This window comes from Columba livia, chromosome Z (genome assembly GCF_036013475.1).
Source record: "Columba livia isolate bColLiv1 breed racing homer chromosome Z, bColLiv1.pat.W.v2, whole genome shotgun sequence".
Taxonomy (NCBI): domain Eukaryota; kingdom Metazoa; phylum Chordata; class Aves; order Columbiformes; family Columbidae; genus Columba; species Columba livia.
In genome coordinates this window covers 49751411-49895589 of record NC_088642.1, presented here as the reverse complement: position 1 = coordinate 49895589, position 144179 = coordinate 49751411, and the positions used below count along the sequence as shown (strand labels likewise).

At 39.6% G+C, this 144179-nt stretch overlaps 2 protein-coding genes across 5 annotated transcripts; both read left to right on the top strand.

Annotated features, from left to right (window-relative positions):
* The first annotated feature begins 43858 nt into the window (after positions 1-43858).
* On the top strand, positions 43859-105178 carry SPIN1 (spindlin 1). 4 transcript variants are annotated; one of them, XM_065045779.1, is made up of 6 exons: positions 43859-43996; positions 74465-74690; positions 92134-92182; positions 97596-97849; positions 98612-98845; positions 101427-105178. In XM_065045779.1, the coding sequence occupies exons 2-6, from the start codon at positions 74639-74641 to the stop codon at positions 101624-101626; spliced, it is 789 nt and encodes a 262-aa protein (XP_064901851.1). In that variant the 5' UTR covers positions 43859-43996; positions 74465-74638; the 3' UTR covers positions 101627-105178. The 4 variants fall into 4 exon arrangements, with proteins under 4 accessions (XP_064901851.1, XP_064901852.1, XP_064901850.1 ...); XM_065045780.1 differs by lacking the exon at positions 43859-43996 and adding an exon at positions 44133-44239; XM_065045778.1 differs by lacking the exon at positions 43859-43996 and adding an exon at positions 44194-44490.
* Positions 105179-118770: 13592 nt separating this feature from the next.
* Positions 118771-127449, top strand: NXNL2 (nucleoredoxin like 2). The gene is made up of 2 exons (XM_005512105.3): positions 118771-119263; positions 127067-127449. The coding sequence occupies exons 1-2, from the start codon at positions 118962-118964 to the stop codon at positions 127233-127235; spliced, it is 471 nt and encodes a 156-aa protein (XP_005512162.1). The 5' UTR covers positions 118771-118961; the 3' UTR covers positions 127236-127449.
* The last annotated feature ends 16730 nt before the right edge of the window (positions 127450-144179 follow it).

The following is a 144179-nucleotide window of genomic DNA, read 5'->3' as shown; positions in this document are numbered from 1 at the left end:
GCTTGTAGGTTATTCATGTGACCGTGAGAAATATTTTCCAAATGGCCCAAATCCCAGAATTTGTGTTGTCACTGCAAACTGTTGGTGGACCTGAACGCAAATTACTCAAGTTTGCAAGGCACTTTTATTTCATCGGAAAGCAAGTAATGTGAATCTCCCTTACACCTGAACTACTGCTCACTAATGCAACAAGTTCTGTTGGAACAGGGAATCTATAATCTGGACTGAATTTAGCCTAATGTGCCTAATCCTAGAGGTGAATTTTGATTACATTTCACATTACATAGAGCATCTTATTTTGAAAGTCTGTTGATCAACTGCATATAACATGTGGCCTTCCAACACACCTGCACATTTTCTACTGAAAGTCATCATAGTTGGCATATGACAGCATAAACTGGGAGAAAACAATACTATTCCATAATACTTTGGGTTAATAACTAGCTGACAGGTCAGGCTCAAAGGGTTACATCAGGCTGTGGCCAGTCAGCAGTGCAGTTCGCCAGGGCTATTTTAGGGTCAGTGCTCTTTCATGTTTTTATAAGTGATCGGGATGCAGAAGTCAAATGTACAGTAAGTAAATTCACTGATGATACTAAATTAAGAGGAACTGTAGACTCTCTCAGGGGCACAGAGGCCTTACAGAGAGAAGATCTGACTAGACTAGACAGCTAGGCAATCACCAGCAGTATGAAATTTAACAAGAGCGAGTGTTGGATTCTCCACCTGGGATGAGATAATCCCACTTGCACACACAGATTGAGGGACAAGAGCCTGGAGAGCAGCCCTGCGGGAAAAGGTCTGGGGTTTGAGTTGATGGCAAGTTGAACGGGAGCCAACAGTGTCCCCTGGCAGCCGAAAGGGCCAACTGCATCCTGGGGTGCATCAAGCACAGCATTGCCAGACTAATGAGGTTGGCGATTGTCCCGCTCTGCTCTGCACTGGTGTGGCCTCACCTTGAGTAGTGGGTGCAGTTGTGGCCACCTCAGTATAAGAGAGACATCAAATCATTAGAGTGTGTTCAGATGAGGGTGACCAAGATGGTGAATTGTTTGAAGGGCAAGATTCATGAGGAGTGGCTGAGGTCACTTGTTTTGTTTAGCTTAGAGAAGAGAAGGCTGAGGGGTGACCTCCTGTGGCAGTTGCACATCCCCTGATGAGATCTGGAGCCTTCAATAGGGCCGCTGATGGCTCTTCAGCACCTTTTGTGTTCCACTTTGCCTGTCCCCAGATATACACCTCCAGAAGTGCCAAGGTGCTGACAGTCACAACCTCTCTCACTCCAGGGCACAGTGACTTCACCTCCGCCTGGCTGGGCAGGCAGGAGGGGTGGGACCCTCAGTCAATTGACAGGGTCCTCAACAAAGCAGGTGACCAGAGAAGCTGAGAAGTTTTGGGACTGCGTCATCATGAACACAGACAGATCTGACCAGACTATAAAATGGGTTCCCCAATGAAGTCTTCCTTTGAGTGGTTTTCTTGTAGCAGTGGGACTGTGAACTGGAGCTCTCTCTTTAGACTGGAACACCCTCTAAGGAGACTTCCGAGGATTAAGTGTGCATCTTGCCTCCTCTTCTGGTGAGTGGTTGCTCACACCTTCTGGATATATCCTTGAGCCAGACCTTGCTCACCCCAGAGAAGTATTTATTTCTCTTCCAGCTGCCTCTGAGTGAAAGAGGCCTTTGGTTTTGTTTCTAGTGCGTGAATACGTGCACACTGTGGAAAGTCATTATTCTTATGTGGTCTTACGCCAATAATCTCCTCAACTTGTATCCAAATCTGTGTTTTATGTTGTTGGCGTGCTAAATAATTTCTATAAACCCTGTTTCTAGTTGGTCTATTTGATATATTTTGGGGCTAGAATAAAGTCTGTTTTGGAACTTGTTGTCTGCCTAAATTGACTTTTGGGGTGCCTTTGTGACACCTCATCACAGTCTAAATCTTCCTCTAGGGAGGCAGTGGAGCAGGAGTGTCACAGATGAGTAATTTTGGCTCCCTCTTGCCACACAGGAATGTTTAGATCACTTAAAGAAAAGTGTGGCTTAACAGAGTTCAATGGCAAGGTTCATTCTATTACTTACTATATGGAGGAAATATGCCAAGCAGAATAGGGTGAGAGTTTTTTTAAAAATTACTTATATGGGGACAGAGATGCAAAAGGGTAGAGAGAGGCCCTCCCATTGGGTCACAAGGTTCAGAATGGACCCTCTTGCTTTCTTAAATCCTTTTCAGAGAAGAGTCTAGGTGCAGCTGGATCCAAACTCAGCCCCAGACTTTGTCAACAGTTCATGTCTGGGAGACATAGAGCATAAGGGAAAACAAGAAAGGGATCATATGTGTTCATGGCCAAAGTATATGTGCACTCCCAATTCTTCATATTGCTTCATCATTTTGCAACTCAACCTGCTTACCTCTGCTCTAGGGGCCTGGTGTCATGTCGCTCCAAAGTCTGGATCCTAGGTCTCTTGAAGCAAGCTCTCAGTCATCAAAGTTTGTAGAAATAATTTAATGGAGTAGTACAGCAGCAGGGTTGGTTTGAGTTGGGTGCCTTTGCAGAGGTCCCAGCCAAGCATAGAAATCCCCAGAGTTTTATACCCTTACAGAGCATTAGCCACCCTTCACACTGTGGTTCAGTCCAATAGCAACATCTAAGTCTGGGGTTTTCTTGCTTCTCATTGGATCCTTTCCACTGATCTCAGAGAGGCCTTTGATTTGTTTAGCTGTAGATACTGCTTACAGTCCATAGCTACTTCATGCTGGCCTTGATGGCATTGTATTGTCTGAACAAATCCTATTTGTTCAGCAAAGTGAAAACCACCTCTTTTCTTGCAGGTGTCCATGATGGTCTGCAGCTTCGTGCTTGCCTTGAAGGCGTTATTTTTCCACAAGCCAATTTCATTCTTCCCAGCAAAGTGCAAAATAGGCTTTGTCTCACAGATGTCCACAATATCTGTAGCTGCTTTTCCTTCCATTAAGTAGATGCAAGTTTGGTGAATATGAGCAGAACTTCACAATGTACAGCTAAGATTTCAGCAAATTTAGTTTACTAAGGAACGTGAGGCACACAGCATAGTAAAAATCACATGACCTTGTAATTCTAAGTGATTCATTCTATTTAATACACATTTACCTAAGCTAAATGATTTATATGAAACTTAAATCGGACTCATTCAGTGACCTGTGAGCTACAGCTCAGACCTCTAACTCCTTTGCAGCCTGTACCAAACTGCCACCGGTTTGGTTGGTGGGGTGTCAAGTGCTACTGTCACAGGGAGGTGTTGATCTCCTCTCTCCAGTGATCAACACTAGGACACGAGGAAATGGAATGAAGCAGCATCAGGGGAAGTTCAGATTGGCCATTAGGAAAAGGTTCTTCACTGAGCCTCCCCAGGGGAGTGGTCACGGCACCAAGCCTTTCAGAGCACCTTCAAGAAGCATCTGGACAATGCTCTTAGTCGTATGGTTTAGTGTTAAGTAGTCCTGTGAGAAGGAAGGAGTTGTACTTGGTGACCCTTATAGGTCCATTCCAACTCAAGATATTCTATAATTCTGTCAGACTGAGATGCAGGTCTATAGGTTTTGGGTCACCTTTTTTTTCCTTTGCCTATAAAATCCTCTGAATACAAGTGAAGTTAAAGAAATTAAAAAATGAAACATTTCACCTCTCTCTTTAGAAAATCTAGTGAAAAGAGAAAGTGTTTATGTAGCACTGGCTTCAGATTTAGTTGTTCAAATCTCATCTGACAGCATAGGAGGACTTGTTACAGTTCAGAAAACATCATTGGTAGAGGTTATACCACCCCTCTCTTTTTTCCTTCCTTTTCTGATCCTGGGGCCCATTATGCTGGTGCTCAGCATTTTTGCCTCATGAATAAGACTTAGCAGGTTGAAAGCTACTACCTTATGCTGTTTCTTAATAACTAAGAGCCTTTTATAAAAACAGGGATGACCCAAGATCAGAGGTTTCCTGCCAATGTTCTTGTCAAGATGACAGGACCTCTAAATACCACAGGTTTGATGATTTTCCTGTATGCTAGCACATCTGTCCCATGGCTTAGTTAGTTCTGGTGTGATTTTCTTCATTTGGAAAAAGCTCATCTGATCTAGGAGAGGAATTATTTTTTATATTCTCTCTTCAGGTTCAGATAATGTGACCTGGTAAGTCCTCTTTGAAGGGAGGAGAAGGTTAGACAGGACATTATTGTAGCTAGATGAGAAGTAACAAAAGCTTTGCCCTACTATGAGGGTAGAAGCCTCCTCAAAACAAAAAAAATCTGTGTGAGAGGGGGAAATTTGAAAGAAAAAAAATCATTATAAATTGTAACAGTCTATTATCAGTGATCTCAACAGGAAGCTAAACGTTAGTTAAAGATCTACCTATGAAATGAAATGTGTGTTTAGCAAACATTTATGAAGGTGAATATGTTATAGATTATTGAAAAAGTCTTAAAAGTAGTGAACACGAGAAAACACTAAATTAACAAACTTGTTGTTATTGTTTATCTCATCTCCAAATATTCGTATTTCAAATTTATTCAAGTTCATAGATTGCAGCATCAGCTTCAGATTTTCTATATTTTTGCCCCCAAATAGTACCCTTTTCAAATCAACCCTTTATAACAGTATGTTGTTGTTGTTGTTGTTGTTGTTGTTGTTGTTGTTGTTGTTGTTGTTGTTGTTGATGATGATGATGATGATGATGATGTTGTTGTTGTTTTGTTTGTTGTTTTGTTTTTGTTTTAAATTTTCTGACATGATATCAGCACCATAAATCAGGAGAACTGACCAGCTGGGAGAAAACTCAATGAAAATAAAGGGATGTAAGGTTCAGACAACAGGATATTTAGAGAGCTGGGTTTATTTAGCTTAAAGGTGTGAAAATGGGAGGGGAGACTTAACAATCTTCCAATATGCAGAAGGCTGCTGCAGTGAGGAATAGAATAATCTAATCTATATGACCATGTAGACATATGTGGAATAAACAAGATGTAGCTAACTTAGATTGCAGCAGATGAGGTATCACTAGGGACTAGCAAAAACTTAAATGTAATTAAGGACAGGAATAAGTTGATCAAGAATGTGATGGAATCGCATAAACACTGAAGAAGGTTACAAATGAAAAATGCATGTGCCAAGAGCAAGCTAGGTACAGCTTCAAGGTTTCTCCTTCTACAGTTCAATGAAAAGTGTTCAGAAAAACAGGGCAAAACTTCTGTGTTTCACTAAAGAAAATACAAATAAAAGCCCAACTAAAAGCATGAACTGACCATGCTTCTCTCCTCAGGAGGAAAGGTGGTAGTTGGTCACGTAGCTCTAATGCAAGGTGATTTAAGTACAGTGCTCAGCTCAGCATAAAACCCTTTATCGAACTTAACAAGTTCTGCGAGTCAGTTAGTAGGTTGACTAAAACCATTAAAATATGTTCTTTTCTCCATGTTCTTCCAGTGAAAATAAAGGAAAAAATAGGCTGGAAGGAGGCCTGTCTCTATTAAATAAGAGACAGGCTGATCTGAATTACCTGCTCTTTGATCCAATGACATATCTCTTTTTTAAAACCTGTTTAGAATTTAAAATTGTTCATATTTGCTTCACTCATCCCACTGCTCTTCTGCCTTTTATGTCGTAGATACACACTCTTCAACAGAATAAGTCTACCAACACTTTTGTGCTGACTTTTCTTTAGCTCTAGTTACTGCCATGCCTGTTCCTTTACATGGGAAGAGTTCGAGTGTTCTCTGTCACTAACTCCAAAGTGATCAAGAGATATCTTGGGATGATGGAGAAATTGAAGAGTACTAACAAAAGAGTCAACCTCATAAATGAAAGTAAGGTGCAGAATTTAGATGGAAAATGCTGAGTACATTTTGTATTAAATATGCTGAAAGTAACAGACATTTCAGATTGTTGTGAGAAATCAAAAGAGGTTTCAGATGCTTTTGAATATCCATCAGAAGAGAACAAAGGAACTGCAGCTCATATGTACTCTATTTTAAACCTGGCAAAACAATACTCAGATTTTTTTCTATATGCATGTACTCATAGCTGCATGCTAGGTAATTCAAATACAAGCTTTTATAGAGGTATAGAGCATGAAAACAACACAGAAAAAAAAAATAAAAGAAAGATAATACGACATAATACTTTTAAGGTGCAGAAAGCAGTCAACCAGATTTACTGAGTAAAATCCTGGCTCCATTTCAGACTTGGGAGTTTTGCCACAAATTTTAATAGGGCCAGGATTTCACTATTTGCATTCTACAACTGAAGAAAAAGGGAAAGAAGATTACATTTAAAGAAAAAAGGGGAAGAAAATTCATACTCATATTCAGCATATATATAAATTCACATAGCTATGGATTTCATGTATAATGCCAACTATCAATGTTTGCCAACATGATCTAATATTTTTAATGAAACTCTGAGTTTATACCTATTTTATAGGTGCAAAAATCAGGTATCCTGAGATTGTTGACTTTCTATGACAGTAGTTTGTTTTCAGTGTGGTGTGCAAGTATGGAGATTGGAGAAATATTAATATTGAAAGAAAATTGAGCAGAAATTCTGATAACTACCCTTCTTGTTCAATTGCTAAGGAATGCCCGTGAATACATGAACAGAAGTATCCTACTCAGTAATTTTTGTCTTTATGGATGCATATTTGTGCTTAAGGACAGTGCTTTCAAGCCTTGGAAAGTCATTTATTTAAATAATCTGTCCATCATAAGACTGTTCTTTTCAATGTGAATAAAGTGCCTTTGTCCCTCTGCGTGACTCAAGACATGGCTACTAGCTGCAGGACGATGACAGCATGAGCAGAACACATGGATTGTCTTTCTTGATACACTGTTCCTTCAGATCCTTATTTCTCTGAGAGTTTGTTTTTTTAATCTGCTGGGTTTTTGACAGTGTCCCTTTATATTTCAGCATAAAGACTTTACAAAAACACTGGTTTATTTGTATTCATGATGATTCAATGATTAAAAAAAAAAAACACAAAACAAAACAAAAACAAACAAACGCTTGTTTAGTTTTTGACAAAAAAGACAATTTAAGTTTCTGGAACAATTCCAGTTTCCTTCAGCCATGAGAGTTCCTAATGAAATGGGAAATATTAGGAAGAAAAGGTGATCACATCCCCTGTCTTGTCAAGAAAGGGGACTAAAGCAGTGGAAGCTCCGGCATCCATATGTCAGGCCCATAAAAAAGCAAAAGGAGATGCCAATTTCAGCTTGACCTGAGTGTGATGGGAATACAGGTCTCCAAGTAGAAATGCTAGAATGGGAATATGTTGGTGTGAGTGACCTGCTTGATTTTTCTTCGTTAGAAACTCTTGAGTCAAATACAATGTGCTTTCACCTCAGTATAGCTAGACAGCACTCTCATATCACATCTTGCTTTTGTTTGGACCTTTTAGCAAGTATTTCAAGTGCAAAATTAGTACAGTATGACACTCAGTCCTCTTCTTTGAAGACAGTGCTGTCTCTCATAGCATTTTTCTCTCAGCTTAGTATCCCACAACCAATATGTCCCATGATTTCCACTCTTATCTTTCCAAGAGCATGCCATAGGCATAGATCCCATCACTGAAATAGGCTTCACAAAGCTTTACAAAAACAATTGCATTTTACTTACAAGGTTGGGAGCAGTTAAATATTGATTACTTGTCAGCTGAAGACTTCCCTGCTCTAACTCACACTCCCTCTTGAGTGTGCCCTGCAGAGACACCTGAGATCTGCAGACTGCCCTCATTTTACCTGCCGTCTACAGTGGTGACCAGGTGACTTGATCCACATCCCTGCTTGCCTGGTGACTTGGTTGCTAGGTAATTTTGTGCCCTTAAAACAATTCTCCCAGCTGGAGGACAACCTACCTTTACAGCATCCTCCCTGTGGGAGAGGATCATAAGGTGTAATAATTATTCGTTGCTAAACTGAGTCTTTACCTTCTTGAGTACCAACACAATCTGGAAACAAAAAAAAAAGAAAGACCAGAAGATTCAGTTCTGTTTACCAAGCAGAGTGTACAGCAATGAAGAGCATACACATACAAAGTGTGTTCATGCTCTCATCCAGAATTAATAAGCATTCTTTTTAAAAATTAGCATATTCTAGAAAACGTTACACTAAATTTGGCTCATTAGTCATTAGCAAGCAAGCAACTGTCCAGGTTCGGGAGAAGCCTGTTTAAATGTTTCTTTTATCTTTTGCTTATGTTTATGAGAAGTTCTTGTTAGGAGTGGTCATTTGTTAGTTTGAAAATAATTTCATGTGTTCCATCCTTTAGTTAGATGGAAAAAAATGAAGAAAAGTAAAAGTTGGCTATTAAACAATTATCCTCCCTTACTCAGAGAGATTAGTACTGTCTTGAACAAGTAGATTTGTTAATTTTTCATTTCCATTTATAAGTGTTTCTCATATCTTTCCTTTATAAAGTGTCTGTAACTTTTATAAAATAAGGAACACTGGTGCTTGGAAAGTAGCCCAGAGGCCACTGTGCACCATCAGAAAAATATATGCTTTTTGTGAGTTAAGAGTTTATTGCATTTATAAAGCTCAAATTCTGGAAGAGGGTGCTGGAGAACTAAAAGAAGAAAAGCTGAAAAGGAATGAGAGATGCACACAAAGTTGTATCAGTAACATGCTATTCAGAGTTGCTGGCCATAGAAACGATCCAGGTTTATGAAAGAAGAGCAGGAGAATGCTGCAAGAAAAAAACAGGCATGTAATGTCAGCAATAACTGTGCCTCTGTAGAACAACCTCTTTACATACAGCAGCAGTAAAGGCTGTGTCTCATTACAGCAGGAGTAGGAACATTCACAACAAAATTGAAAGGTGAAACTACAGATGGGTATAATGGCAACAGGCACCCAACAGACATGAGGAGCATATCTGATAGAAAAATCATCTCATTAGGCAGAGGCAAAGTTACTTCCCTGCAACAGTTATTACTCGTCCTGCATGTCTTCAGTGTGTGAACTTAATTCTTCAAAATTAGTCATGCAAATATGAGGAAATACAGTGTCATTTTTGCAAGAGCATAGCTGCAACATTCAGCAACAAATGCATTTGCAGGAGCGCTCCAGTCCTGTGAACAGAGAAGCGTCATAGAAGAGTGCAGAGTTACAGAGATGCAGCTGTACACAACTGCAGCTATGCCAGAAAGCTGTTTCGTCTTGCAGGTAAAGGTGTAATGAGATCCTATGACTGTCAGATGATATTGGGAAAGTTCATTCAGGAGTTCTGGTTTTAACAGGACATATAATTAAACATTGCAACAAATAAGAGAAATCACACATTACTCGGAGACATGGAAAACATGGGTCATTACAAGATTAGATGCAGTACTCACTAGGGGAAGCCTGTGGGTTGCTTTATTCAGTGAGTCAGACTAATTGGTGATTAATTAAATTTGATCTTTTAGGGTGTGAGTGCAGTGTTGCTATTCATTACATAAAAGAATAAAACAGGAATGAAAACACAGGCACAGTGCGCTCTGCATAAAAATGTTTCCTAAAAATACAGAAATCAAAGAGCTGAGCTCTTTCTCTATGCACTCTGCTGCTCTGGCACACACTTGGGAGCCTCAGAACGAGAGCTATGACCTAAGTGGAGGCCACCAGGGGAGCTCAGAGCTCAAAGACAGTGCAAAATCACATAATTCCTGTACACTCCGGTGTTCTGGAGGCTGTTTAGTTTTGTTTTGATTTGGGTTTTCTTGAGGTTGGTTGATTCATGGTTGACAATACTAAGCAAAATGATGCCTCACATCTTGATCACGGTGCAGATGGCTTTCTTTCATTGTGAGCCAAGGAAGAAGGTTTCACAGACAAAACACTGGCCACTGTAGTTTGGGAATGGTTCCAGGACAAATTTATTTGCATTAGATGACACCTGGAAATCTTGGCTTTAAACAGAAAATTTTAATTAGACAGAGCCTGAGACACTGGGTTTTAAATGGAAACAGGACCATAGTGAAGTTATTACCATGAATCCATAAATCTCAGTTTGGAGTTTTCAAACTACATAGCTCTACTTTGTACTTAATCTCTGTCCCAAACCGACAACATCTGTTGAGAAAAAACAATCAAGTAGGGAGATCTGAAGGATTTTTATTTTAAGATGTGGATGACTGAGAAGAGGGAGGTGAGACACTTCTGGAAAGGATGTTTTATTTCATGATCCCTTTCTGCGGGGAGAGGGGAGAGATGAGAGCCCAACATAGTCCTACTTAATGCCTGAGAATTTTTCCCTGATTAGTCATGCCCCCAGACAGGGAAGGGTTTGCTGCTTTTCCTGTGAAACAACTGAAGATCATGACTGTTACCTGAAAAGCGATAACAGTGTACATGCCTGCACATATGTACACACATTCCTTCTCTTTTATTTTCCAATGTGTAGATGCAATGTGGCTGTAAAGATCAGTGTGAACAGAAGTAAAAAGAGCTAAATACAGCTGACAGCTACTGACACATAAGTAATATACAAGGATTATAGCAGTTTGTCATACAGTTCAAGGATTAAAGAGAATTTCAAAATTACAGGTGGCAGGTAAAACTTCATAATAAGTTTGCAAATACTAAACCAGTCTAACATCTTCATCTAGTGCCAAATCCTGCAACACTATAGTCAATGGGAGTTTCATCAGTCCTATCATGTCAGCAGTCTGGGACCACAGGCCTACATGAAGAACAAACCTGTAGTAACTTTTTATCAGCAGTTGCTCCAAATATATTGTAGTACAACAGAAGGCAGAATTTGGAAACTGATATGCACCTGTATTTTCAAGATAAGTCAACATTTACCTTGACATTTTCAGGGACAATACATATAATGTGATCCTTGTCAAAATATGGCAGTGTAAATGGATAATGTAGAAAATGGTACTTGTTGAGGAACTGAACATATATAGTAATCCTGACTGCTGTATGATCCCTTCTGATAAAAGTAGCTGGTCAGATATTCAAGTCTTCGCAAGTCTGGGGGAAGTTGATGTCAGAGACTGAAGACACAGTAAGGTATCTTTGATACAAAACTATTTATTTACAAATATTGTCTAAAGTCTGTTTCCCTGATTATGAGAGGAATTAAGTGTGTGTCGGGGGTTAAGATTGCGGGGTGACAATAAAATCCTGGCAGATGTATTGCTAACCTCCTCTTCCCTCTTTTTCCCCTCCCTCTCCCCCGTTCCCACTAAAGACAGGCGATTGGGAGGAAAGGAAGGGCAGAGAGAAGAGAGTTGGAAAAATAAACAATGTTTTACTAATGCTACTAATAAGAATAGAGAAAATAATACAAAATATTCAAACCCAATCTTGAAAGTCTCAGCAACTGCAGAGCCGGCAACCAAAGTCCTGGATTGGACTCTGCAGCCAACCGGAGCTGGATTCAGTCTCTCACTAGGCCTCAGTTCACAGGGACGACTAGCAAGGTCCTCTCCTAATGTCAGCCATGAGGAAAAGAGGGAAAAAAGGGACGAGATCCTCATGATCCCCCACTTTTATATGAAGGACTCACGTGAATGGAATGTTATACACAGTTGGTCAGTTTCTTGGTCACTTGTTTCTCGTCGCCCCTCTCGCGAGATGTCCATCCATGCTTATCAATAAGTTTGCATTCCATTGCTAGGTTTACCAAAACATGTGTCTGGTTCTCCAGGAAAATGCAGTTAATATGAAGGCTTTAGCTGACAGGCAAATTCACTAAAAGAGAAACTTGTTTTTAACAAAACCAGGACAGTGTGGGAGAAGGTTGTTCTTCCAAAGCTTATTTAATTTACTGATTGATCCATTCACTCTCTAAGACTTTTCTCAAGCTTCTACTTCCTCTGGATCTATAACTGTTGGCCAATGAAACTCAGTGTCTACATATTTTTAGCTGCAAACACATTTGTACTGCATTTTTTGATCAGGAGATTTATTCTATCTGAGACCTCATAGAGTTTCAACTTAAAGCATAGCTTTACAGAAATGCAAGGTTGCAAATGCAGATGTCATCTGGTGCCTTCTTACTCTGCAGAAAATTGTCATTGTACCTACCTTTCATGTTCCAAGTAATCTCCAATTAAATAAATGGTAAATCCGTTTTCAGTTTACCTAGGAACATTTTCCCCCATTTGTTTCTCTTATTTTTCTCACTTCCTGACACTCTGTGTGAGTGGTTCGTGGATCCACAAGGAGTTTGAGCAACGAGGTACAAAAGACAGGGTAAGGTATGGAGGAGCATTTAGCAAAGAATAGTGGCACAACAAGGAGCAGTGGCATGGCTTGAAGGATCAACATGAGATCACAAATGTAGGCCCTTTTGACTAGACATAGGCAGGAGGATTACTCTAAAAATAAATAATCTCTTAAGAAGTCATTTCATAGAATTGTGCTCTGAGAGGTTGTCCAGCGTTTTGGAAGCATTCCAGCACATCGGAAGTGTTGTTTCAGGCAGCATTTGTAGCCAAAGGCATGTATTGGGGGACTCTAGCAATGCCAGGAACAAAACTTTGATGGAGTTTATTGGGTTGACCTGACAGATAAAGTGTTAAGAACCTTCAACGGAACAGGCACCTCATTCAAGTTTGAGATTCGGTCTCACCTGTAGAAACTTTTGTTCCAGCTCTCTTTCCCTTCATGTACTTTGCCTTTGTTGGATTGGGTTTTGGTGGTTGTTGTTGTTGTTGTTGGGGTTTTTTTGATTTGTTGTTGTTGGGGGTTTTTTTGTTTCTGTTTTTCTTGATTTCTTGTTTACTCTTTGTGCTTTTATTTTGACCAAAAATGTTTGATCTATACACACAAAACTGGCTAAATCAGTACACTGAACCAGGAGAACTGGAACCCAAAGTGATGCGACAGAAACAAAATTACTTCATAAATTCATGGGACAGAACAGGCATTACTTTGCTATGCTGAACTTGTATATATTTATAATGCAAACTCTTGACGATCTGACAAAGGGGCTGTATTTATCTGAACTTTGTTTTTTCACCTTCTGCCATTTTTTATTTTTCTGCCAATTATTATTTTTAATAATCTAAATTAAACAAAACACAATTTGCTGCTCCTTCAAATCAGCTGAATTAATTCTATGAGAACTAAATTAGTCTCTTTGTTGGCTGTGTAAAGGCCCCTAGTTAACTGGCAGAAACCTAAGCTCATTTTATGTCTGAGTATTCATATGAAACACAGAAATAAGATCTGCAAATATGGTTCTGAAAATAGAAATAAAAACTATCTACTTCATAAAAATGAAACAATGTTGATGAAGACATCAGAAACAAAACTCATAGCCTTTTATGCTCCTATCCTTCAAGATTGTTTTATTTGTAAAAAAGGGCAAAGTTGGACTTCTTCTGCCAAAAATGAACACAAGCTTTTAAGTACTTCTAAATAATCTAATTAAAGAGAAAATAGGCATTTGTGTTACTACTGAAAATAATGGCAACTGATGAATGGATGTGTGTGTTCTGTTTGCACATGCAGATAAGTAGGGGCTCTGACTGAAGTTTCTCGTATTGTCAGAACAGGAGGCAGCTCTGCTCTGTTCTTTAACGTGGTGTAGTCTTCTTATCTGGGCCAAGGTGTACTAGTAGATTTTTTATGCTGTATCTAACCATGCTTTCATTTTTTTTTTTAATGAATTGTAGTTTAATTTAAATAATAATTTCACTCATTTGAGAAATATTCTTCTGGAAAACTCACCCAGCTCTTACTGGAACCTTCAGACTTGATGTGGGACCAAAATTTGCAACAGAAATTAGTTGATGCATTGTGTTGTCTTGAAATAAAAACAGTTATTCCATTGTGTTCAAATGTGTTTCCTAGAAATACAGATTGGAGGGTTTTTCTTTGGACAACAATAGAGCTTTGGCTTGAGAAGCAGGAGATTACTCATTAATGCTAATCCTGTTCTCACCTATCATTTCAAAAGATTGGCCAATTGCATTTTGATGGCCACTATCATCTGGAGCAGCTTTCTCAGGCTTTTAGTAAGAAGCTGTTTGTATGTAGATAGAAACAGGTTAAACATGGCAGTGTGGTCTAGACTGATGTCTTTTCTGAAACAGTAGTGATTGCAACACTGATAAACACGACACTATATTTAAGGGGGCTTAAACTGCTAAGAGCCAAGTCACATCCTCCTCTTTTAAAATTAAGGTTGGTTTTGAAAAGAAATGTTAGTCTTCCAGGGTTTAAATTTGAACTACCCATTAGAAGTTTATAGAATCATAGACTGTCTCAAGTTGGAGGGTGCACATAAGGATCATCAAGTCCAATTCCCTGCTCCTTACATGACTACTTAATACTAAAGCATATAAGTATCATCCAGATGCTCCTCGAAGATGCTCATATAGGTTCAGTGCAATGACCAGTTCCCTGGGAGCATGTTCCAGTGACTGACCAGCATCTGAGTAAAGAACTTTTCCTTAAAGTCCAATCTGAACTTCCCCTGGTGCAGCTTCATTCCACTTCCTTCTGTTCTCTTGCTGGTCAGCAGAGAGAGTAGATCAGCATCTCCCCCTCCACTGCCTACCTATAAGAAGGTTGTAGACTGTGATGAGGTCATGCCTCAGCCTTCTCTAACCTAAACAAAACAAGTGACCTCAGCCACTCCTGTAAGTCTTGTCCTTGAAACGATTCATCATCTTGGTCACCCTCCTCTGAACACACTCTAATGGTCTGATGTCCTTCTTATACTGAGGTGGCCACAACTGCACCCAGTACTCAAGGTGAGGCCACACCAGTGCGGAGCAGAGGGGGACAATCACCAGCCTCATTCTTCTGGCAATGCTGTGCTTGATGCACCCCAGGATGCAGTTGGCCCTTTCGGCTGCCAGGGGACACTGTTGGCTCCTGTTCAACTTGCCATCAACTCAAACCCCAGACCTTTTTCCACAGGGCTGCTCTCCAGGCTCTTGTCCCTCAACCTGTGTGTGCAAGCAGGATTATCTCATCCCAGGTGGAGAATCTGACACTTGCTCTTGTTACATTTCATACCACTGGTTATTGCCCAGCTGTCTAGTCAGACCTCTCTGTAAGGCCTCTGTGCCCTTGAGAGAGTCTACAGTTCCTTCTAATTTAGCATCATCAGTAAATTTACTTAATGTACTTTTGTCTTCTGCATCCAGGTCATTCATAAAAACATAAAAGAGCACTGGCCCTAAAACAGCCCTGGGGAACACACTGATGACTGGCCACCAGGCCATTTATTAGGTCTAGACTTAGGCCCATATATACAGCTACAATGAAACAAGTATATCTGTGACTGATACTGGGAGACAAGACACACTTCACCATAAACTGCTGTCTTTCTCTTACCTCCAGAAGTCCAATGTGCTCAAGTGCTTCACAAACAAATATGTTACATTTCGTTCCTTATGACTTTCCCAGGAAAATTATACAAGCTCTTACCTTCTGCAGATACGACAGAAAGCCCCTTGAGCCCCTGCCATTCATGCTTACATCACAGAGATTCAATCCTGATACTGCAGGAGTCAATGGAAGCACTCTGCTCCAGCAGTGTAAAATAAAAAAAGGTGGTGCTTTATTTGGCAGACGCATTACCTCCAACCAGAGGCAGAAGATTCTGCCCCAGTCTTCTCATACCCTAGGAAGTTAAGAAAGCATACTTTGGCTTTCTGGCCCTGTGGCAAGACCATTTGAGCTAGAATTTACATTTGCAGACCTACTTTAGCACTAAGCCAGAACCAACCTGTCCACCCTCCTAGCCACATTATATATGGGATTTCTGTTGAATTTCCTATCTTGTTTCTCACGTGGTAGAAATGGAATGAAACAGAAATTTGTTTCTGACATGCTTGACTGTGGCAAGAAAAGCAGTACATAGTGAACAACATGAATAGCTGAATTTTGCAAATCAGTCTTCAGATGTAGCTTTCATTTTCATAGAAAGGTGAATGTATTAACATTAATGTAGGACAGGAAGGCTGCCAGAGCAATGGAGAAAATAAATTGACAAGTTTTAGCCCTGAATAACAGAATATTATGCTCAGAGAATCAGGGTTTCACAGACATCTTATTGGCTCATGTTACAAACTGTATCATTCTTTTATAATTTTTTCCTGTCAGTTCTTTAAATATATGAAAACTACACTGCAAAGTTAATTTCTCAACACCAGGTACACATTATATAAGTATCCTGCTCACATAAACATATCCTATGCAGAATAAAGAAAAGTCATGTGGTAAGTAGTCTATTTTTAGACAAAAGATGGTTCTTCGGTTGGAAAAGGGACTAGGAAGTTGAGAATTCTTCGTTGTATATACTTCTGAATGTAATTTATTTTATAAGCCTGGCCTGTTCATCCTGCCTTTGATGTCACTTTTATCTGTAAAACCAAAAGACTTGATACCTTGCACATCTGTGATAAAACTGTATTTATGGAGTATTCTAAAACACATGTTTTCTCAAACATACAAGATTAAATTACATACACTGAATAACAATAATATATTCCAAATCAAACCTGGCCTAAGTAGACACTCAAAATATAGGACAACAGTACTTATGTGCTAGGATGGAGTTGACTTTCCAGATAGCAGCCTGTATAGTGCTGTGCTTTGCATTTGTGGCTAGAACAGTGTTGATACTAATAACACACCAGTGTTTTGGCTGTTGCTGAGCAGTGTTCCCCAACAACCCCCACTACCATCAAAAGCCAGTACGCTGAAGCTGGGCTAGAATTTGGGAGGGGACAGAGGCAGGACAGCTGCCCCCAACTGACCAAAGGGATATCCTGTACCATGTGATGTTATGTTCAGCAAGAAAAGGCAGGGAAAAGGAGGAGGAAGGGGTAATATTTGTGGTTATAGTGCTGGTGTTAGGTAGCAGCTGCTGCATGTGCTGAGGCCTTGTTTCACAGGGAGTGGATGGACATCTGCCTGATGATGGGGAAGAGTGAATAAATTCGTATTTTTGCTTTGTTTCCATGTACAGCTTCTGCTTTTCTAGTTAAACTGCTTTTATCTCAGCCCACAAGTTTTTCCATCTTATTTTCTCTTGCTGTCTTGTTGAGGAAGGGAAGTGAGAGATCAGCTAGGTGGGCATCTAGCAGCTAGCCAAGGTCAATCCACCATAATGTCTTACCATTCAATCCTATTTATCCTTTTTCCACACTCCTTGGAAAAGAGATAGTATTAGTAACCCTCAGCACTAGTGTTGTATTAAAAAAATGATGTATCATGCTGAATACAACACAATACCCTTACGAGAAACAACTTAGGATAAATGAGACAGAGATTTGATACATAGACTATCACATCACCTGAATTGCTATTTATTTTTGGGTCATTAAAGTAATTATACATTAGTAGCAGTCCTTGACAGTTTTCACATTTGGAGGACAGAAACTCAGTAGAACAGGATTTGATCGAAAGTTTGTGAATCTTTCCCTTTGAACAGTGAATTAATTTGAACTGACAAAATATAAACGTAAGTTCTGCAGTAAATGGAAATCCTACCATTCTGATGGATTCCTGGTATGATTGTAAAATCTGTTCCCAGGTAATTATGTGTGTCGGTTCCTTATTTATTGTTGTTGAAATATGTATGAGTTGACCTAAATATAATTGCATAACAGTAATAGTATTTAGATTAGATTAAACCATGCAGTATTGACATGTTTGGTAAGTTAAATATGCAAGTACATTTATATTTAAATGTTGTGTAATTTTCATTTACCTCATGTTTTTTCAAGAGTAACAGTAGAAAACATTAAAACTAGGTATTTTTTTACTCAGAAGCATGTAACTTCCTACAACCTTGACAGAAGCAGCTATATTTTAGATATAATTTTTGGACTTATTGCTTATGACATCAAAAAGAGAAGTGATGGTGACCTCCACAAGGATGTTGCCCACTATTTTCAAAACAGATGTAATTGCACCTAGGTAAAGATGACTATAACCTGGAGTAAATATTTGCAAACTGTGCACATCAACCTTCACAATTACGTTAAATGTCTAAAAGATAACTAACAATCTATTCATTACAGATAAAAAAGACTAGTCCAGTTCAAGAAAAAAAGTATGTCTAGTTCTGTGACCATCTTGAGTTCCCCTCTTAGGCATCTTACCTGGAGTGAACTGATGATTATTAGGTCAAGACACTTAATGTTTTTTGTAGCACTATGTGGTATTACAAACATTTGCTCTGCGATGCAGACATTTGTTCTTTCCTTTAAATTCAGCATAGTGTAATAAAAGACACAATGGTGAAGGTATATTTATCCACAATGTTGACCAAAAATTTATTTTTTCATTCTTCACTTTGTGCAGTTTTGAAGTTAAATGAACCAAATGCAGAGCTGATGTCAAAAGGAGTGGTCCAAACATTCTCTTTTCTTCTTATGACCCCTTTCCAGTATGCTGATCCAAATAAAAAAAATCTCATTTTGTACCACTATATTTTAGATGGAAAGGTAGCTCCAACTCACCACACAACTTCATTGTCACAACACAGGGTAATCAGTAGGAATACATATCAAAAGGTCAAAAGAAGGCAGGACTAGTTGGCAACAGCACAGCTTCAGCTTAATTTGAACCACTCATGAAGTGTCCCCAGAGAATGAAAGAAGTCAACAGGATACTTCCCACTCTTTTTTTACTTTCTTTCAAGCTCGGATTAATTTTTGACTGCCTACCAAAGTGGTAGCCTGTAGACATATTATGTCTGCTGAGCTTACAGATAGTTCCTGCACACCTTGAGTGTAGGAGTTTCTATGTTTTCAGTAGTCCTGAACTCTGGCTGTTGTGCAAGCACTTTCCAGGCCTTTTGGGCTCTGGCTGAGAAAATGGAGTATGAGCTGAATCCAAACACCTCTCGTCTTCCTCAATACATATTTAAACAGTAAGTTAGTCAAATTATTACTTTTCTTTATAGCTTTCTTTATCATGTTGAGCTGGTTTGACTGAAAATGAGTTAATTTTCTTCATGCAGTTAGAAACCTTTCTTTTTATAGCTAGCACTGTCATTATTTGGACTTAGTTTGAGAACAAGAGATCACATCCCAGCACAGAGTTAATGCTTTTAATTGTTCTGGTCTGAGACCCAAGAAAGTTCTGAGCGCTCTGCCCACACGTGTGAGGCATCGAGGAAGGGGGGCATGGATGGGGCACAGCTTGACTGACATTCAGACTGATCAATAAGAGTATTCCACCCCATTAGCATCAAACTTCATATTTAAGGAGAGTCAGGATCTTCCAGTCTCAGTCTCAGGCAGTAGGTCCCTCTTGAGTGCATTCTTCTTCACTCTTTTTGTCAGAGCTTGGGGGAGTTCAGCTCGGGACATTTAATTTGGCCTTTCTGCCTTCTTTCCCTTTTTCTCTCTTCAGGCTCTGCTTTTTAGGACCAGGAGCTGCTTCCTGGGACTGGCTGCTCGGTGTGGACGGAGTTAATGAGGAATTGCCTAAGTATGTCTTATATTCTATTCCTATTCTATTCTATATATACATTTACTAGTAGTGTATTAGTATTTTGTTATTTTATTAAACTGTATTTATCTCAATCTAAGTTTCTCCCTTCCCTTTCAATTCTCTCCCCTATTTTGGGGGCGCAGGGGGGATGGTGGGTGAGGGGCTATCATGGTTGTATTGGTAGCTCGGGTTAAACCATGACACATGGTATCATTAAACAATTGCTGTATCCAAGAATGGAATTCAAGCAGCAGTATTGAGACCATGTTTTTCCACATAAACCAGATTTGTCAGACCTGCCTATATTATAGATTGTTCCTTAGATTTGCTCCCATTTTGATGGTTGATTCACAAAATTAACTGTCCAAGATTCAATAGCAATGCAAGACTCTACAACTATTTTACTTTGAAAAAGAGGCACAAAAAATAGTTGTGAAGTAACCCAATTATTTCCCATTAATCCATTTATAAGAGTAGTTCTCTGTTCCAGGATTGTGAAGATTAATTTTCTGCAACATACAAATTTGTTGACTACATTAAAACTTTCAATTTTGCAAACTGAAAGTTATTAGATTCCTAAAAGATATGTTGATAGAAAAGTTGCATTAGTTTGAAAAGGAAGTAGAGGTACAGGATGCCAGTCATAGATATATATATCTTATATATAGAGCATAGCATACCTTCTTGTTATTGGAGTGAAAATGCACTAAACCTTGCCAGACATTTGTGCGTCAGTTTTTATGTGTGCAACAATGAGGTGATAAGGATGTTTCTGCAATGAGTTCTCTTATAACAGAATTAATGATGCTGCCTTGTGTCAACACCTACTTTTCAGAAAATGTTTGCAAGATGAAGCTTTGATCTGCTGTTGATGGGAAGGGATCAGATACTACTGTTAACTCATAAAATATCCTATTGACTACATAGTATAAATTACAAACATATGTAAATAAATGTAAGTTTAGGAGATAGACATGTGTTTGAGGATTTTGCTTTTAAAGCTGTCTCCAAAGATATGTTTTCTCATTTATAATTTAGAATCATGAATAATTCAGGTTAGAAAAGACCCTTAAGATCATTGAGTCTAGCCATTAACCGAGCACTGCCAAGTCCACCAGTAAACCATGTCCCTTAGCAGCACATCTACATGTTTTTAAACACCTCCAGTGATGGCTGGTGACTCAACCACTTCCCTGAGCAGCCTGTCTCAGTGCTTCGCAACCCTTTCTGTGAAGAAATCTTTCCTAATATCCAATCTGGATCTCCCCTGGCACAGTTAGAGACATTCTGTCTCATCCTATCACTTGCTACTTGAGAGAAGGTACCAACACCCTCCATGTTAGTCTCCTTTCAGGTAGTTATAGACAGTGATAAGTCGTCCCTCAGTCTCCTTTTCTCCAGACTAAACAGCTCCAGCTCTCTCAGCTGCTCCTCGCCAGACTTGTACTCCAGGCCCCTCACCAGCTTCATTGCCCTTCTTTGCACTCTCTCCAGTACCTCAATGTCTTTCCTGTAGTGAGGGACCCAAAACTGAACACAGGATTCAAGGTGGGGCCTTACCAGCACTGAGTATAGTGGGATGCTGCTGGCTCATGTTCAGCTGGCTGTTGACCAACACCCGCAGGTCCTTTTCCACCAGGCAGCTTTCCAGCCACTCTTCTCCGAGCCTGTAGTGCTGCCTGGGGTTGTGTGGACAGGTTTCGATAGATAAAGATTTGTTGCTGAATTAGTCAGGCTCAAAGGAATCTCAAGGCCTCTTAGAGAAGCTGAGAACAAAATCTGCTGTGAGAGAGAGGGGCGTTCCACAATCACCAGGGTCCTGGCGTGGCGTGAATCATCGGACATATCATCAGTGAGACTCCAGAGCACGGACAGCCCAAGATACTCATTTAAGAAATCCATGCTTGGAGCGTGGATGCGTGATTAGAATATAGTTACGTATATAAGGAGACTTGTTTCTGTAATAAATGGCTTAGCGTGATTCACATTGAATCGACTTGTTTTGCTGAGTCCCTATCTCGTTCCTACAAATGGTGACCCCGACGTGATACTCTGAACTGCGTACCACTGAGGTCGAGGAAAACCCTGGAGCGGCCCAGCCAGAGGCGGATCAGCTGGACTGAAGACCGGGCGGAGGCGTACGGACGTTCCGCATTTTTTTGAAGAAGTCACCATAAAGGGTGGGCGGCTGGGAGCGGGAGGAGGGAAGAGTGAAGTTATGGGGCAAAATATATCCTCTGAGGAAGAAGCCATAGTTAAACTCCTCCTGCATATTCTCTCTATGAGGGGACTTAAATATGAAGAAAGTAACATCCGTAGACTGTTGGTTTGGTGTAAAACTAATGGCTACCCAATAGAAGCTGAAAAAGCTTTAAAAATTGAACTTTGGAACGATATAGGGCAGAAGTTATGGGATCAGGTTAGCGACGGAGATAAAAAAGCTAAATCACTAGCGACTACTTGGAAGCTTATACTGTCTGCTTTAAAAGAGCTTAAGGCCGAACGGGCCGCGGTTACTGGAATTTTTACAGCGTTACAGCCTGGTAAGAACTCTAAAAATAACTGTGAAGCTTACCCAGTTTGTGTCTTTGATCCCCTTCCTACCCCAACCCATTGCACCCCCAATGATACAGCAGTCTGGGGCGGGGGGAGGAAAATCACTCGGCAGATGGGCCCCCATACCATCACACGACCCTGAAGAAACTAAGCAGTTCAAGGAACTGGAGTCAGATAATTTGTCAAAAGAACTGGTGAAAGCTGAGAACGCTAAAGCCGTAAATAAGTCTAATATCAGTCCTTTTACTGATTCCTGTCCACCTTTACCGCCTTCTACCCCTCTAACTCCTACGCCAGAGGAGAAGCAGTCGCCGGATAGGAGCTGGGCAAAAGAACTGTGTGAAAGATCAGATCAGCTATTAGCGAGTGAATCCAACAGTCAGCAACGCAGTCGTGCTGATCGTGACGGGAAAGGGGATTCATTGAAAGGGGCAGGTATCCCACAACTCCTGGAAGAGACACTAATTGACACACCACAGCTACAGACACAAGTTTCTGAAATCCTAAGGCAGTCAACAGATCTTGCATATCCAGCTATGAGAGAGGTGTCTGAAACCAACAAAGCAGCCAAATCATTTGCAACTATTAATCAGGGTCCCAATAAGAATTACATGCAATTTATTGACCACCTTCAAGAGGCCATCAATAAGCAGGTCGAAAACTTAGAAGCTAAGGAAGCACTAGTGTTGAGATTAGCAGTAGAGAATGCTAATGTTTGCTATCAACATGTTATTTGCAAGTTTTACAGTACATATTATGTGCTCCTGTGTATTGCCTCTCTGAAAATCAAGGAGCTTGTCGGGAATGTGACTTAATTGTTTTACTAGTTGTTTTTAAGTGCGCCGTAAAACCTTCTCCCCGCTTTTCCCATTCACGCTATTCCCTGTGCCCTGCCCCCCCTTCCTCTCCCTCCCTCCCTCTCTCCCTCTTCTCAAGGTTTTTACTTGCAAGATGGGGTCAGGAATAATTGTTTTCAGTTGTGTTCCTAAAAAATCAGTATTGGGAGGTGTTTTAAAACTTAGCAAAGCACTCGGAATTATAAGGAAGGAAGATCTTGTTAAATATTGAAATCTGTGTTAGCTGCTATATAAGTTAAATGATTGGGAAAAGTGTCCAGAGAATAGAATCTTGTTGTGATTAATGTTGTTTTTGAGGCCAGAAGAGCAGGACAAAACAAATCTCTACAAGAAATCATTAAATCGTTTCAGACAGTTTTACAGGCGGGACGATTTGAACTTCAACAAGCTGAGAGAGAGTTAACTGATAACACACAGGTCACAGAAAACTTGCTGAAGTCTGCACAATGATTTCCTTATTAACCTGTTTTCTTTGTGGGTATCTGTTTAAGTATGTTGCAATTTTGGTAGGTCTGTGCTATATGGTATGATAAGTTCACAGTGTGTTAAATCATGAGAATCCGTTGACTCAGAGTGTGCATTTTGTGATAGTACAAAAGATCATGAGTAATTTAGTTCCTTACTGCGTGAACATGATGTTAAGATTTTATGTGTAGTAGCTGTTATATATATATATATATTTTTTTTTTTCTAGCGTACTAGCTTTATTCCAATATCCAGACTTGCGCAACTCTGTGACAGGCTGTCTCTCATCACAGTGCACTAAATTTGGCCTTTTTGTATGCACATCAAGTAAAGAATCCTGGTTTTAGAATAACAGTTGTAGCACACCAGATGAGACACTAATAAAAGCCTTGCCCAGTGCAGCTCACTGCGGCGGGGGGGGTGCCGATTGGGCTCCAGCGCGCACTGACTTTTTTTGTCAGGGAGACCCAGAGGTACCTCCGCCTGGCTGGGCGGTGAGCGGCCCAAAGGTGCAATGCGAAAATTGAGATATTGTCTTAAATTAGTGCGACTGTGATCCATCTGCATATTTGAACTGGGTATTTGGTTTTCACATCGGAGCTCAGTATTTTAGTTTGCATATTCATATTTGGTACCAAAAGAATCTTGTTTGGAGAGATAATTACAAAATGGGAACCGGTTCCACTGCTAAAATTCCACCTTGCTCCCCCTTAGGATGCATCCTTACACATTAGAGTAATTGCTTATATTGTTAGAAAAACATTTAAATTGTTAAAATGCTATGATAGATGTGAATTTAGAAGAGGTTGTATTTAAAAGTTGCTAGAATATTAACTGATTTAGATCTAGGAAAATAGAATGATGGATTTATGTTTGCTATACTGGTTTATACTGTTTTTTGACATCTCTAAATTGTAAAAGGTAAATGGAGCTAAGGAATGTAACTATTGCTGAGCTACTTGAAATTGCATATAAAGTGTATTATGGCTGGAATGAAATGGGAAAACAAAAGACCAAAACATCCCAGGCCTGTGTGCAGCTCATTGTAACTGAGAAGTTTCCCAGAGCCTTCTACTTCGTACCGGCCAGTATGCCAGCTGCATGACCTTGGTTATATCTACACTGCACAGAAAGAAAAAACAACTGGAAAAACCTGGCTGCCTGCTTTTAAAGCAGTGAAAGGGGGCTTCTCTCTCCCCCCCACTGCAGCGATGTAATACTGAATGGAGCAGTCCGAGGGTGAAGTTTAAAGGCATCCTTAGCAGACCCGTAGTTCTAATGAAACTGGAAAATCAAACCAAAAATTTGTTGATAGACTTATTCTGTGGTAATTAGTTGTAAGAAACGTCTTAGTAAATTCACCATGCTAGTTTTTGAGGTCATGGGAGAGAATGAAAGAAAGGCTGTTTTTTGAGACCAATAGAATGACAAATTTGGAACAAAGTTTTAATACATGAATTCTTATAGTTGCCAGAAAGTCCTATACCTCTCTTAGGTTAAGATTTGTTAAGTAAATTGTAAGGTCAAATAACGTTTTTTGAGAATTCTGTTTAGTTGCATGGCCTACAAGAAGCTGCTGGGATGGTGCAGATCTGCTTGCTGCAAGTGAGAAATCTCCAAGGAAATTTCAATGCTGTATTTCCACTAGTGTTAACAGCCAATGTTTCGATCAAGCGAATACTACACTGATAGATCTGAAACAGGACTTCAATCTGGTAAGGGAAAACAATATCCAATAAATATGACAGCCAAAATGGAGTTGGAAACTTTGAGGAATGAATTTATGACAACTTTACAGGCTGACTGCATTTGACTGGACTTGCAGATTTGTCTATGAAACAACCTGTGGCTATTGTGGGACAGTATGATGAGAATGCTAACAGACTGATATACCAATTGTCACTCTAATCAAGAAAATGCAGGGAATGAATTTAAGTTTTAATAGGCCATGATCCTTTTGTCATATATGTACCATTTGTGAAATTGAATTCTGATTTTTTTTATTTGTAATCTATGTCTTTGTAAATTGCACTAGCTGGTTTTCTTAACAGCACAGCTTTTGGCATGCCTAAATGTAAATTGATGCAGAACCTGCAAGTCTTTAACATCAGGTCATAGGCCATACTTGTATTTGGTCTGATCCTACATACTTGCAAAGTTTTTGTTGATGGTTCTGGGAAGTCTCATAAAGCTGTAGTGGTTTGGTGTGAAGATAATAATTGGCATCATTCTGTAAAAATTATTGAAGGTTCAACCCAATTAGCAGAACTTGGCACAGCTTTACATCACTTAGAGCTTTTTAAGGAGGAACATCTAAATTTGATTTGTGACTTTGAATACGTAGTCAAGATCTAACACACGTATCTGGTTCTGAACCTTTTTTGTTTGTTTGTTTGTTTTTATAAAAAAAAAAGGGGGGGAAGCAGGGGAAACACCACAAAACCAATTATCAAAAGCATTGTATGTGATGAAATACTTTGCAAGTATGACCCAAAACCATGCTAAGTCAGAAATAACCTACATTAGTTATGGTCAAATTACTAGTCAATGAAAAAGGCCGCATCAATTGATAACCTGGGGAAGAGGTTATGTTTGTGTCATTACAGGCTGAGGATTGAAGTGGATTTAACAAAGATTCAACGGATGCAGATGGACAGGAGGGAGATAAGTTGTGAGGACTGTTTCAGATGTAAACCATGGATCCTAATTCAGTGTTATAGATGCTCACAGACCTGGTGGTCTAGAAGCCTATTAGCAAGCAGGTGGTGTACCTTCTGTGGAGAATGGCAATTTGAACAATCAGCAGGAGATCCAAAAGGGTGATATTATGATCAGATAGTCAATGCATTGATAAGGTAAAACTATGAGATATCTCTTCCATAATAATCTAAGTTTAGCAACTGATAAAGTTTTAGAAGGGATATTAAGGTTAAGCTATTGATCTTTTAAATAGGTTAAGATAACTTTTAAGATATTAATTCAATTATTAGTATATGCTGATGGTATTAAGTATATTACTCTATAAACTGCGCAGTTATAGATATTTAGGAGGTTAAGAGAAAATATTGTATTAACTTGTCTGGTTATTTTGAATCTATTAAAATAGTGTGTTGATAAGGTTATTGTAACGGAATTAAGGTTTTAAGAATAGGCAGGTAGTTGTTTGATCTTAGTAAGTAAGGTTTAACTGCATTATATGTAATTGTAATTATGTTGTTAATCACGTGTTCTGTGTTGCAGTATATTTCAAAAATGATTCGCCGTGCGGTTGATGGAGCCTGACTAATTCAAGACAAAGAAAGGGGGAAGTGTGGACGGGTTTCGATAGATAAAGATTTGTTGCTGAATTAGTCAGGCTCAAAGGAATCTCAAGGCCTCTTAGAGAAGCTGAGAACAAAATCTGCTGTGAGAGAGAGGGGCGTTCCACAATCACCGGGGTCCTGGCGTGGCGTGAATCATCAGACATATCATCAGTGAGACTCCAGAGCACGGACAGCCCACGATACTCATTTAACGAATCCATGCTTGGAGCGTGGATGCGTGATTAGAATATAGTTACGTATATAAGGAGACTTGTTTCTGTAATAAATGGCTTAGCGTGATTCACATTGAATCGACTTGTTTTGCTGAGTCCCTATCTCGTTCCTACAGGGTTGTTGTGACCCAAGTGCAGGACCTGGCATTTGGCCTCGTATAACTGGCCTCAGCCCAATGATCCAGCCGGTCCAGATCCCTCTGTATGGCCTTCCTACCCTCAGTCAGATCAATACTCCCAGCCAATTTGGTGTCCTATGCAAATTTACTGAGGGTGCACTCAATCCCCTCATCCAGATTAAGAGATTAAACAAAACCGGCCCAAATACTGAGCCCCAGGGAACACCACCTGTGACCAGCCACCAACTGGATTTGACTCCATTCACCATAACTCTTTGGGCTCAGCCATCCAGCCAGTTCTTTACCCAGTGAAAAGTATGCCTGTCCAAGCCAAGAGCAGCCAATTTCTCCAGGAGAATGCTGCAGGAAACAGCATCAAAGGCTTTACTGAAGTCTAAGTACACAACATCCACAGCCTCTCCCTAGTCCACTAAGTGGGTCACCTTGTCATTAAAAGAGATCAGCTTACTTTGTTCTTCACAAGTCAAAGATCTCTCTTGCTAGGACTGTGCATTCTAGGATGGTTAAACTACCTAATAAATCACCTCAGCTCACTTCAGAGGTATTAGTATATTTATTATATACGTATATTGATAGGTAGGTAAGCTACACAGCTATGATGCAAAGATTATATACTCTTAGACGAGTCAGTTCATGCTAGATAATACAGGAGATCTATTTCTAACATGCTGGGTTTGGCAAAACTTGAGACTGTACAGATATAGTTTGTTTTTATTTAGGCTAACTGGAAGGACCAGAAGACACTGGAAGAGGAAAAAAATAAAATGGAGAAATGAGCTGAGATTTTCTGAAAACAAGAGTCAGTAGCCAGCTTGAATGTAAAAAAAAAAAAAAAAAAAAAAAAGTCAACACCAGAGAGTTTCAGCTGGAACTCTGAAATAAAAGGAGAATTGATAACCTTTGGAAGAAAAGGCAGGCAACTCAGGAGGACTACAAGGATGCTGTGAAATTATGCAGACAGAAAATTAGAAGGGGCAAAGTTCAACTAGAGCTGAGCCTGCCTATTGATGCCAAAGGAAACAAAAAATGCTTCTACAAATACATCAGCAACAAAAGGAGGGCTAAGGAGAATCTCCACCCTCTGGTGGATTTGGAGGGAAACATAGTGACAGAAGACAAGGGAATGGCTGAGGTACTAAATGCCTTATTTGCCTCAGTCTTTCATAGTGAGACCAGTTGTGCTCCAGGTACACAGCCCCCTGAGCTGGAAGACAGTGACAGGGAGCAAAATGAAGCGCCAATAATCCAAGGGGAAATGGTTAGTGACAGAATCACAGAATGGTTGGGGTTGGAAGTGACCTCTGGAGATCTTGTCCAACTCATCTGCTAAAGCAGGTTCATCTACAGCAGATCACACAGGAATGTGTCCAGGCGGGTCTTGAATGTCTCTGGAGAAGGAGACTGCACAGCCTCTCTGTGCAGCCTGTTCCAGTGCTCTGGCTTCAAACTTGTTCAGCAAATTCTATGTGGAACAAACCCTATGCCACTCACAAAGTTTAGGATTCTGTAAAAGCTACAAGTACAGTAAAAGTGGTCTCTTAGAGATGGTTTTTATTCATAACTCCCATAACATGACAACCTTCTCCACAAGCTGGAGTCTTATCTGGATTACGGGTGGAGATAGAGCTTAGAGGCAAGATCAAGAGCTTCTGGTTACTGTCTATATGCCAAAACAGTTTGTGCAAGGGACTGGCAAGATGCAGAGTTAGCACAAGGGGCATTTTCATACTCCTTTGTCATATAACCTGAAGGAGATAATGAGTGCTAAATACCTTAATGACTTGCAGCCACTACAAAAGCAACTTGCTTAATTCCCTTTAAATGTTGCCCTCCTAAGAGGCAATTAAAGTAGTTCATTAAAAAAATCAGGCCTTTTGGTGGTGGTAGTTTTACTAATATGCACTGCTTCATGCATCTTGGAAAACTGAAATCAGACTTGCATGCTCTGCTTCCTCAGACTCTAGTATCACCTCACTGTAAAATAGCACTGTAAAGGAATATAAAAATAACGGGAAATAACAAAAACTTTATTGTATGAAAGTACTTTTGCAATTAAACCTTTGTAGTAGGTTAAGTTTTAAGAAATCCGTCGCTTCTTTTTGTCATTGTTTTCTTTTTCTCCCTGTTCATCCCTTGGACTGCTTAAGGACTGTGGAGATTCTCCGTATACTCTCTGCCTGGGGTGGACTTTTATCTACACACTTTTTTTTTAAGGCAGTACTATCAGGGATATTTGTGTTCTGACATTTCTTGGAAACCACTCAAATACAACCATGAGACTGCTGATTTCCAGAGTTACAGTTGTGTGAGGTGAAGAAAAACCCCTGTCATTTTCAATATTACAGCTGTGCCAACTTAGTACTATTTTGTTTCACACAAGGAGAATATCAACCTCTCAGGTCTTCTTTGTAACAAACGTCTACATGAAATGGCATTAAATTTCAGCTGTTCCTAATCAGACAGGACTTCCTTCATTCTTGAACCAAATTTCCTAGACCCACAAAACTACTATTTTCCTCTGTTGTTGCAAGTAAAAAAAAAATTTGAGGTGCTAATTTTGAATCCCTAAAAAATAATGTCTGCGTTGTGAATCATGGAAGAACATCTCTTACTGCATAGAATAAAACCTTTTCATTGAAGACTTACCCCTCACAAAATGACTACCTGAACTCCCGATTAGAGACCTAGCTAATATTAGACAAAAGCAGAAAGAGGCATTAATTAGTGTGGGTGGGGGCAATCAGTGCCTGAGCTTGCTTTCAGGAAAACTGTCTGAAGACAACAAGTTTCTTGGATCAAGCAAATAATACTGGTTCACATAAAATTACAACCCCTAATCCTGCAAATGCCATATCATCAATAGTCCTGTTGATAGCAGAATATACACATAAAATTACTTATAAGTGTATTTTCAGAATAGAGGTATTTTGGCCAGCTGGGTTGAAATGGCTGGTAGAGTAGCAGTGCAAAAGAAAGATGCATCCTCATGTTTCACAACTCACACATACCATGCTGAGGCAAGTTCTCAGTTTCTCAGACGACAGCAGGTTTGCAAGGCAGGGATACATCCCTCCACTGTTACTCAAGAAGCATGCTGTACAAGCCATACTGTCTGAAGAAATGTAAATATTCAGTTAGTGAGATTAAACTGAAGTAAAAGAATATCTCTGGTGAAATATTAACTGTCAAAATAGGAAAATCATGCTATATACTCCTGCCATGCTAGGCAGTTCTTATCTTCCTAGGGCTCTCTCTTACCTTTGACATTTCTAGGTTCTATTTTAATAGTCATGTGTAAAACACATTACTATGTATCATCTTTAGAAATACATAGTAGCTTATATTCTTAGTGCCACTTTTAACCGTGATATCACTTAAATAGATTAATCATATGTGTCACTTCATCTGTGACTCAAAAGAAGACTGAAGATTTCTGTAGGTGCGCAGATGTCCATCATTTTCTTTACTGTTCATTCCAAGCCTCCACCATCATTTTTTTGCCTTCCTCCTTCCTCTAACACCATCATATCTACTTTGTAATATTCAATGATTCTAAACTATTTTTCTTGCACTGTCACAAACTTGCTTTCTGCAACACTTAAACTACTTAATAGTGTGATCTTAGTTTAACTATGTCAGCTGTATTTACGTATTTTAACTCCTGCATACCCTGGATGTATAAACAAAAAGGTGAAACATGCAGACTTTCAGGCTCTTTGCTTAATAAGACTTTTCAAACATGGTGATGAGTAGACTGGAAGTCTATTTCACCCACTTTTTGCTTCCAATCAATGAATTCCCTGTTAAAACTTGTCATGCATCTCCTAACACACTTTACATTGGATGGTTCTTGGTTTTATATTAATCTTCTTATTGTAATAATACTGCAAACAGAATAGCTCTTTTTTTTTTTTTAACTTCTTAATCACTTTAAATAGTATTCCTGGCTATCAAGGTAACAAACCCATGTGAATAACCATTTATTCATGGAAATGGTCTCCTAATTACTATTCTTCCAAAGGTGCTTCTATGATTGTGCTCTTCAACTCACCTTCTTTATACAGAAAAGTCTATAATTTTCAAGGTAGACATAAATATAAATAGCTTCTGTTTATTACCACCTGGCCTAATTTCCTCATAACACTATCCAAGTTACACAAAACAGCATATGGGGGTGGAGTGGGTGTACAATAAAACAGTAGAGCCATAGTAATTTTGCATTATATCTATCAACAATATCTTGTTTAAGCACACAAGCCATTTGCTGAGTTGTTTCCACCTGTTTTTGTTTTTGTTTTGTTTTTTCGGTTTTTGTTTTTTTTCACTCATCCCATTTAATCAGCAATACAGTTACAGATTCAAGCAGGCCAGATCCTTGATTACTGTTGATAGAAAGCTCTAAAAAAATCACATAATCATGTAAAACAAGGGCATGTCTTACCCTGCAAATATCAAAGTCATGGTAATGTAGATGCAAAATTCAGCCAAGAAAGACTTTATAAACAAAGAGTTTTCATCTGGTTTCGTCTATACTGAAAACCTTCAAGCCGTGCTGTATCTAAACCAATAGTCAGTCAACTCAGTAATTTGAAAACCGAACTTTTAAATATCCAATAATACCTAATTATAAAGGTGACGTCCTTTGCTGGTTTTGATGTTGTTGAGAGGAAAAGAGAGAAACCCACAGCTCTCCATCTGAGAACCATTAGGGACACAGTGAGTTACCACTCCTACTAATACAGACTCATGAAATTGGTTCACTGTACACAGAACATGAGAAGGCAGATGAGAAGTGGCTGTAGCCTCTTTTGGCCCTGCCTTCAGGCTGCCAGGCATTTCACAGACAAAATCAGTAATTCTGAACATCAAGGTATGGAAGAATGCAGTGACAACCACTTCTCTGAAGAAGCTGTTTTTTCATTAAAGATCCCTGGAGCAGGGTATGAGTACTTACTTCCTAGGCAAGTCACTTGAGAAGACTGAAAAGGCATTGCGCTGGCTTCCGTAAATTTGCTCCCAGTGATTAAATACACAGCAGACACACTTTGTAGGCCATTCTACAGTTCTGGTTCACTTGTTGTCCAGACCACAGGAGATATAAAAACGTAGCCGGCTTCCTCCTGCCCAACTACACAGATTTCACACTGCAAAAGAATCCAGGGTACACAGCAGGATCCCATCAGGTCTCATTTAGTTGCGATGTAGTCTGGACCCAATGAAATGCTGTTAAGGTTTACCCATCCTGATGTACTCAGTAGCCTTCAAATGTATTAAGTCAAGTCACTTAAGCAGTACCCTTCCCCAAAATCAGTCACACCTTTTTATGCATTAACCCTGCAAGTGTGTGTGGGGTGTGTGTATTTTTGTATGTATCTTTTCAGGTTGATATTCGAGACATTACAATTGTTTTACTACCAGCATATGTCCTTCTTTTTTTGTAAGATAATAGTTATATCATGTTATATTGAGCATAACAAAGAAGTTTTAAAATGAGACAAGTGGTCTCCATTCTGTCCTTTAAATAATGTTTCATCCCTTTCTTCCATCCCATGCTCACTATTGAGCCACATTAATCAAATAATTAAAAATTACAGAAATACAGAACTAAGCACCAATTAACCAGCTGTTTTATGCTCCTGTCAGTTTAGAGATGTGTGGCCAATTCACAATTCTTTCACTGAATCTTAAGCAACACAGCAGCACCATATTTCATGCACTGCTGGGAACATATATTTAATGAAAATCTGAACTGATCCAGGCCTGTGTGAGTATTGTCTGAGTGTATTTACTAAACCTTGTTTATCACAGGATTATGATGATTTTGAAGTCAATGATTTGAGGAGAATGTAATTCTTTATATGTAATTGTTAATAACAGATTCTGGATGAAATTCACAACTAATTGCAAACTCTTACTATTTAGATATTGCATTTTCAAAAGCTTGTGCTGTGCCTTTGAAATGATATGTTATCAGTAACTAAATAATTACAGTTACTTTAACAGATGCAGTTAACTGTATTAACACTGTATCTTTAAAAATGCCTGTATAATTAATTGCACTGGTTCTTATTTTTCTCTGTATCTCGTGCTACATTACCAGTTGAGGTGAACCCAAGCCCTTACTTTTATGCAACTCAGAGCAGAGTAAGGTGCTGGTTCCCACGGGCATGTTGAAAAGGGGCAGTACATAAGGGAAGACTTACCTTTTCTCATCAACTAACATGGTTGCCTATAGTGGGATGCTTACTTCAGCTTGCTCCTAAAGCCTGCTGGAGCAAACAGTTTCCTAGAAAGATGAAGAAAGGAATAGCTGTCCACAGAAACAAATGCATGTTACATCTTGATTGTATTAATGGGAGAGTCCAGTTTAATCCTCTGAAACATTCCCAGACAAGATATTTGGTACACCTAAACTAACTACAGTGTAGACAAGAGCTTTCCTGTCTTTTTACGCTTTTTATTTTTTAAATATTAGCAGTGTTTTGACTTTATTAGAAAATTGTAGGGTGACCTTTCTCTTACAACTCTTGATTTATAAGGAAATTATGTTTCTGTGTCATATGCTTATATGAGCAGTTTTCAAAAGTTGTTTGGGAAAGGTCAGAATTGCCTCCACAGAGAAAGATCCCCAGCCCTGAGGGAGAATGAAGACACTAACAAACTAGAATTTTCTTAACAAGATCACAGAAAAAAATAGGTTGGAAGGAACCTCTGAAGGTCACATAGACCAATTACAAGCTCAAAGCAGAGCTAACTTCAGAGTTACATGGGGTTGCTCAGGGACTTGTCCAGCTGAGTTTCGAAAACACTGAAGATGGAAATCCCACACTGTCTCTGGGCAGCTCACTCCAGGACCTGACTCCTTGCAACACAGGGTATGTTCTTTGTAACCAGCCAGAATTTTCACTGCTCTCATTTATGACTACTGTCTTCTGTCCTTTTGCTATGCACCTCTGAGAAGTGTTTGGCTTGTTAGAGCTAGATCATGCCCATCCACCTTGAAGAAACCTGCTTACTGGGGTGTGAATCACAAGCATAAATATCACTAGTTAAAACAATGCATATACACATGGCAAAAAGATACCACACTTGTGAAGGAAAAGAGTAAGCGCCCTGTAAATCATGTTGAATTTACCTCACCTTCCAAAAGTTACTCTTCATAATATAGTTGTTCTCACACATTTTGCATTTCCATTATGATCAGCTAAAGTGAATTTTCAAGAAACTGGTTACACTGCAATAGGCACACATTGGTATAATGAATCTGACAATTTATCACAGGTCTTGTCTAAAGTACATAGGTATCTTATGGCTAGATTATGTGACCTGCCTTTGTCTCTGGTGAAATGCGAGGCTCTAACCACACCATCCCTTCTGTGCTCAGTCAGCACCCCCTTTTTAACACTGTTGCTAGTTAGAAAAGTTGTATTAATTATCATGCTAGAACATGCATTTGTGTTTCAACAGCACTTTCACAGCAATTCTGACTTAATAGAGGAGCCTTAAGAGAGCTGTGTTCCATCAAGCAAAGTTAACAGACTTCCTCATAAAAGAAGCCTTGCTGCCTCTTACATTCTTTCAGTTTACAAATTCCCTTTGCAACATACATCTTTATATAGGAAGTAATATTGCAACAACAGCAGCAAAGCTCAAAATGACACCTTGTAAGAAGGACAGGTGGTTTAATTTTACAGTAAAATTTATTTCACTCACACTGTCATATCCACATACAAGCACCAAGAAGTGTGTGTCTAAGAGGTCTGTCAAGCATCAGGTGACACTCTGCAGCCAGCTGTCCTTCCAGCATTCAGGCTTTCTCGATGCAGATGACAGGACATGGAAACTATCAATCTTCAACACTTCTCCTAGGTCCCTTTTTAGGTTACTGGTGGAATGGTGATTTTGGATGTGCCTCTTTTTCCCTCTTAGGAGGTGTAAGTCCCTTCATCCTGTCCCAGCTATGTCAATCACCAAGATTTATCGATTTCCTTTGAATCCCAATCTGGATGTTGTGCACATAGACTTCACAAGAGCTTGATGATTTCCTAATCTAGCTGTCATCAACACATTTCATGTCTGCATTTCCTCTGCTGCTGTCGCCCTCGTGCTTCCACACCCAGACACTCCCACAAATACCAACCTAAACTTTTCTACTACTTTTCTCTGTGTCTAGCTAAACAAAGATTCATTTGTCAAGGCTTTTCAGTAGTGGTGCAAGTTCACACAGCTGCTGGCCCTAAACTTTTCCAGTATGTATGTAGGTATGCATGCACGTCTGCGTGTCACCTGCAGTGGTCTGGATGCTGTTCACAAACCACTGTGCAAGTACTGTGAGAACAACTTGCAAAGAGGGAGGTGGAAACACCATAAGCCCCATTGCTGACAAACATGTAGCTGCAGCCTAAATCCTCACTTGGCATTCCCTCCTCCCACTCAGGGTGCATGCTGATGTTGCCACTTGGGCAGTCCACGTTACTCGTCTCCTTTGATTCATTAGCTGTTCACAAGAAAGAGGATTTATTTCCTACCTATCTGATGGAAAAGATACCTTTGGATTCTCTGGAATCACAGGCAGAAAACTTCAAGGATCACCTTCCTCACTCCTGCTACGGTATATAACAACTACGTCTTAAAACCTAAGATACTCAGACATGTTGCAAAGACTGATGATTTCGGCAAGCAGTTAAGAGTTCATTGCACGGTAAGCTTTTTTGCATGTTAATTCTAAGCATCTAACAGCAAGATCTTATAATTTATTTTGCTTTCCTAATGAAAACAAATCCACTCCAGATCAAAAATTAATACGAACAATTTGCCTCCACATTTTTCACACAATTTTCTTTCTGCAGTATCTTTGGTGGGAGGATGGTTAGCTTATTTGATTAATTTGATTTATTAAGAAGTAAAGCCAGAACTGGTTGAGGCAACTTCCCTGTATTTTTCAATATGGCTGTAGTTTCCATGGGATAGTATTTATTTTTCCTAATGATCACATGATTTCAGATTATATAGTTTTTTAATCATTGCAGAGGAGAGTTAAAATAAAACTTTCACAAAAAAATTCAAGTGAAATTCCAGTTCTGCTTAGACAGGAATATGTTTTCCTCAATTAAACACTTGAATGAAAATCTTTCAGTTTTTTTAAAACACTAGATTGTTTCATAACCATCTGTATTATGGGGTCTGCAGTATGTATAAAGTAGTATAAAAGAGTAAACTAATCAACTGTGTGATGTATGCCCAAATTACAAATTCATGTTAGATCTGAAACAGCACACTGAAGTCTCGTCAATCGTTGCTCAGTACAGGCCAAAAAAACCATGTTAACTGAGGACTGTGAGGAAATGTATTTCGGAGCCATACAATTGCCTGTGAGCTGCTAATGTGTATTTTAAAGTATACAGTATATGGAAACATTCAAGATGTTTAAAAGGCAAAGGTAACCCACATAGAAGAGAAGAAGAAACCATCAATTTGCAATGATAACGACCACTAAATACTATCACTTGGAGGTTGGGATGAACATTAATAATCTGCTTCCTTGAACTGAAACCTGAATACTCGGTATGTTCCTCCTTCAAGTTAGGAAATAAGGAGAAGGTTTAACATACAGATGCTGAGAATATCTGTAAGTTAATGAGCTCTCTTAATTCGGATCAAGATTTACAACGTGATCTCTTTACTGCATGTTAACTGTATGTATATTAGAAATATATGTTGTCTGGCTGCTATGTGTTGGCTCCAGACTATGGAAGAGTACTCAGGCTGACTACTCCAGTAGTGTTACTAAATATAAACAGACCAAAAAGACTTATTTTTAGACCGTAGATTACAGAATGTCATCATATGAATAGCCATTATGTGTAGCAGTCTAGTTAACTCTGGCACAAGAAGCATGGGAAAGCTTTAACAGACTTCATCTAGGCACTCAGGCCCACAAGAACATTCAGTCACAGTACTGCGAACAGGTATTTATATAAGAAGTAACTTCTCTGATTCCATCTACCAACATGCCAGTGAATTGGAGGAGAAAACAAAACAGATGAACTTCAAGTTATTTTGAGAAATCAAACAGAAATAGTACACGCCAAGCTAAGAACTTTTACTCTAAATTTAACTGAATTGTACTGACCAGCATAAAAAGCTAGAGAAAAAACAGTGCTCTGCATGAAGGGTCTGGCAAACACTTGCAAGGGATAGAGTGGAAGTGAATAGTAGTGATATCAGTAGAGAAATTTTAGATCATATGTATAGAGGGAAACATGTCAAAATCCAGTGGTTTTATTAAATCTAGTTTGGGACTTTTAGTTCCTTTGTGTGAATGTTTGCTCCCACATTTGTTTTTGAAGTTTTTTTTTTTTATCTCCTCAGATGAAAAAGATGGAGGCACAAAGGATAGTGATTTTGTGAAAAATATACTATTAAATAGGTCTCTCCATCCTTCATTGACTGGTTCCATGCTGATGAGCAGTTTGTTCAGTTCAACCCACACTGTTTCAATGAAGACGTATGATGGATAAAATGGAATATATCACATTCTGCTAAGTGCCTATATAGAATTCCTATATTTTCATGGTTCACCTGTGGAAGGCACCTGTTGAAATGCTTATGAAGATCTGCAGGTAAGTCTTTCATCCATTGTTCTGGTGCAATCCATTTATGGAATCCAGGAAGCCTGGCCATGATGACCCTCATTGGGCTCTGGGGAAACTGAGTTTATGCAACATGTAAACCTTCTTTAAATATATTTAAAGAATTCTCACAGAATTTTGAAAACAGAGTAATATAAAATAATTGTATGAGTTATCACTTCATATTGTATTAATTCTATATAGTTATTTTTGTGGGTTTGTTTGTTTGTTTGTTTTTCCCCTTTTTCTTACAGTGCTGAGCCTCTTAAACAAGATTTTCCTTGTGTTGCCCTAACTTTGAACTCCTTTTAAGGTTGTGCTGCAAGTGCAGGTGCGTATAAAGTAACTGAGGCTTCTATGCAAGCAACTGTTTTAGATGGTTGCTGGTTTATGAAGGTGGACATGTTAATGTGTGAGTTTAAGAGCACCTAGTAGCCCGCAGGTTGCTACTTCTTTTTATGTTCTTCATCCCGCTAGAAGTTGTTTACTGGATAAATATCACTATCAAAGCAGCCTAATTTGTATCATTAGACCATCACAATAATACAGGAACTCATTCCACCACATTACGTACCTATTCCATCTTCAGTATCAACACAGAACATGGTAAAACTTAATTCTTTTTACATAACCCATGCATTAAGAACTAGCAAATGCATCTTAACTGGAAGTGATATGACAGCAATTTAAAAAAAAAAAAAAAAAAGTAATGAAGATACACATAAAAAGTGAATGAACAACAAATAATAAAGCAAAAGTTATACAAATAGTACTGAAAATTGAAAGAGAATGAGGCATTGTGCTCATTATGTAGCTTTCAAATAGTATGTAATGTTTGCTAATTAATCCAATATTACTGGAAGCAACATCACACAATATTATCTATGTCGTATTTTCCATCTTGTATGAAAATAAACTTGGCTTTTTTAAAAAAATCATGATTCCATATTTCTTTTTTATTTTTTGCTCAGTACTAAGTCTTTGAAATAAGAGAGCTTTCTTATCTTCTTCAAAAGCTATCAATAAATTAGGATGCCACAACTTTTTTTCCCAAGATTTCTCACAGTGTGGGGTTTTTTTGCCTCGTGTGTAGTTTTTTATATTATTCTTTTGTTCCCCTGGAAAGTTTTAAGGACATTACACAGACAGAACGTGTCTCATATGCTTCTGTACCTTCTTTAAAGCAGAATTCTCAGGATAGACATTAATGTCACATATTTGCAAATTATCTGTTCATCAAGCTTCTCATGCTTTCAAGTCCATATAAAGGAAATAACAGAGAAAAGGTATATTTTGGACTATAGACAGCTTCCTTATCTCTCATAGAGGCAAAAAAATCAAGGCAAAAAAATGCTATTCTTAGTCTACCAAAAGGCTGAGGACTACTGCTTTTGCACATGTGTGTGTGAAAAGGAGGAGGGAAGACAGAAGAGTGGGATGAGAAGGGTTTAAATTTCTGCAATACTAGTACGATTCATTTGGTATTCTGTCTTGCTGTGACCAAAGCAAGTCTGTAAAGAAGGGTTTCATCTTACATGACAGAAAGTTGTATCTGTTTTAAAGGAATGTTGGGTTAATATCTGTGACTCTTCTCTCCAAACACACTTGTTAGACTCTTTTTGCCCTTAGTAGTAGAAGAAAAAACTAATCATAAATTGAGACTGAGCCATGAAGAAAAGATAATTAATATTGCCACAAAAACTTCCCAATTGAACCTCCAAAACCTCAGGTTTTGGGCCTTTCCCTAATGGAAGTACAGATTTGATTTATTTTAAAGACAGGATTTTTTAAATTTACTTTTTACATATGTTTCCATCCTAAGCAGATTCATTGTAAGCCTGCTCCTAGAAGTTAAATACATTGATTAGAAGTCTCTCTGCAAACAATATCTGATAGATCTTGAGTTTTGGTTCAGTTGTAGTTGTGTTAGCATTCAAGACACATAACCACGGGCATAGTTATATGTGGTGCTTTATTTCAGCGCTGGGAAACCAGAGGTTCGCACCCAAAGCTGGTTTTCAGCAACTGATTCAGACTACACTATATTTATACAATTTGGTCACATACATATTCATTACAATTCTTGACAATCATTAGCATATTCCACACCTATTCTAACACAAACTGTCTATCTAAGCGATGCTAAGTAACATTCGCATGTTTATCAGTCATTTCTAAGTTACCTGTTTTAAAAGAATATGTCATAAATCTATGTCAATTTTAAGAATAGGGTATGGTTATATAAAATCATGCTTGAATGCACATTCTGAACTTGGATACAGCATCAAAGCCAAGAATCTTGGATACGGTCTACAGAATCAAAACACAGCCCACAAAATTCAATTTAACTATAACAGTTGGAGCATTTCCCTTAAAAGCTGAGCTTTCTTCATCACTTCCTGATATACTAAAGGATTAACTTTTAAAAAGGGCAAATTTTAATGTACATCACCTAAATTTGACCCTTATTGCTGTTTTACTGAAATTCTTAAGAAGACAGATGTTTGGTTCCTGTAGGCATGACATTTCCTAAATGTTACAACCATACCATTCAGCAAACACATTGGAAGAGGCCTCTGTTTATCTTAATTTTAAATAATTTCTGTATCAGCTTTATAGCAACTTGCCTGGAAATACAAATTGGCCAGGGAGCCAATTAAAGTTACTCTTTCAATAAAGCAGTAAAGTCCTCTTAATTATTTCCTTAAAGTAAAGTCAGAGCAGAACTGGCTGCTTGATCCCAACATTTAAAGAAGTTGGTTGAAAATCAGGCTCAGAGACAAGATGACATTCCTTCTTCAAATTAAGATCAAGCAAATATCTTCCCACTTGGATTCTGAGGGCTCTTGATTCTCCCATCAAGTCAAGAGGGCTCTGATTCTTCAATAGTTAAGGCTAATTCTTCTTAGGTTGGGAGGATGTCAGAAAAGTTTGTTTTTTTTTTTTAACTGGATGGAACGTGGTTCCCACTCAAAGCATCCCAATAACCTTCAAAGATTCTTAAGAGTCCTGCCGCTCTGTTCCTAGATAAACTAGATAGCATTTGAAACATCCCAGAATTCTAGGATGTACAGCACTCCTTTTTTTTGGTAAAAATTGCTAAGTTGAAAGACAGTTTGCAGGATCTTATAAATTAGGTCAAGTTGCATTTTTATTTCAGAATATGATGGCATCCCATCAACCTCTTATCGAATCTTGAAGTACAGGAAGCCAACTGAAGAGCATTTCATGGCTGTCTTCATGTATTAAAGTTTGTCTTAGGATGTTGTAGCAGAAAAAGCCTATTTCATGTCATGTTATACTTACAAAGCTCTAATGGAAGGCTTGCCAGTCTAATGGAAGCTAAAAACTAGGAGCACCGAAAACAGTCCACCAAGTCAATCAAGACTGTGTAAAGAACTTGCAACCAATGCTTTTGTTCAGCTGAGATTTTTGAAATGTTCCCCAACCCTCTTTTTTTGTTTCCCTGTTCCATAGACGACAAGGACACAATTTCATAGGAATTCTTTTGAAGGAACTACTCCTCCTGCACCGCAAGAAATAATGCAGGCTCTCTTCCATAAAGACAATTTAGCACAGAATGCAGTCTTTTGTTTTGCTTTTGTCAACATCTGATGGCTTCTATTATGTATAAACACTTTGCATAGTCACATGAATTGCTAGGTGGCTGTAAGGTAGCTGCACACCCTTGGGCTCCTCTGTACAAACACAACCACCTACATTTCCTCAGATAACCTGAATGACCATCATTTGGGGGCAGTATAATGCAGAACTCCAAGCTCGTTTGCAGGCAATCCACTGACTCACATAGTGTGGCTGAAGCAGAAGGTCAGATCCAAAGCTGCAAGGCTTCAACAGTTGGGTTTGCCCTGCAATGCCCAACGGCAAGTCAAGCAGGAGCTGCTAGCCATTCAGAAGAACAAATGGATTTGCCAGGCAGCCAATCTCAAAGGCTTCTCTAATCACGTGGGCACTTTCCCATGCCAGCCCAGGGATCACCACACCTGTGATGGGCATGGGATGCGAACGCATCATCATGCAATTCTCCTTCCAGGCATGAAAATGCAGTCTCCTGCTGTGGACAATTCCTAGTAACCACAGAGAACTATGAAGAGTAGATAGCCCTTTCAAGAGTTGTTAACACTTGATGACCTTGTTCTGGGAGAGTTTTCCAAAGTAATGGCTCTCTAGCACTTCCCCTCTGCTCCCTAGAGAAGATGACATCTACAACTCCTCTAATTCAGCCCAGGATTAACAGTAATCTTTTATTCTCTGCTGATACTGCCACAAGCAGAGCTTTTAAGGGCCCATTTTGTTAATATATGTAAATCTTAAAGGACTTCATAAGAGTCAATGCAAGTTTTTAAAATAATGATGGAGTCTGCATATAACAGGAGAAAGAAAAAAAAAATGAAAGTGAGAAGGGTCAAAACAGACAGCATGGCTCTTGCCTCCACTAACCACAAAATATAAAAGGCAGGTACAATGCTCCTCACTTTACTCCTTTGATAAAACAAAACTTCCATTTTCAAGCTTTCTCACTCCCTTTCCCTCTCCTCTCCTAATGCTCGCAGAAGCTTCTCAGTTAGCCATTTCTGTTTTAAATTTTTTTAAACTGTAAATGGATAATCTCTGAGATTCTGGGGCATTCCTTTGTCAGTGGAATTACTGGGGATACAGTAATGAAATCTGATGAAATTTAGAGTTGTGAAATTCACTAAGTGCTAAGGATACAATCCTCTGTTCTCCTGTTCTGCCAGGAACAGTTTTAGGCAAAATATCTATGTCTGCACATTTATGATCCTGTATTTCATCTTCTCTCAAAGACTCTGAATTTATGAACTATATGATCCATGAGGGTGAATTGGGAATTTGGATCATAACCTGTGTATTTGCTACTGTCAAACTAAGAAATCCCAGATGTGTACTTAACCTTTAAATCCTATTATCCTTTCCCCAAATGAGTTTCAATTCTTGCACTCCAAATGTACATGAGGCTCTTAGCCACACGCAAAAGCCATGGACATAACAATCCTTTAGGGCTCCCTTAATGAATGAAGTTAGTCTTATAATGTTGTAACAGAAAAAGTCATATCATGTCATAATACACTTTCTAAGCTCTACTTCGAAAAAGCATCCATTTGATTTGTAAAGGCAAACCGGGCCCCAAGCTCTTCACCTCTTTTCATTGTTAAATGAATTACTTGTCAGAGAAGAACATCATCTTACTTACTGATGCTTCCCATTTTGTTATCACTCTGAAGCTACAAATGGCTCTTGAAAGTCTATTCTTGAATGATGTACCAAACTGATAGATCAGGCTCCGATGACACTATATCATATTTTTATCAGAATATCTACTGATTATTTTACTTCTTTTCTGTCCTATGATTAAGGATTTACACAGAGCTTCTTCTGAAAATTTCTGGTACATCTTACTGAATTTCATCGTGTTCAAATCCACCTAGATCATGCACATTTCATTAATTAGAAAACACTCTCCATGACAGTTATGCAGCTTGCTGCTTCTCTTCTAGATGCCTCAGTATTGAACACTAATGATTCAGTAGATGACACTGTGGTCTAGCTATTGCTGAACAACAGTCATAAACTACTTGCAGGCACTTCATCAAGGGCCCTCTCAAGCAATCAGTCCACTGGCAGCCAAAACCCAAGAGCACCCAGGACAGTCCATCAAGAATGTGTAAAGAACTTGTAACCAGTGCTTACATTCAGCTGGGACTTCCGGACTGTTCCCCCACGCCCTTTCTTGTTTTGTAGATGACATGTTTTTAAAGGAACCCTCCAAGTTTTGAAGGAGCTACTCCTTCTCCACCCCAGTAACAGTGCTGCTCTTGAGCCGAGAAGACAACTGAGTGCAAAATGCAGTCTTCTGTTTTTCTTTCAGAGATCACGCTATACACAGCACACCCAAGAGCCTCTATTACTTACAAACACTTTGCCTAGTCAGGTGAAATGCCTTCAGGTACCTAACACTTCTGGGCTGCTCTGTGCAAACACATTCACCAGCACTTCCCCAGACCATACGAGCACTGAAGGCTGGAAGATAACCAGGGATACAGTAAATGCACGCTGGAAAACGCCGGGGATCCTGAAACCCGTAAGGCTGCCAGTCATAGCCCTGGGCGCCAGGTAGGCCGCGGCCTCCAGGCCTGCCTGGGGAGGAGCCGCTGCTGGTGAGCGGCTCCGCCGCCACGGGCCGCTGCGGCCCGCCCGTGAGGCGGCGCTGGGCGCTGCGGAGAGCGGGCGGGCGGGGGGGGCGGGGCGAGGGCCGCCCGCCACCCCGGGGCCGGGTAGGCCGTGTTCGGAGGCAGCCCGACAGCTGGCCGCCCGCCGGAGGGCTCCGGGCACGGCCCGCAGCTCCGCCGTTGCGGTGGGTAGCGGGCAGGGCGAAACCCCTGCGGGGCGGCGGCGGGTAGCGGCCTTAGGCGCGCAGGCGCGCTGGGGTCGGTGACGGCGGGCGGGGCGGGGGAGCGCGTCCTCCGCTCCTGTCGCAGTTTGGGAGCTGCAGTGCGCCTGCGCGGCGGGAAGGGGGGTGCAGGACGGGGGAGGAGGGCGGGGCCCGACCCTGTGTTTTGAACGGCTCGATGCGGGTGGTTCACTATTTGGCAGGAAGGTGAGGAGGCCTCTATCCTGGCGGCGAAGCTCGCGTAGGGAGAGGGGGCTCCAAATGTGGCAGAGGCGAGCAGGAGGCAGTGGTGGCGGCGGCGGCGGAGGGGGGCAAACGAGACAAGGGGAGCGGCCGTCCCCGCTGCCGCCGCGGAGGAGCTGAGCGGCCTGGCAAGGCAGGGGGCTGCGGCAGTGGCTGCAGCGCTGGCACCTCCGGGCCGCCCGCCTGGCACCCCCGGGCACCCGTCCCGCCGGCAGGTGAGCGAGCGGGGAAGGCGGGGGAGGGGAAGCGGGGGGGGCGATGGGGGGGAGAGCGCAGCCTGTCGCGCCGCCCTTGGCCTGGCCCGGCCCAGTACCGGGCAGAGCCGAAGGGAGTCGCTGTGGGGGGAGCCGGAGCCACCGCTCCCTGCCCAGCCTTGCCTTCCTTCCCATCCCCCGGGGCTGACATTATGTAGTCACCCGCGGCATCCAGACCCTGCGCCCCCTCCTCCGCCGTGGTCCGCGGCCGTCCCGCCCCCGCGGCGCGCCCGGAAGCTGCGGGAGGCGGGCGGCAGCGGGGCCCCCCGGGCTGGTGTTGCCGTCTGTGCTCTCCCCCGCAACGCCCCGGCTGCTTGGCAACCCCAGCCCGTCCGGGCTCCGCGGGGGCTGCCGCCCTCTCCTGGCACAAGCCCCGCTCAGCAACCACCCTCCGTTCCCTGCCGGAGGGGAGGCGTCGGGGCTACGGCGATCCCCCCCACTTCCCCTCTGCGGAGCTATTGTACACGGACTGGGGCCCGGCGAGGGGCTGCCGGCAGATAAACCTCCCTCTCGGCAGCACACGGGGGAGGCGGGGGAAGCGTGCCCCGGCCCTCCCTCCCTCCCTCCCCACCCCGCCGCTGCGAGAAAGCGGGCCGAAGGGGGCGTGAGTGCGGCGGGTCCGGGCCGCGCCGCGGCAGCCGGAGCGGGAGCCGCCGCCCCGGGCTGGCGTAGCGGGGCTGCGGGCAGCGCTGCCGCGGTGTGAGGCGCCGCGCGTGTGCGTGTGTGCGCGCTCCGCTCGGGCTGCGCTGGGATCCTTTGTCTGCCGCTTTCCGCTCCTCCCTCCCTTCCCTCTGTGTGCCTGCCTCTCCTCCCTCCTCGCCTTTCTCTCTCCCTCCCTTCCTTCCCCTCTCTCCCAGACTCCAAGCGCTGCTGCAGCTGCAGGTTTGTAAATACTGGACCAACACACACACAACATGGCTGACGCTCGCCCTGCTCCTTCACCAGGGTCTCCGCCTTCTCCCTCTGTCTCCGCCGCTTAGCCTCTCCTCCTTTTAGGCTTTTGTTTCTTCCTCCTCCCCCCTCATCTCCCATCCAAAAAAAGAGGAAAAATAATTCACCCTCCTTATTGCGCGCATGGCGGGATTTCAAGGGTAAGGATCCTCGCTTTGGAAGCTTTCTCCTTTCGTTTTGCTGTTAACAACAAAATGAAACCTAAAATCAAAGGGGACTTGGGAACCTGGCAAGGCCTGGGGCGAGGGAGGAAGAAAGGGAAGGAGGGGGGAAACTGGGTGAGACCAGGCGAGAGAGGCTTGATTGGAATGTGTGTATCTTTCTCCCTTTTGGGTGGGGGGAGGTTGATGCACCAGAGTGCTGGCAGAGACGAAATACTGTATTACACTTGCGGAATGATCTAGGTCCATTTCATTTCAGGATGTAGTTTGGTGTAAGGTATCAACTCAGCACAGTCACATTAAAAATACCTGAACTAGTTATGTGAGAATAGGCGTTGTGGAGATAAAAACTGTAGTATAGGCTTTTGGGATTTCTCTGCATTCCCTGTGTCTCCTTCTCAGTATCCTAAACCAGCTCACAAGTCATGGGATACAAAACTAGAATTCACACTTGCCAGGTCTTTGTGTTGCTAGTTTTCTCTCACAGAATAATTTGCCCTTGTGATGGCAATAGCACAAACCAAAGCATTTCCTTTTTGCTGCAAGGAACGCTCCTGCTTTTCAGATTCCTTTTTTTGTGTGTGTGTGATAAAGGCATGGCATTGTGAACTTAAGTGAGCTCCCAAACTGAAACAAGACAGCATGCTTCTGACCTCTCCTAACACAAGACAAATGCTCAGTTCAGTGCCCCCCACCTGAGTTATTCAGAGCACCCCCTTCTGGCTTCCATGGATATGGTTTGGTTTTTTTTTTTGCTTACTTATAACATAAAACCAAAATAATGTTTGAAGGTAGTTTGTGTAGCATATCTAAAGCAAACTGTCATGGGACAGATTTATGTTTATCTTGTAACTTAGGGTTGAATGCTGAACGTGCTAAGACATGATGCTTTACATTGCTTTCTAGGCATGTTACTGTAATTCATAGAAAATGTTTCATTTTTCAAATATTTAAAGACATGGTCTTTATTCAGTCTTATACCCACGGATAGCCATGGCTGCTGTTAATATCTGAGCACTGCCCTAAAATAACGGATGTTCTAGCTCTGTCGTCTTTGTCTGCTTTGCTTTGGAAGCTTCTAGTGGAGAAGCACTGGTATGGCATAATGTTACAGCTTTTACTGAGCTAGAAATAAGTATGCCACTTCAATGCTAGAATTAAGTATTGTGTATTAATACTTATGGTCTGCTGTTTCTTCCATCCCCATTAACAACTGTTGAATAGCTGGTGAGGAGAAAATAATTTGTAATAATGAGTTTACAACAACATAAAACTTGAGTAGAGTCATCCAGGTTACAAGATGGTTTTGGAATGTGTATGTGCGTCATGGCTCCTGAACCAACTGTACTACTTCTACATGGAAAAGTCCAAGCTAAAGTCTGTAACTTGATCTGTCAGTACATTCCTGAAGCGGTGACTTTTTTTTTTTTAACATTTAACAACCTGAAGGCAATGGTGGTAAAGCCACTAGAATAGTTTACCAGTTGTAGCTATTTAGTCATTCATTATGACAGCCATCAAATTGAAATTGTTGCTTTCTTACTAAAAGTGTGAAATGTACTGAGCTGTGCAGCTCCTCCCTCAGAATAGGCTTTTGGATACTTAAGCTGATTCTTAGACTGAAGAGCTAAATAAAATAAAAGGCTGTCCACAACACACCTATTTAAATAATGGGTCACTTTAAAAATGGTCATGTTTCTTAACTCTTTTACACTGTACTTTCATTGCTATAAGTGAATATTATTCTGTAAAATTCAGCTCTGCTTTCTTAGCTTTGTGAAGCTTCTTGTTTATAGTATCTTTGCTATAGCTTGCAGTTTTGTTATTTTCTCTGACACCTAGCAGATTTCTCTTTCTGTTTTGGTTGTGTTGATGAGTTGGTCAAAACTCAATGTTGTGTCTCTTAATATACTATAAGGAGTTGATCTAGTTGAAGAACTTGCCAAATCTGTGTGTATTTGGTACCACTAAGTGAAGACACGCCAGTATTTTTGGCGTTGTGGGCAATGCTAGGCTGTGTTTAACCAAATTAGAAAACAAATACCAGCAATATCTTGTTTTCCAAAACTCTTTATTTTTTCATATTGTGAAGTGAGGCTGAGGAAAAAGACTGCAGGAAAGGCAGTCTCAGTGAGCTGCAAGATGTTACAAATTAACCAGTTTCTTTTAACAAGAAATACTTTTCAATGAACTTTGAAGTAATTCATGACTCAGGATAGTTCTAAGTATTTATGAAATTATCAATTAAAATATAAAGTTCTAAATGTAATAAACACTACTAATTCGCCTTATACTTAAATACGTTTTGTATGTCTTTTCTCTATACATCGGCTTCTTACCTTTTATCTTTCCTTGCTATCTGTTGCCAAGCTGCACTCTTTGACATGTTCTGATCTGTAAACATCTATCTGATGCAATACCTGTTTTAAAGTGGTGTGGGATTTTTTTTAATGTAATGGATGGTTTGCTTAATGTTTGACAAATGAAAGATTTTCAGTAAGATTCTATTTTTCTTTTTAGAATTAAGCCTGTTGCTGTAGACTTTTCATGTTTTTCTTTTGGTTTTCCTTGCCTTTACCCAAGTATTAGAAAGATCAAACTTGACTTGGTGAAATGGCATGAGAATGTTGAATCAGTTTTCATCATCTACAAAAACAAAGCGTTTTAAAAACTATCTTTCGAAAGTTATTCACTGAAGCTGAGCCAAGAGAGAACTGTCATTGTGAAAAGTTGTTTCCTGTTGTGTGATTAAATAGCTTGTTTCTCATACGAGGTGTGAGAGAGTCTTTTGGTTTGTTGTCTTTCTCATTTTCAGTCTCTCACTTTTCAGAGTTCTGTGGTTTTGTGATTGGAAGGCAAATGGTGATCCTTCTTTACACTGATTTTCTTAATGAGTAGTTTCTGCATATCAAGATATATCCCACTTGCTCTCTAGATAATACTAAGATGTCAGCATACCAGGTGCCTTAACGGAATGGAGAATGTGACCTTCCTTGTATAAATACGCAGAGTGTTTCCATCCGCATCTGTGATGGGGATAAGTGTAGTTCCTTGAAACAGTGTAGTTAATTCATTTTTATTTACAAATGGTTGATTCTAGTGACAAAGAGGCCTAATCACCAATACATTTCAAACAATGGTGAAATAATTCAAACATGCTTTCACTATGTGATGGTTGCAGTTAACTTTCTGTTGTAATGCAAAATGTGAAGTTGCTGATAGCACGAGGAATTCAGGAGGTAAATTGTTTTTCCTACCAGATTATGGAGGATAGTTCTACAAATCCAGACTACCTTTTTTGTTTCTTTCCTCTAATGTTTTTTGTGTGTTATCTGAGGTCGTTTGACTTGCTTACTTGGAAACTTTATTGAAATGGTTCCACAAAACGCTGAAATGTGTAGAAATTTTTCTGAAATACATACAAATTGTTATTACCTGTGTTAACTACTAGCTGTAACTATTACCTACTCATATTCTAATCTTTGCTGCTATTGCATGGTGGTTAAGATGTTGAAATATCTTATGATGATTTTTTTTTTTTCAAGATCTGCTTGCAATATATTGTATGCAGTAAGTGCTTACAAGTAGGTTTTTGTAGTCTTTTTTGATAAGACTTTAAAGCTTACAGACTTCGAAGAGCTGATTAGCCCTTGGTTTGTTTTGTTTGCTTGATTTTATTTTTTTTAAATGTGGAATTTTCAAATGGTATTTGAGGTCTGTGCCTACAAGTACTGGTACAGGGGATACTTACTTTAAGAGCAGTTCTGTGGATTTCAGTGTTTTAGTGAATACTTATACAGAACGACTGAACTTTAGACCTTCAGTTCCATATAGTAGTTTGAACAAAATGAAATTGTGTCAGTTTCTTCTTTGTTGTGTTTTTCAGTTTTTTTCACATTGCTGAGTTATGGTGGCCTTGCACAGGGAGAACACTTCATCATGGTGACCAGCCGTTGAGTCTACTTGCCATCTTTGAAGTGATCTCTTCTCTTCTGGCCCAGCTGTAGGCAGATCCAATTCTTTGTGTCGTAGCTGCTGGTCCCCTTCTAACAGTGCCAGCTACCTCAGCTGAAGGGCTGAAGCTGAAGGCTTCAGTCACTACAGCTGTCTGTCTTGAGTGGTGTGTGGTAACCTAACTATTTATTCTTAATGCTGGTTTCCATGGTTTTTGGGTTTACTGTCAGTGTTGAAGAGCCTGTCTGAAGTTGAAGACTGCTTTTATCTGCAAGTTTGCAAGTGCTCTAGGATTGAAGTGCTCCAATAAAATGTGTTGCTTTCTTTAAGGTTACTGGTGGATCTTCATCCTTTTGTTGGACAGCTTCATGATGGTTCAGAGGTAGTCTTCAATCCTGAGATCCCAATCTTGGCAAAGTAACTGTGACTTTGGGAGTTGCCTATTAAGATGATGGTTCCCCCTGAATGTGTACCTCAGAGGCTTTTCTTATACTCTGTCCGTTGTGTTGCTTTGTTTTCTCTTCTAGATTCCTGTTAGAGCAGAACAATTAATTAATACAGGTTATGTTTGTAAGTCTATTCTGTTTTAAAGATTACTGTGCTAACTAGATTGCCAAGCAACGTTATACTTTATAATGTCCACCACTGATGGTGCTTCTTACAACTCTACCCTGATGTGGCTAGTCATATATAAAATGTAAAAGTAATAACTTGACTTTTTTCCAGTTATGTTTGCATAGTAAGTTGTTCTAGCTGGTCTATGCCATCATGCTGAGGTTTGTAAGATGTCACCTGTGTAGGCTTTAATTTGGCCCTCATTCGAAAAAACCCTTTTTTTTCTTCTGAACTTGTATTAATCCAATTTAAATGTAAAAATGAACTTTGCTAGATTGTAATCTCTACCCTAAGTGGGTAAGAACTGTAAGATTTATTAGATGTCAGACTTCTGGTCTGGTACTTATTAAAATATTTCGGTTGCAAAACTCATTTTCCTAATGTAGTATTTATATTCCTTGCATAGAGTTCTTCCCTAGTATGCTGAACAAAGGTAGCTGAAGTCAAATGTATAATCTTATGTTTGCTGTTGAGATTTTTAAATATGGAAATATCCAGCTTCCTGGATTTAATGTCAGTTTTGTGAGCTGAATAGCACAGGAGAAGGCATGCTCTAGAATAGTTCCCTGGTGACATTTCTGTTAAGTTTTCTTAGTAACCTTCTCCAAATGCCTGACAAACATAATGTCTGCTAAAATTCAGTACAGTGCTTGGGCTGCTAGTATGCAAAGGTAAGTACCTGTTGTATACTAGCAAGCGTTGTGTCTGTTCTTTTGCATGTCTGGAAGTTACCTCTCATCTTCAACTTGAACTGTAAATGTTTGCAAGTTAGTTTGTCTTTATTCAATTTTCTAGGAGTGATAAAAATAAATAAAAGTGATACTTGGAGGTTGTAGGTTGTGTAACTTGTGTAATTATACTTTGAAGACAGTTGGCTATGTCTGTATGATTCTGGTCAGTTGCTTGCCTGTCCTGTTTTGTAACTGTGTGTGTTTTCCATAATGATCTGAACACCAAAAGTGAAATCAGAATGGGAGCAAATATTTTTAGTTTATTACTTCCTTCTGAAAACTTTGCAGTTGCAGAGAGCTTTATTAAATGGACAGTGAGTTTTTTGTTCATTAATCCCCTTCAGAAGATATTTTTCTTAATGGTGAAAGATGACATACAAATTCATTAATGGTTGTTTTGCCATGGGTGGAACTACAGTTTTATGAGATATGGTTGGTCAAAATCCATGCTCTGACAAAGAGGACATTAAAAAAAAAGTGCTTAACAGTAAATTCTGCCTTTCATGTGACTTCATAGAAATCTGACTTTTAAGTGCTTTTGGAGTTATGGAATATTTAAGTGTTTGATATACTTGGAAACAAGATTGTTGGAGACTCATTGACACCATGTTGGTAGGGAGGGGTAGTGTTCACAGTGGTGGTCCTCAGGCTCATCTCTACTTCAAAAGGGTGGAAGAAAAGGCTTCTCTAGGAGTTAATAGGGATAAAGTACTTTGTAGTCTTTATACTGCAGGAGTGCACCTTGGGTGAATTACATCTCTCCATCTTCTGCACCTCTATTTTGTCGATAAAAGCATACTTTATTGTTAGGTGCCAGCCATAAGGCAGAGAGGGCAAGCAGACTGTCTTCTGGTTCACGTGTTTTCCCTAAGTGTTCAAACTGGGCGGGGGGGGAGGTTTTCTCCCACCTGTGTGTATCCCTGTGGCTTGTGTGGAAGCACATGAGATAAATTTATGTTATTTCATGTCATGAGGAACATGTGGCTGTATTAATAATGGATGAAAAGTACATTTTTAGAAGGTTATATATTGCTGTGACCGTGGTGGGGAGCCAGGGGTGAAGGAAGCATTGCATTACAGATAGTTTTAGGCTAGATACTGCAATAATGGAATTTATATGGATTCATTTGAGATGGAGTTTTTGTTTTTCCCCATATGTATAGTATTAATTGAAGGAGGAAAGGTGCGGAAGGGTGAAGTATTACTGTGAATAAACATCATCATTTTTCAGTCATACTTAGGCCTCTAACTCTAGGAGACTGTGTTTGGGCAGGGGTGGCATAAGGTTAAATATAAAGCAAAAAACAGCCTAAAAGGCACAGGCATGTTTGTTTGTTCTTGTGTGTGCTATCTGTAGGACAGACTTCTAGAAAGCCTCACCTGCTTTAATGGGGAAGGTTATCTTACCTCCTGAGAACCTGTTTTCACTGGAAGATACCTTTTTTCCCTTTTTGAATTTCTCTTTCTCCCCTTCTCTGCTCCTCAGTTGGGTAGACTCAATGTTTTTTAAAGAACTATGGGAGAATTTAGTCCTCTCTGCAAATAAGTGTGTGCATTTCAAAAAGGAATGTGTTGCAGGGGGGTGGGGTGGTGGTAGTGATCACCAATACCTAGATTGATGTAAAATCTCAGGAAATAAAGTCAAACGTTTACATTGGTGAATCTAGTTCAGCTCAGATAAAAAGCAGTTATGTTAGTTGATAGGGTCAGCAGAAAAGACACAGATGCCAGCAAAAGGGTGCACTTACTTTACTGTCTATTTCAAGGCATTACAGAGGAAAAAAAAAGATGCATTTAGTTAAAACAATAAGCTTATTACTACTTTTGAGAGGTGAAGACAATAAGCAGGGTAATGCACCTAATAATTACTATGTAAGGTTAACTAAGAAGATACCTCACCAATTGCTCTAGTGGTTTGCCGTCATCCAGATCCACAGTTACTGGGGAGCCCTGGTTGCGGTGAGGGTTTGTAGAGCCTGTCCTGGCTATTGGGAGGTCCTGTGTGGTGTGTCCACTCGTAGGTGAGGTCTCCAAAATTGCTGCAAGAGGGTCTAGCTTCTATACGGTTCAATAAACATATTTCAAAACTTGAAGTGCAGAAATGTGTGGTGTCACCCCCCTGCTGTTGGATTCTACCCAATGCCTGGCCAGGGCTCAAGGAGCAATACACAGGAGTTTTTCTCTTTTGGCTTTAACCACATATTTCTTAAAAAGGCCAGATGTCTAGTTTCATAGCCTTACAACATGCCTCTAAATAAAGAAAGGTTGGTCTGTTGGTTGTCATTACACAATAAGCGTTACAGCAGAGGTTTTATAGATTGGCATCCATATATATATTCATACTAAATCAGATCTATAATACATGGCATATGCAATTAATTCTGTGTATATTAGATATATTGTTGGGTTGTGGGGTTCTTCTAGAGGTCTACTTTAGTTCAAGGCCTACTGTTCAGGCCTCAGTACTTAAAAAGCTTTCTGGAGGGAAAAATAGATTATGAAGCTAAAAAGAGAAAAGTCTACCTGTTGCTGCTGCAAGTTCTCACTCTGAAGTCCTGTCTTGATTACTTACTTTATTCATTTTCATTCCTGATCCATACACAGTGAACTAATTTCAAAGCAGGGTTTTGATCAGAACTTATGAAAGTCTAAGGAAAGCATGTTTGCTGTGGGACAAGCAAGGTATGGTAAGGAACAAGTGTTTTCAAGGCGGTTAGAATTCTTAAAGTCTCGGCTTCCTCCTTGCCATTATTTTGTTACCTTTCTGCCACTACAGAGCAAAAGGAATTCAACGTTTAAGGCAGGTTTTCCTGAGCAAAAAATTTTCATAAATTCATGCAGGTGTTCCCTTAAAATACATTTTTTTCATGGTCCAGTAAATTAACTTTTCAGAGTATTTGAAACAGTTCTTCATCCTCTGAAATATGTGTCAAGATCTTCTGATTAGTTGCATGAGTATGCAGATACCATACCAGTTTCATAAGTAATACTTTGCACATTTTTTTCCATGTTTTGAAAAGCACCAACAGTATGAGGATTGTTTGTTCTTATGTCTCTACTGCTTTTAAGGCAAGTCACTAGTTTCACAGCTTGAGTTTTCTCTCCGTGTTGTCCCATCCCTTCCGCCTGCTCTAGACTTTAGATATGCAGGAAATGTGGTGTTCTCCACCAAAACTCTGAGAAACCTGTCTGTAAGCAGAGAGAATACCATGTAATGTTACAACGCTGATGATTCTTATCTTTTGTAGAAAGAGTATCATCAGCAGTTTAATAAGTTACCATTGCCCTTGCTGATGAATCCAGTATTGACTACAGTATTTAAATTATTACTATTACAGATCTGATACATTTTCTTTACAGCTATACTACTCTTCTATAAGTAGCAATTTTTGTTCTGAAGTACTATTTTTCCATTAACCCTCCAAATTTATCAAAACCAGCATATTTAGCTGTAGCTAGAGTTCATAATAAAATGCTGGATTTTGTTTTCAGTGTCTTTATGTTACTGCATATTACAACTTTGACATCTCTTGCAGCTCTTCACCAGTTAAAGCTGATAATCTGTTTAGATTGAGATTTCTCTTAACGTGGTAGGCAGTGAATATTCTGCAGTTGGTCTGTAAAACTGAAGATCACATCATTGGGTAGTAGTCATAGCAAGAGACCTGCCATTCTTAACAACAAAAGCTTTCACTAAGTGACTCATGTTTCCAGTATAAACAGGTATTTGAATGCGTTTGTATGAGAACTGCTTTAATCTAAGCTAAAATGGCTGAAAGTAAAGAAAATAGGTAAGACAAATTCGGTTTGTCACTGGTTGCTCAGCTTTTCCAAGATGCAGATTGAAGACAAGGAATTGTTTTTCCTGAGTCATCTTTTTATGTGTGTGTTTTGTGTGGTTTGTTGGTTTTTGTTGTTGTTGTTTTGGTTATTTTTACTCTGATCATTGCAAAGATAGGATGAAAATTACTAGTGATTTACTTTGTCTGTTGTGTACTGGTTTGACTGAAAGTGAGTTAATTTTCTTCATGCAGTTAGAAACTATTATTTTTCATAGGTAGCACTTTCTCATGTTTGCATTTAGTTTGAGAACAAGAAGGTAACAGCCTGGGACAGAGTTAATGTTTTTCTTCCAGTAGTTTTGAGTTGGAAGAGGGAGAATGTAAGAACTTGAAAGTTATCTCAGTTGTTTGCTGGGAACCAGGGACTTTTGTGAGTGCTCTGCCCACAGGTGTGAGGCAGCTAGGAAGGGCAGCATGGATGGGCTAGACCTTAACTGATATACAGGCTGATCCATGAGAATATTCCATGCCATTAGCATCATGCTTCCTATTTAAAGAGGGTTAGGTTTTCCAGTTGAGGAGGTGGAGACCCATCTAGTTCTGCTCCATTTTGTTGGAGTTCCACTTGGGAATTTGTTTAGTTTGGCCTTTTGCATTCTACCATTTTTGCAGTAGCCTCTGGGCCTTGCTGCTTGTTCTCTCTCTCTCTGGTATCAGCTGTTCAGGAGCACGGTGCTCTCTTTCTTCCTGGCACTGGCTGCTCGGTACAGATGGAATTAATGGGAATTGCACTGAGTGTTTTTTATATTCTATTTTCCATTATGTGTATATATATGTGTGTGTATGTGTGTATATATATATATATATTAGTAGTATTTTCTAATTTTTGTCAAACTGTGTTTATCTCAATCCGTTTTTATTCTTTATCACTCCCATTTTTATTCTTTCACCTCTTGGATGGTGGAAGGTGAGGGAGTAAGCAAGCAGGTATTGTGGTTAGATTGCTAGCTCAGGTTAAACCACAGGATCATGCCTATAAGCTTTTCTTAAAATCAGATCTATATGGAGAAATCTTTCTATGCTCTGAGTATGGTCTTAGGGTTTTTGTATCAGTGTGACGGTATGTTTTGGTTTGCAAGATGTTACTGTTTACTCTTTCATTGCAGTAATTCCTAGGAGAATTATTTGTCCATTTTCTTGTCACTAGAGGAGGCCTTAATTTAGCCAGTAACTTCAATATAATTCCTCCCTGTATTCCCAGCTGATTTAAGAAAGAGAACTACGTTTTTATTGGAGACAGGCAGCATTTGTGTTAATGCCTCTGATTTAATCAACACTGTCTTGTTATGATTATGATTACTGTGGTGTTGATAATGGGAGAAGTTTAGATGCATGTGTCTCAAATCCATAAAGGAACTATCTATCTCATGTTACAGCTTGTCATAGATTTGGTTGTATACAGAGCTAATATGGGTAACTGCATTTTCTAACCTGGTCCCTCTAAGCATTTTGTAGTCCTGCTTTTTTGTCATGTTTATTTGTTTGCTTTTCTTTTAAGTGCTGAATTACTACTTATTTGTCAATATCCTTATTGTTTACTTAAGTTGAGATTAATAAGTTATGTTTTGACTTTGTAATAATTGCTGTGAATAATAGCTTGTCTGACTAAGAATTTTAAATGCTTCTATGTTTTGTCTGCTTTTAAAACTGGTAGATAGTTGCTGTAGAACGAGTCTTAAGAATTGATGTATAGTTTTCTTACTTTCCCCCACACTGTTTTGGTGTTTTCTGGCCATTTCCCCCAAATCAGTGGCCTGCCACTGCTCATCTCGAAGACAAATAGTGACTATACAAATAGTGACTCATCAATAAGTTATAAAAGAGTTTCAGAAATTTGATGTAAACTGTGAGAATCAATGATTGTTAAAGCATGAACTGTTATCTCTAAATACAGGAAACAAAACACATTCTTTACTGTGGGCCTTTGTGAATGAAGTTGTAGAAGCCTTCTGCGTTAGAAGAAGAATGTTTCAAATATGTCCACAAAAATATTTGCTCTTGTACAACTGTTGTCATAAATTCTTAAGCTGGTCTTAGGAAAATATTTTCATTATCCTTATTGTCAATTTAGTGTTACAGTGGTGTCTTCTCAGTGTACTATGCTCTAAGGTCTCAAAAGACATGTCCATGATCGATATGCAACTGATGAGCTAAAAAGCTTGAAAGGTCTGTCAAATGGCAGATTGCACTCTCCCTGTGCCCCCTTCCCCTCCCGCCCCCCAACCTCTTTAAAATGTGATGTGAAACTTACATTCTTTCAATGTTGGCAGGTGTGTGTAGCAGTGTTATTAGCCTGTATTGTTGGGAACTGGCTGTTGTCACTAAAAGATTAGCCAGCCTCCTAAAGAGTTGTGAACCCCAGAGTTTAATTTGCCATGATGAATCAAGCTAACAGACTTGGGTAAGTGCAGTAACTTTGCGCTCCACTACCTTCTAACAGCAGCATTAGGTATGTTAGCCCTGGGATTGCTCTTCCAGAATGTTCAGGTGACCTGTTTGACTTTGGAACAATGTTTCTCAGACTAATAAAACAGCAATTAAACCTTGTCTTCAAACAAAGGCTGATGGCCCAAGTAACCCCTATGAGGAGACATAAGCAGAGAACAGAGAAATGTCTTTTTCAAATAGACATCCCCCTGTCTAGTTTCTAGAGGCATGTCTTTCTAACTTGTACCAAACCAAACTGAGCAAACTTGCTTACTGTTGTAATAAACTATTCGGGTCAACTCCATCTGTAAAACCATAAGGACAAAATACTTGCATTACAACATTTAAAAGTTCACTTGCATTTATCATAAAATGGTAGCAAGTATGTGACTTGTATAAGATGCTGCTGTTGTATCATGGGCAGTGTTTATTTTTGTGCATATATTTGTGTGTGTTTGCTTGTTTTTTTTTTATTCAGGGAAAGAGGAGGATATCAATAAGGAGAAGCTAAGCTGCCTCATATTTATTGTGATGTGAAAGTGTAGAATTTAAAGCCATTACGCTGACTTGTGACAACTTGTTACCCTCATGTCTGTGCACTTTTTTGCCATGTGGTTAACTGCAAGGTACTTTGCAGTAGGCTGAACAATTAGGAGCGAGTTAAAATTTACCTTTGGATTAAGAGATGCAGGGAAGGTTCTTCTGGCTTTAAATTTAATACTAGATCAGTTCTTCAATTTTTTTATAAAAGCATTATATTGTAAGATTTCTTGAAGCCTGGAGGGCTGTGTGTTTATTAGATGATCAGTCAACAAGTTGGAACATACAAGGTTTAGTCAGTAAGTAGTTTAGTAGTCTGTAAGAAGAATTGTGTAGATGCTTGAAACAGTCATTGTGCTTCAGAGTCCTGGTATATTGTGTGAAGTCACTGGAAGAATTGTAGCAGTGGGGTGAAAAGAAGTGAAATATCATATCTTAATATTATTAAGTAAGATAAACTTTACTGTTGTCTTTAAAGGTGTTTGGCTAAACTCTCATGATGGTTCCACAGTAGAAGGACAGAAGAATACTGAAATTGAACTGGGGGGTTTTTGCATAACATATTTAATGGTGTGGCGCTGTATGGATCATGTTTTCTGCCATTGAGGGGAAACTGTTGTTCTTCCAATATTCTCCAAAAAAAAACAGAATGATGCTTTACTTAAGTCATATGAAGAGAATTGTATGGTGTGATAAATTCATCTTGCTTTTAAGGCCAGGATTATAATTCTTGTAGATGACTGGACTACCTACATATAATAGAATTAAGTGTTAAAGCTTGTAATAGAAGAAATAAAATTCACCAACTTAACAGGGAAGTTCCAGTGTATTTGCCAGTGTCTTGGGATTTAAGGGAAGAGAAAGCAGAGGGGCTTCTTTTCAACCAAATCTGACTCATAGAGCAGAGACATCAGATCAGTCTCCAACTCTACCAATACAAAGAAACATTCTTTTGTAATACTTTTTAGATGAACAAGGTCTCATTAAATCACACGCTTGCCTTTTCCTGTTTTAAGTATTACACTGGATTAGTAGGAGACCTCAACATAGGAATTTTATTGTAGCCAGCTTCACAGGTGGGCAGATGCTAAATGTAATGTAAATTGAGGGTTTTAAAGTATATAATTGTGTAAGCTAGGTGCTAAAACAGGTGATCTGGAGAAGCTTTCATTGACATCTAAACCTAGGAAAGTTAGCTTTTGTCTCAGAGGACTATCAAGACATGGTCTCATGTATTACTATTTTGTAAGGAGGTGAAACTCACATGCCTAAGGCTGAATTACAGTAATTTTTCATTTAAAAAAATGCAATGCATTGCTAGTGGAACTAGCTACCATGAGCAATACTTGTGCTTCTGATGTAGGGAACATGCCCACCTAATGTGTTATTCTATTTCCCTGGAGACCCATTATAACATTTGTGAAATGAATATTCTCCCCAGGTTTTTATCATATTCTGTAAATTTGCCCAGGTGAATTCCTAATGAAGATTTTTAAGGTCAATAAGTGATATTCTTGGCATGTGCAAGAAAGCTAAGACACCAAAAATATCTCTGTCAGAGTTGTAGATCTGCACCTTTTCAAACCAGCAACCCACTAGACTGATAAAAATTTCTGAACTCTTCAGAGGCTGATGGTTATCTTAAAGTGACTGCCTGAGCCTTGTTTCTGATTTTAATTTAGCAGAAACATAAAATTCTGTACACTGATGGAGCATGTCTCAGGCTCTTGACATAGACATCTTTATCTCCCTCAGTTTTCGAGTTACTCCTTTCCTACTGAGAATTAAAAGCCCTCCTTCCACAAGAGCTTCTGATGGCCCTCTAGAAAGAGTTGGATTTGTGGAGAAGCTCAAGATGGATTTTGCAGTACTTAGATCCTAAAATAGCATGAGAGGGAGATGCTGAGTTGCTGAAAAATTAATCCGAGTGGTCAGTGCATTGTTCTCAGCTAGAATATTTGGCCTCTAAAGGGATATTGACAATTCCTGAAGCATTTCTAATGCCAGTAGTTTTTTGTTGCCACAGGTTGCACGCTCTGTAGGGTAGATAAAGTCATGTCATAATTGTGATCAAAGATACTATAGAAATTTAAAAAACTATAAATGACAAGTGTTCCTGCTCTGAAAACGTCTTTAGCTGCAGAAGACAAGGAGGAAGCTCCTGTGTAGTTAGCAGTCATATACTTGCATATCACCGAAGCTATGAATCGTAGCACAGCATTATGTGATTGTCTCCTTTAAAAGGGAAACTGTGTCACCTGTGTACATAGAACATGAATGGATTCCCTGTAGGTCTACAACTGATAGCCTTAGTTATTTTGCAATAACTTTAACAATAAAATAGGAAATTTTTTGCTGTTTCTCTAGAAATGTTGCTGTATACCTCAAGACCGTCACTTATTTAATGTATGCAAAGTGCTTATCTGTCATATGTTATAGTAATGTTTTGTGTTCAGCTGTATGTTGTGGGTGGATGTTTTACGCAGGTTTGATTTAACAGCAATTTGAGGTACATCACAAGTTTAATAGATAATTTGTAACAAAACTTAATGTTAACAACTGTTTAGTAGTGATTTAAAACAGTTCAGTGGAATTTGTTACAACCAAAACAGCTACTTGATTACAGATTCAAGAATGACAAGGGTCACACTAAACTTAGAGATAAATCAGGTCACATACACATGCACACTGGTATATGGGTAAAAGCACATACATGCAGATCTGTAACACACACACAGGTGTGTGCATTAATCCATTGATACTTGAACATATGTGGAGGTATAAGCAATGCTCAAAAGTTTTGAGATTAGTGAAATACTTGCGTATAATGTGTCAGCATTTTCAACATGTGACCACTGAGTCTCAGGAAACCCATCTTTGCCCAGGGCTTTGTGGTGTCAGCTCGTCCTGAGGTGACTGGGGCAGTAGCACCTCAGGGGATGTGGAGCAGCAGCCACTGCCCCCCACAGAGCTCAACAGGCCTCACACAGGGTTGTGAGATCACTGACTTTGGTAGGTATCTATCCACTCCAGACACACTTAATATGAGGTAATACTCTGGGGCTTTCCACCATGTCTATGTCATAAACTTTCAGATTGTATAGGTATGAAGGGAGCCGCAGGTACATGGGGCTATCAGGAGTGATGGGTGGAATGGGGGTCTCTCCCCATGTGGCAGGAGCTCCAGGAGCACAGCGTAGGGTGCCTCAGGGTTCCCACTTGCTGCACTTGCACAATGGGAGTTCTTCTCCCCAACATGCCTGACTGGCCCTGGTAGCCAGATGGCCATGGGGCAACTGCAGCCGCCACACTGGTAATGTTCTTTCTGGGTTTAGAGCTGTTCCACCTTTTAAACTCGTAAGGTGAAGATGTCATGTGAATTAACTGGTGTAGTTCTTTCTCTTGCTGTACGTAGTTGTGTATGCACGGATACACATGCTTGAAATCCAGTGCTTATTTTCATTAGCTGTCTTCCTAAGTGTTTGCTGCTGAACAGTGAGGAAAATTGACTATTTTGCATTGCATATTCACTAATCAAGGGAGAAAGGCTGGTGAAGTTAGAGCTAGTAAGGTGCTTGACAGGCAGGACTTTGCTTCTTATTAACTAATTTACGTTGATTTGCAGAATTTGATAAAATTAACTTATTTTGAACTGGGAGGAAACTTGAACACTTCCAAATCCTGTGCCACCTCTTTTGTTCTTAAAGTTGTGTCTAGTAATATAAGATGAAGTGTATGAGCTGTTGAGTTTTATGTGTCGTGATGGAAAATATTGCTCTCATTTGAAGTACAAAGGCAATAATTTGGATAGTTTAACTAATATTTTAACTAATATTTTTAAAATGTTTTTTCTTTTAAACTAAATGAGAAACTGCAGTCTTCTTGCTTTTATGTGCCCTGTGTTTTACTGTTGGCTGGTTAAAGCTATTGAATACTTAACTGAAAATTATTTATGACTTGTCAAATATCCATTAAAATACATTGATGTAAGATTAGGGATTTGTTAGGGAATCTGTTCCCTAAGAGATTAAAAATGGGTTCATTTTTTGCATTTGGGACTGTGGAATGATAGTGCGGTTGGGAAATGCTTCTGAAGAAGGCATGTAAGGATCCTGTGGTATGGGAGGGACTGTGATGCTGTGAGTCTGCCCATGGTTCTGTTTCTGCTGAAATCTACTTAATGTTCCAGTTTGGGAAGCCTTGTTTGCAATTGCTTTTGGCTGCCCAAGGCTGGCAGTTAACACTTGCACCTCTTATTCTGGATGTGTGATTTAAGCTCTTTAAAGTGAAGTTTTAATAAAACTTCAATCAAAATTCCTTAATTGTCTTCATGATGATGTACCTAGGAAAAATAGTTTTATTTTTTTCCGCAGAAACAAACTGTAACCTCCTTGATGCAATACTTTAACCTTTAGATCAGAGAGGTGAAACTAAGGAGTAAGGACATAGTGTGTTTTTACTAAAAGAAATGAGTGAACTGCTAGTGAAAAACTTCGACTCTGAAGAAATAAGCACTGAGCAATTCCTGTTCGTGCATATTTAGCAGAGGCCCAATGGCGTTTGGCAGCAGAGCTCCCTAAGTCCCCGAGTGTGTTTTCTTACTGCCCAGCATCGTGTGGGCTGGATAGAGTTGCACCCATAATTCATAATTTGTTGCCCCGCTGAAGGCAACCAGTGACACTTCTGCTTTTATTGTGTTCTCCTCTGTACTTTTTGTAATGGTTTTGTTACTGACTGAAATGCAGAATTTTTCAAAGGTGTTGGCTAAAAGTTATTTGTGACAAGTAGCCCTCAATGAAAAAAGAGAAACCACAGAGAAGCATGTACTGCAGCTTGTCTTGCAAACAGGCTAGGACAGAAAAAATGCTGCAGTGATCCCAAGAGAGTATTGGTATGAGGAGCTACATATAAAAAGTCGGGCAGCTGATTGAAGTGGTCCTTGTCAGATGACTGTGGGATTTTTTTTCTAAAGGCAGGGTAAAATTTAAAATTACTTAAGTAAATGTGAGGAAGACTGGAAGCTGAAGTCAGGATAATGCAGTTTAGAAAGAACTGAAAGACTTCTTGGTTGGCTTGAATTCAATATTCCAGAGTGGCATATAGCTTTAGAAACTATGAATGACAGGTGGTTTTCACAGGTAAAGTCAACTAGCCCATCTGGTGGGGTACCTGATGTACAGTGAATGTGGGGGGAGCCAGAGGTGCTGACCCTGTGTCCTGGTTTTGTTAAAAACAAGTTTCTCTTTCAGTGAACTTTGCCTGTCAGCTAAAGCCTTCATATTAACTGCATTTTCCTGGAGAAACAGACACATGTTTTGGTAAACCTAGCAATGGAATGCAAACTTATTGATAAGCACGGATGGACATCTCCCAAGAGGGGCAACAAGAAACCCGTGACCAAGAAACTGACCAACTGTGTATAACATTCCATTCACGTGAATACTTCATATAAAAGTGGGAGATCACGAGGATCTCGTCCCTTTTTCCTTATGGCCGACATCAGGAGAGGACCTTGCTAGTCGTCCCTGCGAACTGAGGCCTAGTGACAGACTGAATCCAGCTCTGATTGGCTGCAGAGTCTAATCCAGGACTTCTGTGCCGGCTCTGCAGTTGCTGAGACTTTCGAGATTGGTTTTGTATATTTTGTATTATTTTTTCTATTCTTATTAGTAGCATTAGTAAAACATCTTTAATTTTTTCCAACTCTCTTCTCTCTACTTCTTTTCCTCCCAATCACCTCTCCTTAGTGGAAAGAGGGGAGAGGGAGGGGCAAAAAGGGGGAGGGGGAGGGGGGGGGAAGAGGGGGTTAATAATACATCTGCCAGGGTTTTATTGTCACCCCACAATCTTAACCCTCGACACCCTGGCACAGACTTCTTAACCTGATACCCTCAATAGAGGCGCCTGAACATAGCATCAATAGTCACTTCCGTTGTGTACTCCCTAAGGCTCAACTCTAAACCAGTTATTATACATGTACTTAAAATGTTGAGAAATATGAGAAGAGCAGAGCTCTTAAGAACATGGAAAGAATTAATTGTATTTTTATAAAGAAAGTCGTATGTGGTTAGAGTGAAGCAAGTGTAATGGGTGCATGAGTTTAATATTTGCGTAACTCTTATCAAATAGCAATGCGGTGTGGCAAGTTGCAAGGGTCCTACTAGAAAAAAATGTTAATAATGGCTTACATGCTTTAAAGTCAGAGCAAAATTTCCTAAAGTTATGTAGAATGAAAGTATTTTTTTAAAAAGGTTAAAATAATTTAGGACCCTTTTTTTAAAACTTACCAAGCAGTGTCTACATGAAAAAAAAAAAGTTTAACATTTTTGTTGCCAGGGTTTGATTTCTGAATTGTAGTTCTCTTAAATGTAATTTTTAGATAAGGTTCAAATGTTTTAGATAGTTTTAAGGATGCACTGTATTGTATGCTGCTTTTTTACTTTGTGTTTAGTTTGCAGATATTTTTAATTACTGAAATATGAAATCTAATAAAAATATTACATTTTTATCTTGGAGCTTCAACAGCTTGGCTTACAACAGGTCATATTGCAGTTCTGTAGTCTGATCATGGGCTGTGTTTTACAGTGATCTTAGTAGCCCAGAACCTGGTGAAATAAGATCAAAGGAAAACTGTCTTGTAGTTTCAAAATGTTGTGAAGCAAGCTTCTTGATCAGATTTTATTGATGAAAAATATATGTATTTGGATTCTTGCTGCCACTTTCCCTTTCGCTTATCAGCTCTTAGTGTCTTAAAAGAATTGGAAGTCATAGTTTTTGGCAATTTTGTATTTATGAATTGATTCCAGTATGACACAAGTGATGAAGTTGAGTTACGAAACGTACAGAATTACGCAGAATCACAGAATGTTAGGGATTGGAAGGACCTCAAAAGATCATCTAGTCCAATCCCCCTGCCAGAGCAGGCACACTTAGATGAGGTTACACGGGAAGGTGTCCGGGTGGGTTTTGAATGTCTCCAGAGAAGGAGACTCCCTCGGCAGCCTGTTCCAGTGTCTTGTCACCCTCACTGTGAAGAAGTTTCTTCTCAAATTTAAACAGAACGTCCTGTGTTTCAGTTTATACCCAGTGCCCTTTGTCGTATCATTGGGTCTCACTGAGAAGAGCCTGGCTTTATCCTCATGACACTCACCCTTTACATATTTATAAATATTAATGAGGTCACCACTCAGTCTCCAAGCTAAAGGGACCCAGCTCTCTCAGCCTTTCCTCATAAGAGACATGCTCCACTCCCTTAATCATCTTTGTTGCTCTGGGCTCTCTCCAGCAGTTCCCTGTCCTTCTTGAACTGAGGGACCCAGAACTGGACACAATATTCCAGATGTGGTCTCACCAGGGCAGAGTAGAGGGGAAGGAGAACCTCTCTCGATCTACTAACCACCCCAATTCTAATATACCCCAGGATGCCATTGGCCTTCCTGGCCACAAGGGCACAGTGCTGGCTCATGGTCATCCTGTTGTCCACCAGGACCCCCAGGTCCCTTTCCCCTACAATGCTCTCTAATATGTAATTTCCCAACCTATAATGGAACCTGGGGTTGTTCCTGCCCAGATGCAGGACTCTACACTTTCCCTTGTTAAGTCTCATTAGGTTATTCCCCGCCCAACTCTCCAGCCTGTCCAGGTCTCGCTGGATGGCAGCACAGCCTTCTGGTGTGTCAGCCACTCCTCCCAGCTTAGTGTCATCAGCAAACTTGCTGATAGTACACTCAATTCCCTCATCTAAATTGTTAATGGATATATTGAATAATATTGGCCCCAGTACTGACCCTTGAGTCACTCCACTTGATACAGGCCTCCAACCGGACTCTGCCACATTGACCACAACTCTCTGGCTTCTTCTTTTCTGCCAGTTCACCGTCCACCTCACTATCTGATTGTCCAGACTGCACTTCTGCAGTTTAGCAGCAAGGATGCTGTGGGAGATTGTGTTAGATGCTTTACTGAAATCAAGATAGACCACATCCACTGCTTTGCCATCTTCTATCCACCTCGTTATGTCCTCATAAAAGTCTATGAGGTTGGTTAAGCATGACTTCCCCTGGGTGAAGCCATGTTGACTGCCCCTAATGACCCTCTTATCCTTGAAATGCTTTGAGATGGCACCAAGGATAAGTTGTACCATCAGTTTCCTGGGGATGGAGGTAAGGCTGGCTGGTGTGTAGTTACCTGGGTCCTCCTTCTTGCCCTGTTTGAAGACTGGAGAGACATCTGCTTTTCTCCAGTCCTCACGCACCTCTGTTGTTTCCCAAGACTTACCAAAGATGATGGAGAGTGGCCTAGTAATGACTTCAGCCAGCTTCCTCAGCACCTGCGGGTGCAGCCCATGGATTTATGTATGTCTAGATTCCTTAACAGTTCCTAACCCAGTTCTCATCAACTGAGGCAAACTCCTCCATTTTCCTGACTTCCTCTGGGGCCTCAGGGGTATGGGGCTCCTCAGGACAGCCTCCAGCAGTGTAGACAAAGACAAAGAAGGCATTCAGTAACTCTGCCTTCTTTGTATCTTCTGTCACCAGGGCACCCACCTCATTCATCAGTGGGCCTCCATTGCCTCTAGTGTTAGTTTTATCTGCCATGTATTTGAAGAAGCTCTTTATCTTGTCCTTGACCCGTCTTGCAAGGTTTAATTCTAAGACCTTACCTTTTGTTGTTGCTTCCATACATCCTCTGACAACAATTAATTACAAAACAATTTTGATTGGTGTGAAAGTTGTCACTCTTAATCATTTGGCAATTATATTTTACTGCTGCATGAAGTGTTGATAACACAGGCATAATATCCAGCCTCTGAAAAGATTTATGGATTTTCCTACGTGAAGTGGCAGAGATGTTCAATTTCATAACTGCTGGCTGTCATCCTGTGTAGTGTAACTGCTAATTCTGTGTAGGACTTCCTTCTTAACATCTAGTTATGGTGCTTTCTGACCGCTTGTGAAGTCAACAAGAACACAGATGTGGTTTATTTAACTCTTTAACAGCTAAAGCATTTTTAAACTTCAGATCAATTCTATCCTTAGTCCTTTATTGTATGATCTTAATTTCATGCTAGAAAAGAAAACTCTGTTTGGGAAGACTTACTGTGCATTGGTCCCAGCTCAGTAGACTTCTAGAGTAGGGTTTCATTACCATTGAAGCTTTCTACACAGTGACTTCTTGAACTACTTGGACATGTATAGGAGACTGCATGAGCTTCAACAATGGCAAGTGCCAGATTTTGCATCTGGGACATGGCAACTCTGGCTGTACATACATACTGGGGGATGAGGTGATGGAGAGCAGCTCCATGGGGAGGGATCTGGGAGTTCTGGTAAAGGGCAAGTTGTACATAAGCCAACAGTGTGCCCTGGCAGCCAAGAGGGCCACCCGTGTCCTGGGTGCATCCAGTACAGCATTGCCAGCCAGGCAAGGGAGGTGATTGTGCCGCTCTGCTCTGCATGGTGCGGCCTCACCTGGAGCACTGTGTGTAGTTCTGGGCAACACAGGATAAAAAGGATATTAAGCTACTGGAGAGTGTACAGAAGAGGGTTACAAAGTTGGTGAAGGGTTTAGAGGGAAAGCCATATGAGGAGTGGCTAAAGTCACATGGTTTGTTCAGCCAGGAGAAGAGGAGACTGAGAGGAAACCTCATGGCGGCTACAGCTTCCTCACAAGAGGAGAAGGAGGGGCAGGTGCTGATCTCTTCTCTCTGGTGACCAATGACAGAACCCAAGGCAATGGCAGGAAGATGTGCCAGGGAGGGTTTAGGTTGGACATTACGAAAAGGTTCTTCACCCAGCGGGTGGTGGAGCACTGGAACAGGCTCCCAGGGGAGTGTCACGGCCCCAAGCCTGATCGTATTCAGGAAGAGACTGGACGACACCCTCAGACGCATGTTGTGAACTGTGGGGTTGTCCTATGCAGGGGCAGGAGTTGGACTTGAGGATCCTTGTGGGTCCCTTCCAGCTCAGAACATTTCTATGATTGAATGAGTTAATAATGGGCCTTCTTACAGGTTATGTTGAGATTCCTACTGAAGTTTTATAAGAGACTGTAGAAGATGCTTCCAGGTCTCTGAAGGATCAGGTTTCAACTTCCGCTTTCATTTGCTAAGAGTCTTTGTACAATTTAAGAGCTTTTTTCCTGCCCCACTGAAGCATAAATAGAAAAACTAGACTACTGCAACCTGAGGCTTCATAACCCAGAAGGTAAATAACATTTCTACTGTGATGTGTATTAGTTCACACTTATAATATTAAGCCTTGTGTTCAAATGCACTGAAAATACTATTATCCACGTGAAAGGTACAACAAAATAAGAAAGCTGTCCAGGATGGTAGTGTCAAATGTGATTCCTCTGGGTTTTGTTTTGCTTTTGTTTTTTTTGTTTGTGTGTGGGGGGTTTTTTGTGTTCTTTGTGTGTGTGTGTGTATGTTTGTTTGTTTTTGTTGGGTTTTTTGTTTGTTTGGTGTTTTTCTGTAGAAAATACGTGTGTGTGTGTGTGTGTGTGTGTGTATTCATGTTCCATGTTCTGTTGATAGACGGGTGCTGTAATGCAGACAAGAACACAATTGTATACCTTCCATCTTCCACAGTAACTGTTCATGTAAGCTTAAGGGTAGTGCAGACAAGACTAAAAATTATGAAGTTTTGAAGGAAGTAACATTTTTAGCATATAACCTGTAAAGTTTTTTTTTTTTAATCAGAAATAGGTGCATCCTGACATGAGGCTGAGAATCCTGTGCTCTCCTGCTGTCTTTGCTATTGCATTTACTACAATTTAGAACTGCAGAGTGGGAGTTCTGAAAATTAGTCAGGCAAGCTGGTGTTCTGATGCTGGGAGGGTGGTCATTAAGTCCCTGAGATTAAAAAAAAAAAAAAAAAGTTTGTTTAAAATACTATTTTACAACAGTGACTAATTAAATTCTTGCTGCTGCCTTTAGAAAGTGGCTGAATTTCACACTACCAGAGTTTATTTGCAAAATAAGGAGTTCTTAAGTGCTAAATCAAATTAAGTGAGATAGACTGCCTTAATGATGTATGTCATGAGGAGAATACAGTGGAAATAAAGAACAAACTGTATTGTTGTCTCAGTGACAGCTACATTTTGCCAATTCAAGAGAGAAAAAAACGAGCATGGATAGAAAACATTGGAAGTTATAGTTTCAGGGTTTCTCTCTTGCTGTTGTTTCTTCTTTTTTTGTGTGTAAGAATTTTGAATGGAGTCTTTGAGAGATACCATTTGCATGTTTTCTTGTAAAACTATATTAATGCTTCAAGTTAAAGTTAATTAACCCCCCACATATTTCATCTGAAATATGTTTCTAAACTTAGCAGAGCTGTGGTAGAGCATGTGCTCAAAGATGGTTTAGATAAAACATGTTCAAACTGTTGCCTGAGATAAGATGTCTGAAAGATTAGTCTACATTGTAAAGCTACCTAATTCTGAATCATTGAGGTAATTCTTCAGAGGAATATTACTGTTGATAGTTGTTCTTCTACTATAGTGTTCTCAGGTTTTTTAGGATTCATAAGTTATGTTAGCCTCCCTGGCATTATGTTATGATATGAAGTTCTTATCAGCAAACCTTTTTTTTCCTCTATTTTAATGGTAATTAGTCTTTCTATTTGTTTATGCTAAAATGTTTTGATAAATAATTATAAATGAAAGCTGCATTGTGCTGTCTCTTGGATTATATATTGTTAACACAGTTAAAATAAAGAAGTATCCTGAAAGGTTAAAATATTTTATCTGGTTCCAGAATAACCATAAAGTGTCATAGTCTGATCCCTGGAATTCATCGTGTACACATACGCTGTGTCCTCTTTAGCAGAAACTTTAGAGTATTTGTCTCATTTTCAATGAAAGACACTTGAATAGACACTATTAAGGAGAGGTGGTTTGTACAAATTTCAGATTGTTTTAATCTTCTGCTGAATAGTCTGCAGTTGTATCACTATAGCATTATAGTGTGAAGGTAACTTAATTTTATTTGTGGTTTTTGTTTGGTTTTATATAGTAGAATCAGAGTGGTTTTGTTGAAAGGGACCTTTAAAGATCATCTATTCCAACTCCCCACCCCATCACAGGTAGGGACATCTTTCACTACATCAGGTTGCTTGAAGCCTCACCCAACTGAATAGATGTGTATTTGTGTGTGTTTGACCATATATATATATATATACACACACAGTTTTATGCCAGTGCTGATTGTTTCTGTACGATTGCAGACAAATAACACATCTATAGGTAGTGGAAAAACTGCAGAGGTTGTCATAGGGAAGGGATAGTAATACTTGATTTACTGTCTTTCAGCTCATAAATCCATATTTGAAATGTATTGCTCTTCATGGTTGTTAGCTGTAAATAATTTCTGTGCTCAGAGATTATGTAACGATATTTCTTCTCAGACATCAGATGTTACTACCCACACAAAATCCTAGAGATAAGTTCTGCATAACCAATATGCTGGGTAAACCTGTAGGATACTTCAGCACCAGTTTGGAACTTGAATGGCCGAGTTCTTACACCACAGAAAACTGTTTTCTTAGGGAAGAAAAAAAAAGTAACACAAACTAAAAGCAGGCATATATTTTTATTCCCCCTGCTTTGTGGGAGGTATTTTAACATTGAGACTTTGCCTTTGAGGTGGGAGGTTCAGAGGGCTTGCATAAGATGATCCTTTCTATTTGTAGGGTAAGACTTAGAGACATACATTTCATCCAGCTTAGTACTGAAACCATGGTACTACTTCAGCTCATACATGTACCAGCAGTTACGTGCTGTGTTATAGAAGTCAGAATAACGCTTGCAAGGGAGTCTCTTCAGCTGACGCATTTCATTTCTAAGTGATGCCTTCCACAAAACAGTCTTGCAGCTTGTGACAGGCTGGTCCTCCACTGAACAACTACCAGTGAAAACTTAGAGTGAAGGAGTTTCGTGCAACAGAAATGTTTTGGGTATTGAAATTGAAATGTTGGAGTCCGGCAGGTATAGCAGAAGGCTGTCTAATGGGTAGCTCTGGCAGCACAAAAAGGACTCCTGGGAAGGCACGAGCCTGTTGTTAACATCAGGAGGCGTGTGATCTGAAATTGTGGTCTACTATTTAAGAGCAATATATGCTATTACCTTCCCTCTCCTTCCAAGCTTTTACCCCAGAAACAATGCATCAGCAGAGGTTCTGATTTCTCTCTGTTCATGATGGTAAAATTTAGACATGCTATTTAGGAGTGAAGCACTTAACTTTGTGGTTTTGGTGCCATTAGCTTTAGTTATCACTACTGTGTTGTTGCTCTACTAACATGCCTCTTCCATGGATAGTAGAGTGGTGAAGCTTTAACTAGAGTGCAGCAAACAGCATTGTGCTGTGTGTTGCAGTGAAATCCATATGATTTGGTGGAAAAACAAGAATAATAGTTAACTGAAAGTTAAGCTGCAGAATCGTTTGGGGTGGTCGTGTTTATTTCCATGGATTTAAAAGCTCATCTGAAAGCATTTTAATGTTTCTAAACAACCAAGTTTATAGATGGGGTTAAGCTCATTCACAGAGAAAGCTAGTCTGTGTGGATGCTGTTTTTTCCTCCTTTTGCCTTTATACTGCAAAAAACTTTTAACACTGCTTTGTCTTCCTCCCTACTCTGATAGCATGATCATATTATTATTGTTGAACCTGATGTTATTGGCAATTTGTATGGCTTGCATTTTTAGTCTAACACTTGACCTTCTGTGAAACACTCCACAATAATTAGAACACTGTCAGACAAAGTAATCACCCAATTTCAAGTTTGGTTTGGTTAGGGTTTTTTTTGTTGTTGTTTTTTGTTTTGGTAATTGTGCTGTGATCTAGGAAGGTTTGGGAAAAAAAAAATTAGCTGATGGCAAGTCAGAACGCCTGTCTTTTAAGTGAAACCTGCAACTGCACTGCTGGGACTTGTGCTGCCATGTGTTGGAGGCATTGGTGCCTAACTGGTAGGCGGTGGTGCTTCTGTTCTGAAAGTTAGTGGTAGTCTTTGAAGACTGGGATAAGTTGTTTTGGATGTGTCAGTTTGGATCCAAAAAAGCTACTTGTGTTGTTTTTACCGTATCTGCTGCTGTCAACAGAATTACCCTGAAGAGTTGGTTCGTTTGTGTGTCATCTTATGCACGTAAACAGGGAGTTTCTGTTCTTCCTTAACAGTAAAGCTCATTGCTACTGAGTACATTAAGCATGCTAAAAACTTCTTTCTACTTTTATGTGGAACATGACATTCTTCAAGACTTCTAACAAAATTTTGTAACAGAAGTTTTTATGTTTTGTGAGTTAGCTTTTTTCTTGATGGTTTTCCATATTAAGGGTTTAAGATAGTTCCATGATGGCATTAGACATGGCTTTTTGACATTCCTCATATTTAAGAATCCTAAGTTTTATGGTTTTCTGTTTATTTGTAATCAAGTAAGTGAGGTTTAGTTACATATACTTTAGAAGTCAAGATGTTCTTGGAGCATCAGTTTATTTTCAAAAAATCAGGTTGTGTACCTCATTAGTATCTTTAGAACTGTCAGTGTGAAACTGAAATGTAAACTGAGTTCAGAATACTAGTTTTAGGAAAACAATTTTCATTTGCTTTCAGTGAATATCTTCAGTGAGGGTTTGAATTAGTGGCAGTAACTGCTTTAGTTTCTATAAAATTACTTTGAACTGCTGAATCAGGTTTTAACTTCAATAGACTTGTGTCCTTAGTTTCAGAGAGCACAGTGAAACACTTCATTAAGTACTAGCAAATGAATTGTGACTTTAAAAGGATTAGGAAGCGATTTTCCTTTTTGGAGGTATGACTTCAGATTCATGGCACAGTAATGACTGGGGACATACCATAAAAAAACAAAATTTCACTGGTAGAAAAACTCAACTTTTGTCGTTTTCTAGTTATTGTTACGAAAATAACTACTTAACCAGTGAAATTAAAATATCTATATAGTACTTTGTTTTCATCATGGGCCAGGGGGAAACTGTATAATACATACAGGTGTTAAGAAATATTTACAGTTTCTTGAATGACAGGTCAATGGCTTACTACAAAGCATATATTAGTTTCTAAATCTGGAGGTTTTTCAAAGTTTGCGGTTTTGTGGCAGTGGGGTTGTTTGGTTTATGGGATTTGGGGAGGGTTGTTGGTGGTGGCTTTTTCAGTAGAAAAATATAATACTAGACTGCAGTTGATTCACTACTAATATCTCCCATGGAGGAAAAAATTTGATCTCTGGTAAGCTTATGGAATGCCTGTGAGACCCGATACGGTCACAGGAATGATTTGAATTCAGAGTTTGGTTTTGCAATCAGTGATCCTTCTGTGCTAATGTATCTTAATCTGTAGTAAGATATTTTTGAGTGCAGTAGAAAAAACAATCCTTATGCTGTGTTCTTTAGTAAGGTAGTTAAAAAAGCTAATTGTTTCCTATTGCATTGTCAAGTGCGTTTGAAAATTTGAGTGTTGTTGCCCTGGTATCATTCAGTATAGATTTCTGGTAGAGATTAAAGAGGTGAAAGGAAGACTTGAAATGTGGAAAAACTGCTAAGTTCCTCTAAACAAATTTTTAACTAGTTTCACAAATTCTTATGAATTCGTAACTGTGGTTATCAAAGTTGGCTCTTCCAAACATAGTATGGATCTTTCTAAAAACTGCAAATTACTGAACATCTCCCTATTACTGTTTTTTCCTGGAAGTATTAATTTGCGTTGCTCTAGTGTTCCTAGAAGTCAATGGCTGCGACTGCATAGAATTGACAAGTCTTAGATGTAAATGCATTTTTCTGCATAACAGTTTTACCAAACATCAAGGCATGTATATTGCCTTATTCAGTGAGGCAGAAGCATAAGGAATGCTTTCTTTTTCCTCAGCTGGGTCACTAGTTAGGGGCAATTCTGTTTTTAACCCCTGCAAGAAAATTGGCAGCAGGTTCCAAAACTGAAGTAAAAGAGGGTAGGCCAGCACTGATTAGCAGATTACAGAAAACACTGTTACAGCAATGACATTTCTTACGGAAATGAAATTAAATGGGTCATTGGACCTCACTTATTTTAGCTGTGTGTAGCACTAATTAATGGGTTAATCCAGATGTTTCCTGCCCGAAAATGTTAGTCGGAAATAAATTCACCTGTAATTCTTCAAATTTTTGGGTGATCACAAGTTTCTGTAATAAAATCCTAAAAAACTTCAAGAAGTTGTTGTCGCTTATCTCCCTCATCTAGAGGAATGTGATGACTGAATGTTTTAGGAATCTGATGAGTTTAGCTGTAGAGAATCACCAAAAACTTCTGCAGATCTTCTATGAACCATTGACTTACTCAACAAATCGGTGGCTTGAGTAGTCGTTGCAGCAGAATCAGTGTTTTGCTACATTTTACTTGTTGGATTTATTCAACAAACTTCTTTTTTTAAACTTCCATGAAGCAAAGTTATTTTACTATCGTTTTTCCCTGTGCTATGCTCAGTGGTTTTTAAGAAGCTTTCTTTTCTGTTTTGTTGTCTTTGTGATATGGAACATGCCTCTGAATATGAGGGAAAAGTAGCAGCTCTAGTATTTGTTTTGCTATATTCTTTTATGTCCTCTGTTCACTGTGTGTTTTCAAAGTAATGGAATACGAAGCAACTAATTGTTGAGTATGAAAACAAAATATTTTTATCTTAACCAAGTCTCAAATCAAACTATTTATACTTGACCTATTTTGTTTTTCAGAGTACTGTAATTGAAAGTGCATCTTGTACATTTGAGGAAGGACAAATTCATGATTGAATGGTGGATTAATAAGTGGCTGTCTTATTCCAAGAGCAAGAAGATATCCTGGGAGTTGGGAAGAACTGGATTTTCACCCTAGTCCAGCAGCTTTGCTGCTCACTTAAACACAGATGAATGAAGACCCCATTTGGAAAATCACCAGGTCAACGGTCCAGAGCTGATGCAGGTGAAGTGTTTTTCTGGGTGGTTTTGTTTGGTTTTAGTGGGTAAAAAGTGTTCTGACTCTGTAGATTTAATATATTTTTTTTATATGTATGTTAATGTTTTTATAAAGATGTTACCATTCCTTTCTTAAAAGAACATTCACTTATGGTATAGGAGCTAATAAACTGAAAAGGCCAGCATTTTGAGGGTGAAAAGGTTACAGATGTATGTTTTTCATACTTCTGTTCAATTATTTGCTTCTTAGTTGAACTTATTTAAATGTAAATTGTTCTGTATATTTAGTAGTTTTTTCTGTTATGAATTTATTTCATGTTTTTCAGTGAAGGGGAAGTGCCCTTCTATTTCGTGATACAGCAAAGCTCATTAGTCAGTGACCTCTGGGGGGAAGGATTTTGTAGACACATGATGCAGCATATTGTCTGTCACTAACCATTGCAAATTGATGCTTTTCTGAAAAAAATCTTAAAACTGTCATGCCTAAGTGGGTAAGCTCAGTTAACTTTTAAAATAACCAAGCAATAGTCCATTATGGTCCTTTCAAGTACCCATCCAATTCACTGAGATCTGAAGCAACTGATAACAAAATTTCTCTAAAAACCCTTTTGAAACTTTTGAAACTCTGTTTGCCTGTTATTAGGTTACATTAATGTTCATTTACTCTCTCTCATTTGAAATGTCTCCTGATTTCTAAGGTAACTTAGGCAAATATTTTTCATAAATGGTTTCCAAGGAGAGACCTGGTACAAAGTCTTAAACACTTGCTTCAGTGAGTTTTATTCTGTCAACTGAATCATCCTTCCTCTTGGGACTAGCAGAATATGTGTGGGAGTAAAATTGTAAGAGAAAGGAGATCAGGCTTTGGCCTGATACTTAACTTCAGCCTTGTTGACTTCTAAGCATTAGCTGGGCACTGTGCCCAGGTTCAAAGAATTCAGATGCTAGGTTTTTAAGGCAGCTCTTAGAATAATTTTACTGAATGCCGTCAACATGACATGTGGTGACAACAAAAGTACAGCACTTATTTGAAGTGTCATGGTGTGAAACTTAAAAGGGTGATTGTGTGGATGAATTTTGTTTGTTTGTTTTTTTTAATGAAAACCAGAAAAGTTAAGCTAGGACATCTTACTTAAATACACTGAAAAGAAAATTTTGCTTCCTATTTGTTCTTTTGACTCTTTTTTTTTAAAAAGAAAAAAAATGAGAATTCATAGACTTTTCTTGAAGAGTCACATTTTCCATTATTTCATTTATAGTTTGTCCTATAACTGACACCATTCAAAATCATTGTTAAAATGGACATTGTTTAGATGCCATTTTTGCTTTTCAGTATCCCCGTACAACAGTTACAGTTTTGTCTTTTTTCCTCTGAAGTTTCTTAATCTTAGCAGAGCACTCCTTAACTTGTATTCATTTGGTTAATGCACTATCACTGTCATTTAAATACAACCCGTAATTCACACACATTTGGTCTTCCTCAGCTCTTGGCATAGTTGTAGCCTCGGCTTGGGTGTTGCTGACTTTCATCCTCCAGCTATGATATTTTTGAGGAGAACAGCTGCTGACCTCCTTGCTGTCATTGTTCTTCCTCCTAATCATATTTGGTGAGCTGAGGCTAGATAGCTTTCACTAGTTTGGGGAGGGAGTGGGGGGAAAGGGAGGGTATGGAATTACGTGCTGCTGAGTTCTTGATTGTGGATACACACTACGAAAGAGTGCAGTAAGCAGCTGCCATTAGAAGACTGCATAGTCCACTCTACAATGAAGGTTGGAAGATCAGGTGTAGGACTTCTAAAGGCAGCTACTGAGCAAGAAAGACAGGTTTATCACAGCAGTAGTTTCACTGATAGTGGTCAAATTCTTCCTTTGAAAAAAGCAGCAAGTGCAGTAATTTAGTTCATCAGAGTTTATAAAATGAATGGTTGGAAGAGAGGCCTTGCAACGCGATATAAACTAAGAATATAGCAAGTTAGTTTTTGGTTGTTTTTGTTTTAAGTATCTCTAGGAGAGAAAGCTATCAAAAGTTCAGCCAGGTAAAGTGACAGTGTGGTTTAGGTGGCAACTCTACCCCTTATTTTTAGAAGGAGAATTTGATTACAAACAGGTGAAGAGATGTTCTTCCTTAGTTATATGTTAAAAGTTAATTTCCTAGAGGGTGGAATTACTTAGTCCTGCAGTTGTGGCAATATTCTCTCTGTTTGGATTAATTATATGTCAGTGATCCTTGTGACCCTTTATAGACTTTTTAAAGTGGTCATGGTGATGTTTTGGGTTAGGTTTGTGGTTGTTGGGGTTTTATTTCCCCTGTTTGGGAATGTTAAGGATTTATCCTAGTTAAGTGATCACTGAACTTGGCAATTACTTTATTTGAAATATTTAGTAAAGAAAATAACAAGGTGAGTATGACATTTGTTACCTACCTAACTGTAGAGATGCGGGTTTGATAGATTGACTGTTATATGGATAAGGAATTGGCTGGATGGCTTCATCTGAAGAGTTAGTCAATAGTTCAATCTCCGACTGAAAACCAGTGACAAGTGGTGTCCCTCAGCGATCTGTACTGGGACCAGTACTATTTAGTATCTTCATCAATAACATAAACGGTGGGATTGAGTGTACCTTCAGCAGGTTTGCTGATGACACCAAGCTGAAAGGTGCAGTTGATTCACGGGAGGGAAGGGATACCATCCTGAGAGACCTTGGCAGGCTTGAAGAGTGGACCTGTGTGGAAATTTAACAAGACCAAGTGCATGTCCTTCACCTGGGTTAGGGCAGGCCCCAATATCAATACAGACTGGGGGGTACTGGTGAATGAAAAATCAGACAAGAGCCAGCAATGTGCACTTGCAGCCCAGAAAGCTAACTGTATCCTGGGCTGCATCAAAAGTGGTGTGACCAGCTGGTCAAGGGAGGTTATTCTCCCCTTTTACTTTGCTCTCATGAGACCCCACCTGGAGTACTGCATTCAGCTCTGGGGTCCCCACCATAAGAGGGACATGGACAAGTTGGAGCAAGACCAGAGGAAGGCCACAAAAAATGGACCAAGGGGTGGAACACCTCTCCTATGAAGAAAGGCCAAGAGAGTAGTGACGTTAAGCCTGGAGAAGGCTCTGGGGGCACCTTATTACACTCCTCAATTTATAAGGTAGGAGTTATAAGAAAGATGGAGAGAAACTTTTTACCAAAATGTGTAGTGACAAGGCAAGGGGTTTCAGGCAGAAAGAGGGCAGATTTAGGTCACATATAAATTTTTAAAAAAATTGTGATGAAGCATTGGAAGAGGTTGCCCAAAGAAGCTGTGGCTGCCCCATCACTGAAGTGTTCAAGGTCAGGCTTAATGGGACTTAATGCAACCTAATCCAGTGAAAGGTCCCTCCCCATAGCAGTGAGGTTGAGTTAGGTGATCTTTAGAGATCCCTTCTGTGATTCACCAGAGCAGCTGTAAAAGAAAGTCTTTTACACTAACAAGTAACTTTTAAACAGGATTTACTGTACTTCACAGCACAATTGATCATCTGGGAATAGATAGTACAGCATTAGTATATTGGTTTTTTTCCTCCTTATTAAAAGATGGCAAAAGCATGGAAATAATTTGTGAACTTTATATTTGATCTGTTAATTGTGAAATCGTGGGATTCTAGGAGACTCTTGGATCATGTGCAGGTTACAAAAAACTATCTGGAAATATAGATAAATCTTGAGAAATAAAGGGAGATGGAGAAAAGAAGAAAAGCTAGACTTATTTCTTCACAACAGTAGAGTACATGGCTACAGCCTCTGAGTTTGTGCAAAGTATAGAGTTGCTTTCCAGGATATAGTTTCAGTAGATCAGCCACCTATTCCTGTGCATGGCAGTGTGCCTATCTCTTTAATTGGTGTAGGCCTGTCTCCAATATAAGGGAATATGGCTTTTTTTTTTAATTAACATTGTGCAGTATTATTGATTGTGAAATAAATTGTGATTACCTGTGTCTTTACACTTATATTTGGCCTTTTTTAGTTTAGTGATCACCTATTTAATGCTGTATAAGTGAAAGTCATGGTCCTTGAGAGTCTTTCCTAGCAGTTATCTTCCAGAGGTATATAATCCCACCAAACTGCCTAATGGTCAGGAACAATTGTATTGCCTTTACTGGATGGTTTGAAAACAAAGTAATTTCATAGTAAAGAAGAGAACTAGGAGACATGAAATCATATACCAGCTTTTGTAGTTTTTTTCCATTTAAAAGCAAGTGCAAATTGTTTCAGTACTGTCTTCGTGATCTAAGAGAAGAGACTCCAGACCTACATGTGATGTGCTTAAGATTGCAGTGAAATCCTCTGACAGAGTCAGAATTAATTTTATCTCTGTACTTCTGGTCTACTTTGATTAAAAGAATTCTCTTTCTCCAAACTCTTTTAATTTACATTGGGTAATACTAGGTCTGAATAAGCATGTGGACGTATTTCTTACATTGCTGAAAGTAACGCTGAAATAGCCACCAGATATAGCAAAATTCCTGTGGGATTACTGCTGTTCCCACAGAAGATTCTGAAATCTAGCTTAAAAGAATGTAGCTTTTGCTTATTGATGTAAATATAGGAGATATTCAGAGAAATAAGATATCATGGTGTGTTTTGAAGAGTCTAATTTTCCTTGGGTGAATGGAAGGCACTGTCTGATGTGACAATAATAAACACATTGCCAGTGGCTTTCTCACATCCTTCTTCCTATTCTGTTGTCCTAAACCTCCCAGCTGAAATGACATGCATACTTCCCTTGGAGTCAACAATCTGAAAGAGTGTTTGTTTTAGTGTGTTTTGTCTAATCCTTTTTCTTTCTTTGTAGAGGTATTCAGAAACATGGTTTCTAGTTTTGCTGTTGAATCTTAAGGATCTGTTATCAGCAGAATTAATCAAGCCTCTAAAAACACGTAGACCATGTGATAATTAAATGCTTAGTTGTCTTGCTTTTAACCAGGAGCTGAAGTTTGTGTTCACATTCTGTTACAAAAAATGTGTTTCTGTGCTCCTGTGTAAGCAACTGGAACATAAATATTTTCTCCTTCCTTAGACCCATCAAAGTCTGAGTCTTCACTGCTTATTACAAAGAAGATTAATACTAATCCATTTCCTTTTATTTTTGTTCAGTATTTTTTTTTCTGCTTTTATGTTCAGGGCAATTTAGTTCTACAGAGCATACTGAATGTTATCTAAAATATGGGATTTAATGGAGTGTTCTAGTTAGAACTTGTTTTTCCGTAGTTAAAAGTAGGTAAAGAACATTAATTTAAACCCATTCAGTCAATGGCATTCATGCTGTATAAAACATAATAACTCTTCTTTATGGTTCTCTAATTAGTATTAAACATCTTTGAAGTCACATTACTGCTTGTGACCAAACTGTGCTTGACCCCACAACGCTTTGTACACAGATGCTTTTTTCTCTTTAAAGATTTGCATGAGGATAACTGCCCTTAAATTGCTTGGGATTTTTTAAATGCCTTTCTACTTTGAACTAAGCACTTGACAGAGAATCACTAGTGTTAATTAGACTGTTTAGATAGTACTGGAGATTTCAGGAGAATTTAAGCCACATTACTCATGTTAGATTCCGTAATGATTATGTGAAGTTCAGCAATATATGTGTATGTTTAAAAAGTGAATTAAAATGTTATTTTTTCTCAAAAATGTTGTAAGTCATTAAGACATAACTATATGACATCCTAGGCATGACTTATTAAAAAGTCATGCATTTACAAATAAATATGTAAAGAAACTACATGCTATTGGCAATTCTTAGTTGAGAAAGGAGAGTCTTCTGCAGAGCTGATTTCTTGCCACATAAACAACTTTTATGTCTGTTTTATTTTGTGGTAGGTTTAATTCTTTTAATCTCACAAAAAAAAAAAAGCAAAATACACAGGATTTAAGATATCCTCACACATGAGAAGAATTTTAGTATTTCCAATTAATTTCTTAATTCCTGTAGGGAAAATGAAAACAAAAACAGTTCTAAATATTTTTATTGTGAATTGGTTGTGATGGGCTTCACCACTTCAAAGGAATAATGCTGGAGCTGTTCAAAGGCTGTCTTGCATTAGCTGCTTGAAATAAATGTTTTATTTTGGCATGGGTCAGATGGTATTTTGCAAGCAAGAGATTATAATTAAAGAAGTGCCTTGGGGTCAATAGCTATTCATCTGTGTGACAGGGTCTGTTCAGCATACATTTTATATTTTTATTACTGGTGCTTTTTTCTTATTGGAACATACTATCTTCTTGTGCCATCACTGGACTTTAGTGTAAGCTCCTATTAGGGAGATGGTCTTTCACGTGTTGCTGTGAACAGATAAAGTGTGTACATCTTATTGGTGCAATTTGGAGGGTTGCAGCATTATGTAGTAGATGGGAAACTGGTTCCACACTTGAAGACCAATGTATAAAACATGTATTTGCTTGATTTATTTTTTTTAATTGTTTTTTATAAATATTATCTGTAATTGTTTTAGCAGTTACTTTTAAAGTGTGTCTTGTTTTACATGTTATTGGTAACAAGTGGGAGAAGAAGCAGTTAGAAGCAGTTCTGGTGTGTTACTGCCATTTGACAGGACATAATTGTTTTTCAGTGACTGAAGGTCATCAGGCAGTGAAATTTGGGAGTATGTTTGTGAGGGTGCATGTGTTTAACAGTGCAGCTGCTACATCAGGCACATTTAACAATAAGACAGCTTGAACTCCTTAAGTTGACTTCTTTAATTCTTCTGATTTCAAAATCTTCACTGAAGATTGTGAGGATTATAGGTGTACTATATGAGTGTATCTTGTTAGCAATAAGGAATCTGCTGTCCTGAGTGATAAATAATAAAGTGGTACTGTTGACATCTTGAACACTTCCCTCTCTCTGTGCCATCCTTCTCCTCCCTGAAGTTTAGTGTGCTGGTTTGACTGAAAGCAAGATAATTTTCTTCATGCAGTTAGAAACCTTCCTTCTTCATAGCTAGAACGGTGGTTGATTTGATTTAGTTTGAGAATAAGAAGATACTCTGGGATAGAGTTAATGTTTTTCTACAAGTAACTTTGCAATGTTTTTGAGTTGGAGCGAAGAGAATGTAAGAGCTTATTACTGTTATGTTAGTTGCTCTCTGGGAGCCAAGGTCTTTCTGGCCTCTGTCTGGAGGTGCGAGGCAGATAAGAAGGGAGGCATGGATGGGGTAGAGCTTGGCTGACATCCAGGCTGATCAGTAAGAGTATTCCATAGCATTAGTGTCACCTTTCATGTTAAAGGAGAGTTGGGTTTTCCGGTTGGGGAGATGGAGACCTGTTCCAGTTCTACTTCATTTCATTTGAGTTCCATTCACGGCTTCCTTTAGTTTGGCCCTCTGCCATTTTGCAGTGGCCTCTGGGCCTTTCTACCCTTTTACCTCCTCCCAAGGATCAATTGTTTAGGACTGATATGTTCTCATCCTGGGACTGGCTGCTTGGTGCAGGTGGAGTTTGTGAGGAATTGATTTAAGTATCTTTTGGTTCATATTCTATTTCCGTTTTGTGCATAGTAATAGTGGTGGTATATTAGTATTTTGTTAAACCGTGTTAATTTAAATCCACAGGTTTTTCCCTTCTCATTCTCTCACCTATTATTTGGGTGTGGAGAGTTGGAGTGAGTAAGCAGCTGTCGTGGTTAGATCACTAGCTTAGGTTAAACTGTGACATTTAGATACAACTCTAGACTCTGGATGTTGTTGAACTTTGTGCCTATGAGTAGCTTATGGAGCTCTTGCAGCTTTCCAGTAGCAGTGGAAAAACTTGCTGAAGGAGTTCTCCTGGTTGAAGAAGGATTCAGGCAGGCAGATTTATCAGATCATTCTGATTTTGACTTTGTTATTAGAATATGCTAAATGTAAGGATTCTGTGCTGTTCCATCACCCTATTCAGAGCTGCTTTAGGGGACAGAAATGTTAATAATTCAGTGAACTGTTGCCACAATTTCTGCAACTGTCTAGCCAAGTGAAGTGCTACACGATTCAATAATGTAGCTTGAGATGTCTTTAAAACGAGTTTGCATCTCCTTGACTTACCTTCTGCTACCCTTTTTCCTTCAGATTGGAATGATGATAGGGAAGATAAAAGAGAAGGAGGAGAGACTTAGGCTTAAAGTTGGAAGGTTTTAAAGAGTTTTACTAATGCTACTAATAAATAGAGAATATATACAACATATACAAAACCAATCTTGAGTGCTTGATGTGGAGTTGGCATCACTTCAGCAGTGGTGGAGCTGGATGTGCGGAGCTGGCATGGTCCTCTCCAGATCCCGGCCACGGTTGAAGAGAGAGTGACCCTCGTGATCACCCTCTTATATAGAGGGTATGACAATTATGGGTTGGAGTACGTAATTGATCCTCACTTCTAGTCACCTGTTCCATCCACCCCTCCTCAAACATGCCCCTCTCATGACAGAACGTGAGAAAAAAAAATGCAGGCAAAAACTCAAAAGTACAGCCACCTAGAAGAACTTGGCTGAAAGAAAAATCACTAAGAGAGAACTGGTCTTGTTTTTAACAAAACCAGGACATTCCACCCCTTATTCCCTACCATTTGAGTCATACCCAAATCACTACTGCTTTCTGCCTGTCTTCAGATGTACACACACACACAAAAATATGTATATTACTAGTTCATGAGTGCAAGTCTCTCTAGGCAGGAGAGATGATGTGCAGTCTGGTGCAGTTTGTGCCCGTGAATTGTCAGAGATGTCAGTCTCAGGAAAGTTACTGGACACTGCTTGAAGTCAGCTCATGGTTCATCACCACCACTGCATCAACCTGAAAGACACTTATGGAACACTGTTAGTGTCATGCAGCAATTACCCTCATACAGTTTGAAATTGAGTGTTCTCACCCAGAATCAGTTCTTCTTGAGGTACACATTGGACTTCACCATCCTTCAGCATCACCCACCAAGTACATCCAGGCCCTTGGGCAAAAACAATCCCACGAATGGGTTTGCCTTTGCCCAAAGCAGGAACAATCCAGACAGCTTTTCCTAACATACTCCTTCCATGCACCACAGGGGCTTTATCCCCTTCTACTGTATGTAAAAACTCTGACTGAGCAGGGCCAGCTCGATTGATTGATCCCCTGGTATTAACTAACCAGTTGGCTTGTGGCAAATTCTTATCCCAATTTTAAAAGTTCCGCCTCCCATTGCCTTCAGAGTAGTTTTAACAAACCATTATATCACTCAATCTTCCCAGAGGCTGGTGCATGATAGAGGATATGATATATTCATTCAGGACCATGTTCTTTGGCCCAGTTAGTTATGAGACTATTTTTAAAATGAGTCCCATTGTCTGACTCATTTCTTTCTGGAGTACCATGTCGCCACGGGACTTGCTTTTCAAGGCCCAGAATAGTATTCCGGGCAATGGCATGAGACACAGGATATGGTTCCAGCCATCCGGTGGTTGCTTCCACCATTGTAAGCACATAGCACTTGCCTTGATGTGTTTTAGGGAGTATAATATAGTCAACCTGCCAAGCCTCCCCATGTTTATATTTCAACCACCACCCCCCATATCACACAGGCTATAACCTTTTGGCCTGTTTGATTGCAGCACGTGTTTCACAATTATGGATAACCTGCAAAATAATGTCCACGGTTAAGTCCACCCCTCAGTCCTGAGCTCATTTATATATTGCATCCCATCCTTGAGGCCCTGAAGCGTCACGGGCCCACCGAGCCAGAAGAAGTTCACCTTTATGTTGCTAGTCCAAATCCACCTCAGCTGCTTTAATCTTAGCAGCCTGATCTGCTTGCTGGTTGTTTTGATGTTCCCCAGTGGCTCAACTTTTAGGCACATGCAGTACTTTCAGCCAGGTTCTCGAGTCGAGCAGCAATGTCCTGCCACAATGGGGCAGCCCAGATAGTCTTGCTTCTGCGCTGCCGGTTATTCTACTCCACTGCTTTAGCCACCCCAACAAGGCATTTGCCACCATCCATGAGTCAGTATAGAGATAAACTACTGGCCACTTTTCTCTTTCAGCAATGTTCAATGCCAACTGTATGGCTTTTACATCTGCAAACTGGCTTGATTCACCTCATCCCTCATCAGTCTCTGTCACATGTTGTGTAGGACTCCATGCAGCAGATTTCCACTTTTGATGTTTTCCTACAAGACAACAGGATCCATCAGTGAACAGGGCATACTGCTTTTCAGTATGCCTCTGATCATTCATTATATGGCGGGGCTTCCTCAGCATGCATCACCTCCTGTTCTTCAGGAAATACTCCAAAATCTTTGCCTTCCGGCCAGTCTGTGATCCCTTGTAAGATCCCCAAGCTATTAGGTTTCCCTATTCGAGCCCGCTGTGTGATTAATGCAATCTACTTACTCCATGTAGTTTCAGTTACATGATGCGTGGAAGAAACCTTACTCTTGAACATCTAGCCTAGTACTGGTAATAGGGGTGCCAGGAGGAGCTGCGCTTCAGTACTAATCACTTCTGAAGCAGCTCAAACTCTTTCATATGCTGCCAGTATCTCTTTCTCAGTTGGAGTATAATCGGCCTCTGAGCCTTTATATCCTCTACTCCAAAATCCTAGAGGTTGACCTCAAGTCTCACCTGGTGCCTTTTGCCAGAGGCTCCAGGTAGGACCATTGTCCCCAGCTGCAGTATAGAGCACATTCTTAATACCTCATCCTGTCCAGACTGGTCCAAGAGCTACTGCATGTACAGTCTCCTGTTTAATTTGTTCAAAGGCTTGTCATTGCCCAGGGCCCCATTGAAAACCACATTTTTTTGAGTCACTTGATAAAGGAGGCGCACAATCTGGCTGTAATCTGGAATATGCATTTTCCAGAAGACCCCAACACCTTAAAAAGCTTGTTTCCTTTTGGCTAGTTGACAGGGACATAGCTGTTTTGTTAATCACCTCTGCCAGTATCTGGTGACGCCCATCTTGCCATTTAATTCCCAGAAACTGAATCTCTTGGACAGGTCCCTTGACCTTACCTCTCTTTATGGCAAAACCAGCTTTCAAAAGAATTTGAATTATTCTCTCACCTTTCTTGAAGACTTCTGGTGCTGTATCACCCTATATGATAGTGTCATCGATGTATTGCAGGTGTTCTGGAGCTTTACCTTGTTCCAGTGCAGTCTGAATCAGTCCATGGCAGATAGTAGGGCTGCATTTCCACCCCTGGGGCAGTTGATTCTAGGTGTATTGGATACCCCTCCAGGTAAAGGCACACTGTGGCCTACATTCTGCTCCTAAAGTAAGAGAGAAAAATGCATTAGCAATGTCATTTATGGCATACCATTTAGCTGCCGTTGACTCCAGTTCATATTGCAGCTCTAACATATCCCACACAGCAGCATTTAATGGTGTTGTAACTTCATTTAGGCCACGATAATCTACAGTCCGTATCCATTCTCCATTAGGCTTTGGCGCAGGCCATATAGGACTGTTGAAAGGCGAGTAAGTCTTACTGACCACTCCTTGACTCTCTAGCTGTCTGATCAGTTTATGAATGGGAATCAGGGAATCTCGGTTGATGCGATATTGTCATCTGTGCACTGTTGTGGTAGCAATTGGGCCCTGTTGCTCTTCGACCTTACGCAGTCCTAAAACAGAAGGGTCATCAGAAAGACCGGGCAAAATAGGCAGCTGTTTAATGTTCTCAGTCTCTACAGCCGCTATACCAAAGGCCCATCAATACCCTTTTGGGTCTTTAAAATACTGACTCCTTGGGTAGTCTGTACTAAGGATGCACGGAGCACCTGGACCAGTCAAAACAGGGTGCTTTTCCCACTCCTTTCCAGTTAGGCTCACTTCAGCCTCTAATACAGTCAATTCCTTAGATCCCCCAGTCACTCCTTCAATACTGACAGATACGGACCCTTTATGATTCAATGGCATCATTGTACACTGTGCACCTGTGTCTACCAGGGCTTTATACTCATGTGGTTCTGACATACCAGGCCACCAAATCCACACAGTCCAATAAACTCTGTTATCATTGTCCCTGTCCTCCACCTGGTTGGAGGCAGGGCCCCACTAATTGGTGCTTTGCACAGTTTCTGGTAGGGAGACACAAGAATGCCTCCTACTCTGGGCTGAAAAGCCTCCCACCAGAAACTGGAGCAGCTTCTCTCTTGTGAGCTTTCTTTTTCAACTCACATGCCCATTCCTATCCCTGCTCTTCTTCATCTTCCTTCACAATGGATTCCAGTTGTGCTTTCTTTTGCTTCCTCTTTGGGGCAACTAATACTGCTGAAGTCTGAATGGCCACGTTACATGTTGTGTGGGTTTGAGAGGATGCAGAAACTGATGTTGCAGTTGTAGTGGCTGCTGTATCCAGGTCAGGAACTGGAGCTGCCGCGGAGGCTGAGGGGGCCGCACTAGCTGTCACAGGTGGTTCAGTGACTGCGGGGCTTGTAGCTTTAAAAGCGGCAAATCCTGCCACAGAAGTTAGAATCGCTGCAATCCTCCTAAACAGTTCTATTACCAGCAAAGACTGACACACATTTCAGAGACCCAATAATACCAACAAGCTTCACTCATAAGTCCAGGGGTATTCAAAATTCCCAAAAGCTTCTGTAATTTGCTCTAATGACACGGGCAGAGAGTAGTTAAATAGCTCTCCTAAAATCTCACTCCTGAAACTGAGAAAACAAAAGGCACAGGTCTTTAATTTCTTTTGCTTCTACTGAAGAATTACAAAAATGCTTACTCCTGAATTATGATAACAATGAGTAGAAATACATCATTGACTTAACTAAAATCATATGAATCAGTGAAATACAACCCAGGACCAAAGCTATTATAACAAGTTTATTTCTACTTCCAAAAGCAATGTTCTTCACAAAAACATTAACAAGAAGAATTAACCCCACAAAAGGCATTATTAGATCCAAATAGATTTGCAACACCATCCTTTAAAAACAAACTCAAACCACAGTATGCTTTATGACCCGTAAAGCACACAAATCTGTCGTTTCCCAAAGTTTCCTCCCACCAGAGGATTCAAACACAGACTGTGTACATCAAAGTCCGATGCTCTCTCACTTACACTACCCAGTAAGCTGTTTACAGTAATTGTCAGATACTGCTCTCAGCCCGCCTCAGTCAAAACGCCGACCCTGCTCTGGCACAATAAAATCTGTGATGATTTGTCATGCAAATCCGAGTCACGGCACCAGCAGAACCTGTCACGGTTTCTCTTATCTCACCCCTGTACACTCTCTCTCTCTCTGTACGGTCTTGTTCCCTGTACCGTCTTGTCTCCCTGTACGGGCCACCAATTAAATCTGTTATGGTTTAAGGCAAGGCAGCAATAAACCTTGGCAGATGCTCCCTGTTACCCTCTTACTTCCTGACACCCCTTTTCCTTTAGATCGGAAAGATGATAGGGAAGATAGAAGGAAGAGAGACTTAGACTTCAAGTTGGAAGGTTTTGAAGAGTTTTATTAATGCTACTAAAAAATAGAGAATATATACAAAATATACAAAACGAATCTTGAGTGCTTGATGTGGAGTTGGCGTCACTCCAGCAGCAGAGCTGGGTGTGTGGAGCTGGCGGCTCCAGCAGCTGCAGCTCAGGGTCCTGGAAGTCACGGGCAGGACTGCACAGCAAACTGGAACCTGGTTGGAGGATGCAGGGCCTGAGGGCTGTAGATCACAGGCAGACAGGCAGGGTCCTCTCTAGATGCCGGCCATGGTCGAAGAGAGAGTGACCCTCATGATCACCCTCTTATATAGGGGGTATGACAACTATGGGATGGAATACTTAATTGAACCTCAGTTAGTCAGTTCTAGTCACCTGTTCCATCCACCCCTCCTCAAACACGCCCCTCTCACAATGGAACATGGGAAAATTTATCAGTCTTTCTTGGCTACCATAGTAATAAATCTAAACATGAGCTTCTTCAGCATTCCATTGGTTTCTTATCAACACCGAGTACAGCATCCAAGGAAAAAAATACACAGGCAAAAACTCAGAGAAGTACAGCCACCTAGAAGAACTTACCTGGAAAAAAAATGAATAAAAGAAAACTGGTCTTGTTTTTAACTAAACTAGGACTCTACTTTATATGGACAGATTGAAGTGGTTTGTGTTTAATAAAACACCACCATATTTTTAATAAAACATGTTTTATTGTATTACAGATTAGTAAAACACAGCCACCTCATATACAGAAGAGATATCTGACAATGTGATCAGAAAGCTTGTTTAATGGTTGTAATCTAGTCCCAGAATCTTCTGGGTTTCTAATCAAGTTTTTTCTGATATTGTTTTTTAATTTCCAGTTAATTGTTCTTACAAACATGCAGTTTATAACAGTCAAAAATTGCAAATAATATCTTCACAGTACTAATTGGTACGTAAGGCTTAATTTTTGAAACACAAACATTTCACTTATCATTACACCTGGAAATGTAGGTTCCTGCGGATTTGATACAAGCTTGAGTGTTTTAACATAAGATGTAGTATTATTTCAACTGTCATTTCTATAACTGTGTATATATTATCTTTAATTTTTAACATGAAAATGCAGATAATTAAATATTTATTAACACTTTGAAGGTTAATGGTGCTTGCCTGTCTTTTGTGGTGCCACTATTGTCATTAAAGGTTTTGAAATGTATGTTCCAAAGCTATGCTTGGAACCTGCACACAGTGTTAAATTTTGAGGAGCTGCTTTGTTAGACCTATGGAGAAACTCAGGTATTCCTCTGTAGGTGTTAATTTAAGCATCCATAGTTGAAATTTTGAGTATGTTTCTACATACATAAGACACTAGAGTTACATGTGTCAGTCTAGCGCTCTGACCAGGTTCTTTTACATATTGCAGACAAGGAAGGTTTAAGATTTTAATACTAACTGAAGAGATTTGACACTACATGGCATTCTGATTTAGTAGAGCAATATACAGAAATTGCAACACAATTGCAATACAGCAGCTGGTATTGGGACAGTGGCCTCTTGGTGGTGTGAGTCACATCACTGCCTTTCGTACTGAGCCCTGTGAAAACCCGCATGGTTGGCCCATGGCTGACCAGTCTGTTCTGCACAATAGCTCCCTGGAGGTGGCAGATTTCAGCATGGCAATCTGCAGCTCTTGAGTATTATCCCACCTCCATCTCCATTGCCCCATCCCTCCCTGGTGGCCGGCAGGGAGCTGCCTGGCCCTGGAGACAGCACAGCTCCGCAGCAAGTCTGCCTGTTGCAGTACAGGGCTCAGTACTAAACCTTGAGTCTCCTCCATGGTGAGAGTAACCTGATTTGCTCTGTTTCCCCATAAACAGGTCCTTCGTTCTAGGTCCATACCTCCTGGTTTAGCTAGAATTTTAGTTTTGAGATAAATTAACTAATTCTGAGAAGGTAAAACCTCCCACAAAGGGATTCCTATGGTATTTGCTTTAATTATTATAATGGAGAAATTGCTTTAAAGTTACATTGTTTAACACTAGCTGGCCACTAAGTACCACACAGCCACTTGCTCACTGCCCCCCTTGCCTCCACCCCGCTGAGGTAGGATGGGGTCAGAATCAAAAGGTAAACCTAAGGAAACCTCATTGGTTAAGATAAAACCAGTTTAATAATTAAAAAGTTAAATTGTAAAGAAAAGAGGGAAGATAAAAAGGAAAATAAACCCCAGAAAGATAAGTGATACAAGTGAGAAGAATTGCTCACCATTACCTGACTGATGCCCAGCCAGTCCCCCAGCACCAGTCCCCTTGCCAACCTCTCACCAGTTTTGTTGCTGTGCGTGACATCATATGGTATGGAATACCCCTTTGATCAGTTGGGGTCAGCTGTCCTGGCTTTGTCCCTTCCATACTTGCACACCCTTGGGCTTCTTGCTGGTGGGGCCGTCTGAGGAGCAGAAAAGGCCTTCATACTCTGTAAGCCCTGCTCAACAGTACACAAAAACATTCCTGTGTTATGCCATTTTCAGCACAAATCCGAAATATAGCCACATACAAGCTACTGTGAAGGAATTAAGCTTTATACTAGCCAAAACCAGTACCATTTGAGGAGTGGGAGAATTAGGATCAAGGCACGCATGCTCTGACCATTGATCATCCCCAGCACACATAGCAGCCATCACTTTAACAGGATCTGTTTGAGTTGACCTTGGTAAATGATCACTGCACATGTGGATGTTGGATATGATCTGGGGCTGCAGTTTCCATTCTGAGAAGTTATTTAGATTATTCTAGCTGTGTACATCATATGACCTTTGTAAGTTTTTTTCTATTACCTTGTTCTTGCATATCTCCTCTGGTGACTTCTTTGCTACTGCTCACGACTAGCTTTCTAACAACCAGCATAAGCCTGCTTTCTCCTTTCCTCTCTCCAGCTTACTAGAAGATTTCCATTTTTCATATTCATGCCAAAATATCACTGGGATCAGTGTTCTTCCCTCTATTAAAAATCTCACTTAGGATGTCCCCATTCCTCTTTTTCAAATTTATCACCTATTTTTTTTCCACCCTTTATTTGTACTCACAACAGCAACTCTAAACAGTCTTTTCACTACCCTTCCTTACAGTGCAAGTCACCTCAAGCTGTTATTTATGGCTAAAGTGCTAAATCAGAATTCCTGGTATGATTGAATTCTTAGTAAATAACACTCACTCTGTCATGTCACAGATTATCATGGCCATGATGCCAGTTAGTGTTAAGAGTCCACCACTCTTGTGACCAGGTTCTCTCACGTGTTGCCTTTAGGGAGGGTTTAATGTTTTAATACCGTTTTTAAAAATTTTTTTTGACATTTTACTAGTTTTTTATTTAGCAGGATGCTGCAAACCGTAAAAGCATCAGTACTTAACAGAATACAATAATTGTAATATACAATTGCATCTCCATACAAATGTGATTCTTTTTACTGGTCTTTATAATGTGCTTGCCATCACGAAGTGTCCCCAGTTACTGGGAGGGAATACATGGGTTGAAGCCAGTTTAAGCCTGTTGCTCTTCTCAAGCTCTTTTTTTCATTGTTTGGCTTTTATATGCTCTGTTGGGCTGAGATATGTATATACCTCCCCAGTGATGGTCTGGCTAACTCAGGAAGACATGTATTTGCAACCTTTTGATTAATTCAAGGATGAATAGTACACAGCCAGTTGATTCAATTAACTGTTGCAGCTGATCATCTCAACTGTTATGCCATTTTCCTAGAACAAAGACCACACAGGTCCCTGTTAAGTTCAGCTTTCTTTTTAATAGTTAAGGGTGGTTGCTCCTTCTGTTTATCCCTGAGCTTCCGGAGCCTGTAGCCTGTGCCAGTCTCTGCAGAACCTTCTACCACTGCAGCAGTTCATTGATCAGACATAACACAAAGTGTTTGGATTCTTTAGATTTTAACATTCAGAAGGAAGACTTGTATAAGATGGCTTTTTTGGCATTGTATACATGCTTTATTTTTCAATAATTCCATATATCATTTCTGTTTTAGGTCATGCAGGAGTGTCTGCCAGCATGATGAAGAAAAGAACTTCCCACAAGTAAGTCATGAATATGTTTACTAAAGCATAGGTCTCTGTAAATGGAAGTACTGTTATAGAAGTTTATTTGTATTATCCCACTCACTTTGTTCTTGGAAATCATGTGGAATAATATTCAGTCTGTATATGTGTGTAGAGTCAGGCATTTATTTCTTTCAGAAGGGTGGTAGGAAAGAGTCCCCCACAAATAGAGTTTTAAACATTGTTTTGACTGTTAATGTGAAATTATCCTTGAATACAATTTTGAAATTCTTTCTGAAATTCAAACAGAAGCAGTTGAGAGCCAGAAATTAGCCATGTGTACTGTAAGACCTCTGTTCTCTGGCACAGAGTTCATGCATTGTCACCAGGCCAATAAAAAAGTGCAAAGCATGCTTACTGATCAATTAGCCTGGAAATAATATTTTATATATTTTCTTATATGCCTGATCTTGCATTCCCTGAAACTGTAGTTTTGAAAAGGATTTTTTACCTTTCTAAACCAAAGAATATTCTGAAGTACTTGTGTAAGAATGCTGCTATTTGTTTGTGAAGGATACCTGCTTATCCTACACATTCATGGCATGTATTTTTCCCTCTACAACTTTTTTAAATAGTAACAGCTGAGCATTGGTGAGTAGTTGTGTGAAAACAGAGATAATGTTCCAGGCAAAAGTGGGCTTAGTGTCAAACAGCGAGATATCATATCTGGCTACATCTCTGGTGGGAGAAATCTAAGCTGGGTAAGTGGGCAACTCACTAAAATGTTCCGGTTGTGTAAAGTGTAAGTGTTAAGTGTAAAGTCATATAAAGGTGCATCAATCGAAAGCAGTTTGTTTGGCAGGCTTATTTTCTACAATTAACATAGTTAACCATTGCTAACCGTGTTAACTGTTTCCCAGAGACAACACCTGATGTAAAAACTGCTCTAATCCGTTCCACCAGCTCATCATTATCCATTCTTGTCTATCTTCATAGAGGGCAAAGAAAAACATTTTTTTGTCTAGGGGCAGGTAGAGTTGGTTAAAACTTAATTTCTCTTGTTCTCTTTCAACCGCTCAGAGAAAGGAGTGTATGATGGGAAGACTATCAGAGGTGGGTTGCCTTTTGTACTTGAGGGTGGCTAGATTTGTCTTTATTGTTGTGGTGATATACACTTATTTAAATATCTAAATAGGCTGTAAATTTGTGAGCATAAAGGCTTTTATGGCTCATAAGAAGTTTTGATCCTAAGTGACATGATTTTGAGGCATTTAACTCAAGCATCCAGCTTAGTTTTATGTTCATTTAGCCCGCGTCAATTATTTATTTAGTGGAGGGGTTTTTGTACCAAACCAAGATGATTTGTGTGCTGCTTACTGACTTGTCTGAGAATGAGACAGAGAAGTAGAGCATTAGTAGTTTACCAGAAACAAGTAGGTTATGAATGACAATGTAATAATACACGCTGATACTATTCTGAGATGTTGCAATACACTTATCAGTTACTAATGCATACTTTGTCACTAATTTAGTTATTTAGTTACTCATTTAAAGAAGAGGAGAAATCAGCCTACTGGCACTCAAAGGCCATCGAGGACATTTTGAACTGTTAAATCTTCAGAAGGTGTGTGGCAGAGTAAGGAGCCAAGAGGATGAAACGGCAGTTCTTCAGTAGTTGAGGATGTGATAGAATTAGCACTACGGATGAGTCTTCTGAGCTCTTCTTTACTAACTAGCAGTGAACTGCTGAGACTTTTGGAAATGGTTCTCATGGTTACAAGGCAATTCTTCCAAGTGCTCTGTCAGTGAGTGCTGGTAATATCTACCAGTATGAAGCTGACCTCACTGGCATTAGATCAGACAGTAATCTCCCAAATCTCATTCTTTCCACCCATGGTGCATAAGAAAAGAGTACAATAAAATAGTGTAAGCATAAAACAACGCTTTCTTCACATGTCCTCTAGATTTCTTTTAGCTGGCAATTCAAGGACTTTTAGGTGCAGGTTATACCTGCAGTTCAACTACAAGTGAACTTAACCATTTTGAATTTCTCATCCCACTTTAAGATAATGTGCAGTCTTGGTTCCTGCAGCATCTGAAGATGAAATTCACAACTGTATGATATGTTTTGAGGGATTGCAGAAAGTATTTTTTAAAACTTTTAGCTTAACTAGTGTGCATCATAACCTGAATGTTGTGAAAAATAGTTAATAACAATTCTTTCATCACTATTCTGCAAATAATGATAGTCTATAATAAGATCAGAATTGTAATAGGTTTGGGGTCCTATTTTCAATAACTTTTCTTTTTGGCACCATGAAAGACTTGAAATTGTCCTGATCATTGCTGCCATACTGCATTTATACTCTTCTATAGTTTTTCTTCCTATTTTTCACAGTTATGCCTTTTTTTGCACACGTGAGGGGTGTGGTTTTGTTTTACCCATCTGTTTTTTTGTTTTGGTTTGGGTTTGTTTTGTTTTATTTTGGTTTGGTTTGTTTTTTTCATAGTTCTACCCTGTGGTGTTTTTCTGAGATTGGGTAGGGGGGAAATAAAAAAACAATAAGTAAACCACACACTTTATTCGATAGGCTATTTTTTTTTTAAGTAAATGATAGTTTGTCTTTTAAGCACAGCCATGAAGTAGCAGTTGATTTTTCTGCTACCAATACGGTGCAGTTCTACACTAGATTGGTTTCCATGGTAGCAGCTGCTAAACAAAGGTTTGTGTGAAGGCTATATAAATACAGCTTTAAAATCTGGGAAGTTTTCCTTCTGCCTGTATAATCTCTAGAAAGTTTCTAAAGTATCTTGTTGTGATAGTGCAACCTTTTCACATAACTAGGTTTTAGTTACCAGCCTCTGCCTTCAAGACAAGGAAGGCAATCTGAAACTTTGGGGGACTGAAAGGCATTTATTAACTATGAGCATTTGTCTGATGTGTCAAGCTATTTCCAGCACTTGCCATTTTCTGGTATTCCTGGCTCCAGTTTTTACATGTCTAGGAAAATTATTATTCCGTTTTCAAGAGCAAATCTTTGTGGAGTTTTAAAGATAGTTCTAAAGAAACAGAAGGAAGAAATTGTGTTGGGCCATCTGAATACAGGATTGTAGAAGCTACTGTGGATTTGTATTGCTTGGTCTGTTGTGGAAATAACACACTGTTGGAGAGACAAGGGGTTTTATTTGGTTACTTGGTTGTCTTACATGAAAGTATATTCATAGCTATTATTTACTGATCTGTGAGATGTGTGCTTGCTTTCTTATGATATGTTCAGATGCAAGAAGAATTAGGTTTTCCTTGGTAATTTACTGGTTTTAAAATCTCATTTCTTACAGTGTGAATCACTGCAAATGAGAGTGAAAGGCTATTCAGTAGTACAACCTTCAAACAAAAATTTGAACTGCAAGTACACCTGGCTGGTACTTGACGTAATGAAATTTGTAATGCTTTTTACTCTCTGAGTCATTTTAGAGGTAGTTACCAGTTTGAACTGAGTTTTTTAGTCTTTTTCCATCACAGTTTTTGAAATGTGTGAAACTTTTCACTTAATTATTCCTATTTAAACACTAAAGTAGATTATGCTTTATAGGCAGAAAGTAAAATTAACTGTGAGGTTGAACATGAACAGTGTTATTTTTACCTTTTTCAATTATGAGATCATCAGAAACATAGACAAACTGTTTAAAACTGACACTGTTTTATCTATTTTAACTTTTTTATCTTCAGTTGGCTTTATTCTGCTTTAGAATGGAACTACGATTTATTAGAACTGAATAAATTAATTGCATGCAAAATAAACTTATTGTGCCAAGAACCGGATCTCTGATGTCACTTTTTAATAGTAACCTATTACTGAGACTATTGTAATTAAATATATATAAATATATACACTTCAGCAAGAACTAGAATTTGGAAGTGTGTTCTAGTTTCTGCATAAAATTATGCAAAACCAACTTTGTAGCAGAATGGCTCTTAACCAGAAGAGGTTGGAGTTCCTTCAATAATCTGTGCTATCAAAGTTAGGAGTATAATAATTGTAGTTTGATCTTGCTGAAAAGGTCAAATGATAACAAAAGTGAAATTTAACCAAACCCCCTGCTGAGATCTTTATGGTGAATGAAAGTCTGTAGGTGGGACAGGCTGCTGAAGGAATCATACATCTTGTTTTTAATAGTTATGATTACATCTCCAGCATTACACATTCCAGTGTCATGTAGTTAGTACATTATCTGCAAGACTGCTTCCAGGATTTCAGTGTTAGGATTGTTATTAGTCTTTTTTGGATCATATAGAGACTTGTCTCAGAGCATTCATCATTCTTAGAGGTATTTCTCTAAGGTCACTGTCTCTAATCTAAGGAAGAAATTATTTTCTGCAACTGATTTTCTCTTTTCAGTGTTATTTTTAAGCATCCTAGTGGTGTGCATATTTTATTTCCATTTAAATGAAGTGTGCTACAAGTAGTAACCCAAAAATTTATTTTACAACTAGTTGACATTCATGAGAATTTTAATCAGGTGCCCCTCTAAATAATCTTTTCAGGAATGAGTAAGTGCATTGTAACATGCTACAATAGATATAACACACATTTCTTATCACCAATATGCTGTCATGATGTTGTTAGTTTCTTCCATTTGTACTCAAAATTGTCAATTAGTGTTTTTATGAACTGGTTAGAATAAACTTGTTTCAGTGATTTGAAACTGTCAAGTAGCTTACATGGCTGTTGATCCAAATGACTGTTATTTGCCAGAGGGAATTTCCATGCAACCTCCATGAAAACAGAGGAAGGACAAGAAAGTATATGTAGTGTATTTTCCCCATTAAGGAGTATGCCTTCTATTACCATTACCTTTGCATATAATTTTTCTTTTACTGTATTAAAAAAGAATGCTAGAGAAGTGTTGTTGCCACCATGTGTCTTCAAAAATACTTGGAGTCAAAAATATATTTAAATGCAGAAGGAAGCTAAATTTTCTTCAGGTGAAAACATGGGTTAGGAAAAACAAACACCTTGGAAGATTTTTAATCAGCCACTGTTTTCACTGACTTCATCCTCCTGGGGCAGGATTTTACTTATTCTGCAGAGAGCAACAAGGTAGTAAAGTTAATACTGCTAGGTAACCTTGTGCTCTGGGACCTGATCAGGTGAGTTTTACTTTTGGCATTCAGGGTAGCAAGGGTTAAAATAGTTCTTTTGGCTTAAGCAAGCTAGTTTTAGAAATGACTATTAAGAAAACTAACCTTACAAAGCAAATGAAAAATGTTTCACCAGTCTTCGGTGTGTTTTTCTTTTTTTCAGTACAGTGTAATGTGCTTTATACCCTGATTTGAATAAGGTGCACTAAGCTATAAAATGTTGCCATCCTGAAACACACAGTTCTTGTCTCGAGTAGAATTTTGAATATATATATACTTGTTTAATATTATGTTTGTATCTGTGTGCAGAAAGCATAGAAACAATGTGGGACCAAGCAAACCTATTTCTCAGCCACGAAGAAATATTGTAGGCTGCAGAATACAGCATGGATGGAAAGAAGGGAGTGGACCTGTAACACAATGGAAGGGCACAGTTCTTGATCAAGTTCCTGTAAATCCCTCTCTCTATCTTATAAAGTATGATGGATTTGACTGTGTGTATGGACTAGAACTGCACAAAGATGAAAGAGTTTCAGCACTTGAAGTTCTTCCAGACAGAGTTGGTAAGTGTTTGGGGCTTTTCCTGCTAACTTCACATACATATAAGTTGCCATATACTATTAAATGTTCTCCAGTAATCTCTCCAGACTTCCGCCAAGATAACATCTAAACACATAAATGTTATTAGCCTTATTTGTTTTTGTCACATGGCAGGTAATCTAAATGTTCTATTTAAATTTTCTTGGTTCCACAAAGATTTGATGATACTGGCACATGCAGTGCTGTCTTCTGTCTTTAAGTAGTATGCAGTAAGTTTGGTAGTTTTTGGTTAGTGTCTTATCCCAGAGAACGTGTGTGATATTAATGTTGATACTTCTGTCAAAATTTAGACTGTATGCCATCTTGGCTGTATTGTTCTGCTGTGTGTGCCTGATAGTAATGACAGTACATTTTTCCTCATGTACTTCACCTAAGTACTGTTAATAATGGGGGAAAAATACATCTTCTAAGTGAAATACCTTGTTTAGTAACAAGGCTTTTTGATTTTTCAGAATTAGCACTGGATTGTTAAGCTGCAGGTTTTTCAAACTCTAAAGTTCAATATTTACCCAAGTAATTACTTGTTTTTCAACAGAAGAAGCTGTTGCTTTTTTTAAAGTTCTGCAGTTTTTCAGTAGTGGACTCTGTGGAATGGACAGTGTTTGTTTCATATGTGAATTCACAAACATCCAATCAAATTTGTCTATGAATTGGGGTATAGATTACTTTTCACTGAGACATGTGTCCGTGCTTTTGAATGAACCTATGAAATGCTGTCATTTCAGCTTCATCTCGAATTAGTGATGCCCACCTGGCAGACACAATGATTGGTAAAGCTGTGGAACACATGTTTGAGACAGAAGATGGCTCAAAAGATGAATGGAGGGGGATGGTTTTGGCTCGAGCTCCTATTATGAACACATGGTTTTATATTACCTATGAGAAAGACCCCGTCTTGTACATGTACCAACTCTTAGACGATTATAAAGAAGGTGACCTTCGCATTATGCCTGATTCGAGTAAGTACATGAAGATCTTGTTTGTTACTTCCTTGGGGTTTTTTTAAGTATCACAACTAGCAAAGGTTATAGCACAACAAAGAACATCTGTGTTAACTGCTAAAGTATGTTGCAGTAAAAGTGTTTTCCATAATTATTCGTAATTCTGCTGAAAAATATGTATGTACTACTGTGGAAGAGTTTATGCTTGGATTTTTTTAGTGGAAACTGACAATCCAGAAGTTTTCCAGTGTTGTTTTCATATATAAGTATTACAGCTCATTGAGATGGCTCATAATTTGCGTTTCTGAAGCAGTATTGTGGGAATAATATTTTGGGGCTTACTAATATAATCAAATTAATTTTGTTGGAGTACGTGTCTTCAGTGTGAAAAACTGTTGAGTAGATTCTTGCAGGAAAGAAATCCTAATCTTTTGAAAATTCATTTTCTCTCAAATATTTCAACACACTAGGCAAGAAAATGTTTTAGTAGATTAGGAGGGATATTTTTTCCTCCCTTCTGGAAGTAAAAGTCATTGGGGCTTTTCCTATTAATGTTGAAGTATTTTCACGGAATCAGTATTGGTCAGGAGATTTGGATAGCCAGTACAAAAAAAGGAAAAAAAGCTTGTAAAGAGTACTTTGTTTTTATTTCTCCTGTGTACCGTAAACACATTTCTCTGACAGAGGCAATCAGGACTTTAAAGAAAATGAGTCATTAGGTAACTGTAGTGATTGGCTACATCATGCCTTACATAAGTATTAGTTACAACTAATTTGTTGAGTTTGAGACTGTGTTCCTTCAGATATAGCACTGATAACAGGCTGCTGGCTAAATAAACAAGTGGAACTTATTTGCGTAATGTCTTTAGTAATAATCTGTGAGATATTTCCCCCTTCCTCACAAGTGTAACAAAAAGCTGCTGCTTGTAAAGAGTGAGCCACAAATGTTAATGGAAAAAAGTGACCTTCCTCTTCCTGAAGAAATAAAGCAAGCTCTTTCAGATTTGAACCTTCAAATAATGTGTTCATTGTCTTAACTATTAAAAAGTACTTGGAATGTATTATAAGTCTGCTTTGCTTTCTTCCACCTTGGGTGTGGGAGTAGGGAAAGAGCTTATATCCTTTCCATTTAAGAATTAATTTGTTCTAATGCACTTTTTTCCTCAGTGCTCGCCATGAGACTGTCTTACTGCTTACCTCTTTCCAAACCACTTTGAATTATTTGCTACCTTCCCTGAATCTGAATGCTTTCCAGACCTTTTTACTTATGTCCTTAAGTCAATGATTGGATGTTAGAAGTAGTATTTTATGAAACAGATTTTGGGATACCTGGAAGTATGTCTGCAATTTTGGTGGAACTTGCCATGGCATTATAAGTAAAATTTCTAGGGAACTCCCTTTTTTCAAAGACAGGTTTCACATATGTGAGGAAACCAAATTTAGATAATTTCTTTTTGGTGAGGGGAATGTGTATTGCTGGATCTGATAATAAAACTTTGTTCACACTACATAATGGCCTCTATGTGAGAATGTGTTTAATTTGCATCTTTGCCAAGGAAGGCTCTTTACATAGCTGATATTAGAGGATAATAGCTATGCATGACAAAGTGTTTATAGAGGAACTGAAACAAAAATTCAGAGTGAAACATTTTAGGCTTGGGGAAAAATGTTAAGTGTAAGTACAAGCCAATCTATTAATTCCCTGTTGGATTTTTTTCTCCTTTGGCAGTTTTTTCACAACTCCCAGAACTGAAAATGGATGAAATGTGTAAGGGATTTTTAACGCAAACTTGAAACAAAGACATGAATTTGAAAGCTTAGCCTTTCTAGAATAAAAGCCACATCAGATGTGACCATTACAAAGGAAATTCCTTGCTAGAATATGAAATGAAATTTATCTAAAACTAGTTTAAAAGAAGACAAGCTGAGAAAGGTGTGGTTAGCTTCCAGTGCTCCAGTACAGTGCTTTTACCCTCTATCACATTTGTTCAGTGACTGGCTTGTAACCAACCCCTTGGCAATGGTCATGTTACGAATCACACCTTTTTGTACTGAAAATTGTCATAGGCATCATCTGAAATACGAAGATGTTTCTGGCTAGGTTTTGGTAGATAAGCAAATAATATGGTTAGACTTTATCAACACCACTATTCCAATGTGGAGCGAAACCCCCATTTTAGTAGTAGTTTACACTACTGTCATCTTAGAAGAGATGGCTTTGTTGCAGTGGCATGCATTCACTGAAATTTTGAATAATATGCATAGAAGAGGGAGGTTTAGTTTGCTGCCTTTTTGCTGAGGAAACCTATTGCCTTTTTCTGCTGGTGACTTAAATTCAATTATCCACAGAAGTTTTCTGTAAAATTTCTTACCAATCAAAGTACTGGTTTTGTGTTAATAAAACTGAAGACAGTATAACTTAACTTTTTCTGGAAGTGTTGGGTGCTTGTATGAACAAAACTAGTTTTCTACGTACTTTGTATTTCAGACTTGTAATTTTTTCATTTGAGTTTTAAAGAAGCCTCTGCAGTTGTCTTCCATGTTGAAAATTCTGTTAATTTAATTAAGTACAATTAAGTACATTGTTTCTGTGTTACAGATGATTCACCTCCTGCAGAACGGGAACCAGGTGAAGTTGTGGACAGCCTGGTAGGCAAACAGGTGGAATATGCCAAAGAAGATGGCTCAAAAAGGACTGGCATGGTCATTCATCAAGTCGAAGCCAAACCATCTGTCTATTTCATCAAGTTTGATGATGATTTCCATATTTATGTCTACGATTTGGTGAAGACATCCTAGACATCATTGTGAACTTTTGCCAAATTTGTGGAACTATGAAATGTAAAATTTGTAGACACAAAGACTTGACTGCTTTCCAGTTAAATGAAAGCTTAAATGTCCCTGCGAACCCACAATCTCTGCCAGCAAAACTGTTTTGTTCCAAATAATATAAACAAATGTGACACGTTTTGTGTAAGAGAACTCCTTTTCTTGAAGGAAGTCAATATATTTGGGCAGGAGGGAGTTAAAAGCAAAGAACAGCTGCAAATTCAAGCTGTGTAAAGTTGATCTAGTATTGTAATCATTAATCTAAATTTTTTCATAGATTTTAACTTTTTCTTCAACCTTGCACTCACCTGTTCAACTGCCACATGCAAGTGTAGTTTGATATTTTGATATGCCTTCTTTTGTAACATTAAATTTAATTTCTTGGCTACTGGCAGTCCTTGTTTTCAGGGTTGGGACAGAGGTGACTTTTCGGAAAGGTTTAACAGTTTGTGCAGCAAATGAGGAGTGCCTAACCCGAGTAACATCAATCTGCTGTGTTTCTACACTTCATTTCAAATTTAGCTTTTTAAGAACTTGCAGTACATGGAAACGCTTGTGCATTTTTAGTAGTCACTGGGCAGTAGGATATCAAGTGTTTGATTTACACACCTTTCAGTGAAAAGGTTTTAAGCTATAAAAATATATTTAACCTGTATAACCATTTAATTAGAAAATGCAAGTTAATGGCCCATATTCACAAGTCGTAGGAACCGGTAAAATACATGCAACAAGGCTGCCTTCAACCCTAAATGTACTTCTTTCTTTGTTTTTTGTTATTCACACTTCTTAGCAAAACCCAAGTGCTTGGTGCCACAACTTTTAACAGTATATATGCTACTTCAGAAGACTTCAGACTACGCATTGGCAATCAGTAGTCTCTCATTTAATATCAAAAACCTAGCGACCTGAATGTTCATGTATGGACTTAGAAGCCTAACAGTAGTTAATATTTTACATGATAAATACAATATCATACCAGGGGGGTGGGGATTGGGGATCCTTTTACATGGAAGAGTTACTTTAGAGAAGGAGGAGCATTTGTTGCCTTCTGCTCAGTCTATTGCATTTCTTTGTTTGTATGTTTGTTTTTAACCATTTTGGTTCAAGAAGGCATCTTTCCCACTTCCTCTTTTTTCTGGCTTTTCCACATAAGGAGTGTCTGGACAAATCTACAGCTTAAACCTGTTGTTGCCTTTTGTGGTGTACATTGTACTTGCTTTGAGGTATGCTGTTAACGTGAATTTCATTATATGAACACTAGAGTTCTGCATGCCAGTGATGTACTATCTAATGGAAGCTATAGGCAGTCTCAGTGGTTCAGTCATCTGCATTAGATTGTGGATGTAAATAGCAGCCCACAACAGCAAAATTCTTTCACGGTTTTAATCTTGCGAGATAGCTGTAAATGAAGATTAGGATTTTTTAAGTGTGGCATCTTTAAGAAGTATCAGAATTGCAACAACAATCAGCACAGCAACAAAATTGTTATGTTACATGAAGGCAGAGCTCTGCAAGTGTCAAAGAACTGCCTCACAGAAACACAGGATGTGAAGACAGTCAACACTGTTGATGGAAGGAACAAATACTCTGATATCCAGCCGTATGCCATTAGTGGAAGGATGCAGGAGAGGTGCTGTTAATCAGAGATCAGGATGACCTCTATTGTGGGTATTCTTGATATTGAAGACTCAGTGGTTTAAGCCCCTTTCTGTCCATTTTTTTTGCCATATGGTTCCATATTTTAGCCTTAAGGCTTGTGCCTCATTATGCTGTTGAATGGTAATAAATACTCTCCATATAAATATGATACCTTAATTCTTTGTCCTTTGCTACTATATCGCATTATGTCCAGTATTTCATCTTGGGCAACCAAAGGCAGGCTATTGTCTTTCAGTGAATAGCTTCTCAATGCAGTCCTTAAGCACTAAGTACCCGAGTCATAAATGTTCCTTGTGTTTTGAACAAAGTGAGCAGATTTGCAACACAGTGTTTTCATCCTGCAGATCTGTTATGTGTTTTCTATTGACTCTTAAGAGTCCTGCATGTAAATCTCAAAGCTGAGCCTGGCTCCGTGAGCCCAAGTTGATATTTGTGGCACAAGAATGAGTGAGTGTGTTGATTATACACAAGATACGTGGATAACCTAGTACACTGAACTTTGGGCTATATATCTGAGGAATACAGCATTTGTGTTGGAATATCTGAGGTTTAGGTCTACTGGAACATTTTTAGCATTAGGCTTGCATTTGTGGGTTTTCTGCAAGCCTCTTGAATACACCACATATTCTGCCAATTAGAGTATAATCTATAAACTGTAAATTTTATGGTTGTTTTTAGATGTCCCCATTGTCTGTTGTGTGGATATTTCTTTCATCTTTTCTTCCTCTTTCCTTTTATTTTTTTTTTTAATAGCTTAAACCACCTTTTTGAGGCTTGAGACTAATTCCACTCCCTGCCCATCTGCTTTGGGCTTTGTTTTAGGCTCATGTTTCAGATCTGCATGCAGTGCTTGCGTTACCCTGGTAACTAAATGTTGGTTCCTTGTTATAGGGGTTCAACATTACTTTCCAAAATCACATAAGACTTGTGATGGCACAAGCCATGGATCTTTGTATAAAAGTTACTCGCCTTTCACATTTACCTGCTGTAGTGTTGTTGTATATTGTGTGTGTGCGTGTGTGTGATGTCAGGCTGCCATGTAAAACTTGAAAAGGAAAAAAAAAACCCTTAAATGCAGACCATCCTTTTTTGCATGCTTAGAGAGTTAGAACGTTCAATGTAACAAACTAAAGTTGCATGTTAAAATGTTTAGGTTTTTGTTTTGTTCTGGTTTTATTTTGTGTTCAGTTTTTTGTGAATTTGCTTATTGTGCTGTTTTAATGGTTGTTAGTAGGATTAAATGCACCGGTGAGACGAGCTTAGTGCCAACGGAAGGTAATTTTCCAGTTGTATGTGTCATACAGCATTTGAAGGGACCATGTGTTCTGTTAAATAAAAAAATAAAAACCACAGTTGATTAGCAAAACACAACCTTTTTCTTCCTTCTTTTTGAGTGCCAAACCCTAAACTATGTTGGCGAAGACTATGGGGAAAGCTTTTTTTTTTTCTTTTTTTACTGCGACAGGTAGAAGCCTTTAAATTAATTATTTTAAAATGGAGGCTTTATCTTCAGATAGAATTGACGTTGCTTCAGGGAAAAGAATTATGGTAAAAACAGTTTCTGGTTCCTTGAAAATGCTGTGCTTTTGTATTTTACATCATTAGTGCAATTTGGATGGTTCTTGGTATGTGTATAGTTCAAAGGTCTTCGTGTTCACATTTTAAAATTAGGTAATGACTTCATCTTTAGAGCTTGGTTTCATTATTTTTATTTTATTTTGAACAATGTAGACAGTTCCCTGTTCTCTGCATTTAGAAGTATACACACTTTAAATCTGTTACTTAATTCTGTAAGTAATTTTTATAATTATGATGTAACTCTATCCTTAAAACATTTAAAATAAACCCTTTATGTGCAACTTACGACTGTAAACTTTGTTCTCATGAGCAATATGTGGAGATGTGATTTCAGATTGTGAAGAAGCAGTTTCTTCAGTTTCAGCAGTGGGGAACAGTAGAAGCATTTGGCAGTGTTTACGTGATAACATTTGTCTGCTTTGAATTAATAGAACTCAAAATTCAGTCAAGCACATTTTACTGATGATAAAAAGCAAAGCTGATCCAAATGTGAGATGATGAGCAGAGAAGAAAACATCACCAGGCTGCAGAGCTTTTTAAGTTATCTAAGTTGTTCCAATTAATGCATGAAGGCTTAATTATGTTGTTAAATAGCTGTGGCAGACTTTCAATATTGACCAGATTTTTATTCCTACCTCTTTTCTCATAATAAAAGGGAAAGAATTATATGGATCCCCCAAAACACATTTTTTGGCACCAAGCTCGTTAGATGTACACTGAAGATCTTGGAGCATGCCAGCATGCAGTTGGGATGAATACCCAAGCCTCTTCAGTTCCCTGAGTTCAGTATCCTGTTCATTGTATCTGGTTGCCTGAGAGACTGGTCCCAGTGAAGATTTATCTCGTGTACATCTGCTGATTAGGGAGAGTCTAAGACTGTGCTTTAGCAAGAGCACCACGTCTGAAGAGCAGACATTAATCTGTATGAGCTGGCTACATTGAATTATGGTTAAAAATAGATAACACTGACATTTTATGGCTAATGCCCGAACCTATTCTGTATTACAGCTGATAAACCAACCTCAGTTTTGTAGTATCTCTTTTCATAGAGGAAGGAGCCTTATAAAAGCAAAGATATTTTTGTTCTCTATTGCTGCGGTAATGGAACTGCCCCTGAAAGCTGCTTACTTAGGAGTTCATTTACAAACAGCTCAAATGTCCTTGCTTTGAAGACAGTAATGTCCTACAAATCTAGGAGAGTGGGGGTAGGAAACCTACCCAGAGCTACAGCTTTAATACTACTGTATTCTGATTTCACATCTGTCAGGTTCCTTAATAGGCTCGTTCTCTCTGTGAGTTTTTTCAAAATATTAATGATGTAAGCAGTTGACCTGCTGCTGATTTCTGTTTTTCAGGAAGGGTAAGCTGGAGTAAAGGTATTTTGGAGGAGGTTGAGCTGCTGCAGTTTAACACCATTAAGGTCTAAGAATAAGAATAGGTCAAAGAAACAAGTATGTTCTTGGTGTGGTACACCACTTAACTCTTTACCAGTATTAATACCTTACTGCTTTAATTCATTTCAGCATTGACAGCCTCGCAAAGTTATGAGGCTACTAAGCTTTTCCTTTCTTTTTTTTTTTTTTCTTTCTTTTTTTTTCCCCAGGCTTCACTCTTTTAATAGATTACAGCCCTGTGAATTGCTTGATTCCTTTTCAAAATTCAGAGTGCCAAGCTGCGTATGCACAATGAATCTGTGTACGCACAATGGAAAGCAGTGGGGGTCTCAGCAGTGTAAACAGTGTGGTGTCTACTTAACACTAACCTGTTCTGCTTAGATGTTAATTACAGATTTCTGCACATTATTTTTCTGAAATCATTTATTTGTGTAACTTGTGCACAATTTGTGTAAATGATGTTGTTGCCTGACAGTTAAAAAACCTCCATGCTTTGGCACTGGTTCCACCCACCCCACCTCTTTGCAATTTATCCTTAAATTTATTTGTGTTCAATGGAATCTGACTTCACAAGTCATTCTTGAAAATTTTGATGCATTTTGGTGCCATGGTGTTCCTCAGGTCTCTGCACTAGACTGACCTGTTCAAAGCTAACTTCTGGTAATGAACCTGGACATCTGCACATTTACTTCAATTTGCACAAACTTCTTTTGTTAATGCTTAAGAATGTTCCATGCAGACCTGATATTTGAGGGGTGTAAATTTGTTAATATCTTAAAATAGCCAACAGAGCTTTATACCACTTTAAGTGCACATTCAAGTTAAATCAAAGTGATTTCATGTAAACAGCCACTATTTTGGGAGGGCAGAGGGCTGGGTTGTTGGATTTTTCTTACGTTTGTATGGAAGATTGCTCAGTGACAGGGCAGCCAGTATTTTAAATATGAGAAAGGTAAGATCATTTCACATTTCACTCAACTGGGTTTTGGTCTGATGATTTTTAGTCCTGCTGCACTAACTTGGCTACACATGGTATATACCCACCTTTGAACTGGGCTGTGGGAAGACTTCTTCACAAAACTTTTACCACTGGAGTCATGCACTGGGAACAGTGGTTGTTACACTTTCCATAAAATTCTAGTTAATTTGAAGTTTACAACTAGCCATTTTTATCTTACAGAAGTAGATGTCAAACTCTCATCAATTTAATGGATTAAAAAACAAAGTAACCTTTTAGGCTGTAAGAACAAAATAAACGCTAGCAAGAGAAGCATTAGAGAAGAAATGTTTAGTGATTCAAAAGTTGTGCTCAAAAGTGTCAAAGATATTTGCTACATAATTGCACATTTCATTATCTGAAGTTGAAACTGTCTTGATGGGAATCCTCATTAACCTTGGGCTTTGTTAACTTATTCTTAGTTTTCTGCCTTAAAAGGATATTCATTCCGCCTGACACAAAATTACCTTCTATTGTTAGTGAGGCTCAGTGTGTTGTCTACTGAGAAGCTGGCAGAGAAAGATTAAAATGAAAAAGTGGATTCATGCGCAGTTTTCTGAAAACAAAAAACTTGAGGTAGAAAAACTAACTACTTTGATTCAGGTTTTGTGGTGGCAAGGAAGAAAGAAAATTGGCCCAGTATCTTCTGATCATGAACTGAGAAAAGGAGTTCATTCCAAATTAACGAAAGCAAGACTAACCAAAAGGATATTCATAATATATAGTAAACACAATGTATTAGATTTTACTAAGGAGAAAAGAAAATTCAGATTAATTGTGTTTTGGGATGAGCACACAGGAGAATATTCATAGCATTTTGGTTTCCACAAAATCAGTTTAAGACATGGAAATTCTCATATTTAAAAAATAATCGAATTACGCAAGCAGATGCCCCAAATTAACATTCACATGTGCTCCGAATTCTGAATTCGTAGTTCAACAAATAATACTCTTGCAGATTACAAAATTACAACTATCTAAAGTTGTTCCTAATTGTTACTAATCAATCACACTCCTACAGATCATCTGAAAGTGTGAAAACAAAGATCTGAATTGCCTGAGACTTGTATAGAATACAGTCATGTGGAAGGAAGGAAAATGCTTGGAGAGTGCTAAAAATCTCACTACAGAAAACCTGTGATGCATGCAGTCATATCCCTGAAAACCATATTTTACTTTGTGCTGAGGGGCTCCTCTTTGGTGTAAAAACCCTTTTTTGCATTCAACATAGGTTCTAAATTGCAAAGAAGAGTGATGCTGATGACTTTGCCCACTTGAGTCAATGAACAACAAAGTAGGCACTGTGCTGCTGAAGGCAGCAATTTGAATTCCGTAGATATCTCTGCTTTTCTGTGAGCTATCTGTTCATATCACTGGCAAACATCTCAGAAATAACTAATGCAATTTCAGGGTTTGGTTTGGTTTGTGTTGTTTTGCTCTGTTTTCCTTACCAGGATTAGTCATTAATCTTGAATGGCTACTTGGCAGGGTAAAGGTGCAGAATAACCACCGGAGAAAAAGGTGCAGTGGAGTGAAGAGGAGGTCACCTGGCCAACCGACCAAATCCTGAACTGCCTCTTGGGACGGCAGTGAGACAGCAGGTGCCGGCAAGGTACAGCAGCAACCAAACCTGCTTTTTGCTAGGCTCTTACCATAACTATAAGAACATAAATACTTTGTTCTGAAGCAGTAATCCTTTAATCACTGGACCAGATTAAGGTTGGTCCTATGCCAAGCTGTAGTGTTCTCTTTGCAAGGTGATTAACTACCAGTGAGGAAGGTTCTGTCTCACTGCTTTGGTACTGGGGGACCGTCGTCCCATTTTAAGTCTGTTATTTTTTTCCGAGGTCCAAGTCCACCTCACAGGAAGGACTTGTACCATAGTCAGTTGGAAATGCATAGTGTGATGTGGTTTCACCATGATCATTGAAGACTTCAGCTTTGGGGCTTCTTTAAAACTTAATGCCTTGTCTATGCAGACAAAAGATCTGCCCTTCTATTGGTAAGTGACCTGTAGAGCTTCCAGGTCCCTGTAACCTGGGACTAACTTTCTGTCTCTTGACTGCACTGCATTTGCAGTGATCTGTTTTGTGGCTTAGCCCCAGAACCATTCCTGAAGCAAGCTGGTTTTCAAAGTTAACAGCCTTCTGATTTCTTGAATATGAAGATAAACGTAATTGAGCTCAAATAACTCCTCTGAATTCTTTCAGCCAGAGAACAAGTTTTGGGATTAAGTTATTCTTGGGATGCAAGAGTTTAAAATATCTGTATTGGGTGTATATGGCAAGGTGCTGACAACAGGGAGGCTGTAGAGCAGCCTCTGTCAGAAGAAGCCAGTGGCTGCCCCCATGTTGGACACACTAAGGCCCAATGGGCCCACTGCGGGATATGGCTGAGCCCATCAGCCAAGCTGGTAGCACCTCTGGAAAGCATGTTAGAGAAAGGGTACAAAATGCTGTACAGCAGCTGTGAGAAAGGAGTGAGAAAAACATGAGCAAAACAGCCCTGCAGACACGAACTTCACTGGAGAGGAGGGGAAGGAGATGCTTCAGGTGAGGGAGCAGAGTGTCCCCTGCAGCTCTTGGAGAAGACCATGTTGTGGAGCACATTGTCCCCTTGCAGCCCGTGGAGAGACCACACTGGAGCCGGGTTGTGGCAAGAACTGCAGCCTGTGGAGAGGAACCCATGCAGGAGTAGGTTTTCTATCAGGACTGGTGACCCCATGGAGGACCCATGCTGGAGCAGTCTGTACCTGAATGACTGCACCCCATGGAGGTGACCCACACTGGAGCAGTTCATGAAGAACTGCAGCCCATGCTGGAGCAGGAGAAAAGTATGCAGGGCAAGGAGCAGCATAGATGCTATTGTTAGAGAATAGACGGCCTTAGCTGATTGAATTATTTGTAGAACTTGTTTAGAAATGGCTAACATAGAACGTGCTTAGCATGAGTAAGTTTGCCTAGCCTAACTTTGGCAAGCTATGAACTTTTGGAACATTCTACTTTGTGAAGTGAAAAAAGGCCTGAGAATCTTCAAGCTACAAGATAAGGGGAGCTGCATCCCTGGAGATAAGTAAAGGAGCAGAACTGCACCTAACAGAAGACAAAATGGAAGAATGTTCTGGCTATTGTCAAGAGCTTATTTTCTTCAGCCACAGGTGCAAAATAGCAACGGAAGGTCAGAGCTTTAATTGGCAGCCCACCTGACAAAAATGGGGAGATCCAATGAAGAACAGAGAGGCCCCAGACTCTAATTTTACAATTAGCCCAGAGTGATGCACGGAGTGTGTGTGGGGGCCTTTGATTGGGGGTGTATGATTGTTTTAAGTCTTTTCCTGCTGAGTGTCCCTCTTTGGAAGGCACCCAGCTCGAGCTGCTCTACGCTGTAGCTTGTGAATAAATTACTTATTTTAAAAGAATTTCTGGAATCCATGCCTGAGTCTCTGCTATGGGAAACCTAGGGAAAATAAACTTCTCTAAATTATGAACTGACTACAGCCTCCATTCCCCTGCTCCCTGCACCGCTCCAGGGAGGGGGTGGAGGATGTAGACAATTCAGGAGTGAAGTTAACCCTGGGAAAAAGAGGGGAGCAAGTAGAAGGGGTTTTTGGATTTGTCTTTGTTTGTCACCATCCTCCTCTGTTTTTAATTGGCAAGAAATAATTCTTCCTCCCTGCCTTTATCTCAACTGATGAACTTTCTCATAGTACTTCTTTACTCTTTTCTGTTGAGGAGAGGAACTGGGAGAGCAGCTGGGTGGGCATCTGGCAGCCAGCTGAGGTTAGCCCACTACAACAGCATAAGGATTTATTCTACTCAACAACCTCATGTATGATTTTTTTTTCCCCCTTGACTAGGATAATTTTGTATGGAATTGAAAATGATGCAGTTATATGAAAATCAAAGTTCATGACACAGAGACCAACAGGTGATTGACAGCTTTCACTCTCCCAAGTCAGGTGTCACTTCAGAGCTCTAAAGCATTGTTGCTGATTTCTTAACCCACGTTGTACCCAAGGAACAAGTCTTCTTTTTCTAGGCTTTTTCTTTTTGTAGTGAAGCTTTCATCTCTGCCAATTTTCTGGTGATATTTGTTTCTCAGTGCAAAAAACATGCCATGTTTTGACTTAGCTCCTGATTATTTCTCCATTTCTAATGATTTTAAAATCAGAAAGCAGGAGACTAAAGGCTAGGGGATGTAATGAATTCTGGGTAGGTCTGTGTAAGGGAAGGTCTTCGTGATTTTCTAGTGGTTAGATAAAGCATGTACAATATAAATGACAGTGAATCCCAGCCTTAAAATAACATTCTCTTTACACAAACAGCAAAACCAGAGAGTTCTTATTAAAATGAGCATGCTAGAGGTAGACAGAAAACTCTCGCTGGAGTATATCTGCAAACCTGAGACAAACCTGTGACTGCAGTGGGGTCAGTGTGCTCTGCCAAGACTCCTACGAGGAGCTCCTACCTGCAGCTGCAACATAGCCGCATCGGCAGCTTGTTTATTTGCAATAAGCTATTGTAACCTTCAGCCCCCTAACACACCAAGTTGGCTTCCTCCCTCCTCCCCCGCAGGACATGTTCTTTTGTTTGCTAATGAAGAAATGTATACAGTGTGAAACTGGAATGGGGACAAAACAGGGCTGAGTACTCAGAGCATGCTCTGTGTTGGTCTTGCACATTATGAATCTGTAATGAACATAGTGATCTAATCAAACAGTAGGTGATTTCAAGTGTCTCTTTAAAAGGTAAAGCTGCAAAAAATGTTATTAGGCTAAAATAGTGCCATTATACATGACAAACTTTTTAGTAGTGTCATCTCCCCTTCTATAAAAAAAAAAAAATAATATAATATTTTTATTCTTAAAAATATAACTCTTTCAACTCATTAGAGCTAATGCTACAAGTGGTCACCTGAAATCCTTGCATTAATTAAGTAGTTCAAAATCAACCTAGCTAGAGTAGAGGCTGCTAATAAGATTGACAGGAGTAGATGGAGGCTATCTTTCTGTGACTGAAGCCTGTTACTCGAGTTTTGCCAGAAGAGGATGTGTTTATATAGCAGAGCCCATTTACTTTTGTATCTACCTATCAAGTAAGTTAAAGCAGCTGAAACTACCACCAAAAACTCTGAAGTCTCTCCTTGTGACAGAGTCCTTGTGACAATCTGGCCTCCTTTTTCCATCAAAAGCTCTGGGAAGGAATAGGATTTGATGGTGGTTGCTAGTGACTGTAGAGGACTAAGCTCGATTCCACAGCAAGTCTCATGCAACCTCACACAGAGCACACAGAAAGGCACAGTCTGATGTCGGATGGTTCTGACCCTGAACAAGATAGACCTAGTCAGAGGTCTTATCACAAAAGAAATATCTATTTGATTACACTGAACTGCCAAAATGCTAAAGAATGAAGAGGAAAGAGTGTCTGAATAGGAATCAACTTGAGCAGAATTTCATTACAGTGTTTTTCCACTGCTGCAGACACAAATGTTGTTCCTTGTTGCCCTGCTGTTGCTGTATTAGATGAGCCTGAATTGCTCCCCTGTTGTACCTGTTTGGAAATCAGAAATGCTACAGCACTGATATTTAGGCTATTTAAAGCCGTTTGGCAATTTGATACACACTACCCAGGATAAAGTTAGATTCAGAGGGTGGTTGAATCAGGCTTTTCAAACTGCAAGGAGAAATTAATGTACCTTCGTTGTTTTCCCAATGTTCAATACCACTTGAATTTCAAACTCAGGAAACAATGCAAAGAATAACATCTTAGTTGTTTCACTCCTTGTAAGAGATTTGTTCGTTAGTTAGAATCTATTAATGTTTTAGTATGTCCCAATTAAAAGAAAAAATAGTCCTTGCAGTCTCTCAAATCCAACTAATTTGTGAGTCTTTGTAATGGCACTTTTCTCCATGCTGTATGTCCTATTGTTTATGCCAAGAATGCACATTAAGCTGAGACACAGGGGTATGTTTTAAATATTAGTATAACAATTGCTACCTATAATAATTGTTACCTGTTGTTTGTAACTACACATTACTAAAAAAAAAAAAGGCACATGTTACAGCTTTTATTCAGTCTTGACTTGATCGCTGGATGTCTTTGTGGTCAGAATGATAAGTTATGTCCCACTATCTCTTTTATTCAGAGAATGCAAGATTCTCTTACGGATAGCCTTTGATGTCTGTAGTATGTCGTTAGGCACCAGACAGTTTGAATAACAGTGATAAAATTGTAATTTAAAGACAGTACACACTACTTATTTCATTAATTTTCCTACTTGGAAAAAGAAATATATATATATATATATATATTGCTATTTCTTTTGTGTTTGGAGGTTACATGGGGAAAGTAGATCCAAGAAGAGTCATGAAGTACTTGTACTACTGCTGACTATATAACAATGAGCCATGTGTTTGCCTCTCCTCATCCCAACTGAGGAAGCAACTACAAATATCAAATAACTGTTTTAGTTGGCAGATTGTATCTAGTAAAATTGATAATTTTTTTTTCGCTCAGTGGCAGAAATCTTCTTTGTGAACTGGTCTCTTTTCACAGCTCACTGGTTAATGTATTGCATAGAGACTAAGAAGCTTTCTTCTCTTTTGTAAGTCACTGTGTACACTGTGGAAAGTAGTTTTACCTGTTTTCTCATCGGTAACTCTAATTATAATAACTGTCTCCTGTAAAGCATACTGATATGTACTGTGGAAGTGAATTATAAAACCAACTGTTTCAGCTACTTGTATCAACGATTGCTACCTGTTTAACTCTTTAATCCACCAGTAGGTTTCCTTTATTCTGTGTGTTCCTTCTGATGTCTCCTTTGGGGTCTGTTTTTCTGACTGGCTAGTATTCACACACAATGGGATTCTCCCAAGTGAGTTTCTAATCTGACTTCTTCAGGGATTGCATTCCATATAGTTTTGCCCAACCAAAGTCTGTATTGATTAGGTTTGTCATTTCTATTTTTGAATTAGTGGGTAATTAAGTACATGGTGTGCTAATGTTTAAATTTAACATAGGTCCAAACAAGCCCTGATCCAGATAACACCTCCTTTGAGTTAATTTATTCAGCTCTTGCCTTATGGGTTCACTGTACATATATATGACTTCTCAATGTCAATTGTGTTATATAGGTATGCATTTCCTACTGACAGCTTGAGAATTATAAGCAGATTGAAACCTTGTGTATAATACTTTTTCACTTAAAAATACAGCATCATGCATATACCAAAAGTAATAATTGTACTCATAAGGCATGGATTATTGCAAATGCATTTGGATTAAGTCCTTCACTACTCAGAACAGCACCAGCTATGGAAAAGGTGAATGAAGGAGGTAGTGAAGGGTATGTTCATTAAAGAGTGGGACAGGCATTCATAACCTTCTCCTAGTTTAACTTGTACACAGCCTGAAGAGACACTAGCTCTGCCACCAGAAGTGTATGGAATTACACTGCCTTGAGAGTATATTATATAGGAGTTGGCAAGTTCGAACATTTTATGCTTCCATTTCACTTCTCTGTCTCTCTTTCCCAGCATTCTGCCCTATATTATTGAAAACATGAGTTTATTGATGCAAAGTCTTAATATATTTTGTTAAATTCTCATTTGCTTCTCAAAACCTGGATATGTAATTAACTTCAATGTTAATTGAAGCAAAATACACAAGGGACATAGGATCATCTTTGCAATATTAGTACGAATTACCTGAAAGTCTTGCTTTCAGATTAAATGTCAGAACTAAGTACTAGTGCATTAAAATAATGCAGTAAATTCAATAATAAAAAATCTGTTTCCTAGCAAAATCAGAAATTCAATATTTTGTAGTGTGAAGTTTTTATCTCAATTATTTTACTCTGGAATTCCCCAGATAATTCCACTGGATGAGTATTTTTTGCAAGCTTTCTGATAGTGTCATCTCAGAGCTAATACACTTCCTTGAGAAAGGACCACAGGTTCTGTGTAAAAAGCTCCATTATTTGCAGTCCAAGTGGAGATTAGGGAAGGGAATAAATCATGATAGTGTTAACACCTCCAATGAGAACAGTCCTAGAAAACATCTGTAGCTGAAACAGGCTCTGGCATCCTTGGTGTAAATCATGAAGTGAATTGGTCCATGCTAGTGTCATACAGAACTGTCTTTGTAGTCAAGTTAAAGGTAGGTGCAAGACAAGACTTTCTGTGATACGCAGCATTTTCAATGAATCTGTGACATTCTGACAGAGTTGATCACCTTCAGCTTCCTGAGGAAGGTACCTCATGCTTAGTAGCTGTTCCTTAAACACTTTCAAGAACTTTAGTGTCACTGTCATTGGGACTTACGATCTGGAAGACATCAGTCAATAATCTAGAATTTAATTAATTTTATATATATATGTTTATATATATATAAAATTTATATAAACAGATATAAAATAGTATGTATGCACATGCCTGCCTTCTGTATAGACAGAGCATGGCTCAAGCCACCTGGTCTTCTCCACACATTTTAAACTTTTATCCTGTCTTCCATTGTTTGCATGCTTAGCGGCGGGGGAAGCATACCCAAACTAAAACAACCTATATGATGTAGCACAGTTATCCTCTCATATACAAGATTTTTTTTTTTGTCCAGCTATAGGAATTAGCGGAGGTAAAACAAATAGCAGTTCCTTTGCATGCAGAGAGGCTTTCAGCAAGTTACACATAGAGGAAGCAGCAGAGCACTGTACTGGTTGCAGCTATTTTCCCTGTCAGCTCAGACTCTCTTCTTGTTACATTTATCAACAAGCTTAACACAGACAACCTGTAAACTCAAACCTTGTGCAGCTAGTGCATCCAGCTCTTCCTCCCTGTGGAGCTGCAGGTAGCTGGGAACTTTTCCTTGTGGCCCAGAGGCCTTGAAGACGATCTCGTTATGTCCCTTTCTCATGGAACAGGACTGAATAACCAGTATCTACCTGGCTAACCAGCTCTCTCACCTGTAGAGGCTGGATGTTTGCAAGTTCTTTGGGTCATTGCTTCCCTGCTGTGCTATTTTAAAAACAGGTAATCTTTCACAGTTCCTTGTGTTTCCTACTTCTGACAGCAGGTGGAAGTCCGAAGGGCGGAACAGTACAAAACAGCATTCAAAACCTGGAGAAAGGATTGATGCGAGATGTGAGAATTATGTTGTTTTAAATGTCACTTTTGCGTTACTTGGCTTTGAAAACAAAGTAGATCAACAGTCCACAAAAATGGAGAAATATTGCATTTAAATAAAAAATGCTTTTCAAACATCTAAGCAATTCCTTTTTCTTCCAGAATAGTAATTACAAAATATACTAGAACATGAATAAAAAGACCTGATCTGTAAAGATTAATTTGCATATAAACAAATATCTTAGAAAATAATAATAATGCCTAACTCTCATGCATTTTTAAAGAAGTGTGAGCTTAGGCAAAGAAGCAAGCAGTCTTTTAATTATCAATGTATCTTCATAATAAAAGGCAAAGGGGGTAAGAGAAAGAGCAGGTGAATGCACCTCCCAAATAAAACTGATCCTACAACTCCGTGATTAAATGTGATTAAGCCTACAAAAAGAACCCCAAAACACAAACAAAATAATAATAATAATAATAATAATAATAATAATAATAATAATAATAATAATAATAATAATAATAATAATAATAATAATAATAATAATAATAAACAAAAACCCAAAGCAAACAAACAAAAACCCCAAACCAACCAAAAAAAACCAAACAACTGACATTGCTGTGCTATTTCTGTAGTGCTGCTTCAGGATTTCCTTCCCATGGTCAAACTTTTAAAATGATACTTTGTTTCTTTCAAGGACAGAAAGTGGCAATAGATAACAAAAAGATTTTCAGTCAGTGGAAGAACAAAAACAGTTCAGAAAGATCTCAAGAGCCGAGGTGTGTGTGTGGGAGGAGACCTGTCCTCAGTCTGTTTTTACAAAAAAATAAATTTGAATTTTTGACTTCAAGTGCTGGAGTTCTCACAGTGCATGTTATATGGTCAGTAGGTGGTCAGATGTAGAAATTAGAGTTCATTTCAACATGAACTTAGTTGCAATTTACCCAACCGAGCACTCATCATGATTAACATCAGTTCTGTTCTGGTGTTCAGTATTTGAATCACAATATACAATTGTCACAACTCTGTCTTTTCTGAAAGCAAAGTTGACAGTTTTTTGAGGAGCTGCAGCTCAAAAAAAAAAGGGGGACCAGCCAAAGAGTAGAAGTCTGAAATACAGTTGCATAAACAGTCTTGATATGAAATATTTTCCATGGTAGATTGATGAATAGACACTTGAAGTACCCATTATAAATACTAGACTTTGTTTTAGGGAATACTGGTAATTTTTCGTTTAAGATAAATTATCTTTTATTTGTGTATTGTGCAATAAATGACAATGAGACAAGGTACCAGATGTGGTTATCACCCTATCATGACCCTCTAATTAAACTGTAATTTAAGTCTCCTACAGCTGAATTATATTTCATTTCCTTTCTGTAGGTTGCTTTATGCAGAAAAGAGATTGCATATTTGTAATGCAATGCTATTTTTATTAATTTCTAACTTGGTGTCAGCTGGAGAAAAAAAAAATCGTTTTTCACCCCAAACATATGAATAATGCACTGGAAAAAAATGATAATTCCTCCTCTGCTTGGACAGAGAATAGAAAGACCCTTTTATAACCAGGATTCGGCTGTTTTTCTGTGCCAGAAAAAAACATCAGTGCCGCATCTCCAACAAAATGAGAAAAGTTCAGTGCCGAGGCTGATCAAGCCTTCAGATGAGCCTTTTGGGAGAGGTGAAATCCATGACAAGCTGAAGAAGTCTGACATGGATGTGAGGGTGATTACTGCTTAAACTTATTAGAAGTTCAGCATCTTCAGTAAGCTTAGGAAGTCTTGAAATGTATCTGCTCTCTCAAAAGGCGATTTGGCACTTAGCGGAACACGAGAAAAAAACATCTCCAGATCAAACCTCTTGTGCTGCGCAGTAGCCTAGTAAGGTAATCGCGTAGGTCAGGCTGAGAAACGAGGAGCGGGGCCTTTTCCCTCTTGAGAAAAGCCGCGTTTCTCTCCACGGGCACCTCCGCACCGCAACCCCGCGGCAACCCCCGCAGCTGGACCGCCCTGGACCCGGCCCTCCGCGGTCCTCGTTGTCCTTGTCCGGCAAGGCTGAGAGGGTTAAGACCTCCGGGCGCGACTGGTATCCCTAGAAACTCTTAAAAAAAAACAAAAACAAAAACCCACCACCGCCAAAACCAATTAAAAAAGCGTTTTCGCGGAGTGCCCCGGCGGGGAAGCGCACTGCCTCGCGTTACCCCGCACGGCTGACAGCTTCACCTGCGCTGCCACCCCTGTCGTCCCCGAGCCGAGGTGGTGCCCGCCTGGCTCCCGCGGGCAGCAGGGCGGGCAGGCCCACGCCCTCCCGAGGCGGCCCTTGGCGAGTGCCGCTGTCAGTCAGCGGCGGGCGGACCGGGGCGGTGGTGGTTTATAAAGGTGACGGCAGCGGTCCGGGGCAAAGCCGGAGAATTGTTCTTCGAGGGCTGTGTGGCGCGGGGAGGAAGGTTCCCAGAGTGGGGGTGCTGCGGACCCGTGCCCGGGGGACACCTGGGCTTGCAGCCCCCAGTGCCATCTTTCGTTGCACTTCGTCCCGCAGGTCCGGCCGCTGGCAGCATGGTGGATGTGTTCAGCGGGCGGCTCCTGGTCAGCAAGGACGGCCGCAGCGTGGATCCCGAGGAGGCCCTGCAGAATAAGGTCGTGGGCTTGTACTTCTCCGCCGGCTGGTGCTCGCCATGCCGTGATTTCACCCCGGTCCTCTGCGACTTCTACACCGAGCTGCTGGAGGAGACACAGCCTCCCGCCCCCTTCGAAGTCGTCTTCATCTCCTCCGACCACAGCGCCGAGGACATGGCGGGCTACATGCACGCCATGCACGGGGACTGGCTGGCCCTTCCCTTCCACGACCCCTACAAGCAGTGAGTACCGGTGGCGGCGACCCCCGGCCCCTCGTCGGGCTGTCCCGCCCAGGGTGCTCGGGACGGGGGCGGCGGAGGCGACGGGGCACGGCGGGCTGCCCCCAGACAGCGTCTCCGCAGGCAGCCCCCTTCCAAAGCACGGAAGAGGGCAGGAGGCGTGGGTACTGAACAGCAGCGGAATCTAACAGCGAAGTCTCTGATACAAAAGCTCCCGGCGACTGCCACCTGCCCTCTTGATCCGCGCCGTCCCTCCCCATGGGACGCTCTGAAACCCGGCTTACGGCTCCTTCAGTCGGAGGAGCGCCCCGTTCAGCGCCCCATCAGTCCAGCCCTGCCTTAGTCCTGTCCTTCGGGCAGCGGCCGATACTAGTTGGCTCTCCGTCCGCTGCCACAGAGGTGTACCGCAAACTAACACTAAACTGGCAGCTTACTTTCTTCAGAGAAGTAGCTTGGTTTTAGTCCATTACATCTCTAAGGAATTAAGTGAAGGAAAACTAGTTTTGTGTGTTTAATTTAGGTTTTAAAAGATCTGTGACGAAGGCTCAATAAAGACCCCAAATATTAATAAGATGACACGAATAGTGAGTCAAAGCCAAGCTAATGGCAAACGGCAATCGAGAGTTTGTTTTTCAGCATGGCAGTAGTTGTTATTAAGGTTGTTCTGGAGTATCTAACTTATTAATGCTCTGGATAAGAGGCAAATGAAGGAGTAGCAAAAACTTATAGCTGAACAACTTAAAGGAGAGCAAAGCAAACTATGAAGAATTTCAGACACGTATGGGTAAGCTAGGTGAAGAAAAGGTAATAACAGCTGGAGTTTATCTGTGGCAGATGCACATGGTAACTGGAATGTAAAATTCTCGTACTGATAGGTTTCCAAAGAGGCATTCCTGTAGGCAACTTGCTCAGTAAAACAACAAAAGGAAAGGACATGACCATGTGTAAGCAACAGGGTGAAAGATATTACGAAGAACTGTTCTGATGCCCTAAGTCAAGGGTGCCAACTCATTTGGACAGCGGTCAAAAATCTGACTTAGTTTATATCAAGAAGTATAGATTTGGATTACAGGGGCACAGATAAGACATTTAGGACTACTGAAATGCCTAGAACTGGAGACTTAAAATATGTGTAAATACTGGTAAAGGTATTTTGCTCCCCCTTGATGTGAAGCTAGATTGTGGAAAATATTGTTGCAGATGTCATAAAAATAAAGGAATTAGTGTGACTCTTAACATAGACTGGATAATTAAAACAAGATTTGTTCTTCTGAAAGAGAACTCTATTCTTAGTACTTCCAGTAACTTCTCTTGTTCATTTAACCCTAGATCCATCCCTGTATGCTACCTGGGATAGAGCTGTGCAGTTTACTAGTTACTCACATTACGTGGAGCAGGTTTAATAATCTTGTTTTGTCACTGCACTTTGAAAGCCTCCTGAGCAAACAAGCTGAAGTTGGGAACTATTTCTTCCTTCCTTGTCTCTTTTCTGGATGTCAGCAGCCAGTTAATGTTATGCTTTTTGAATGACAGTTTCCATTGACTTAAAAATAGATTGAAATAGCAATGCTGTTTTCCATAATTCTCCAAAAGCTCCCCAGGCAGTAATTTTATCTGGTAACTACTAATTCTAATAGAATTCAGGCACATTTCCGGACTGAAATGCAGCACTTGAAGTTCCTGCATCCAGCAAGCTGTTTGGCATAGACCATGGGAATGTGCTTACAGCAGCTTCAGCTTCTGTGGATTAGGGGTCTATTTCTGACTTTGCTCTTGCCCAAGTCATGTGGAAAGGAGGTACAGAGATAGTTTAATAGGCTTTTCTGTGGCAGTCCATAATGCCCTTCAGAATCCTGTACAGAAACACTGTCCTGTCATAGGTAGCTGCATGGTGGTTTACTGCAGAACAAAGTGCAGAGGGATATGAAAGCACAATGATTTTGTTGTGTTTCTTGCATATAACAAGAATGGCAGTGTAGAGATGTTCAGGGTGCTTAGGTTGAATTACCTGGTATTTTGTCTTCGTAGATACTGGTGAATCATTGTAGACTTTGAGCAGACAAGTGTTCGTTTGCTAAATGAAACTGTAACTCTGGGTAGATACTAGTTCTAAGTAAAAATAAAATTTTAACATTGACTAATATAAATTAATAATTTGATTATTAATATAATCATTCACATATGTGTAAACAATTAGTCCTACATTTTAACATAGAAAATATTAAATAATTCAAGTTGATTGTTCTTTTGTGGACTACATAAAGAAGGCATTTCAGTACCTTCAGTGAAGATAAATTATGCTAGCTTCACACTTCAGTGTTTAAGACACATAATTGCAGCACAGACTGAAGTATCTTCTACCACCAAAGGAGCCAGTTTCAAATTTGCCATCTAAAACACCTTTCATAAATGGAAGCACGGAGTTTCTTTGGGACAGAAATACCTTATTTTCTTGGGTTAAGAAATACCCTGCATTCATATCTGTAGTGTATGAAATGTGATGTCTTGCATGCACAAACCAAGAGAAGAGCAAAATTCTGATTTCAGAGCAAGATCTCAAGACTCCCTGACTCCTGACTACTTCTCCGAAGCAGGACTGCACCTTTACTACTTCATGTAATCTGTGGCACGACTAACAGGAAATACTGGTCCTGGTGCCTTGACTTTAATTTTTGACAGCTTTAATATTGATTTTTGCTGCTTGAGCCACAGGCTTTTGATCCTTGCGGGACTGTATGAACACAATCTAGTAGGAAGTGGAGCACTATGAGGAGAAAAGGAATACAAGAGAGGAAAAGCAGGAGTAGGACAGAACATGCCAACAATAAATGCTAGTAAATGGGGACTGATGTATTAGTTATGGTACGCAAAGACAAATTGCTGCTTTTATACTGAGCCCTACAGTGAAAGGTGTCATTTTTCGTGTGGGCGCTCAGCACATGCTAGTAGTTTTATATCAGGAAATTTTAGTTACAGGGATTAATTGGCCCATACAGGGATGTATGGGTGGGGGTCAGCAAAGAAGGAAGGCAGAAGGAGAGGAGTGAAAGTATCTGAGCAGTTAAGAACTATTGCCTGTTCTTAGTCTTTTGAGGCTATCTCAAAATCTCAACAGACACTTTCAAATTGAATCCCATCTGTATGATGTGCTCATTTATGTGACTAACACTTAGGAATACAGAAAGTTCACAGCTAAAACAAAATAGACATACAGCTGTGTATTACAGGGTGTACTGCTAGAAGCAGATTAGCAAGGTGTCTGTCACTTTCAAGGAAAAGCTGTTAAAATTTAAATATTGTCAGATACTGCATTATACAAGTGTATAAAATGTACCATTTATGTTCCCAATATGAATTTTGCCCTGTGTTGTCTATATCCCAAAAACCCCCTTGTGTATAGATCTTAAGCCCTTGTGTGAAAATACTCGCCTGTTTTGTGAGCTAGTCCTGGTACAGCCAAGCACCACTCCTGGGTTGCTCCCTGGCCCAGTGGGATGGCGGAGAGAATCTAAAGGGTGAAAATGGATATACTGGTGGGCTGAGATAAAGACAGTTTAATGGATAAAGCAAAGGTGAAAGCACAAGCCAAACAAGATAAAGAATTAATTCACTACTTCCCATTGGCAGGCATATGTTTAGCAATTTCCAGGATAGCAAAGCTTCATCATGTGTAGTGGTTGAGTGGGGAGACCAATGACCTGACTACCAACATTCATCCCTTGTTTCTCCTTTTTTCAGCTTCTATTGCGGAGCACAGTGTCATATGGTATGGGATATCCCTGTGCTGTGTGAGCCCTGTTCAGCAGTAGCTAAAACATGGATGCGTTATCAATGCTTTTTTGATAACAAATCTAAAAACACAGCACCATGCAAACTGTTATGGAGGAAATAAACTCCATCCCGCCCAATGCCAGTAGGACCTAATAATATAAAATCTGTGCTGTCAGGAACTTTCATTCAGCCTTTTCATAAGAATCAAAAGACCTAACAATTGCAATGACTTCCAGTTTCCCTCAATCTTAATTTAATCATTTTGGTATTTCATGTGCAAATGAAGGCAGTACTTTCATGTTCTAACGGGCATGGCCGAGGTCTAATACCTCAAAGGATTTGACTATAAGATTCCCTGTGTCTGTACAAAAGTTATTTATTCAGTCTTCTATATTATTAGAGCCTCCTTTTCTGCTTCGTCTGCTTGAGTCTTAGTTTTTTGGGAGTTTTGGGTTGGTTTGGATTTTTAGTCATTAAGACATTGTATGTACCTTCACACTTACCTGTGAATAGCTAGGCAACTGGTTTTTAAGAAAGTCATTAGTTACTTCACTGCATTTTACTCGAAGAGAATTGGCATTTTAGCACATGATGTTTCTGTTTATAGTTACTGATTTCATAAATTGGCATTGAAGTTTGTCCCATGGCACATATGTAGTTTGTGCAGGTGAATCACAGGATTTGAGATCCCTGCAGGAGAGGATGATCCTAACAGGTTTAAAAAGTGTGTTTTGTAAGCACTTGCACACACATACACAGTGATTAAGAAACATTATCTGCAGAACTGTTGCTGAGCCTTCTTCAGGTGTATTCATTTTACAGGTGGTGCACAAATGTAAGTAAAATCTGTGCATGCTTCAGTCTGGTTTGAGGCAAGCAATCTTCAGCTGAGAAGCTGTGTAAACAAGAAGCTGTGGTGGAGTGGATAAGCCATATATGCATTCACTTAGGACAGCAAAGTGCTAGTTTCCAGTCTGTAGCAAATTACCTTCAGTTTACTACTGTTCTGTCTCTGATTGTTACAACTGTGTTGTACATCTCAAGCTATCTTACTGTCCACTGAACCAGTAAAATACATCTTCCAACCACCTTGTTTGTCACACAAGTGAGATGAGGTGGTAGTCTTTTACATGGTTTCCACATGAGCTTTCTTTGGAAAGTTTTTTCTCCCATTTTAGCTGACTTTGGAAAGGTGTGTGTGGATTCTTAGTTGTTTGCTTTATTTCAGAATTCACTGAGAAAGCAAACCTGTTGCTGGACTGTATTGTAGCTGATCCTGTAATATTTCCTGCATTAATGCTCAGCTAACTTAGTTAATGGGAGAGCAGTATCCTTCACCTGTTGATTTTTCTTCTCATAAGGAAAAGTACAGAAGGAAAGATGTGTTTCAGGAATGCCTTGTCTGGGCCAGTATTTCACTTAAATAGTATTTTCCGTATTTTTAGGATTCTTTTCTAGGAAATAGTAGAGAATGCCTATATATTAATGTCCTGTATTTTTTAACAATGTCTACAATCAAATTCTTTGGTACTTGAGCCTCACACAGCAGATGTTGTTCTTTGTAGTGATGGTGCTCAGTTACTATATTTCCATTTAGTGTTTACATTTTGTTTTGAGAATTATGTTATTCATATCTTGGAAGATGACTATTCCCTTACTGTTTGTGGTGTCTCTGTCCTCTGGTTCTTCTACACGTGCTTAATTTCTGCCAACTTTGATAGAAAGGAATGCAGGGAAGTAGTTTTCCATACAACAGATTATATTTGTTCTGGGGAGGTTGTTACTTCTAGCTGAACTATTGCAGTTCACTTAACCTGTTTCTTATACCCCTTCTGAAACATGTGACCTCTTCCTCAAAACCAGTTACATTTCTCTGGAATTTCTTTTGGACTGCAGAACTTGCACCTTAGGTATAGATTTTATGCTCCTCGTTTTTCCTCTTAGATACCAGTATGTCTGTCACCATAGCTTGCATTTGTACCACTAAAATGGTGGAATTTTTGGAGGATGATGTGCTAGAAGATGTTTTCTTTAACTTTTGCCTTCCAAAATGGACATTATGAGTTCATTAGCATCTATACGGTTTCATTCACGGGTTTCTAATGTAAACATCTGGTTCAATTAATAGGTGTGCTGAGGGTGACACATGGATAATGTGACATGGCAGGAGATAGGTTATAGTTTTCCTACCTTCAGGCTTAGTTTGAAAAGAATGGAGAAACACCCTGGTGTGGTTCTGACTTCATGACCATCAGTCTAAACACATTTCTTTGTCTGCGTATTTGTACTCAACGAATGGTTTTCTTTCTTCTTTGGACATTTAGTGTTAATGAAAGTAGTGGTTTTTTACTATTGTCATGTATTAGGAAAGAAATAATTTTTGCAGTCTCCCGATCAACATAGCAGGAAACTTCAGATATTCTTTATGTGCTTTTGTTTCTGAGTTACAGCCAGGCCAATGTAGTGATTCTGGGCTCCTGAAACACTTGAGACTCCTACTGTTGAGTAGTTCTCTCAACAACTAACTGATTTTTGTTGGATGTCCATTGACATGTCTAATGAGCTCGGAGCTCATTGACTCTTTTAATTACCTCTGCTGTGAATTAATAAAAAAGTTGTTGTCAGTGCTGGTGATGAAGTCCTAGTCTCAAAATTGGCTATTCTGGCTTATTTGTGTCCTGAATTTTACTTTGTCATTTGCACTAGAAACATCACCTTTCCAATTGAGGTGAATTTAGAAGATAAAATCTTTCTATAAAGAAAGACCCATGTGCCTTGCTCTTTTCCCCTCCTTTATCCTGTAACAAACAAACCATGTCATAGCTGTAAACTGTTTTCCCTGGAAATGTTTTTCATCTTGCAATTTCTGTTGCCTGTGTCATGCTCAGCTGACATGGATTACTATGTGGTGTTTTTTGATTCTCTCTCCTGCTTTTGCATATTCCTTTTGTTTGTGTCTTACTTGTCTCTTTTAACTCACTTGTATAAACAGTGCATTCTATTTTATGATTTCATGTGGCTGATAGCCTGCTTTTTGTGCACTATCATCTCTGTGGTTTGTAATTAGTAGTCATGCCTTCTTATTTGTTGTGTGTCACGGTCAGCAAGTACTTTAGTTTCTCCTTGGATGTTGTGTGTCCTCTAGGTTTTCACCTCCCAAATGTTATTTTTATTTCCAGCATTAATAATACATGTATTAATTTTCCATCTGTCTTGACTTTGATCCCTTTAAGCTTCCATCTTTCAGAGTGTTTTTAGTAATTTTTCCTGGGTTACCTACTCATCAATTGTTTGAATAGATCCTGGATTTGTACATGGAACATGACTGTTTGTATGGCTTTTAAATTTAACTGTATTGTAACTATGTTTTGTTATAAACAGCAGGCTATTTAACACTGAGTTATTTGTAACCTATCTGGATTTTTCCATCTTCTAACATAGAAAAATGGTGACTATTGTCTGTGTGATGGACAGAGGAGAAGTTGACATCTTATTCTTGGACAGCTTAGATGGGTGGCCCTTATTATCAATATTTTGATTCCTTTCTTTTCTGGATGTAGGTGGCCTATTTCACTGAGGAAGTTTAAGGCATTTCTGCAATTTTTTCTGTTTACACTAAGGGGTTGTACATTGTGTTTTAGTGGAGACTAGAGGAAGTTGCTCTGTGGGATGGGCACACTTGAACATCATCTTCGTAGAGGAGTAAAAGTCTGATGCTAGTTTAAGTGAGGTCCTCCTCCTATCCAATAAAAAGGGACCAGGAGACATCAGTTCCTGGCTAGTGAAAACAAGGTGGAGGGGACACCAGAGCAGTTACAGCCAGGGTACTGCAGTGCTCCCCAAGCTGAGCTGCACCATGTGAACTCCCAGCTGCAGTGTTGTTCATCTCCCCCTTCCACCCCGTGCTCTGCCCAGGCACTCATCACTTCTGCTTGCTCATGCATCCCGGCCAGAGTACCCTTCCTAAGAGGCTAGGGTTTTTCTTAAAATGCCCCCTAACGGCGTGTTTTATTTTTAATTTTTTTTTCTCCTCAGTGATCTGAAGAAGAAATACAACATAACAGCAATTCCTAAACTGGTGATTGTGAAACAAACTGGAGAAGTCATTACTGACAAGGGAAGAAAACAGATCAGAGACAAAGGGCTATCCTGTTTTCGGAACTGGCTTGAGGGTGCAGATATCTTTCAGAATTTTTCTAGCTAAAAAGTTGGCAGATGAAAGCAAGACAAGGCATAATGGAAAACTCTGTATTTTGACTTGTCCAGAACAAGAACAGTAAGGCTTATTTATCTTTACTTGTAAACAAATTTTGTTTTCAACTTGAATATTAACTGTTTCAGTAGGTCATAAACTGCAATTATTGTTTTATTTGTATTGCTTTATGTACTATATTCAGTATGAACCAAATCATTCCTCATAATACTGAAGAACTTCAGGAGGATAGACTGTTTTAAACTTTAATAATGGAGAACTGTGAAATCTATGCAAACACTTACTTTGCAAAATCTGTACAGTAAAAAACATATATATGCACAAACCTATTTTTCTTGAAGACTTTTTTTTGTGATTAGCACATATTTTATTAAGAAAGAAAAATTATTTGCTTTAATAAATATTTATGAAGTATATGTGTCTAATGTGTCTTTATTATCTATCTTTGCAAGCTAATCAGAAAACGTTATGACTGTTAAATAGAACACATTTGTTTGTTGGTATTGAAGAAATACTTTTATTTGGTTTTACTTTTACTTTGTGTGGCATTTATGTAAGTTGTGCTGAGTTTTCCTTACCCCTGGATTTTTAAACTTGGCACTGTACGCTAAGTTGTTATCTTCCAAGTTAATGTCAGGTCAACTCTAAGAATAACACATTTTCCAGCTCCTCCTTTTGCCCAAGTGTGTAGAAGCAAATATCAAAAATGGTACCATCTTTTCACAAGGAATGTTCATGTTGCATCTGAAGTACAGCCTGGTTTGCCTGTATTCTCCATCAGTTGTTGTGTTGAGATTTGACAGCCAGTCCTTGTGACTGGGGTCCCAGGCCGAACATACATGCAATTGGTGAGCTAAAGGAACACTTCCTATGCAAGCCAAGGGTCTGTTGATTACAATTTAAAAACTTCAAACTAAAAGAATTAGTATTAGTCCACTTATGAGTGCTTACATTTCTAACACTTTGAGTTCAGATTACTCAATTATTAGAAGTTATTCTCAATTCTCAAGGTACAATTAAAACTGATACATACTTTCAGTTCTCGTATTACGAGGTGGATAGATGATGGCAGGGTGGTGGATGTGGTCTACCTTTACCTCAGTAAGGCATTTGACACAGTCTCCCATAGCATCCTCACAGCTAAACTGAGGGAGTGTGGTCTGGATGACTGGATAGTGAGGTGAACTCTGTGAACTGGGTGAAGGGAAGAAGCCTGAGAGTTGTCGTCAATGTGGCAGAGTCCATTTGGAGGCCTGTATCTAGTGGAGTGCCTCAGGGGTCAGTACTGGGTCCGGTATTATTCAATATATTAGTCAATGGTTTGGATGAGGGAATAGAGTGCACTGTCAGCAAGTTTGCTGATGACACCAAGCTGGGAGGAGTGGCTGACATGCCAGAAGGCCCTGCTGCCATCCAGCGAGACCTCGACGGTGTGGAGAGTTGGGCGGGGAAAAATTTAATGAAATATAACAAGAGAAAGTGTAGAGTCTTGCATCTGAGTAGGAACAACCCTATGTTCCAGTATAAATTGGGGAATGACCTACTAGAAAGCAGCGTAGGGGAAAGGGACCTGGGGGTCCTGGTGGACAGCAGGATGACCATGAGCCAGCACTGTGCCCTTATGGCCAGGAAGGCCAATGGCATCCTGGGGTGTATTACAAGGGGGGTGGCTAGTAGATCGAGAGAGGTCCTCCTCCCCCTCTACTCTGCCCTGGTGAGACCACATCTGGAATATTGTGTCCAGTTCTGGGCCCCTCAGTTCAAGAAGAACAGGGAACTGCTTGAGAGAGTCCAGTGCAGAGCAATGAAGATGATGGAGTGGAGCATCTCCCTTACGAGGAAAGGCTGAGGGAGCTGGGTCTCTTTAGTTTGTAGAAGAGGAGACTGAGGGGTGACCTAATTAATGATTACAAATGTAAAAAGGGTGAGTGTCATGAGGATGGAGCCAGGCTCTTCTTCGTGACAACCGATGGTAGGACAAAGGGGTAATGGTTTCAGATTGGAACCCAAGAGGTTCCACTTAAATTTGAGAAGAAACTTCTTCTCAGCGAGGGTATCAGAACACTGGAACAGGCTGCCCAGGGGGGGTTGTGGAGTCTCCTACTCTGGAGACATTCAAAACCCACCCGGACACATTCCTGTGTAACCTCATCTAGGTGTTCCTGCTCTGGCAGGGGGATTGAACTAGGTGATCTTTTGAGGTCCCTTCCAATCCCTAATATTCTGTGATTCTGTGACTTGCAATGAAAGGAGTTTTCAGGCACACACATTTTGGCTTTGGGGCTTATTATCTAGAAGATTCCTTTGAGAGCTCTAGGAAGAAAACTGCAAGACCTTATGCCAGAATATGATGAAACCATCATAAATATGCAGAAAATAGTTACATTTATCTCAAAACTCCTACTTTTTCTCTGGGAATAGAAATATGGAAATTAATGAAGTTTTTGTCACACCTAAGCTGTACAATTTTGACATTTGGGCTGAAGAATACAGATCTAAAACGGATACTTGGAAATTTCTTCAGATGCTGTAATTATTCCTTGAATATCCATTTTTAATATAAACATAATCTTTCACTTTGCATCTCAACTGAGACTGCATACAAAATGAAACATCACTAGCTCTTTTTGCAGTAAGAGGAAAGAGTAGACTGCAAACAGGTATTCTTCAGAAAACAAGTAACAGTCGATACATACGTGACAGCTCTTTGCATTTCATACCATTTCCATCCTGTGCACAACCGTATTTTGCTTTTTGTACAGCTGACTTGTTTGTTAAGACCAGGCACTGATAAGAGTCAGCTCTAGCTGTTTTGTGTTCTCTGTGTAGACAATATCAACACATGGGCAATCTTGAATTTTCTTCTATCAGTTTGATGAAGATGGGCATACAGATGAGCAAATCCAGAGGTGGATTTAAGTCTTCTACCTCCTCAATTTCATTTAGTTTTCCCTAGATCAAGTTCAATACAATTCATGACTCTCCAATGTTAAGAAATGCTGCCAGTATTAACTAAAGAAGTTATAATGGAACAACTATTTTCTATACAAAACACAGAACTTAAGCACAGTGGTACAGTACTTCAAACACAAGTTGAAATAATTTAGCACAGGAGCATTCTCAGATTCCTATCTGAGTAGGAACTGAGGTGTGAGCTGTGATGATCCGAACAAAACTGTGCAGGCAGGTTGTGAACAGATACAAATACTGTCATGGAAATGTTTGTATCATGCTGACCCAGTAACTGTGCCTGCTTAGATTTTTAAGAAGTTGATAAATAAATAGGTCCTTGGAACAATAAACAGCAATTTTGTATAGTCAGTAGCTAAGCTTCCCCAACCCTTCTCAAACTAATAACCTTAAGTGCACACAGAGCATCATAGAAAATATTTTTCAGAGATTAGTATTTTTTCTGAGTGTAACATGAGGTCACAGTTCCAGCGCAAAAATAAAATTCACCAACATTACTATGCTTGGATCAAAATGGTTTTCAGAGGAAATGATTGCATGGAAGTGAGTGGTGCTTTGTCCTGAAATGAGCCTGTTTACTGTGATTATGTGCTTTGGTTATAGTTCTAGCTTGGTTTCAAAATGTACCCAGGTTTCTAGGAAGACTGTCTGAGGCCCAAGCTTTCTTTAACAGAAAGCCTGCCTGCTTAAACACAGAAGATAGTATTTTTAGTTGTGTTTCATTTATGCAGTGATCTACTGGTTATGTTTACCTCTCACTCTGAGATTAAAAACAATATTCTGAGCCTCAAGTGTTACCTTGGGGCTCCCAATCTCTGTTTAATTTGAAAGTGACCAAGTTTCTCTGCTTCTAGTTTTTCCCAGCGTAACATATAATTATGGAATTCATACCATATCTGAAGATTGAGTTGTTAGAGGTGTGCTATGGAGCTCCAGGTAAGCTGATGCAAAGACAATGCATACACATTTTGTGATCCAGAACTGTCTATATGCATTGCAGGTGGGCAGCTGTATCTTGTTGGCATCTCCAAAGCAAAATTCCATCATCTAAGTCTGGGTATCTTCTTTCTACAACTTCCTAAAGCTGCTATCACATGTAGTCTCATGTGGTGACTAAAGCAAAGCCTGGAAGGGCAGGCAATGAGTCAGTCTTTATTGTATCCTGGTTTCCCAGTCCTCACTTGCTTATCAACACTGAGATACACATGCTCTGTTCCTTGGTTCCATATTCAGCACTGCAGCTAGTCTGTGGTTATGAACAGTGCTGCTTTTACTAAGACCATTAATTAACACCTATCACCAGCATAGTATTCACATTAACTGTATTTCAATTTATATTTGTGGTTCACACATTGTTACACTCCTTCAGGATAACAGATGGTTACTTTCTAAATGGGATCTGTTTTGAAATCTAAACAATTGCACATCTAAGGTCATACAAGAATTTGAGTATATGGAGGATTTTACTATACATAGTGCAGAAGGAGCCATCACACTCAGAGACCAAGGCACATGTGGAAAGACAGAACTGAACTCATTGGTGTAGAAGTAATTGTAACTGCCATAAAAGAAGCTTACAGGGAAAGTTGTTGGGACTCTCTGCTGAAACAGGTGTGGGATTGTGGAAATAAAATCCTACTGTATTCATTTGAGTCACACTACATTCAAAATAGTGGGACTTTCTTAGAAAATGAATAAGACTGGCCAAAACATGCCCCCCCCATCTTTTAATTAGGTGGTGGTAAATTAGAAAAATTCAAACCTTTGCCTTTCTGCTCACATTGAGGGAGTAAGCACCAGTTTTAAATCTTTTAGCAGATGTCCAAAACCAAGCAACTTTCTGGCAGGAAGGTGAAAGCAGGCCTTGCTGTGCTTAGAACTGACTCATGGACACAGCAGCATCACAAGTGAGAGATGGAGGAATGGACAAAGGTATGTGAAGGTTGCCTGGCTGCAGTTTCTGAGTTACGAGGAAGAAGTGGGTACATCTGCTGGAACACAGTTCCCCTCGTTGCAGGTGCTGCCTTACCATTATCAAGCCCTTTCACAAAGCAATTGTATTTAAGTGGGAGTTCATACTGGTAGAGAGCTGAACTTCTGTCTCTGCCTTCTCTCCTATAGCTGTAGAAATATCCTTCTGCTTGACCTGAATCTGCAACGTAGACTGTGTGTTTACACTGCAACAGGTATTTTGTGTAGCAATGCACAAAAGCATAATAGATCAGACAATTTTGTAGCAATTTATGTTCTGTTGTACTTCAAGCCTGGGAATTTCTGATTGGTTGAACTTGACTCTCTAAATCTGTGCAGAATGTTCCTTGCTCTCAAATCAAGACACGGTTTGTAATCTTCTTACCAGATTTGTTTTAAAAAGAGTTGACACATTTGTCCTTTGAAGGAAAACTGTTATGTTGAGTTATTTATTTTCAATCTCATCCTAGACCATTCTTATCTAATGGTCAGATGACAAAACACAACATGCAATATAAAATCCGAGGGCACTAGCAGCTACGTTAGATGTATTTTATCTGTTAGATCTTAAAGGAAAGAACTTGATGAGACCATCAAGTGCAGCCTGGATATGCCACAGAGTATTGCCAGCTGTATTTGTTGACAAACTGTACTTGTTGACAAATAATTTCCTGCTACACCCCAACTGCACTTAGCATGTAGATAATCCTTTAGTGCAGGGCTTCCAAAAGGGCTCCTGTGGCTTTCAGAAGGGTGGTGTAATTATCGTGCCGGATAGAGCCAGGGTGATTATTGAAGTGGGACGTGGGAGAGTCTTTTCTACTTAAAATAGTCAGGAAGTGGGTGTTCAAAAGTTAAGCAAACTAGCAAGAGACACAGCCAGCTGCAGCAAAGAAGGAGAGGGGAAAGGGGAACATGTATTACCTCGGGGTTGCTATTAGCCTGGCCAGTAGCTTTCAGACTGTTATCTGCTGCTGTAGGTCCAAGGCCAAGAGTAGCTTAGAATAAGTGGGGAGAGGGAAGAGACAAGGGGCCAGTCCTCCCTCTCTGTGTTGTCTGTGCTTTCTGTACGGAACAGCAAATCCAAGATCCAGCAGCAAAGCCAAACCTGAATCCCCAAGGGTAACAAAGAGAAAGGCTTGGTCCTTTGCTAGGCAAGGTGAAGGAGAAAAGAGACAGCAATCTGTATTTATTACATCCCTCTTTCTCTGCCCAGTGCTACATCCGTATTGCGAAATCCTGCCTGAAGATGTTCAGATTCCTTCTGAATCCTTAGATGTTTTATCTAAGGAATAGAGTCACAGTTCCTGAGGACTCATGAGAAAGTCTGTTTTAATCTCACCAGCTGTTGCACTTCACTAAACACAGGGCCAGTTAATGCAGGGGTTTGCCCTGGAGCTGCAGTTCCCTGCTGGTTTTCAGCATATAAACTTTACTTTGCCATGTGTTTCTCCAGTTTTTGTCATCCATATTCATCACTACTCTACTTACCGTTTGTACTGAAGTACACTAGCTCCTAAATTTTCATGCATTAGTAAGATAAAATCTTCTAGCCGACTTTTTTTTGTTTGTATTAGGTATAACTTACAATGCATCTAAGAAGTAAAATGGATTTTTTTTTTTTTTAATGAATGTGCAAATTCAAACCAGTCTGGAAGTTAAGAGGGAAAATTAAGATTAAAATTTAAGGTCTGTGTACCTATGTCTGATTTAAATATGCAGAACTGTGATTTATATCACCTGATATCAGGTGATCTTCCCAGAAATAACTCATCTTAAAGCACACAAAAACAAACATATCCAACAGTATATTACTGCATGAAGATAATTCCTTGTTTTATTTTTTGTAATGCTTCAGAAAATTTAAGACTAAAAGTGCTGTTACAGGACTTTGAAAATAAACACAAAATAAATTATGATTGACCACAGATAACTAAGAACCCTAAGAAAGCAAAGAAACCTCTTGATCAGACAGGAGAGCATTCCTAGTTCATATCAGTTACCCAGGATGGGACAGTAGGTAGCAAATATACAATTTAACAAAAAGCAAACAAACAAACAAACAAAAATTTATCATCTCACTCATGCTGATTTAGTGGTGCAATTGTGACTCCATGTTTATTTGGTTTTATCAGCAAAGTACCATTCTTACTGATTTTATTCCTGATACACACCACACTAAGAATCCCTCCATATTCTAGATTATTTTGAAAAATAAAACTGTTACTTAAGAATCGATTTTATTGAAAAGAATTTATGGACTGACAAAGCTTTCACCTCATTATGGCCTTGTGAGATTTTTAAAAGGCATGAAAACTCTGCCACTATACTTTTAACAGCCTTGAAACACAAAACCTTTTTTTACCACAAGTGATTACCCAGGATGAAATATCACTGCTTTAAAGACATGTTTTACATTATTCCATGAAAGGTTGCATTAAGATCCACATTTCTTTGATTCTCCTAAATTTAATGCCAAATTGCTGCAAGAAAATTTTTAATTTCTCTGGATGATAACTGTTTAGGGTATTTCACACTGACCTCATGCCCTACGAGGTAACTGTCTGATCCTGGTGTGAATGCTTCAAGTGGTTTCTTATCCTGATACTTTATCATAATGGGAAATCTGTTGTTGTATGTAAAACAAAAGCAACTATAAAACAGTGCTTCTATTTGAAATTAATTTATCACTTTTTTTTTTTTTTTTCTTTATTCCCTCCCCTCTCTTCTTTCTAGTTCGGAGGGTGAGGTAGCAGACTATTAGTTACAGGCATGTCTGGAACTGCTGACAGTGCTCAGGAAGTTAGTTCATCACCATTCTCTCTCAGGCAGGTGAAAGTCTCTGGAGAAAAACTGAACCACATTAATAAACCATCATCTAGGTGTTCCTGCTCTGGCAGGGGGATCGGACAAGATGATCTTTCGAGGTCCCTTCCAATCCCTAACATTCTGTGATTCTGTGATATATCTGTAGGAGACTGGACAGATTCTTGAAGATAAATTCTCCCCTATGCTAGAACAGTGTCCATTACCCATTTAAATTAAATTTTGAAAAGAGGACTTAAGTGGGATTTAAGTAATTCAAGGATGATTTTCAGTGCAGGAATAAAATGTGTCATTACTGCAACTGATCTCACCACAACTGTGGCATTGATCTCTGCAGACACCGTTTTCTTGGTTTACTCCAGTTACTACAGAATTTACACGACCAATAGGCATAATTGTAGAGGGAAATGCAATGTAAAGTAGCTCCCATTATGTACTAAAGCAATGGTTACTCTCCATGCAGAAGGTACAAGTTAAAGCATTTTTGTCAGCATGCAGAGAAACATCAATTCTTATCACTCAGTGTGGACCAGCAGTACTCTTTCATTTTTTGCACTAGGTGGAAATCTTCGCCTGGGTTGCAGTAGTATAATAACAGCAAAAGCAAATTGATGGAAGTAGCAATGATGAAAAGCAGAATGTTGTGGGTTTATTGTTGTTTTTTTCTCTCCTAGGACTCATAACTGCAAAAATGAACAGAAGAGCATAGTTCTTACTATGAAACTGATTCCAGTAGATTCCAGGGCAGATTTTTAAGGCTGATTTCATAGCCTTCAGTTGAACAACATGATTTGTCCGCTAGCAAAAAGTTCTGCTGTGATAAATAATGCAGCAATCCTTTTCTAAATTTAGTTTTGTAGAAATACAAATACTAGAAGCTGCAAAGCTGTAAACCAGCCAGAGAAATGACAGCTTAAAAGTTTTTCCAAACAAAAGAAAAAACGAACATTACTTAGTGGCTAAAGCATTCTGTTTTTTAAAACATTGTGACAAACAATGCCATTACCCAGCTTCAGAGAAGGTAAAGCAGCAGCTAAAGGCAGAATTTTTTTTTTTTGAATGGCTGTTTGTTTTGACTTTCTTCTCTTGTGGATGAATCTGTCTGTTTTCTGTGGCTGTTGAGCCAAGTAATTTTGTTTTTCAAACACTTAATTTAACAAAAGATGATGAGCATTCTCTGTTGTTTAGTCCTTGGCTACTTTTAAAATCTCCTAATCTGCTTTCTTAAGTGTCTGCTGAATTCTAACTCTAAACTGAAGGGTTTATTTGATGGCAAAATATGATAATGACACTTTGTGCCTGTCTAGTCACATCCACCCAGATTTCATCATCATCAAAACACGAGTCATCCCAACAGTCCTGGTAAGCATCTGATATGATGTGTTTTCATTTTACTGATGAGGAAAACAAGACATAATGAAAGTGTCTGGAAAGATTATCTGTGAAATTCGTGGCAATGCTGAGACCTGGACACAAATTGTGGTGTGAGGTGTGGTTTGGTTCCTAAGCCAGTGGTTGCCAAATGATGGCTATGGACTTACTGCAAAATTGCAGTAAATAATCTATAGGTTATTCACAAAACCATACCACCTTTATAATGTTTTAAGTTGGAAAAGCTGATTGCAAGGGAGTGTGAAAAGTTATGCTCTCTTGGGCTCAAATAGTTGCAAAACACAACCTTTTGCTGTGAGTATGAAACATAATAAAGCCAAAAGGCGCAGAGCTGTAGTTGCTAAATGAGTTTGTGCCTTTATGCATCCATGTTTTTCTTTTCAGAGATGTACAAATGAAAAACACCATGACAGCAAGACGCATTAATTACATACTCACCCACAGCACCAAATGTATGTATATCCTAAAAAAGAAAATGAGAGAATATTTACTCTAAGAAAAAATACATAGTTCCAGTATATGGAAAGAATATTTACTCCAAGAAAAATGATGACATTCCAGCACACTTGTTACACTAGACGTAAGGTAGGACATGGGAAGGGTGCAGAGTCACTGAAGGCACCTTCTAAGCCCATTCTAAAGAAACAGGAACACTGGCCAGTTACCCTAACAACATACTTAATATGCTTGTGCTATGGCTACTGCACACAGTTTTACAGGACATGTTCTCCTTTCCTGCTCTCAGAGTCTTGCCCAGGCAGATTTTTGGTAGAAGCAGCTTGTGCCTATGGTTTTTAATCTCTGTGAAAGCAGGAGCCAGAGTTGTGTGGGAGGGGGAGCAGCAGCAGTAGTTGAGCTGGCAGAGCAGGAGTATCTGAGCAGGAGGCATTTGGCTTCTGGACAAGAGATCTTATGCAGGAATGAGAAGACAGGGAAAGATTGGCAGCTCAGGGTGAGGAATTTAGGGAGACATTTGAAAGGAATGCAATAATCCAGCATTGGAGAAAATGAATTTTCTACTTGCAGCTATTTAATTCTTAGTTGGGTTACACTAGCAGTGTCAGGACAAGCTGGGACTGGAGCAAAAGAGACTGGGGACTGTGTGTTATGTCAGGGTCCAGGAGGGATGGGGTTACACTGGGACACCTCCACCCTTTTCCCACTCAGACAAGACATTCTCAGGTTTATGGATCAGAGCAGACACGCAAAACCTGGTGAAACAGCCACTACAGCCAGGAGCCTGGGTGCTACCTTCTCTTCCGTTTTGAGACTGGAAACTTGTTCTGTCACTAGCAGATGTGTCAGGAAGAAGACACAAGGCCAGTGCAGCACCAGGCAACAGTCACCGAGTTCACAGAGGGGGATTTTCTTGCTATCTGAAGTGTTGTGCAGGGACCCTGGGGACTCCTGCTGCCCAGAAGGGACACTGAGGGCCACTTGAAGGCTCTCAGGCCAGCTCTGCTTTTGCAGCTGGGGTCCTGCTTGGTTTACCTGCTCTGCAATGCCGTGCTGCCACGGTGCATAGGGTGTGCAGCAGACATGGTTGTGGTACTACTTGTTGTTTAGTCCCAGAGTCAGCATGAGATCAAACCAGGCACTGTTCTGCTTACCTCAGCGTGACATTGTTTGCTTAGCTAAGCTTTGCTACATGTCTAAAACTGGATCTGAAATAGTTGTGTTTGCTCACAACTTTTAATGTGGCTGGCTTCATCTAGAGATGCACTATTGCTACCATTTGTCTCTCCTTAAATACCTTACACGTGCAATATCTAAGACAACAAAAGTAGCTGTATTTTAAAAGTGCTTGCATGCTTCTCTGTTGTGTTGTCCTGAAATACAACTGTCAGAATGTGGTGTCTTTTTGTCTGCATTGGTCTGTTAGACAGTCCTCTTGTCTCCCCTTTCTCCTTTGCAACAGTCAGCTGAATCTTCAAAGCACTGTTCATTCTCTGAGCAGATATTGCTTGTTCGCTCAGTATTTTTCCTCCATCACAAATAAATGGAAGTAGAGACAGTTTGAGTGTGAATTTTGACAGATTAAGGTTTTACTTAGTCACTGCAGTTCCTACCAACATTTTCAGATAGACAGAAGATAGACAGACAGATAGATATGAGGGAATGGGAGATAAGCAATTTTAAAACCAGAACATTGCTAATTTAACATATTCTTATGTAGATTTGCTGTGTTTTAATAGCTGCTCTTCTCAGTTTGTGACAGGAGCTGGGCATGTTTTTCTGGTGTTAAGGGAAGAATGCTTATTAATGATTAACATCCCAGCAGCCACCCTTCCTGTAACAATCCTGTGTATGCTGTTGACATTGACCTGCTTGTATAAACAATGTACTTCCTTCAAAAGATATTCTGAGATTAGTGATTATGGCTTTTTTTGTCATTGCAGCAATGTGGACTTCACAAACATTTCTGGGCACAGGAAAAAGCACTTTTAATTAAGGCAAACCGATGGCAGGCTGTCTGCAGCCTACCTGTCCTCAGCCTGTCTTCTCCTGCTTGCTTTTGCTCCCTCTCCTCCATCTCTAGTTTAACAGTTGAATAGTTCATCTTCTATGATACAACCAGGTTCTCTGAAAAGATCTAGGCAAAAATCAAAATCAGGTCTCTTTATTACATGTAACACCTTAGCACAGCCCATTTTTTATGTCCACAACCATCATGGCAGGCCAGTCATTCACTCTATACCACAGATTTTCAATATCGTCCATAAATAGTTTACACATCTTCTGAAATTAATCCTGTCTCACCTCTGTCCCACCACTCTGTACTGTATGAACTCCTCTTTTAGGAGACGTGATCTGAACTACTTAAGTTAAACAGCTGGTGATGAACGGAAAAGAAAAGGCATTTTTAAAGCAAAGCAGTCATGGCCAGATTTGATTCTCAGTGGCCTAGGCATGTGTTTCAGCTATTAGGCTAAAATACTAAAATGTGGTGCTTTTCCCTCTGGTAGTCCTAGCCAACACTCCCAGTTTTCTAACTGAGACTAAGTCCTGGTCCTGCAGCATGCCACGAGTTCTCAATTCTGAATGACCTGAGTACACAGAATGAATATGTCGAGAGGTTTAAGTGCCAGCTGTAATGAGACTTGCAGGGTTAATAAACCAGGCCGGCAGTAGGACCGGAGTTTGCCATTTTCCATTTCAGCGATTAGCCACGAGAGGGCAGTGTCATCCCTACATTCAATCGTTCAGTAGCAAAAAACATCCAGGGTCTTTAACATCCTGCATATTGCCACCTCCGCTGACATCTCCAAATTCTGTTTACTGAATAGTTCTTACATAAATAGATCTATCAAACAGCATGGTTATTAATTATCAATGACGGGACTGCCATTTATTAGCAAAGGTACTGAAACCTCAGTAACTGGGGGGACATTCACCGGCAAAGGTAATGTAAGCTCAAAAGTTATCTGTCGTTATGTGAGCCCCAAACTTGTATGTTCTGCTGAAATCTTGTAATTTACTTTTTGAATTTGTTTATAAAAGGAATGCAGCTTCACACTTTGGTGCTGGCCTGCTACCCTTAAGTAACAGTATTATCATAGAAGCATAAAATCGTAAAATACTTTAAGTTGGAAGGGACCCTCAAGATAATTGAGTCCAATTATTAACTTAACACTGGCACTAAACCATGTCCCTAAGAACCTCATCTATACACCTTTTAAACACCTCCAGGACAGTGACTCCACTGCTTCCTGGGCAGCTTGTTCTGATGTCTGACAACCATTTTTGTGAAGAAATTTTTCCTAATGTCTGATCTGAACTTTCCCTGGCACAACTTGAGCCAATTTCCTCTCATTCTATCACTTGCAACTTGGGAGAAGAGACCAACACCCAGCTTGCTACAACCTCCTTTCAGGTAGTTATAGACAATGATTAAGTCCCCCCTCAGCCTCCTTTTCTCCAAGCTAAACAGCCCCAGATCCCTCAGCTGCTCCTCATCAGACTTGTGCTCCAGGCCCCTCACCAGCTTTGTTGCCCTTCTCTGCACTCTCTCCAGCACCACAATGTCTTTCCTGTAGTGAGGGGCCCAAAATTGAATATAGGATTCAAGGTGGGGCCTCACCAGTGCTGAGTACAGGGTGGCATTCACTTTCCTAGTCCTGCTGGCCACACTATTCTTGATGCATGCCAGCATGCTGTTGGCGTTTTTGGCCACCTGGGCACACTGCTGGCTCATGTTGAGCCAGCTGCTGACCAACACCCTCAGGTCATTTTCTGTCAGGCAGATTTCCAGCCACTCTTCCCTGAGCCTGTAGTGTTGCATGGGGTTGTTATGAGCCAAGTGCAGGACCCGGCACTTGACCTTGTTAAATCTCATACAACTGATCTCAGCTCATCCATCCAGTCTGTCCAGATCCCTCTGTAGAGCCTTCCTACCCTCCAGCAGATCAACACTCCCACCCAGCTTTGTGTCATCTGCAAACTTACTGACAGTGCACTCAATCCCCTCGTCCAGATTATTGATAAAGAGATTAAACACAACTGGCCCCAACTGGCCCTGGAGAACACCACTGGTGATCAGCCACCAACTTGATTTGAACCTGTTCCACACAACTCTTTGGGCCTGGCCATCCAGCCAGTTCTTTACCCAGCAAAGAGTACAACCATCCAAGACACGAGCTGCCAGTTTCCCCAGGAGGATGCTGTGGAAAACCATGTCAAAGACTTTACTAAGTACACAACATCCACAGTCTTTCCCTCATCCACTAAGTGGGTCACCTTGTCATTAAAGGAGATCAGGTTGGTCAAGCAGGACCTGCCTTTCATAAACCCATGCTGACTGGAATCTCCACACCAGAGGGTGGAGATTCTCCTTAGCCCTCCTTTTGTTGCTGGTGTATTTATAGAAGCATTTTTGGTTCTCTTTTACAGCAGTATCCGGGCTAAGCTCTAGTTGAGCTTTGGCACTTCTAATATTCAACCTGCATAAGTTCACAGCATCCTTGTGGTCCTCCTGATTTGTCTGCCCCTTCTTCCAAAGGTTATAAACTCTCCTTTAATTCTCGAGTTCCAGTCAAAGCTCTCTATTCTGCCAGTCTGGTCTTTTTCCCCATCAGCTTGTCTTTCAGCACATGGGAACAGCCTACTCCTGCACCTTTAAGATTTCCTTCTTGAAGAGCGACCAGCCTTCCTGGACTCCTTTGGCTTTCAGAACTACTTCCCAAGTGACTCTGCCAACCAGTCTCCTCAACAGGTAAAGTCTGCCCTTCAGAAGTCCAAGGTAGCAGATTACCAAGCAGTTTAAAGGAACATGAACTCAGTGTTTGTTTGTTGCTGGTGGGGAGCTGTTGGAGGAAAAGGTGGATGATGATAGGAATTACTGTTCAGTGTCCTATCAAGTCATCAGTGCGTTGGTACACACTTATGTCAATTGCCCTATAAACCAGCCTTGGGTTTTGTTAATTTGCTTTAAGAGTTATTAATACATAAGAGTAAACAATTGTGTTCACCTTTCTGAGCTCAAGGTGGGTCAGTCGTGTCTAGCCCCTCAAGCATGTGTTCCTGCCTCTTTAAAAAGTGCCCTCTTTACAGCTAGTGTTTGGTCTCTTCGCCTTTATACGTAAAGAGGACGAGCTAGCAACATCATCCATCCCAGTGCTACTGGTTGTTTTGCTATCTGGCATGTCAGCAGTGCAAGTACAATATTGCAACATCCAACTCCTCCACATCATTCTCTCCTTGCCACAGCGGCAACGAAGATAAATGGTATTCCAGAGGAGACACCTCAACAGAAATTCATGCCAGGGCCACATCTCTACTTCCCACAGGAGGCACCTAATATCCTTCATGATCTAGCTGACACGAATTACCCAAGTGAGTCTGCGTCATGTTCAGGGCTAAGCATCAAGGCTTCCTGGCTTCAGGCCTTCTGTTTTGACACAGCCTTTCAGAAAAGAAACTGTAGGCACATCCAGATGGTGAGCCTTCAGTATTGAAACCGGTGAAGCTCACACAATACTTGCTTTGCTCAGAACATGCATGCTGCAAGTTTTAAAACCCTAACATCAAGTAAAGAAAAAAATAATAATAAATAAACCACAAACAAAACCTAAACAAACAAAAATGGCATTCCAGTTTGAGTTACAGCATTTTAATTATTCTAACTTTTTAAAATAGCCAATAAAGCTCCACAAAACAGAAAAAAATACTACAATTGGAATAGTCTATTTTTCTTTGAGTTATTTTGGGAATTTCATAATTTGGGGATCAGAAAAGTTCAAGTTGCTGATATTTTCTTTTTCAACATTTGGAAATGTTCCCAGCAAATGCCTTTTTTGCATTCCTTGATGCCTCCTGTCATTGTAGATAATGTTCATTCAGTGCAGTCTGGGCTGATGTGATTATTCATGTGCTGCAGTGGTGATGATCTCTGAAGCATTCAATTACAGCTGCAGATGTGTGATGGAAAATAACTCTGTTGCCTGACTACAAACAATACACTGTGGTCCCTTTTGGCTGTTTTGAGGTTCCTACTGCCTGAACATCCATCTACATCTGTCCAAAGCCTCTTCTGCTATCTAAATGGTGTAAAAGGCCATAAACACCCGTACAGTTTGTGTTGCAATTGTCATATATCTCCCCTCTCACTTTATCTAGAGATTCGTTGTTAGTTTCATTCTTCTGAATGGTAAAAGAGCATGAACACGTTTACAGAGCTGTTTTTTAATCTTGTTTGTTTGTTTGTTGGTTTGGTTTGGTTTGGTTTGTTTGTCCGTTTGATTGCTTGTTTTGTTTTTGAGTGTTATCCTTATTAAAAAAAAATGCAAATGTCAATTTGTTGACACTTAAGTGCAGTTCACAGTTGACTAACAGATATTTTGTCTAGGTACAGCCTGAAAAAAATAGCAGCTAAATGCAGGGTATTGCTCTAACTGAACAAGCTGAATGTGGGGGAGAATACTCCCTCAGCACTTTGTTGTTACCTATGGAGTACAGCCAGACTGGGAGAGGCAGTGATCTGATGTTGAACTGGGCTGGGCTGGGCCGAGCCGGGCTTTGCAGTGGCTGGGTACCTGTAGTACAACTGCCGTCCTGTATTCAGTCATCTTCATTTCTCACATATGGAATAAGCTTGATGGGAAAGAATAAAGATTACATTTCAGTGTTTTCTTTACCCTACTAAAATAAGTCATGTGTCTTGTATGACTGAACTAACTGCCCCTTGCAGTCTTAAAGCTTTAAATGTAAGGCACATGTTTCTGGATAGAACAAAGTTGTTTTCCAAGAGCCCGTCCTCTAGTTTTTGGGACCCTGGCTTAGAGATTTGAGATGTGTGAGATGTCAAGAACAGATTTTCTTCTGCTCCTAAGGCATTATGTTTTCAAAAATGCTAGCTAGCATTGCCAATGGCACAAAACTATAGAGTATGACATGATTATGAGAGGCTCTCTGCTAGATATGGCAAGTCACACTACTGTAAAAATATTTAAACAATACCATTGACTAGTCCAAACTGTAACACTGTAGTTTTGTTGAATGTTTTTTAAGCCTCTGTCATTGTTCTGTACTACCTGGATATGCTTTGAAACAGAACCCTTTGAAAAAAAACACTAAATACAGTTCAGAAAATGGTGTGGTTTGAAATAACATGGGGTGTTTGTTTGTTTGTTTGTTTGTTTTTAATTTGGTTCTATAATCATTAAGTTCTCTGTGGCTGGGAAAGAGATCTAGATAATTGTGTTAGTCTTATTTGCACCCAGCTGATATAAATTGACACGTTTTCATTTTGTCTTTCATGGATTTTGGCAGAGAAATTCA

Excerpts from the sequence above, each read along its gene's own strand:
- SPIN1 (XM_065045779.1), top strand. The coding sequence starts at position 74,639 with ATGAAGACCCCATTTGGAAAATCACCAGGTCAACGGTCCAGAGCTGAT. Across the intron at positions 97,850-98,611 it reads AGTTCTTCCAGACAGAGTTG|CTTCATCTCGAATTAGTGAT; the intron begins GTAAGTGTTTGG and ends CTGTCATTTCAG. Across the intron at positions 98,846-101,426 it reads TCGCATTATGCCTGATTCGA|ATGATTCACCTCCTGCAGAA; the intron begins GTAAGTACATGA and ends TCTGTGTTACAG.
- NXNL2 (XM_005512105.3), top strand. The coding sequence starts at position 118,962 with ATGGTGGATGTGTTCAGCGGGCGGCTCCTGGTCAGCAAGGACGGCCGC. Across the intron at positions 119,264-127,066 it reads TTCCACGACCCCTACAAGCA|TGATCTGAAGAAGAAATACA; the intron begins GTGAGTACCGGT and ends TTTTCTCCTCAG.